The 124,958-nt window shown below is 45.1% G+C and overlaps 3 protein-coding genes across 6 annotated transcripts in view; all 3 read right to left on the bottom strand.

Annotated features, from left to right (window-relative positions):
- Positions 1-3,552: 3,552 nt before the first annotated feature.
- SLC6A4 (solute carrier family 6 member 4) lies at positions 3,553-46,113 on the bottom strand. 2 transcript variants are annotated; one of them, XM_059669255.1, is made up of 14 exons: positions 45,938-46,113; positions 25,181-25,636; positions 22,931-23,065; positions 22,270-22,489; positions 20,968-20,998; positions 20,297-20,431; positions 19,834-19,937; positions 18,096-18,223; positions 17,723-17,835; positions 16,915-17,046; positions 15,391-15,490; positions 12,963-13,063; positions 8,595-8,762; positions 3,553-4,174 (listed from the first exon to the last, which is right to left on the bottom strand). In XM_059669255.1, exons 2-14 carry the CDS (start codon positions 25,524-25,526, stop codon positions 4,100-4,102), a joined length of 1,788 nt encoding a protein of 595 aa, XP_059525238.1. In that variant the 5' UTR covers positions 25,527-25,636; positions 45,938-46,113; the 3' UTR covers positions 3,553-4,099. The 2 variants fall into 2 exon arrangements, with proteins under 2 accessions (XP_059525238.1, XP_059525237.1); XM_059669254.1 differs by having other exon boundaries at positions 20,968-21,106; positions 45,938-46,106.
- A 10,926-nt stretch (positions 46,114-57,039) lies between these two features.
- On the bottom strand, positions 57,040-98,350 carry BLMH (bleomycin hydrolase). 3 transcript variants are annotated; one of them, XM_059669251.1, is made up of 12 exons: positions 98,039-98,347; positions 97,658-97,855; positions 95,670-95,779; positions 94,716-94,857; positions 93,624-93,712; positions 92,132-92,224; positions 79,021-79,176; positions 77,989-78,147; positions 77,807-77,874; positions 77,090-77,207; positions 73,286-73,355; positions 57,040-57,997 (listed from the first exon to the last, which is right to left on the bottom strand). In XM_059669251.1, the coding sequence occupies exons 1-12, from the start codon at positions 98,049-98,051 to the stop codon at positions 57,846-57,848; spliced, it is 1,368 nt and encodes a 455-aa protein (XP_059525234.1). In that variant the 5' UTR covers positions 98,052-98,347; the 3' UTR covers positions 57,040-57,845. The 3 variants fall into 3 exon arrangements, with proteins under 3 accessions (XP_059525234.1, XP_059525235.1, XP_059525236.1); XM_059669252.1 differs by lacking the exon at positions 73,286-73,355 and having other exon boundaries at positions 57,845-57,997; positions 98,039-98,350; XM_059669253.1 differs by lacking the exons at positions 57,040-57,997; positions 73,286-73,355 and adding an exon at positions 76,617-76,712 and having other exon boundaries at positions 98,039-98,350.
- A 17,796-nt stretch (positions 98,351-116,146) lies between these two features.
- TMIGD1 (transmembrane and immunoglobulin domain containing 1) overlaps positions 116,147-124,958 on the bottom strand; it is a 12,480-nt gene continuing 3,668 nt past the window's right edge. Inside the window, exons 3-7 of the mRNA XM_059669250.1 lie at positions 124,605-124,883; positions 120,275-120,553; positions 118,170-118,273; positions 116,796-116,836; positions 116,147-116,263 (exon numbers count right to left, since the gene is read on the bottom strand). Coding sequence (XP_059525233.1) covers positions 116,260-116,263; positions 116,796-116,836; positions 118,170-118,273; positions 120,275-120,553; positions 124,605-124,883 — 707 coding nt within the window. The 3' untranslated portion in view covers positions 116,147-116,259. The remainder of the gene's footprint in view (positions 116,264-116,795; positions 116,837-118,169; positions 118,274-120,274; positions 120,554-124,604; positions 124,884-124,958) is intronic.

Here is a 124,958-nt window from a genome sequence, read left to right as displayed (position 1 = left end):
TGCACCCTTTAGCAGTCCGGGAGACCTGGGAGGATGTCCGACTGATGGCTTAGGCCTATGGGGAGTGGGCCTAAGTTGCAGTTGGACATCCTTAGTGCTTCCATGGAGGCAGGAGAGGCTCCCGCCACCGCCGCTGTGCTCACCAGCCCTCAGAGCGGTGCTCCCCTTGTGGGAGTGCACTGACCACCAGGAGGCAGCTCCTGCATTGAGTGTCTGCCCACTGGTGGTCAGTGTGCATTATAGCGACCGGTTGTTCTGCCATTCAGTCGATTTGCATATTACCCTTGCAATATATAGGATTACGTAGGAGAATGCATGCCCTTGTCTGCTGAGAACATATCCCTCATGATTATCTCTTTTGAGTTTAGTATCTGTGTGTTTAAGCTTTTATAGATGATGATTTTAAAGATAGACCTGCAAATAATCTTTGGCCAGCAATCAGAAAATCTAGGCATAAGACCTGTTCTAGAGTTTGCCAGCTGTGTGAATTTGGCCAAATCACCCCCTCTGATATATCTTACTCCAGAAGGGAAGGAAGTTAATCCTTTGAGCCTCAGGCTCCTCGTCTGCAAAGTTGGGGGAATAACATTTGTCACCCAGAGCTCTGATAATCAAATGAGATATGTGAAAGCACACTCAAGTTAAAGCTCTGCATAAATTGCAAAGACTTAAAATTATTTAGCTTTTGCTGAAATTTAATGTCTCTAATTCTAGGTAGTTTTGATGCTAAATATTTGCAAATGGCATGCAGTGATATTTTGGGGGATATGTAAATGTTTTGACAATATACAGTTAAGATTTCTATTTTAAACTTAAGAGTTTGGAAGGTTTTTTTTAATGAGACGGAACAAATCTATCATGACATTAATAGTTATTGCAGTAACAGTCCACAACTTAAAGCATTTTGTGTATCTTAAAGAGGGGACTCTACTTTCATACAAATAAAACTCATCTTTCATTCTGCTAAAGTTTAAAAATAAAATGTTTCATGTAAAAAATAACATTGGTTATTTTGTGGTAACAAATTACCACTATTTTTGTTGTTGTTGTTGTTAATCCTCACCAAGGATATTTTTCCATTGATTTTTAGAGAGAGTGGAAGGGAGGGAGGGGGGAGAGAAAGAGAGAGAAACATTGATGTGAGAGAGACACATGGATGGTTGCCTCCCTCATGCGCTCTGACCGGCCATGGATTGAGCCTGAAACCCAGGTACATGCCCCCAACCGGGAATGGAATGCCATGAACCTTCAGTCCTCAGGCAACGCTCTATCCAGAGCCAAACAGGCTGGAACCATTTTACCACTTTTGACAGAGGTGAAGAGTGGAAGAGATTTACTTACTCTTATTTGTAAGTATTGTGGAAGAAGAAGGTAAAAATGAAGGGAAAGAAACGCCATTTATATAATTCAATTAACCATAATCTAGAATTTGAAGACCTCATTGGTACACCCAACACAAAGTATCCTGAAAAATTGTTTGTAAATCAAATCATATTAAATGCCATTGGAAAAATAACTGCAAATTCTTTAAAGTCCCTAATTTTATCTTTTAAAATATACATTTTTCATATATCAAGTTTTCTTAAGGTACACCTTTAATAATAGAGTTTGAATAAGAATAATCTTTCAAAATACCTTTTTTCTTTTAAATTAGCAAATGCTCTATGGAAATTTAGGTGTTTTAGCATAAAGATGTGATACCTCCTCCTCCTCAAATATTTGTTGTTTGGACTGTGTTTAAAAATTGCTAGAGGCCGGAACCGGTTTGGCTCAGTGGATGGAGCGTCGGCCTGCGGACTGAGAGGTCCCGAGTTCAATTCCGGTCAAGGGCATGTGCCTGGGTTGCGGGCATATCCCCAGTGGGGGATGTGCAGGAGGCAGCTGGTCGATGTTTCTCTCTCATCGATGTTTCTGACTCTCTATCTCTCTCCCTTCCTCTCTGTAAAAAATCAATAAAATATATTAAAAAAAAAAAAAATTGCTAGAGCCCTAACCGGTTTGGCTCAGTGGATAGAGCATCAGCCTGTGGACTGAAAGGTCCTGGGTTCGATTCCAGTCAAGGGCATGTACCTTAGTTGTGGGCACATTCCCAGTGGGAGGTGTGCAGGAGGCAGCTGATCGATGTTTCTGACTATCTAGCCCTCTCCCTTCCTCTCTGTAAAAAAATCAATAAAATATATTTTTAAAAATTGCTAGAAATAAGCTACTATATTTGGAATCTTCAATTATAGAATTGAAGGACTGATATCTTTTCTCTTCCCTAAATGAGAAGGTGGTTCTTCAGCAGACATTTTTTCTGATGAAGTGCTCCACCAATACAGTTTCCAAATTAGCTGGCCAGTGAAAATCTATTTTGGTAACTTAAGAAACAGACAAAAACATGCATTTGTGGTACAGCAAGTTTTACATGGGTTTTGTGATGTGTTGATAAGAGGAATACCACCTAAAATTCAAGTGGAAATATGTTGTGTCATTTTCTGAAAAAGACTTCTCTTGAAAAGGTTAATTGTTTGAAACACCTAATGTAGAAACAATGCTGACTAGATTGCAACTATATGAAACAAAAGGACAGACATATTTAATATCCATCCTAAAATATTTATTTTTTTTATTGTGGGAAATGCCTATTAAACCAATTGAGAGGGGTGTTATTTTATTTTAATAGAGGAAATAAAACAAGTTCACGTTTTGTTTTTTTTTTTTAAGAAAATTTCAGGTGCTAAGAAAAACAAAGAAATTAGCTTTGTCACCAGGTTTGTTTCTGCCTCTAATGTAGTTATCTGAACTTTCAAGTATTGTTCTCTCATTAAAATTTAGAGGCAGTTAAGTAATGAGGAAAAAGAGCAATACTACAGAAAGTAAGAAAAAAGTTTAGGACTTTGAAATAGTCCTCCCATGGAACTAAATTCAACAGATTTTAATAAAAAATCAATGACTTAACTCTGATATTGAAGAAAAAATTCAGGCTGTTTCAAGTAGACCAGAAAAGCTTTCTACAGTATAGGGATATTCCTGGTTTCAACATTTCCTTTTTCGTATTTGGAGTTATAAATTTCATTCTCTAACATGCTTCTCAAGCAAGTACTATCTAGGGCTCACCTTCCTAATTTAGTCTTTTTTTGTGACTCTCCCTGCATTTGAAATAATGTATGACTTCCAAGGTGACTTTAAAGTATATAACTTCTCACTTAGCATATGGCTGTTTTGCTTTTATTATGTTACTTGTGGGATGACAGGTGGGAGCATAGTCTTTGCTGACAAAATGTTTAGCAGAGAGAGACAGGACTATGACAAAGTTCAGCAAATGCTAAAGGTTGGCCCATAAAGAAAGGTTTATGGGCGCACGTAGTGTCCCTGGAAAGGGAAAAGATGGCAGACCATGCCGTAGTAATTATATGTTTCAAATAATAACATTCATACACATTTGAGTAGGTAGAATTGGTTGATGTAAGAAAAATTAGTGGAAATGCAAATCATTCGGAATGGGCCCAAAGTATTGGACTAAAGATAAGGATACGCTGAAACAACAGTACACAGACACACGCACTCACATTATTTTTCAGTTTAGTTTCTTATATTTTCCTCTCCTGACTCCACAGCAGCACATGGGTTACAGGGGTCTAGTAGATCCAGCTATGAAGTCTATGCTACTCAGAAAAAAAAATGGCTAGCAATAAATGGCTTATGCATCCATGAACAATGAGGGCTTTAGAAGCAAACATATGTCAGACACCAAGGATCATAACAAGAAATGATACAGTAGACGTTCACAGACTTGATTCTAAACCTAGTCCTAACTGATTACAGGGTGGTTTTCATCACCTCCATACACACCCTCAGGCATCCAAAATCGTCCAGCTCGGCTGCATCACCGAGTCTAACATGGTAACATGTCCAGGAGATGGCACAGGAAGAAGTGAATGGAGGCCATGAGAGTCTGGGCACCATAGTCTTTGGAGACTGTGTCTCTCTGAAGAAGGCCCTTCCATTGTCAGGCTGAGCTGGAAACTCATTCATTTGTGGGAGAAGACGGTGCGACTTGTCAGAGCTGGAGGAAGAGGTGGTGGGGAAGCCACTCCCCTCCTCTCGTTGAAGCGTTTTAAACGGCATTCAGGCGGATGTCCCCACAGGGAATTTCTGTTGGTGTTTCTGGAGTGATACTTTTAATAATACGCTGCGGGGAAGAAAATAGGTTGTTATAAACATTCTTGTGATTTAACAGTACTGAAAAGATAGTCCAACATTAATATTACAACAAAGTTTAAATAGCATTTTAATGGCATTTAATAGTATGTTGGAATCGTCTCAAAAGAATTCCTAATTTATTCATTCCCAGGGGTGAATGGAAGTGGAATATTTGGGAGTTACAGGCCTCTGTAAACTAATCGTGAAAGTCATATCACTCAAGGGAGAAAATGGGCCTTCAATAGAACTCTGCTGGCCTATAGCATGCTTTTGAAGACCTAGGAAAACGCATCTTTTTCTCTGGAAGGAGGAGGTTTCATGTGGCCACAGGGTCGGGGAGCAGAGTGAGTGCTGGGTCCTGGCGACCCTCCTGCCCTCAGCCCTGCATACACACTCCAGGCAGAGCCATCAGCCATGTCACAGCCAGGATGTTACTGATTTAATAAATCCACCTGTAAAGGCATACTGGTCAGTTCAGACCAGGGTGCAACTCATCACATAATTTACATTTTAAAAGATGTGACCATTGAAATCACCCCTAAAGTCATCTCATTCTGACATACTCCTCATCACGGGGGGAAAGCTGAGAACTTTTGCATTAGAAACAGCTGAGGTACACAGAAGCTTTGAGACAGATCTGAAATATGCTTGGGCTTGTGTAGACAGCTTGCAGTAGACAGCTCGCCTGTAAAAGCATCAGGGTGACATGAAGCAGCTCAGGGAGGCGGCGGAGGAAAAACAGCAGCGCTACAGAGGCTTAGAAAAATCTCTGTGAAGTTGCTTCGTAAAATCTTTGATGGCAAAGTCTGACCACCGTAAGCAGGCAAAATTGGATCCAAACACCTTTTTTGATTGACTGATTTTAGGAGAAGTTCTACTAGTTAGTTGTCCTTTGTATTTTGGATTAAAAAGAACATAGTCCATGGCCCTGGCCTGGCAGCTCAGTTGGTTAGAGGGTCATCCTGATACACCAAGGTTGGAGGTTCGATTCCTGGTCAGGGCACATACAAGAAACAACCAATGAGTGCATAAATAAGTGGAACAACAAATCGATATTCCTCTCTCTCTCTCTCTCTCATCAATAAATACTTTTTTTAAAAAAAAAAGTACATAGTTCCCCTCAATCTTTTTTATTTCCTGGTTCTAGAAGTTCTTTGATGAGCAGGGCCTATGGAATTCAAAAAGTGCCATTCTCATAGTTAATGAAATTCACAAAATTGTACATGTTGTGTTCCTAATGATCTTAATATTCAAATACTGAAACCTCACCCAGGAAACCCATTTAAAAAGGAATTCCTGAAGTGTCTATCAGCTGCTTTGAAATGTGAAGTTATAGAAAGCGACATTTCTCAAACCATCCTTCCCCGCAGATGAACATGTAACCCGATTACACAGAAGTATGTAAGCCAACTAAATGGAATATGTAACCTGATTACACAGAATTATGTCTTGCTAATTGGGAACTGGGCACCGATCACTCTAGTCTTAAGTGTTGCACAGAAAGAGAAGAAAGCACTGAGGTGTACGGCGAACCACATTGCACCCTGGCCCCCACGGACCTATTCAGCTGCCCCTCTGGCTGCTGATTCCCCCAGTCTACCAGGCCCACCCTTGTTTTCATATTTTGGTAGCAGTTCAGTGGCCAGACTATGACTCAAAATTTGCCAGCCCTGGCTTTCTGTAAGGTGCTCATCTAAGAAATGGATCATTGTTGGATGCTTACTCATCAGGGACCAGTATCTTGTGCAGAGTACCAGGGGCTTCTGTGAATGACCTAATCGAGTTGATGACGCCAACCTTGAGTCTTCCACCTACAGGGGAATGTGATATCCTCCAAATTACAGGTGGGCAAGTGGTGGCTCCACAAACTCCAACCTGGTGTATGGCCAGGGCCCACAAGAGTTAAGAAACTTACCTTTCTCTTAGTCTTTATGTTGTTGTTTTTTTTACCATATTAACATTTCATATGCAGCCTCCCTCCCTCATAGAAAGAATGTTATAGACCAGTGATGGCGAACCTATGACGCACGTGTCAGAGGTGACACGCGAACTCATTTTTTTGGTTGATTTTTCTTTGTTAAATGGCATTTAAATATATAAAATAAATATCAAAAATATAAGTCTTTGTTTTACTATGGTTGCAAATATCAAAACATTTCTCTATGTGACACGGCACCAGAGTTAAGTTAGGGTTTTTCAAAATGCTGACACGCCGAGCTCAAAAGGTTCGCCATCACTGTTATAGACCATCAAGTATGGTATTCACAAATAATTACCGTCCCTTGGTGTTCTTGGCAAAAAAAAAACCAGGACATGGTTTATTGCTCTCAGAGACTAAGATGCTCGTGGGCATGTTAAAGCTTTTGGGAAGTCCTGCAGTAAAGAAACCTATTCAACTTGCCTTGACCCAGCATTCTCCAAAACTTTTTGACTACATAAAAAATTTCCCCCCTGAAGCAATGCCTATTGACAAGCCAGGAAACGATTGATCCTTACAATATATTAACATTTGGGCCTCGCTGGCGTGGCTCAGTGATTGAGCGTCGACCTATGAACCAGGAGGTCACAGTTCGATTCCCAGTCAGGGCACATATTTGGGTTGTGGGCTCCATCCCCAGTGTGGGATGTAGAGGAGACAGACGATCAATGATTTTTTCTCATCATTGATGTTTCTATCTCTCTATCCCTCTCTGAAATCAATAAAAATATATTTTCAAAAAATATTAACATTTGGAAAATGTTAATCCAGTCCGACGAGCACATTTTAAGGCCATGAGAAGGTGAATAACTTGACCTAGCTGAGCAGGTCTTCTCCCTCCCGGTCCTCCTTGACTGGTAACTCACTGTTCCCTCTCTGGTGGCCTCTGGCAAAGGTGGCCCTACGACCAGCCTTACCTCTACCACTGATGGATCTGAGCTCTGTTAAGTATACACCTTTGGGTGGCATATCCTTGTGGCTAATGGGGAATTTGCAAGAAAGATGACCAAGATTTGAGTCTGTGCCCAAAGAATACTGACATTTATTAAACTGAGTTCCCACCCCTGACCTTGGCCTCTGGGTTTGAGTCAACAGAGCCAGGGGCCCCTCACAGCTGCCATAAAGGACAACCTGAAGAAACAAATTCAATGACTAGGTCTGAGCATGTGTTTCAAGCAGCACCAGAGTTCAAGGCCCTTGGGAGGAATGAGATGTGACAGGACAGGGTTGGGTGTAGGAGATTAGTAACTCCTTACAGAGTTCTGTTCACCTAGAGTTCAGTTTTCCTACTTGGACGAAGCAATGAACTCAGTTCTCAGGAAGGGCTGATGCTTAATTGCCTCATGTTTCTTAGAAGGCGTTTTAGGGAGATGAGTGCATGGGTCTCATGTTTGGGTTTTGCTTCTTAGGGCCCAGAGACCAGCCCATCTGTTTTCAGCTCATTATGGAGTACCATCTCTTCTAGCTTTCCCCAAATACCACTCTTCCCCTTTAAGCTTATCCCCTACAAAAGCACCCACCTACGGACTTGGAAGCAACCTGAACTACTAATTCTACAACATAGGATAAAAAAAAGTGGCAACTCACCTCTCCCTAACCTCTAGCTCCAATTTCTACATCAGCAAACTATGAGAGGGCAAAGTGAAGACAAAAGAGAAGCTGCAACTAAAGGGAGAGCATGGGACCAAGAATCAGGAGCCTTCCCTGACTGGTTTGGCTCAGTGGATAGAGCGTCGGCCTGCGGACTGAAGGGTCCTAAGTTCGATTCCGGTCAAGGGCATGTACCTTGGTTGCGGGCACATCCCCAGTAGGGAGTGTGCAGGAGGCAGCTGATTGATGTTTCTCTCTCATCGATGTTTCTAACTCTCTATCCCTCTCCCTTCCTCTCTGTAAAAAAATCAATAAAATATATATTAAAGAAAAAGTTTTGTATATTGCCCCAGGCACCACTGATTTGATGCCAATGGCAAGCAGGAGGCAAAGGAGTTATCTGGTAGTTTAGGATACTGCATACACCCCACACTGTACACCATGCTGCTCCCAAATGACCAGCTCCTTCCTTCACTGTTGATTTGAGGGTTATGCGAAATGCCTTAAGAGGACAGTGGCAGCCGTGCAAGGTCTACACAGTGTAAGTTATCTATAATAATAAAAGGGTAATATACTAATTAGACTGGATGTCCTTCCAGACGTCATTCCAGATGAAGCTGGGGCTGGAGGGAAGCTGGTACCAGCAGCCAGAGGAAGGAAGGCCTACTCTTGCACGGATTTTCGTGCATTGGGCCTCTAGCATAAATATATAAGGTGAATTTCATGTGGTGGACTTATCTCCTTTGAATAGATCATAATAAGAGAATCCTTTTCTCCCCAAACAATTACCAGTCTGCACACACTCACACACACACACGCACACACACTAGCGAGCACACACCTCCTTCAGTGTCCCTGGAGTGATGATCAGCCGGTAGGTGATGTACGTGGGGATGCAGATGAAAGACGAGGTTCCGATGCAGTAGCCCAGGACGATGCTCCAGCGAGGGTAAGTATACTGGAAAAGTCGCAGCTGTGGCGGGTTCATCAAAAAGCTGCAAATGATGAACTAAAACAGAAATCCCAAGAAACATTAAAAATCTTAACGATATCTGTGCAACCAGACCCAGTTCTGATACCACGAACACCAAATGTAAAGCTAAGATACTTTCAGGAAGTTCCCAAACTGTGTGCAGTATCTTAGCTTGAACTCTGACACACTAAATGCACCGATTCCTGTGCCTAATTTACTGCAAAATAAAACAGCCAGGTGCTTATCTTGACTTTCCTCCCAACCTCCCCCGCCCCCCCCCCACCTCAACCTCTACACTGAGAGTCTACGGTGATGATTTGAGGTTTATGGGATGGGAGTCTGGGTGTCAAGGCCTCAGAATGTTATTTAAGGGAGTTACAGCACCCCTTCAGGGCAAAGGGGAAGAGATCAGCCTACACCAGAAGTGGTTTGGGCTCCTCTTATCAGACGGGGGAGGAATATGGGGGAGGAATAAGTGGTGTGACCCCTCCACGGCCCCTGCCAGCCCTGCTCCTGGCAGCCCGGGGGCCTCCTGTTCCCCTCTGCTTTGCTCCCATGTCCTCCTGCCTTCCTTGGCTGCGGTGGTTTTGGTTGGATAGAAGGGACCTATGTCCAGGAGAGAGAATGAGGTTCCTGGGTCTGTGCTCCTTCTCTCCCCTGCCCCAGGGCTCTCTGCTTCCTGCATTAAGCGCCTTAGCTGGGGCCGCTACAAGGCTGGCTGTGCCCCCGTACATCCCAACAACGAATGCCTGCCTGCCACAGGCCCCCGTAATGAAAGGGATAATGGAAGGGAAAAGCAGCCTAATCTACTTTCTCCTTGAAAATTCAGTGAAGAATTTGAGCAAGAAAAACTCCACGGTGTGCTCCCAACACTCGGGTTATGCGTTTCCTTATTTCAGTTTGGTTTCCAGAGAGAGTGTAAGTATCGGTTTTTGCCTAGTAACCACTGTGGCCAAATACTTATTGCTCTTGATTTAATTTTATTTTATTTCATAGTCATAAAGAAGACAGTAATGTAAATTATTTGTGTGGTTAAACATCTATTTATATCTTTTTTTTCTTTGTCTGCAGGTAATAAAATGGGAAATTGTTAAACACACATCCATCTTCTGAGCAGTGTTATCCTAAGCCCAGGAGGAAGCTTTCAAAACAGGAGCCCCGCCAACCGCAAACCTTTCTCTGGACTTACTCTCCTCACTCCAGACGTGGCTACTAAGGAGGGTAGTTTGGGAACAGGGAAGGGAGCCGGGGGGGGGGGCGCGGGTTGGGGGTGGTGGTGGTGGTGTCTGGTTAGGAACCACTCCTGCTGTGACTCCTCTCATCTTGACGTCATGTGTGAAGTCCAGTGCAGCTCAGGGAGGCCTCACGCCTTTGTTGTGGCCAGGAGGCGTTGTTTCAGACACCCCTTTGCACGTCCCAGCCTCGCCCCTTTGCACGTCCCAGGCTCTCCTTGCTCAAAGACAATATTTTCTTGTTTTGTAACTTGGCTTCAGTGACAAAGATTATTTTTAGTAAGCTACTCATTGTTTACCTAAAGCAGCCTTGTAAAGCCCAGAGCAGGGGATCTGTTTAAGTAAACCCAGAAGTGGAAGACAGGTGTGCCTCCTCTTCATCGTGCCCCGGAGCACTTGCCTCTACAGGACACGAGGAAAGCAAGCATCACAGGAATTGTGAGTAATGTGTCTGAAGCCAGATCTGCACGTAGGTTTTGCTGGACAGCAAAACACACAGGAGTTCGCCCGGTCCGCCAGACACCCAGCAGTTCACAGAAATGAAAACAATAAAAGCCTGGGGCCAGGGTCAGTTTGAGGTGCGAGGCACTCACTTCAGGCACAACACTTCAGGGGGCCAAAATTTCAGGAGTCAAGATAAGTAATATCTGAGCAATATGTTACAAAGACAGGATCTGACACGGCCGGCTTAGGGTGAGAGAGTGAGCTAAGTCATCCCAATGCAGGGTTGGATCCTGCCTCTATTTTAAATGTTGATATTTTGTTCATCAGGGATTGTTTTGGGCATTAACTTCAGATTTTTAAAAAAATATTGCATTCAAATAGCATTTACCGCCGTGGCCGGTGAGGCTCAGGGGTTGGAGCATAGGCCCGTGCACCAAAGGGTCTCAGGTTCCATTCCCAGTCAAGGGCATGGGCCTGGGTTGCAGGTTCAATTCCTGGCCCCAGTTGGAGCATGAGTGGAAGGCAACCAATTGATGTGTCTCTCTCACATTGATGTTTCTCTCTTTCTCCCTCCCTCCCTCTTTCCCTTCCACTCTCTTTAAAAAAACCAATGGAAAAAATATCCTCAGGTGAGGATTAACAAAGAAAAAATAGCATTTATTTTTATTGCTGAGATTTTGGGTGCCCCCTTAAATTTTATGTCCGTGTTGAGTGCCTCGGTTGCCTCTCCCAAAGGTCAGCCCTGGACATCATTTCCTGCCTGTGCGGGGACTGCTGAAGCAAACAAACAAACACGACTTCTTCCCTCAAGAAACGAATCCAGTGTCTCCTTCCTTTGAAAAACAAATGAAAGGATTTAAGTAGATTACGGAGAAGCACTGGTCATAACGTAAATGAATAACCCATTTATGTCAGGACTTCGGCTTCTAGTAATGTCAGGCAGGTGATTCAGACCAACCCTCTCGCTGGCAACAACTACCGTTTCTGGGTTCTAACATGGATATGTTTCTAACGTATCGAAAAGCGACAAGGAGTTGGTAAGGCAACAAGGAGCGACCGGGCCAGGGTCTAGGGGACCCTGGAGCCCAGAGCCCACACCAGAGCCGCTGGGCGTTCCTGCTGCTCGGCCGGCTCAGGTGTTGGCAACCTCGAGGAGGAATTCTGGGGAGAGGCACGGGCAGCGTTGAGAAGGCCATGTGAGCATGCCGCTCGTCTCACAGACTAATGTGTTGTACAAAAAGTACAGAGAATAAAGGGCTTCCCTGAGAAAGTCGAAACAGATCGCAAAAGGCTGTTTTCAAGGAGGAGGAAGGCACAGCCGTGTGCCGAAGGCAGAGACGTCCTAAGGACAATGGATGGCCCAGACGCTGCTAATAAGCTGGAGCTTATTAGGTAGGAAGTCTACCGTAATAACGTTTCCGGCGCTAAACGGTAGACAAGCTCCCCCTCCCCAAATAACCTACAGGTACACGAAAGACCAGGACAGCAGTCCCTGCCGATGTGCACGGCGTGGCTTCCCCCCAGGCCACCTCCGAGTGCACGAGGGGTGCTAGCAGGTGCTTTCCATCGCTGGGCAGACATCTCCTCGGACACCAGGGAAGCGCAGGGCACCTGCAGCAAAGATGCTGTGGCCACCGAACACGTCCTGGCAAATGGGCAACGGCTGATCCCAAATGTTCTCATCCAGCTCCTTCGGCAATAAGTAGATTCTACTATGGACTCGGGTCATACTGGAGGACCTGTGTGGGGGCGTCTTTAAGAAAATGGACACAAGCCTGGCCAGCGCAGCTCAGTGGCTGAGCATCAACCTATGAACCAGGCGGTCACTGTTCAATTCCTTGTCAGGGCACATGCTCAGGTTGTGGGCTCGATCCCCAGTGTGGGGCGTGCAGGAGGCAGCCAATCAGTGACTCTCTCTCATCATTGAAGTTTCTATCTTCACACCCTCTCCCTTCCTCTCTGAGATCAATAAAAACATATTTTTTTAAAAAGAAAAGAAAATGGACATAAAACCACTTGGACCCTGCCCAGGGCCTTGTAAGCAGCCCAGTAAAGCCTTCCACAGCCTTGAACAGTTCTTAATTGTCATGTGACCTCAAACCCTTTACTTAACATCTCTAAGCCTCAATTTTCTTTAAATGTAAATTGGGGTATTAGAGCTATACTACCTCACAGAATTGCAGTGATGATTAAAAGTAATATCATGTCTGGCCTGGTGCTTACTGTTCAGTAAAGTTTCTTTATCATGATCCCTGAGCAGGGGAAGGAAGCAATAAGGTGACCGAGGCCTGGATGCCGCTATGGTGTTGGAAGTCAGAAGAGTGGTTAGCCAAGCTGGGCACAGTGACTGGGAGGGGACACAGGGGGCTTCAGCTCATTGTTTTTCTTCTTGGTATGATTTTGGCTACAAAAATGTGCTCCCTCTAAACACTGTATGGCATGTACACTTACAATTTGGACCCTTTTCTGTGTATGTTTCACTTCGATACGATTTATTTCCTGTAAGTGTTTGAGTGGGTCTTTCTCCAGGGCAGGAAGGAGAAGGGAAATCACAACTCACCAGGAGAAACAGAGGGCTGATGGCCACCCAGCAGATCCTCCAAAACCATCCGGGGCTGAAGCCCAGCATCTCCTTCACGTCGCTGCAGAACTGGGTGATGCCTGCAACCAGCCAGGGGGAGAGAGAGAGAGACTCATCACTGCGAGAGGACACGGGCTGTCCGGTCCCTCAGAGAGAGGAGCTGCCATGAAATGTCCCGTGAGGGGCTCAGGGCACCCATCTGGGCTGAAAGTGGGACAGAGGGACTTGTCCCAGAATTGCATTTCAGAGCAAGCAACGTTCTTTCTACATGGAGTAGGCTGGGTAGGGGGACCGCTGGGGAGAGGCCTAAAGCCCCCCTCCTGGTGCCCACACTGCCTTCTTTTTTTCGTCTTTATTGTGGTGTTTTTTTTTGCTTAAAGTATTACAAAGGGTATTACATATGTGTCCTTTTTTTCCCCCCGCCCTTGACAATCCCCTGGCCTCCCCTACCCCCCAGTGTCTTATGTCCATTGGTTATGCTTATATGCATGCATACAAGTCCTTCGGTTGATCACACGGCCTTTCTAAGATCTCAGCATACATTTATTGTATTGGTACTATGGAAAAGGAAGTTACGTTTTAGTTTGGAATGACGAACCCGCTCAACAGAGACTGACTTGGACCTTATGACCATGTATGGGAAACTTCCATTTTAACCACAGCACGGCCCAGCCCCCTGTCAGAGCACCATCAAGGTTCTTCTGTCAAAGTAACTGGCATGGAAGTGAGAAGTGAGACCCCGGCTGGTGAGAAATCGAAAAGGGGCAGGAAGGGTGCCCTGTGCTGGCTTCCCTGAGAGAGCCTGGCAGTACCTCGGGCAGGTCTAGAGTGGTGCTCACACTTGAGCTTTGTCGTCTGAATTGCCGAGGAGGTGGGGAGGACTTCTTTTTAAAAAACTGGACTCATGTGCAACACAAAACATGCCCCCCCTTCATATCTATATATATAAAACCCTAAGCAACTGGTCAACCATTTGACCAGTCGCTATGACCACCAGGGGGCAGACGCTCAAGGCAGAAGCTGCCCCCTGGTGGTTAGTGTACTCTGACAGGGGGAGCACCGCTCAGCAAGCTTACTGAGTGGCAGTGGGGCAGGATGAGCGGGAGTGGTGCGGTGCCAGGCCCAGGCTCAGGCTCCTCCACGGCCACCTGGCGCTTCGCACACTACATCCCTTGGGGGATGTCGAACTGCCGGTTTCGGCCCGACCCCTGGCCAGCCTGTGAGGATCGGGCCGAAACTGGCAGTCTGACATCCCCCGAGGGGTCCCGGATTGTGAGAGGGCGCAGGCCAGGCTGAGGGACCCCACCAGTGCACGAATCTGTGCACCGGGCCTCTAGTTACACATAATGACAAACACACTAAAGCTGTTTTATTATCATAGGAACTAGGAAAATAAACACATTTTCAGAATGAATTCGTCTCTTCTGGATTTTAAAGATAAAGAGAGGCATCCCTGGACCTGGCTGTCTTCACTCCGATTGCCTGTGCCCTCCCCTGCCCCACGCAGGGGCTCCTGGGACTCCTGCCGGGGGACCCAGGTGAGCTCACTGGGTGTGCTCCTTCCCGGTGGTTTCATCCTTATCAGATTCCATCCCAGGACCTGAGGCGGTTTCTCCAGGGCGGATCATCCAAACAGGAACATTCTTGCCTCCTCCCTAGAAGATAAACTCCTAACCCCTGCCTCCGGACTCTGCGGGGAGCTCTTGCTTGCGCAATGTAAGCTGAGGGCCACTCTCTGTGACAGTGAAATATGGTCCCTGCAAATGCCTTCACCGGGCCCTGGGTCTCTGTGTTCCGCCCAGTTCTCACCGCCAGTCAGGATGGTAAGCATCCACTGTGGGTGAGCTGCAGGGACCGCTTCAGCCTGTCTCCACCGGGTAAACATTTCAACTCAGAGGGAAGCCCTAGCCGGTTTGGCTCAGTGGATAGAGCGTCGGCCTGTGGACCAAAGGGTCCCCGGTTCACTTCCAGTCAAGGGCACGTACCTCGGTTGCAGGCTCCTCTCCAGCCCTGCTCAGGGCTTATGTAAGAGGCAACCAATCGATGTGTTTCTCTCACAACGATATTTCTCTCTGTCTTTCCCTCTCTGTAAAAATCAATGCAAAAATATCCTTGGGTGAGGAAGTAAGTAAGTAAATAAATAAATAAAAACTCAGAGGGAAAAAACATCCTCCCCAGGTAAATGCGACCTGCTGTGCGAGGGGCGAGGGTGGCGGAGAGGAGGGCCTGTTTCTGAGGAAGGCACTCACCTGAGCTTATCTCACAGACCCACCAGGAGGTGACATCTCACACACCCCCACCACCACCCCACCCCCCCTCCGCCCTTTGGTGAAATCAGCCCTTCCCCAGTCTGGTGGCTGCGGGCTGACGGAGACAGGACTGTGGCTGGTGGAAGGAAGCATCTTACCGTAGAACCAGAACACAGCCATCGCTTCTATCAGGGCCACGGTGAGCACGGCGGGCCCCGTGGCGTACTCCTCCAGCAGCTTCACCACGTAGGCCCCGCCCTGCAAAGGCGAGCAGGCCCTGGTCAGGGGTCGCCCGAGGCATCGCCTCCTCTTTGCCAGAGGGGCCTCAACGAAGGATCATTCTGGGGAGTCCCACCGTGGACCTAATATAAGGGCCTCAGGGTGGACCAGATTCCACCCCTCGAGGCCTCTCCCCTCCCAGTGGAGTGCCCCCTTCGTGTTTCCTCTCGCACTAAGTTTTAAGAGACAAACTCAAAAGGGCCTTGATCTATTTTCAACTTTCTTCAATTTACCGAGCACCTGCTGTGTATACTCTACCTTAGAGAATCCTGGTCCCTAAAGAGAATCTGGGCCCTGCCGGTGTGGCTCAGTGGTTGAGCATCGACCTAGGAACCAGAAGGTCACGGTTCGATTCCCGGTCAGGGCACATGCCCGGGTTGTGGGCTTGATCCCCAGTGAGGGGCGTGCAGGGGGCAGCCCAGCGATGATTCTCTCTCATTATTGATGTGTCTATCTCTCCTTCTCCCTTCCTCTCTGAATCTGGGAGATTCCACAATGCCAGACCCACCGAGTACATGGGTCACACCTTCCGCCCTACCTCATACGTCCCTCGGGTCCTGCTCAGGCTCCCAGAACCCTATCGAAGCTCCACAGACACTGGGTCGTGGCTTGAAGATTCATATCAGCAAAATCTGCCTTGAGACAGGACACAAGCTTAGGAAATCTGTGGGTACTTATCTGATGTCCGTTTTTACAGTATTTGCTTCAGCTACAAAAAAAAAAAAAAATCACTGGAGGGGATCTGACATCTTCATCATTGCAAGTTCTCTGGAGGAGACCAGGTGACATTGCAAACCTGAGACGCCAGCCTCCAGATGCTCTGCACATCCGGGCATCAGGGCAATATTGCCACGAAAGCAGCCCAAAGGGCTGGGGATACACTGGAAAAGCAAATCTTCGTTTTTCTCCAGATGTGCTGCCACGCCTGAAATCTAGTTGGAGCGACTGGAACATGCCAAGAGTCTCCAGATTCTATGGACAGAAGCCACTAGAAACAACTTTTCTTTTTATCTTTGATGACAAGCTTTTTTAAAAATATATATATTTTTTTGATTTTTTACAGAGAGGAAGGGAGAGGGATAGAGAGCCAGAAACATCGATGAGAGAGAAACATCGACCAGCTGCCTCCTGCACACCCCCTACTGGGGACGTGCCCGCGACCAAAGGTACATGCCCTTGACTGGAATCGAACCCGGGACCCTTGAGTCCGCAGGCCGACGCTCCATCCGCTGAGCCAAACCGGTCAGGGTAGATGACAGGCTTTTTATAAGCCTCCCCCTGTCCCCCGCCTTGGCCCCAAAGCCAGGGCACCATGTGGGATGGAAGGAAAGGAATGGCTTCTTGGAGTGTTCGTCCTCCCGCCCTCGGGGAGCTGACTCAAAGCCGAGGGGTGGGATACTCACAAACGTCAGGGTGAACAGGGACCCGAAGAAGCAGGTCACGACCACACCGAGCACCAACAACTCCCGGCGCTTGGACCAGATGTGCGGAAATTCATCCAGCAGCGCCGTGATCACCCCCTCCAAGCCTGCAAACTGAGGGGGACGCACATGGTCACAGGGACGGCTTGGGCACAAAGCTGTCACCCCCAGGACGGTGAACGGGAGGGGCGGGGTGAAGACCGGCGAGCGACCCCAAGCTGCTCATGATCAGCAGCCCTCACTGCAGCTACCTTTTCCTGTTTACGGTCCTTCAGAGCCCATCCCGGAGGACATGAAGGAAGGAAAACACAGCACGTGGAGAGGACTTTTTAGGGGAGGTCTCTTGGGGAGCCTTTGGCTGCACCAGAAACGCCAACTCAAAGCCCAGACTCAGTCCACGCTAAGTGCAAGGCCCGGAGCCGGATGTGGGCGGCAGGGCACTGAGACGCAGGCGACCTTGCCCTGGCCTTTTGCCGCTGCCATGGGGTCATGGGACCGTGCACAGTGATAGCAGCTCACATAGGCGGAGCCCCTGGCCCATGGATATACACCCAGTCACCCCATCCATGACTCTCTGAGGTACTAGAGGGCGGTAAGCACAGTCAGTGCGGAGTGAATTAGGGGCTGGGGGGGGGGGGGCACCAGGAGGGGGCAGCCAACACCACCTGGCGGGGGGTGGAGGGGTGGGGGCAAGATGGGAGGGAACGGGTACAACTTCCTCTTCCCACTCCCCTTCCTCCACCTCCTCCTTTCCCCCCTCCTCTCCGTCCTTCCCTCCCCATCCACTCACCGTGCTATCCAAGCCCAGTGTGATCAACATCAAGAAGAAGATGATGGCAAAGAAGGTGGACGCAGGCATGTTGGCGATGGCTTCTGCGTACGTGATGAAGAGGAGGCTGGGGCCTGAGACAGAGGGGGAGGGGGAGCCCATAGTGTTTTCAAGGCCCCGGTCCGGGGTGTCCAGGGATCTGCCCCACACCCACCATGGCCTGAACACCGGGAAAGGGTTGAGATCTCCAAGGCATTACATTTCTTTAAGATCTTTGACAAATTAAACAAAATAAAACATTTAGAAATCATTCAAATGTTAGATATTGGAAAGCTCCAAAGAGCAGCGAAGCAATTCCATGGGAACAAGGGACCGGAACAGAACGAGGCCCCACCTGCGTCTTTGGCCACCTCGGACACATCCTCCTTCCGCATCTCAGCCATGTAGCCAAGCACCGTGAAAATGACAAATCCAGAGACGAAGCTGGTCATGCAGTTCACCAGGCTGGTCACCAGGGCGTCCCTGGAGCAGAAAACCCAAGGGGGCTGAGACGTGTCCAGGTCATCTGTCTCCGGGTGCGGCAAGGGCGAGCGGGCTGAGCTCACGGGGCCGTCGAGCCCGACCTGGTGTCCCGTCCCCCTCCCAGCGCCCGGCCTCTCAGCCTGGTGGACCAGCCGTGAAGCACAAGCTGCCCTTATCATCACACGTGGCAGGGAGGACAGCTGGCCAGGGTGGTTTCAAAATACCGCCCTGATGTGAACCAGCACAGCACAGACCTCGGTTTCAAACAAGGTTTGCTCTGAAGCAGGGCCTGGGTTAGGTGGGGGCCGAAGGACACCTTGGCCTCCCATTTTTTTAAAAAAAATATATATTTTATTACAGAGAGGGATAGAGAATTAGAAACATCGATGAGAGAGAAACACCGATCAGCTGCCTCCTACACACTCCCTACTGGGGATGTGCCCGCAACCAAGGTACATGCCCTTGACCGGAATCAAACCTGGGACCCTTCAGTCCGTAGGCCGATGCTCTATCCACTGAGCCAAACCAGTCAGGGCTTGGCCTCCCATTTGTGAAGCGCTCAGATTTAGACTTTTGCATCATGTGCCACTGAGGTGACAAGACGGCCACAGTGGCACCCTGACACTTGTAATAGAAGACCTCGTCGTAAGACTTCCGGCCGGTGTCCCAACGCAAGGCCACATTGCTCGGGCGTGTGTGAATTCCTTTTTATTTTTTTAATTAATTCTGTAATTATGAGTAGCATAATTTGATTGCTGCACCTTGCCATCTGTGATAGAACATTAAAACAAAGTCAACTCTAAAAATGGTGAGTGATATTTAAATCATAATTGGTGCAATACTTTCTTTTATCAACATTTCTGAAATAAGATTTTACCATAAAAATGATGTTGTTTCGTGTTGGTCAAAATAGTTCAATCAGCCCTGCCTGGTGTGTCTCAGGGATTAGAGCATCGGCCTGCGCACCGAAAGGTTAAAGGGTTCAATTCCCGGTCAAGGGCATGTGTCTGGGTTGCAGGTTTGATCCAGGTCCCTGGTTGGGGCGAGTGTGGGAGGCAACAAATCGATTTCTCTCTCTCTCTCCCTCTCCTTCTCTCTCTCTCTCTCTCCACCCCACTCCCTTCCACTCTAAAAAAAAAAAAAAAAAAAAAAAATCAATGGAAAAAATATCCTTGGGTGAGGAGTAACAAAACAAAAAACAAAAAAGGAAAAAATATTGCTCAGTCATTATACTTTTTGTGTCTATATACATAAACAAATGATCACATTATAATTGTGTTGTTAAATACAATAAGTCAAATATAAACATTTAGTGCCTGTTGCAATTTTTTGTAAACCTGCTTTAGAATTTCTTAATTAATTTTTTTAAATATACAGAGACTCACAGAATGGAAGTGGCCTGGGGCCTCTCTCAGCCCCTGAGTGGCCCGAGTGAGGCTCTGGCTAAGGGCGAGTTGATCAGGGACCTATGGCACCCCTGAGGGTCAGAGTGTCAACATGGCCTGAGCCCAGCCAGGTTTGAGGCCATTGGTTCGATCACCTTCCTCCGGATCGGCTGACTTACACCCACCCCACTTTTAAGCTTTGCTTGGGGGGCCCCCGATACTCACTGGTAGCAGTTGTTGTTGAATTTGTTGTAGCTAGCAAAAGCCAGTAAGACCCCAAAGCCAGGACCGAGAGAAAAGAAGATCTGAGCGGCAGCATCCACCCACACCTGGAACACAGCAGAGGAAGGGTGAGGGCTGGGCCCTGGGCCGAGGCGGGGTGCCGGCGGGGCCAGCGCCTCGCGCCCCCACGTGGCTGTGCGCAGACACCGATTAGCAGCTCTCCAGGCTTGTTCCAGGGATGGCCACACAGCCAGCGCCAACAGATGCGGCTTCTCCTCTGCCATGTGGGCACAGACCAAGCCAGTGACCTCAACTGTACTTTTCCTGCGTGTACTCCTGATGGAAAGCATCACTGCAGACTTGCCACCGAACCCACATTTGCATTGTTGCTACTGTCCTATTGGGAGGGTTAGTTTCACTTAGTAAAATGACAGAGAGGTGCACACCGTTTTCCTCATTGTCTTACCCCTGTCTCCAGGAGTTTCTGCCAGTTGGGTTTCAAGTAGAAGAGAACACCCCTCCAGGCTCCGGGGAGGGTGGCCCCCCTCACCAGCAGGACCAAAAGGATGATGTAAGGGAAGGTGGCTGTCACCCACACCACCTGTGAGGATGGGAAGACAGGTTATCACCACGTGGATGTTGGTGTCTTTTATTCTTGAAAACCTTCAAGAAAGGAGATCTACCCCTTTCCTTTTCTCTGTGATTCTAGGAGGCAGGGTGCTGGGGCAGGCTGGTCACAGCCTTCAGAATCAGACAGGGACCTGACCCACCACTGGGTGTTGCTAACTACCTCCAAACCCACTCCCCACCTGTAAGTGGGCAAGAATCTAGCAGGAAACAGTCAAGTAGCCACTGAGCAAGGTCCACCAGGGCTTTCAATAAATTTTTGCCACTATTATCAATTGTGACGCTACCAGGGGGTTAAAGAAAAAATTTTTAAAGCATGTAATGGTTCTTGGAAGTGGCCCATTTCTAGAACCTTCTAACATTTGGTGAAGAGAGACTGAGCATCACGGGATGTGTCTGGTGTAGAAGGAGACAATGCCCTCCTGTCTGTGGCTGTCTGGCCCCCCGAGTTCTGAGTTGGAGATCCCCTGGGGCCCCCTGGCAGGCCTGGAGCAGCGGAGTCCTCCTTACCTTTCCAGATGTTTTGACGCCTTTCCAGATGCTAAAGTAGATAATAGTGAAGATGAGCATGATGCAGAGGGCAAGCTGCCAGCTGACGCCCCCCAGGTCCTGCAGCCCCTTGGACCGGTGGATCTGCAGGACATGGCGCCTGGAGTGAAAGAGGAAGAAAGGCCTGCGAGATGGTCCGAACATTGGCCTGAGCACAGCGTCGTGATACCTGGAGGAGGGGCCAGGACGACACGGGCCTGGCCAGTGTGGCTCAGTGGTTGGGCATCGGCCATGCACCAAGAGGTTGCCGGTTTGATTCCTGCTTAGGGCACATCCCCAGCAGAGGGCATTCAGGAGGCAGCTGATGGATGTTGATATTTCTCTTTCATCAATATTTCTATCCCTCCCTCTCCTTTCTTCTCTTTCTAAAAATCTAAAAAATCAATTAAAAAATATATTTTTAAGCTAAAAGGTCTCACAAAAAGAGAGAGAAAGAGAGAGAGACGACATGGACACTGCATTGCAAGCATCAAGTGGTCACTAAGCCTCAGCAAGAGCTGGGATTGGCCCTGGCCAGTGTTCCCAGTGGTTAGAGCGTTGGCCCACACACCGAAGGGTTTCCCAGTCAAGGGCACGCACCTGGGTTGCAGGTTTGATTCTCAGCCCCCGTTAGGGCGCATGCAGGAGGCAACTAACCCATGTGTCTCTCTCACATCGATATTTCTCTCTCCCCTCTCCCTTCCATTCTCTTAAAAAAATCAATGGGAAAAATATCCTGGGGCAAGGATTAAAAAAAAAAAAAAAAAAAAGCTGGGATTGGCTCTGCCCAACAGGAAGGAGGGACCAGCACATTCTTCAGGCAACCAACCCTGAGAGACGCGCTCAGCCCAAAGGCAGCCTCCCAAGCCATCGCCCGGAACCCCAGCCTTACAGAATACTCCCTACTCCAGGCATCTTCCTCCAGGGGGTAGGTCCCCCTTACACAGTGAACACATGAGACCAGGAACCCTGTGAATAGTTTCAAAGTGTCAGAGGCTGGGCTCCCCTGACGCCGGCTGAGAGGAGGGCCCAGGAAGAAGGGCGGTTTTGAAGCGGGGAGTCGTTTTGGAACATGAAGGTGGGGACCGTCCTGGGCACGTTGGAGCCACCTGGCACGGCACATCGGAAAAGGCCAGATGGCACAGCGGGCCAGGTTATGGAGTTGGGGGACTCCAGCTCTGGACTGAGGGAGGCCACCCCTGCCCGGGCCTCCCTTCACAGAAGCCAGGCGCCAGGGCTGTGACCCGCCCTCCACAGGCAGCGCCCTCACGTGCAGGCACTCACGTGTAGAATTCCTCCGCGGGGGACGTGGAGTGGAGTGTCCAGGTGATGTTGTCCTCCGAGAAGTAGTTGGTGCAGTTGCCGGTGTTCCAGGAGTTCTTGCAGCTGGTCCAGGGCAGCTGGTCGGTGAAGGAGGAGATGAGGTAGTAGAGCGCCCAGGCCATGATGGTGTTGTAGTAGGAGGCGATGTAAAAGGCAATGATGCAGATGGCGTAACCGATCCCTGGGACAGAGCAGGAGGGAGGCCAGTGAAGAGGCAGCCCCACCGTGAAAGGCTGAAACAGGGCATCGAGGGCACTGCAGGGGGGGGGGGGGGGCTGGGGGGAGGGGGCTGCCACTCATCTCATTCCCCAAAGACTCAGGAGGTGGTGGGAGTGGCACTGGGGTAAAGGACGTATATACGTATGTGCAAGGTTACATGTCTCAGAAAATGTGTGTGTGTGGTGAAAGCTTTAGCATGTTTTCTATGTCGTGTACATTGTCATTTATTCTGTTTCCCTTTAACCATCTCATACCACCCGAGCAGTCAAAAGCTTAGCTACTCTACTCCAGTTTCCTGCCAGGGTGACCGAAGGCTTCACTGCTTCCAGAGGCCCCCCGCTGCCCCCCAATGACGGAGGACACCACTTCCTGGGAACACCCGCCCCCTCAGCCTCTCCGTTACCTTTGAAAATCGGGCAGATTTTCCTCCATATTGAAATGCATCCGTTTCGGTGGTACTGGCCCAGCGCGAGCTCCATGTAGAAGAGTGGGATCCCCCCAAAAATGGCCATGATGGTGTAAGGGAGGAGGAATGCTCCTGAGGCAGATGAAAGAGTATTTTACACTCTGCCCAGCTCGGTGCCAGGATGGCGCCACTGACCTGGACACCAGGGGCCACGCCCAGAATTGCAGAGCCAGCGGGTGCTCCAGCGTCACGAAGCCACCTTACGCTGAGCGACCTCACACGGCTCACTCTCTGAGTATTTCCTCCCCTAGGAAGCCACAGGGCTGAGAGCCACCCATCAGAATCACTTAAAAACACCCACCCACCCAGAATTCCTGAAGCAGAAGCTCCAGGTATGGGTGTAACAACAACAAAAACTTGTCAGCTCCACAGGTGATTCTGATGTAACCAGTACAGGAAGCAGCGTCTGAGACCTGGGGACAGACCTCCTGGGACAGCCTGTGGAAGAGCTGAGATGATCTGTGAGTCACCGAATTCGTTTCTTTGTTCATCCTGACTCCAGACTCTTGATTATTGACATTTAGCTATTTTCCATCATTCCATTGAGTTTTGGGCCGGAATGCTCCCTCCTGAGCCACTTTGGCAAGGGGGCCCGAGAAGGGCAGTTGGTCATGGACTGAGAGGGTGGGGCTGCTGCACTTCTGGCTCGCGTGGCTGAGGCAGAGTGTGGAAATGCCAGGTGAAGGATGGCTCACCTGCAGCCCCAGGATCGGTCGGCTTGGTTTTCCCAGAAAACTTTCCCTCGCATAACGTGCTCTGAACCTAGAAACCTGAAGTTTCCACCTAACTTACAGTCACTCTGCGGAAATCTGCATTGAAAATAAGAACCACATGGTGTTGTCATGGTAGCATCTGTCCATAGGGTTTGCCTATCTGGTTTCACCGTAAGGAATGAGTGTAGGAGAAACGACACTCATGGCCCAGTCCCTTAAGTAATGCTCAGGCTAAAGGTGAGTCCTCCCAAGCTAGAGGTAAGGGATTCCAACCTCTGCTCTTCCCAGGCAGCGAGTGCTGGCCTCCCCGCTCCCCGCTCCCTGCCCCCCACCCCCCCTTCCCATTCCCCCCACCCCCAACAGGAACTACCTCTACAGCTGCATGGACCATGGCCCTTAAAGCACCAAAGACAGGCAGCTCTGCGTCAGGCCATGGACACAAATGCGTTACCTCCCAAACCTCATTTTAGCTGCCCTCCCAAATCTGTTGCCAGAGCTCCTGTCAAAATAAACACGGGCTGCTATGACTCTCATCTTTCCTTCCTTTCCTATTCTGAGAGCAAGTCCAGTGTGTCAGCATGGAGGCACCATACCTACCCACTCCTCTCTCTGGGGCCCCATATCCATGCCCACAGTCAGTTATTACTATTTTTTTCATAATCTATAAGTTAACTGCTCTGAGGGCACTGGGAGTAGGAGGAGGAACAAGAACTAGTCTCTGGCCTCAAAAATCTTGTCAGAATACAAGGCACATCCATGAATGGTTGGGGGTTGGCATTAATGTCATGAGTGGCTGGGTCCAGCTCTGGATCATGCCCAGACTGTAACTTAAGACTCTCGACCCGAGCTGACCCCTTTCTCTGATCTCACACAGGTCCAAAGGCCCAGGAGGGTCTGGACCCTGGAGCTGCCTCCCAATTTTTCCTTCCACAGATCTCCCCTCTCTGGACTCCTCTGAGGAGGAGCGAAGGGGCTCAGCACAGGGCTGCTGGCCTCCCTCATATCTCGCTGGGTGGAGAGTGGAGCTTGGATACGCAGGGATGAGAAAGGGCTCTTCAACGCACGGAGCACTAATGGCCCTGGCTGGTTTGGCTCAGTGGATAGAGTGTCGGCCTGCGGACTGAAGGGTCCCGGGTTCGAATCTGGTCAAGGGCACATGCCCGGGTTGCGGTTTCGATCCCCAGAGGTTGGAATCCCCCAGGGTGCGCAGGAGGCAGCCGATCAATGATCTCTCTCATCCCTGATGTTTCTATCTCTCTCTACCTCTCCGAAATCAATAAAAATATATTTTTAAAAAACAAAACAGATGGAGCACCAGTGATGTTGAAATCTGCTGAGGTCAGGCTAGGGAGGTTTAGTCTAATTTCATAACCCGAGAGACTCACACGCTTATCTTTTAGATAAGCTTCTAGGTCTAAGCAGTCAGATCAGTTAAACAAGATGGAAAAGATTGCTCATGGCCCATGATACTGACCCCCTCCATTCTGGTAACAGATGTAGGGAAAGCGCCAGACGTTGCCCAGGTCCACAGCATAGCCAATGACGGACAGGAGGAAATCCATCTTCTTGCCCCAGGTCTCCCGCTCCCCCGAGTGAGCCTCAGCCACTAGGGCGGTGGTGGCAGCCGGGATGGCGGCGTGCGGAGTGTCATCTCCTGCACCGGGGCTCGGAACTGTTGAGTACCCGTTGGAGATCTGGCCGGACTCGGCCTTATCCCCGGAGGCGGGAACACCCTTCCGTAGAAGCCCGTTTTCCTGACAGTCTTCCCCGTCCTTACACACTGACAGCTCCTTCTGGGAATTTAAGGGCGTGGTCTCCATTCTGCTGTCTAGTAGACGGTGCTGACGCCCATCCGCGAGGACCGGAACGGAATTCTTGGTGCGCGATCTGTGGGGGCCCTCAGAGCTTTATGTCAGTGGGACTGAGAGCTCTGTTGGAGAGGCACACAGAGAAAGAATAGAATTAGGCATTTTTACTTGGCGCTGGTATTAACTCATCATTTTTTTTGTGTGTGTGTGTGCTTGCTTAATCCCTTCACCTTTTCACCTAGCCCTCAAGCCCCCACCCCTCTAACAACTGTCAGTCTATTCTCTGTGTCTATGAGTCTGTTTCTATTTTGTTTGTTCGTTTATTTTGTTCGTTAGAGTCCGTATAATAGTATAAGTGAAACCATATGGTATTTGTCTTTCTCTGACTGGCTTATTTCACTTAGCACAATACTCTCTGGGTCCTATTGCAAAAGGTAAGATTTCTTTATTTCTTTATGGCTGAGTGGTGTTCCATTGTGTAAACGTATCACGGCTTTTTTTTAACCACTGGTACTGATGGGCACTTGGGCTGTTTCCAGGTCTCGGCTATTGTAATAATGCTGCAATGGACATAGCGGTGCATGCATTCTTTCAAATCCGTGTCTTCGGTTTCTCCTAATGTATTCCAGAAGTGAAACAGCTGGGCCATAAGGCAGTTCCATTTTTTAATTTTTGAGGTAACTTCATATAGTTTTCCACAATGGGGGTACCAGTCTTCGTTCTCACCAACAGTGCACAAGGGTTTCCCTTTCTCCACATCCTCACCAACACGTGTTATTTGTTGATTTGTTGGTGATAGTCATTCTGATAGGTGTGATGAGATGTCATTGTTTTAATTTGCATCTCTCTGATGACTAGTGACATGAAGCATCTTTTCATGTCTACTGGCCATCTGTGTGTCCTCTTCGGAGAAGTGTCTATTCAGGACCTTTGCCCATTTCTTAATTTGGTTGTTTGTGTTTTTTGGTGTTGAGTTTTATAAGTTCTTTATAAATTTTGGATACTAACCTCTTATCAGATGTATCATGGTGAATATGTTCTTCCATTCAGTGGGTATCTTTTCATTCTGTTTATGGTGTCTTTTGCTGTGCAAAAATTTTTCAGTGTGATATAGTCCTATTTATTTATTTTTCCTTTTGTTTCCCTTGCCCGAGGAGATATATCAGAAAAATATTGCTATGAGAAATGTCTGAGATTTTACTGCCTATGTTTTTTTTTCTAGGATTTTTATGGTTTCAAGTCTAACTTTTAAGTATTTAATTCATTTTAAAATTTATTCTTTTATATGCTGTAAGAAGGTGGTCTAGTTTCATTTTTTTTGCATGTATCTGTCCAATTTTCCCAACACCATTTATTGAATAGACTATCTTTACCCCATTGTATGTTTTTGCCTCATTTGTCAAATATTAATTGACCATAAAGGCATGGATTTATTTCTGGGCTTTGTATTCTATTCCATTGATCTGTATATCTATTTTTATTAACATAGCCCTGTAGTATAGTTTGATATACAGCTTTGTTCTCCTTTCTCAAGATTGCTGAGGCCATTTGGGGTCTTTCGTGGTTCTATATACATTTTTGGAATACTTGTTCTACTTCTGTAAGATATGCCATGGGTGTTTTGTTAAGAATTGCATTGAGCCGAAACCGGTTTGGCTCAGTGGATAGAGCGTCGGCCTGCGGACTGAGGGGTCCCGGGTTCGATTCGGTCAAGGGCATGTACCTGGATTGCGGGCACTTCCCCAGTGGGGGATGTGCAGGAGGCAGCTGATCGATGTTTTTCTCTCATCGATGTTTCTAACTCTCTATCTCTCTCCCTTCCTCTCTGTAAAAAATCAATAAAATATATTTAAAAAAAAAAAAAAAGAATTGCATTGAATCTACATTTTGGACATTCTAATGATTTTAATTCTCCCTATCCATGAACACAGTATATGCTTCCACTTATTTGTAGCTTCTTCAATTTCTTTTTTCAGTGTCTTAGAATTTTCTGAGTGCAAGTCTTTTGCATCCTTGGTTAAATTTATTCCTAGGTATTTTTTTCAATGTGATTATAGATGGGATTGTTTTCTTAATTTTCCTTTCTGATAATTATCTACACTAATAAAAGAGAAAAATGGTAATTGGCGTACGACACTACCCTTTTCATTGGCTAATCAGGGCTATATGCAAATTAACTGCCAACAAGATGGTGGTTAATTTGCATATGTAGGCACAATGCAGGGAGGTGAAAGGGAAAGCAGGAAGAAGCCCCCTGCCACTGACAGTGATTGGAAACCCAGGGGGGAGCTAAGAGCTGGGGGGCAGGGCAAAGGCAGCCCTGGGGCCAGCTTTGCCCTGCCCCCCAGCCATGATCGGAGAATCAGGTGCCTTTTCTGCCCTGGCCAGTGATAGCAGGAAGTAGGGGTGGAGCCAGCGATGGGAGCTGGGCACAGTCGAAGCTGGCAGTTCCGGGAGCTAGGGGTCCCTTGCCTGGGCCTAAAGCGAAGCCCACGATCGTGGGGCTGCTGCAGCTGTGGGTCCCCGCTGCCCGGGCCAGACGCCTCAGCCAGAGGCATCCTGCAGGGGCAGGGGCGGAGCCCGCGCAATCGCGGCGCCCCCCACTGCCACTGCAGATCCCTGTTGCCCGGGCGGGACGCCTAGGCCAGAGGCATTAGGCCTGGGCAGGGGCGGAGCCTGCAACCGCGGGGAGCTGGGGGTCCCCTGCCCAGGCCTGACACCTCTGCCGGAGGCCTCAGGCCAGGCAAGGGGCCGATACGGTGATTGGTGATCAGAGGGTGATGAGGGTCAACTCCTCTGGCCGAGGCATCAGGCCTGGGCGGGGGGCAGAGCCGGGGATTGGGGGGATATGATGATCCCCTTGCCCAGGCCTGAAGCCTGGGTCAGAGGCGTCAGGCTTGGGCGGGGGGTGGAGCAAGCGATCAGAGGGAGATGGGGGTCCCCTGCCCAGGCATGATTCCTGGGCCAGAGGCCTCACGCCTGGGCGGGGGCCAGAGCCAGTGATCGGGGGGAGATGGGGGTCCCCTGTCCAAGCCTGACACCTCTGGCGGAGGCGTCAGGCCTGGGCAAGGGGCCGATCAGGCGATTGGAGGGTGATGGGTGTCTACGCCTCTGGCCGAGGCATCAGGCCTGGGCAAGGGGCAGAGCCAGCAATCGGAGGGGTCTGGGGGTCCCCTGCCCAGGCCTAATGCCTGGGCCAGAGGCATCAGGCCTGGGCTGGGGGCAGAACCAGTGATGGGGGGAAATGAGGGTCCCCTGCCCAGGCCTGACACCTCTGTCAGAGGCGTCAGGCCTGGGCAAGGGGCCGATCCTGCGATTGGAGGGTGATGGGGGTCAACGCCTGAGGGCTCCCAGTATGTGAGAGGGGGCAGGCTGGGCTGAGGGACACTCCCCCCCCCCACCCAGTGCACGAATTTCGTGCACTGGGCCCCTAGTTGGTATATATAAATGCAACATATTTCTAGATATTTATTTTGTATCCTGATACTTTACTGAATTTATTTATCAGCTTGAATAGTATTTGTGTGTGTGTGTGTGTGCATGGGATCTTTAGGGTTCTCTATATACAGTATCATGTCATCTGCAAATAATGACAGTTTTACTTCTTCCTTCCCAATTTGGATGCTTTTTAGTTCTTCTTCTTGTCTGATTGCTGTGGCTAGGATTTCCAGTACTATGTTGAGGAAGAGTGGTGACAGTGGACATCCCTGTCATGTTCCTAATCTTAAGGGAAACACTTTTAGCTTTTGCCTCTTGAGTATGATGTTGGCTGGGGGTTTGTTATATATGGCCTTTACTACATTAGGTATGTTTCCTCTATTCCCACTTTGCTGAGAGTTTTTTTTTTTTATCATAAATGGGTGCTGCATTTTATCAAATGTTTCTTCTGCATCGATTAATATGATCATGTGACTTTTATCCTTCATTTTGTTTATGTGGTGTATCACATTTATTGATTTGAAGATATTGTACCAACCTTGCATTCCTGGACTAAATCCCACTTGGGCATGGTGTATGATCTTTTTAATGTATTGCTGAATCCAATTTGCTAATATTTTGTTGAAGATTTTAGCATCTGTATTTATCAGGGATATTAGCCTATAATTTTCTTTCTTCGTAGCATTATATCTGGTTTTGGAATTAAGATAATGCCTGCCTCGTAAAATGAGCTTGGGAGTCTTCCCTCCTCTTCAATTTTTTTGATGGTCTGAGAAGGATAGGTGTTAGTTCTTTGAATGTTTGGTAAAATTCACCGGTGAAGCCATCTGATACAGGACTATTGTTTGATGGGAGGTATTTTGGTGTTTTTTTTTAATTACTGCTTTAATTTCACTAGTTGTAATCTGCTTATTCAGATTCACAGTTTATGGCTGTCTCTACTGGGATTGGGTGTATGCAGGAAGAACCAATCTGTGCACTAAGCCTGGCTTTTACCAGCATTGGGCCCAGGGGCAGGTCAGCAAAAGTCCCCAAGGCACTCTGAGATCCGCCTGCCAGCTGCCTGTTAGGCTCAGTCACTGAAAGAGCCTCTGGCAGTACTCGAGTACATGAGATAGGTTCTCAGTGAGTCACCAGGTAGGGGCCAGTGGTGTTCACCAGATTGATACAGGTTCAAACTTGGTGCCAGTGTTGAGTCTGAGGTCACTCAAGTCTAGCTGCCACCCGCTGAGATCTTTGTTGTGGGGCAGGATCTTAGGGTGTCATCAAGGAGAGGCCACCAGAGTTTATTGGGCCCCAAAAGACCAAGATGTGGCCGTGTGAAGGAAGGGCACTGCACCACTTGGGCATGCGGGTAAAAATGACCCACATCCTAGAGCAGGGGTGGACAACCTTTTTGTGAGTGCGTGCCAAAACCAGCAAAATCTCTGACTCAAAATTCTTCTGCGTGACAACCCTAATTTTTGGAGAACATGTTGTACCTACTTGATATCTCTTAAGGTGTACGTATGTGAAGAACCTTGAAGAAATAGTAAAATTTATTCGAGCGACAAAAACACAGTATATGATGATGAAAAATACATTTATTTTTTAATGTATACATGTACACTGATAGTCCAACAGAAAACTGTATGACTCCCTTTGATATTATCAGTGGGACTTTTTTTTTTATTTTTTTTTTTATTGCTTAAAGTATTACAAAGGGTATTACATATGTATCCATTTTATCCCCCCGCCCTAGACAGTCCCCTAGCCTCCCCTATCCCCCAGTGTCTTATGTCCATTGGTTATGCTTATATGCATGCATACAAGTCCTTTAGTTGATCTCTTACCCCCCTACCTCCTGCCCCCCAACCCTCCCCAGCCTTCCCGCTGCAGTTTGACAGTCTGTTTGAGGCAGCTCTGCCTCTGTATCTATTATTGTTCAAAAGTTTATAATGGTCTCTATTGTCCATGAATGAGTGAGATCATGTGGTATTTTTCCTTTATTGACTGGCTTATTTCACTTAGCATAATGCTCTCCAGTTCCATCCATGCCGTTGCAAATGGTAAGAGTTCCTTCCTTTTTACAGCAGCATAGTATTCCATCGTGTAGATGTACCACAGTTTTCTAATCCATTCATCTTATCAGTGGGACTTTTGCTGCTGCATCACTGATGACAGAGATTTTACATCAGGTTTATATTTCGTGACCTTCAGAGATATGCACGAGCTACTACTTTCATCCATCAGGATACTCCTATTACGAGACTTAACAAAATTCATCACTGAGAACAAAGATTCACAAGTGTATGTGGATGAAAACATGGAGAGTAACGCTGTTGCAAAGTTTTTTAAACAGAAAAAATTTTCTGGAATGGCATTCCGAGTCCTCAATAGTTCGTTTTTGACACTTCTCTCTGGTGCTCCTGTCTCTAATCGCTTTTTTTTCAATGTTTTCCAAGTCAACTCTAAGGTCAATAAATTTATGCTTCCAAATTGAGCTACTCTGAAATTCAATCAACTGCATTTCAAAGTCAGCCATGTCTATCCATGAAAACATTTGTAAGTTTAGTTCCTCCAGTTTCATGCTGTCTGGAAACCTCATGAATTTTGCTGTCTCTTCCAGTTCTCTGAATTTCACAAATCTTGAGAAGAACTGCTCAATAGTTGACTCAATAATGTTTAGAAACAGCTTTTGAAGGCTTTGACAGTCTGTTCTGTCATCTTTTGGGAGGTCTTTGATGTGCCTCTTGAGGTTTGGGAAATATCTAAATCTCTCACCATCCACATCCCTCTTAAAGACTTCCAGTTTCTTTTCAAAAGCCTTTATGTAACCAAACATAACATCAAGTGTCTTGCCAGTTCCTTGTAATTTAGCATTTAAGTCATTCAAATGTTCACAAAAATCTGCAAAGAACATCAGTTTAGAAACCCACGTGGTGTCCGACAATTCTTGGTAAGAAACATGTTGGTTATTCAAGAAGAGCGTTATCTCGTTTAAGCATTCAATGAATCGTTTCAGAACCAAATCTCGGCTAAGCCATCGAACATTGTTGTACATTTTCAGCCCTTTATACACAGATTCTACCTCATTCAGTAAAACTTGAAATTGTTTTTTATTTAAAGCCCAAGCAGAAATGTAATTAACAACTTTGGTAACTGTTTGTATCACTTCCTGCAGTTCCTTCAGGCCAGCTTTGCACATAAAGCCTCATGTATGATGCAATGAAAACCTATCAGCGTATGACCAACTTCTTTCGCAAACAGATTTACAAAACCTGCTTTCTCACCAGTCATGCAAGGAGCACCATGAGAGGTGACGGACACCACTTTTGAAATGTCAATTTGTCGAGAAGAGAATTTGTTCATAACTGCTTTACATAATTCAGCCCCGGTAGTACACTCAGGTAGAGTTAGAAGGGCAACCATCTCTTCAAATATTTCATCACCTTTACAAAGTCGAGAAAAAATGGCCAGCCTAGATGACGATGTAATGTCTTTCATCAATACAAATAGAAAAAAATTGACATGAAGACAAATCTTTTGTTAATTGTTCAGCAGTATTACTCACCAACTTAAGTATCCTATCCTTAAGTGTTCTCCTGCTCACAGACAAATGTGCTGAATAATCTTTTCTTTTTCTGAGAGAGTTTCGCGTGCCAGCAAAAGTTACTGGCGTGCCATGTTTGGCACGTGTGCCAGGGGTTGCCCACCCCTGTCCTAGAGCCATACAACTTAGTCTGATTCAGACTCTTCCAAGAGCCAGATCTCAGCAGGGTAGAACTACTGGGGGTCAACAGGATAGGGCTAGTGTATCTCCCATAGGGGGATGTACCAGTCAGGCTTGGGAGAAGGTGGAAAGTGGGGGGACTGGCTTCTGCCCCAGAACCATACAACTGAATTTGTCCTGGATTCTTCCCAGAGCTCCTAAGGAGCTTGAGTTTGGCAGGGTGGGGCCACCAGGAATCAGGGAGGGTGGGGCTGGGGAGCCTGGAGAGTGGGCCTACTTGATCTCCTGTGAGGGGGAGGCACCAATCAGTTTCATGAGAAAGTGGGGGGAATGGCTTCTACCCAAAGCCATACAACTCAGTCACTGACAGCCCCTGAGTCTGCCTAGACCTCTACACCCTGCCCCAGGTAGCTGACTCCTCAGGAGGGTGCAAGATCTGCAGTGTGGGGCTACAGGAAGTCCATAGGGTGAGGATATTGCACTCCCCCAAGCTGATGCCAGATGGAGAGGAGTGCTCTACCCAAGAAAAATGGTGTCTGTGGTGTGGGAGGGGACTCAGGACAGGGATCCTGGCAGTTGCCCCTTTAGCTCTCTCCCCAGAGCCACAAGCCCCAGTTGCTTCTCACATGACTATAGTCTGCTCCACCCTCCCTCCGCTAGAGCTCAGGGTGAGTGGCTGTGAATGATATTTTATGTGTTGACCCTTTAAGAGGGCACCTGTATCTCTGGCAGATTACCATCATTCCTGGCAGTTCATCTCCTCCCCATATGTCCTTGGATCCCCCCAAGCCACTGTCCCAGTGCTGGAACTCAGAGGAAGCAGGACCATGTAAGTTCGTGAGCTGGCCCTTTAAGAGAAACTGCCTGGGACTCCAGCAGCCTCCGTATCACTCAGCCACAATCCCTGCTGGTTTTTATAGCCCAAAGTTATAGGGGTTCTTCCCCGCTCCCCGGAAGTTCACACATTGCCCCCCGAAAGTTCACCAACACTGGAACCCAGCTCTGGAAACCTGGGCTGGGGGGGCTGGTGTGGGGCTGGGACCCCTCACTCCACATGCGGTGCCTCCGTGGCCTACTCCACTGCTATCTTGGACCCACTCATCATGCATCTTAAACGACACTAGTTAGTGGGAGGCAGAGAGTACTGCATTCACCTACGCTGCCATCTTGGCTCTCTGACCTCCTTAAATTCATTTTTTCAGAGGGCGATGATATGTCAATTTATTTATTTTATTTTTTTAAATATAGAGCTAAATTCAACCTGAACTTGGCAGTCCCTGGCTGTGTTGTTTGAAGAAGGCCTGGGCACTCCTCTTTGGCCTACATCAACAACGCTCTTTCCACATTAAACACTGAAGACCTGGAAGAACAGATGGCAGAGATAAAGAGCTTACGAAGTGCCACCAGATGGCACTCAGGGACAGAGCTGCCCCTGGCGAAGGCCACCCCCTTGCCTGATCTTTCTTTCTCTACCTTCATAATTTTACTCAAAATTTTCTTCTTCCTATCGTTACACCACAGCTTTCCTATCATTTAAATTGAAGCTCAAAAAGCAAAGCTTCACCCAACCTGTCTCCGGCATGTCCACCAGGGTCAACGGAAGGGGAACGTCATCCATCTCTGAGGATACGGGACAGGGGAGTAGTACAGCCATACTAGCAACTCGTCGCCTTCCTGCCACAGGCCTCAAGTGATTTGTTCTAGATTCCATGGACTTTCCCCCTCAGGGCACTCTGCAGGGAAGTTGGAAAATGTGTGTGTTGGTGAACTTTTTGGGGGGCAATGTGTGTTCATTGGGTCCTCAGGGGCTCAGCCCTCAAGGCATCTGATCTTGATTTCTTGGCAACTGTCATGAGCAGCTCCTACAAGAAGAGACACTATTTTCTATTTTTGGCCTGAGCATTACAACAGTCTTATTTCCTGAAATATCCCCAGCACTTAAAAAAAATTATCAGCAGGTTGAAATGACCCAAGTTGTAAGGGGACATAGTAAGAGCCTCCCCCAGCCGACTCATGGCCTCAGGTTGTCTCTCCCCCGAGGTTGGCCTCTGTCCACCCAGCTCTGCTTTCTGGGGCTCTCCTCTTGTGCTCCCACCCCTGGTCACAGAATCTGCGGCGTAAACACATACGTTACAGCCACTTGAAACCACCAAACTGGTAGAGGTACACATGTCTTCTCCAGATCACTGCTAGGCCTCTCCCAGTGAGAAGGAATCCCCTCCCCATTAATCATCAGGTCGGCCAGGAGTAGATGGCCCGGCCTGCGCCCCCTTCTTCTGCAGGATGCTGCATCCCGACTCCTTCCCCACGTGCCTGGTTCTGCAGAGCCCCGACCACCTTTTTCTACAGCTTTTTCTACGGAGATCAGCCGATAAGAAGGATTGAGAGCAAGCTGGCTGGCCCAGGAATATAGAAGTAAGAATGCTTAAGGTTGGCTTCCAAGAATGCTCTCTTGAAAGCTTTCTTTTTTAAAAAGATATTTTTATCCTGCTAGGTAGAGAGATTGCAAAGGAGGTCAATATTACAGCCGTGACCTCCTCCAGACAAGCTTTGAGTTTCTCCACGGCCACAAAAAGCACCAGGAGCCTTCCTTTGCACCTCGAATGTATGCATTGTCCCTGGCTGAGCAGGGACAGACCACGGGTGGTGTCACGGAACTCAGCTTCCTGGTGGGATGACAGCTTGATCTGCAGGAGCTTCGTCCCCTACGTCTCCACACACGCGGGGCAGTGCTGTGGTGCAGCTGAGGTGCTGGCAGTTGACTTCCTGTTCACACGCCTTCCTCTCAAGTCCAGGGGGTGGGCTAAGTCACCCTACCGCTTCCCTAGTAAGAAGGATTGTTTCTATTTAAACTTGTGATCAAATCTCCATTCTTCTTTCCACAAACCCTGTACCCGTAGCCAGGGGAACCAGTATCTGAACAAGCGTGTAGTTACACTCATGGTGATTAGTCATGGAACCTCCTGGCTCTTTGGAAATGCCTGTCCCCTGTTCCTACATGTCTGTTGGACACACATCAGAACATTCTAAGCAGAAACACTACAGAAATGTTGGACTCTGACTTCACGTGTCGAGGTCAAAGTGAGTTCATTTCTCAGGACGCTCAGTTTCCATTTCAAAAACAAAATAAAACCACCATGAATTATGGGTGTACCATGGACATCGGTTAAGTACAGGTCATATACCAGCCAAGTGGCAATTTGCATTCTCTATTCAGAGGGAGTCTAAAGGTCCTAAGACACCTACCAAGGTTGATAGGAATTACGGAGCTCAGGCACCAACGAACATGGTAAACACCAAGCCTGGCCCTCTACCACAGATCAACCCTAATTCGTCAGTGATGCGCGATGTGCCTGCTCTGTGCTGGGATCTTGGAGATGAGGCAGGCACAGTCCTGCCTTCATGGTGCTCACAGTAAAAGCCAAAATCTGACGGGTGGGAAAAAGAACAGGATGAGGAGGGAGAGGCTGGTGCTGCTTTCAGCGCTAATGGACCTCCCACTGTAGACCTGATGCGGCACGTTCAAATACCTCACATTTCTGGCTTCCAACTGCCCTCAGATTTTACAAGTCTTCCTTTTGTTGCTATTGAACAGCTTTTGTCACAGGGCTCTAAATTTTTTTTAATCCTCATTCAAGGATATGTTTACTGATTTTAGATAAAGAAGAGGGGAGAGAGAGAGAGAGACCGAGAGAGAGAGAGAGAGAGAGAGAGAGAGACTTCAATCAGTTGCCTCCTGTACGTGCACCGACCAGGGATCGAACCCAAAACCTGGGTATGTGCCCTAACCAGGAACCGAACCCATGACCCTTCAGTGCACTGGCCGAGGCTCCAACCAACTGAGCAAGCCACCCGGCCAGGACAGGACCCTGAATTTAAGTTGATTCTGGCTCACAAGCTTCACAGTGTAAGAAGGGGGGTAGTATTTGTTGAAGGGACGTTTTTCTTTTTTGATTGATATCTGCTGCTTTATTTAACTTTTCACTGTAAAGACAAGACCAAAATCAAAACCTCTGAACTTAAACTTTTCAACCTGAAAGAATCCAATAATAGCTATAATTCTACAGTAGCTTCAATAAAGCAAATGCTATTCTTATGAGTACTGATGGATTATGCTGAAACAAAATAAAATGTGAATATCTGATCCTGATCTGAGTTCTTTGAGGTGTGAGCCACAGGGACGCCTGGCTTGCCTTTCCAAACATAAATGAAGAGATTTCTTGATATGTGTGGAGAGAGGAGAGAAGATCTGCTTGTTATTTGGGTGTAAGAGGTAGAAATGAATTCCACAGTCATAGCCATCTCCTTATCCAAATAATTCCTTGAGATTCGATAGTTTAAACTTTTGGAGAGGAATTAAAATCCCCGGGGCCATCTGGGCCAGTTACCACGAGAAAGGAGAAGGGTCTCGGTCCAGAACTTTCTCTGCCTGGAAGAAGAGAGCTTGGAGCTCCTCTCCTCACAGAGTGTAAAATCTAGAGGATTACATTGGCGGTGGGGTTGTGACCACTCCAGGGGCCAAAAGTACAATGGATCGTTCATTTCGTCTTTGATGAAAAGAAGTGGATTTGGCTTAGATAGGCATGCACGGCCCTCCTCCAGTGAACACGAACAGACTAACCCAGACTAACCGGTTCCTGTGTCCACCACCACAGCTCTCCTGTCTCACACATCCGCACTGGCTATGTGACTTTGGCAAGGTCGCTTACCCTCTCTGAGCTTCCATTGCCTCATTCTAAAACAGGCCTCATGGATGGGAACAGATCGGTTGTGGGAATTAAATAAAGGTAAGACAAATTCTTAACTCATATGGATGATCACTATGCCACCACCCATATGAAACCCATTCTGCTTTTCTACTTCACACCCCAGCCAGAGAAACTGAGGCCCGTAGGGTTAACCGATTCATAGTCCAGAGCAGCCGTCGCCAACAGGTGGTCCGCGGACCACTGGTGGTCCGTGAGGTCCGAAAGGTTGGCGACCGCTGGTCCAGAGCACAACCAGTGGGCGGCGTGAGTCAGAAGCTGGGCTTCCATCCCCTTCCATGGGCCCTCACTGGCTCCCGCCTGCTCCTCTCAATCACTGGCTGGAGTCACCGGGAAACTTGTAAACAGCAGATTTCTGGGCCACTCTCCTGGAGATTTTAATTCAAGACATCTGTGTGGGTGCTGAATCTTAAGCACTCCGGGGTATCAGGGCCAGGTGGGCCCCAGGCATGCCCAGGGCATCTCACCCCACACCTTGGCTCCCTCTGATTACCCAGCATCCTCCAAGGCCTGGCTTAAGTTCCTATCCACCCGCTCCGTGAAGCTTCCTCTCACCACCCTGCCCAAGATAATCTCTCTCTGCTCCATCATTCATTGTTGATTATCATGTCTCATTAGTTTTTTGTTTTGTTTAATATATATTGGCCTTGCAGTCCCCCGGAAGCAGGGGCCGTGGCTTATAGACCTCTGTGCTGGATACTTGCTAACCTGTGTGTGCACTGCACAGCTCCGAGCGTCTATTTTGGATTTTCTGGGCACAGGGCCCTGGGAACCACAGCTGCCATGCCAGCAGCTTGGAGCCTCAGTGAGACACTTCTCTTCCTTCCCCAGGGTCTCTTTCTCAGGGTCCTGCCCCTCCTGTTCTCACCATCGGAGGGTCTGTCGTGTATCTTGAGGGCAGAGGGAAGACTGTCACCAAAACAAAACATTTAACGGACTGCTCTGGCCAGTGTTGCTAAATGTTTAGAGTGTTGGCCCAAGCACTAAAGGGTCAGGGGTTGGATTCCCAGTCAAGGGCACGTACCTGGGTTGCAAGTTCAATCCCCCTGTCCTGATTGGGGTGCGTGCAGCAGGCAACCAATTTATGTGTGTGTGTGTGTGTGTGTGTGTGTGTGTGTCTCCCCTTCCTCCTCCTCCCACTTACTCTAAAAATCTATGGAAAAATATCCTCATGCCCAACCAGTGTGGTGCAGTGGTTGACTTATGAGCCAGGAGATTACGGTTTGATTCCTGGTCAGGGCACATGCCCAGGTTGCGGGCTCAATCCCCAGTGGGGGGTGTGCAGGAGGCAGCCTATCAGTGATTCTCTCTCATCATTGATGTTTCTTTCTCTCCCTCTCTGAAATCATTCATATTTATATATATATATATATATATATATATATATATATATATATATATATCCTCAGATGAGGATTAACAAAAAAATAAAATAAAATAACTCCTAACTGGTTTCATTGTCACCACTATCCCTTTTGTAGTAGTTGACAATGCTGTGTTCTATATGTGCATTTTAGATGTCTTCGTATTTTTATGGTTAAACTAGGTGGCAAACCTATGACACGCATGTCAGAGGTGACACGCGAACTCATTTTTTTGGTTGATTTTTCTTTGTTAAATGGCATTTAAATATATAAAATAAATATAAAAAATATAAGTCTTTGTGTTACTATGGTTGCAAATATAAAAAAATTTCTATATGTGACACGGCACCAGAGTTAAGTTAGGGTTTTTCAAAATGCTGACACGCCGAGCTCAAAAGGTTCGCCGTCACTGAACTAGGACTTTGTAAACTAGCTAGGAGGCTAGCCACCATTGACAACATTTATGTCTGTGGGTTAAAAATATATTCCAAGTTCTCAATAAGCAACTCACGAATAAACATTTGGAACACAGACTGTTGATGGGTGTGCCCACGGGTACTTATTTCAAAGTCCACAAGGCACAACCTGTGCTCTCTTTTAATCCAGAACATGTCAGACTTTTCCAGTCCATAGTCCATTAAAATGTTTTTTCGTTAATCCTCACCCGAGGATATTTTTCTCCATTGATGTTTTAGAGGGAGTGGAAGGGAGGGAAGAAGGGAGAGGGGGGAGAGAGAGGGAGAAACATCAATGTGAGGGAGACACATCAATTGGTTGCCTCCCACATGCACCCCGACTAGGGCCAGGGATGGAACCAGCAACCCAAGTGCATGCTCTTGACCAGGAACCCTTACGCTGTAACCCAGGGGCGGGCAAACTTTTTGACTCAAGGGCCACAATGGGTCTTAAACTGGACCGGAGGGCCGGAACAAAAGCATGGATGGAGTGTTTGTGTGAACTAATATAAATTCAAAGTAAACATCATTACATAAAAGGGTACGGTCTTTTTTTTTTTTTTTTAGTTTTATTCATTTCAAAGGGGCCGGATCCGGCCCGCGGGCCGTAGCTTGCCCACGGCTGCACCCCTCAGCTACCGGCAAGGGCAGGAGTTATTTATTTTAATGTTTTCTGGTTCTTGAGGGAAACTTAATCGAAGGACAGAAAGACAAGGAAGTAGATAAACTCTGGTATGGACTCCGTGGACATGTCTTTTCGGCACCTTTAAAGAGCTGTAGAAGCTGAGGACTGGAGTCCCTTATACCCTTAACTTCACAACTGTGTGCAGAAAACAAAGCTGCTTGCACTCCGTCACTGTCATATGCCTCAGCGTGGACTAGCCAGGAAAGGGACTTGGGGAAACTCAAGCAGGTGATGTGTTAGATTAAGCAGGATTAGGAGTGTCACTTACACTTTATAAACACTCCTTTATTGTTGTTATAATGCAATTTATGCAATAAATAGCCATTGAGATGAAAAAAAGTAGGAGCGTTTTCAAACACAGATTTTCTTGTCCTTAATATAGGTGTATTACTAAGAGGACTCTTGTGTGAGACAAACAGGAGTAGCCCCACAGAGGGAGCCAAGAAGGGGAGAGGAGGGAGGAGAGAGAAGAAAACCAGCCCCAGGGAAAGTGTGTTGTGAAATGAGGGTGGAGTTTCTTGTGACAGCTGGGCCAGGCGGGAGAGAGCAGGGGAGCAGAAAGGGCTCTGAGGTGAAATTAAATAAAATGAGAGTGGGAAGAGGAGCGGGGAGGGGGACCTGGGCCCACTTCTCCGGGTGGAAGAGCAAAGCTGGGGAAGAGATGGGGTCGGGCAGCAGAGTGAAGAGGGGGGATGGAGGCCACGTGCGGACACCTCTTCAGCCACCAGCGGTTTGTGATTTGGGTGTTGTTGCTTGAGTTGAAAGTGCCTGTCTTCTTGGGGCAAGAGGTCCTAGAACGTGCTTTACAAGGAAGGAGTCGCACACACAGTTTGGAGACATTCGTGAAAAGTCGGTTCACGATGACCCAGTACTGATCTAGTTCTCAGATGCACTGGGAATAGGTGAAGTATGGTAGCAACCATCTCCGGTAGAAACTGTAGTTTAACTCTAACCCTGCTGTTTGGCTTAACAATAGAAAAGTTATTTTGATTTTCTGAATTGTATACATCATCCCATTCGATGGAATGACTATCCCATTGATTGTTATCTTACTGGTTTTAGAAAGCACATTCTTCTGGACCTGGGAAACAGGACAGCACAATTATCCTAAATTGTTTTAGTGGCCACAGGTAATGCGTTCCAGTTGACTCAGTGGTCCCAAGACCAGGACAGCACAATTACTCTAAATTGCCTCGATGGCTCTAGATAATGAATTCCTGACAACTCAGTGGTCTCGAGACCTGAGGGCTCTAGATAATGTGTTCCTGTCAACCCAGCAGTCCCAGATAATGTGTTTCTATCAACTTGGAGACCCAAAACTGTAGCTAACATGCTAAATTCTGCTTCTGTAAACTGCTTTTTTGCGAACCAGGTTCCTCATTCCAAACCCTGGGATGTAATCAATACCTTTGTGATTTTTGCCTATATAAACCTGGTTTTTCGACCATCTTGTTACTATGAGATTTGGGGAATGGCCCCTCATAGTTCCAGATTGCATTAAATGTGACTCTTTAATTAGACTTCTTGAGGCATCCTTCTGTGATTCGCGGAGTACATTACAACAAGGGTTCCCAGTCTCTCGGAGATTCCAGCCTCAAAAAGTCACCCTCAAAGCTAAAAAGGACCTCATTGAAAGAGTGTGTGTGTGTGGGGGGGGGGGGGGGCTTGAATATGGGCTGTATATTTGATAGTGATATTTTATCAACGTTAAGTTTCCCAAATGTGATAACAATGGGGCTGTGATGTAGGAGAATGCCCTTGTTCTTAGGAAACATGGGCTGACGTATTCAGCGGCCAGTATTTAGATGTATGCAAATTCTCAAAAGTTCAATGCAAAAATTATAGACATATGTAAATTGTATAATTATTATATTGTGTCTTATACTCTATGCAACGTATCCACATCTCTATACATTACATATGCAAGAGTTGGCTACATGTGTAAAATTACAGTACACACACAAGTGTGACTAAATGCGAACAACTCGTGAGTCTGGGTTCATCGGACCATTTTTCTGCCTTTTCAGTTGCAATTTTTCAAAATTAAAAATTCGGGGGAGAAAACTAATTCTAGTCCTCAGAGGAGCTGGAAACCTCCCTGCTGCCCCTGGTGCACCCAGAATAGCCTGTCTCCTCTCTCCCCGGCCCCTTCCCTCCGCCTCCCTCCCCTCCGGCTCCTTTCCTCGGAGACCAGGGAAAGAGCCAGCTGACAAGATTAGCATTTAAAAACAACACACCCAGGGAGAGAAAAGAGCCGAGTGCAGGAGCCTCGGGTTCCAGGCCTGGCGGTGCCTTCAAGCTGGCCGAGCTTGAGCAGACCCCCTCCCAGGCCCTGCCAGCTCTGCCCCTCCCTAACTCAAGGAAGCCTCTCAGAGCCGAAGATCCCGTGTATTCTATTTTCATTCAGCAGCTCAGTATCAAAGGAAGCAGACCGGTCTTTTTTTTCTCGACTACCCAGAAAGGCCACACAAAAAAACAAGAGAGCAAAGGCCACCGCTTTGCTCCCTCCCACCGAGCCCACAACCAGCACCCCTCCCCCAACTACCCCCCCCACCCGACCCCCCTCCGCCCTGGATCCTTCCAGAGTAGCAATTGGCTCTCTGGGATTTGCCACTTGGTCCTGTCCCAACCCCGTTCTCACCTCTTCCCTCCCTACCTCACATGATGACATGAAGAACTGGGCCTCAAGAGACCTTCCCCATGCCATCTGCCACCTGTCAGTGCCTGGGGACCCTGGTCACTGAGCTGGCCCTGGGATGGCACCTCCATGTCTCCAGTGACTGGGTTCATCTCTTGCTCTGCAGTCCAGAGGTTTCTGGGGTTCATGGGGGGAGGGGGATAACTGGTTGTGGCTTTTTAAAAGCACATGGTTTAAATACCCACTAACAAGTCTCCTTGGTCCAGGGTTGGGGGAGCAGCGAGAGGGCTGTTGCCAGGTTCCAGGGGAGCCAAAGGAAAGAAGAAAATAAGGCAGTCAGACCTGCTTTATCTCTACTCGTTTTGTCACCACAACAGACCCAGGGCTGGGAAAACACTTGGTTTAAAAGCATGTTGTTGACCTTCAGTAAGTGAGCATTCATCTTCCCGGTCAGTGGGAGCTGACAAAGGGCAGGCTGGAGGGACGCCCCTTCCCAGGAACGTGACTCAGAGGTCATTTCTGAATGTGGACTCAGGTCAGAAGGATGAGCTCTGCCTAGAAATCAGGGGTCTGTGTCCGCCGATCCTGGGTCTTGGGCCCGCCTAGAACAGCAGCTCACCCCTCCGCCCAGGGAAAATCATTCCTTTTAAGGGTTAGTCCCATCTGCTTCCACCTGAACAGATGACGACTTGCTTTCCTTACGGTGCTATTTTGTCCAGTTAATCCCAGAAACTGGCAAGTACCCTTGTCCAGGCTCGGGCTGGCAGCACCCGGACCCACAGGAGCAGATCAGTCAGCATCCGTTGCCCCAGGGATGAAGAAACGGGGCATTTCTCACTCCACACCCCAGCCTGTTCTGTGCACAAACCTCAGTGACTGGGAAGAAGACCACTCAGCCCAAACCAGCTTTGCCCGGAGGCTGTTTCTACTACACCACACCCTGGGCCTCTTGCACGGGGGAGTCAGGAAGTCAGGGAGCTCGGGCCTGCTGATCGGACATGTTTGAGGTGCAGAACCTGACCTGTGTGTGTAAGAGTGTGCAAAGCCTCCGTCTCAGAGTGAAAGCCAGGAGGCCCCCAGAGGACCCTGATTTGATGGTGACATCTGGGCAGAGTCCTGCCCTCAGGCATTTTGCTGCATCATTTCAACTTGTGTCTGCTTAAAGCAGAAAGGCCAGGGTCTCAGCCACAGCATGAGTCGAAGAGACTTAGCCATCATGTTATGCAGGACCCTCTCCTGCCCTCACTTAGCGCTAAGGCCTGTGAGACCCAGAGGGGCTGATCTCTGGCCCGGAATAACAACGGTTCAAGGTACTTTCTGAAAGTGACAGACAAATGACTGCATTTTCCCTTTGGCCATCCAGGCATCTTGGTTAAAAAGAAAGTCAAGTCATGACTATATCTTGTTGATTCATGAAGCGTAAACTTAATAAACTGTTGATGCATTAAAATTACGCTTCTTCAGGCAGCCCTGCCTTTGTTCTCTCAAGTCATGCCATTCAATGAGTATAAAGAAGGAACTGCCACTTCCTGGCTTAATTTCTGGGATTACCCGTGTTTCTCTTTGGAGCAGTGGTTCTCAACCTTCTGGCCCTTTAAATACAATTCCTCATGTTGTGACCCAACCATAAAATTATTTTTGTTGCTACTTCATAACTGTCATGTTGCTACTGTTATGAATCGTAACGTAAATATCTGATATGCAGGATGGTTTTCGGTGACCCCTGTGAAAGGGTCGTTCGACCGCCAAAGGGGTCGCGACCCACAGGTTGAGAACCGCTGCTTTGGAGGGTCATCCATGGTGTTTTGCAAGCCTGCTGTAAGAAACACCCCCCCCACACACACACACACAAGCACCCCATTGCACTGTCATCTCGCCCATCGGTGAAACTCTTTGACATGCCTCTCCGACTTCTATCAAAATGCTGCGGCAGCTCGACATCCCCCAAAGAGGAATTTCTGAGGCTTTTGTTTATTTCATTAAAACTTCAAAAGATTCCATCCCCACTCCCACCCCACCACTCATCCCTTGGACATGTATTTCTGAAGCAAGGAGACTGAGAGAGACGGGTTTGAGTATCTGTGCGGGCATCACATCTCTGAAATGTCCTCCATGGATCCTCAAAGTGTCGAGGGGGCTTTTGATTCATTGTGAAACAGTCTCAATCTGCTCTTATTCGGGTTCAGTAAAAACAACAGAAAAACCCATGCCCTAAAAGGCTTCTTTAATTTGCACAAGCCCTCTAAGAGCCTGCCTCTCACCCATGCTGAAAGCAGACACCCCCCCACCCCCACACTCCCACACCCCTACACCCCCACACCCCTACCTTGAACCTTTGGGCATCAGTGGCACACACAAAAGCAGTGGGTGAAAGAGTCAAAGCTGAGTGTTTCCCTTTACTCCCGGAAACCCAAGTACGAATACCGCCCACAGTGACCCTCTGTGGGATAAAACTCACATCCCAATGTTGCTTTCTTAGACATTTTCCTAGGTAACTAAAAACAAAACCCATTAAATATTTGATCTCGTCTTACTATGGTGAGAGCTAGCAGGCTCATAAATAATCCAATGACCTGGTTCATTTTTTTTTTCTGGGCAAAATTGGTCATGAAAATACATACACACAAGCCTTTGTTATGTCTGACTCAGAAATTCTACCCTTCTCAAATTCTGTAGAACCCCCACTGAAAAAGGAATTCATTAGGCGAAACACCCCGTGCAAAAGGAAATGTGCTCTTTAGCTCCCAAGGGATTTTTCAAAACCAAATCTGAACGTATGCATTGCTCAAGCTCCTGATGGTCTCGCACTTGCGCGGGCGAAAGAGCTGGCTGGGGTTTGCATTTCACATAAATTCTGAATGGCCTGTGAGATGTCTGAGCGCGCAGCAGCTCTGCCAGTGAAAACAACCCAAGCGCACGGAGACTCGTCCCCCTTAAGTGTCATTCAGAGATTTCTCTAGGTAGTTAGGCATTTGTGTCAACCAGCTCTCTCCCCGCAGAAACGCCTCCGCACGCAGCGCCCTGCACGGGAGGGCAGTAAGTCAAGATCAGACATGAGCTATGGGGGGGAAACTACGGCAACTTTTCCCTGAGCGCAGGATGGCACTGTGCTTAAAACCATCTGTAAAGGGTCTTGCACTGGAACTCGGGACACCACGAAGCACACGGGTGCAGACAAAGGAGCCCTCCGGAGTCCTCTCGCCCACGCCACGGTCCCCTCTCCCTGCTGCCGGACTCCTGCCCCGCGCCGCCAGGAGCCCACCGCCCAGGCGCACGCACGCCCTCGCCAGGTGCCTGGCGCGCCGGAGACGCATGAAGTTCTGGAAAGAAGTGTGGGTTAGAAGCAAGAAGGAAAGCGGACCCACCTGCCGGCAGTCCGCGGGGAGGCTGGTCCCAGGGCTCGCCGATGCGGGGGACCCTCGCGCCCTCGAGGCACCCGGCGTGGCCGCTGCCTGTGCCGGCGCTGCGCCCGAGCCGCCGTATTTGTACTCCCGGCCCCTCACATGGTCTGATCTCTAGATAGCCGCCGCCAAAGAGCTCTTCAAGAATTTTTGCGTCATGTTGAGCCGCACAAACTTCACGTTTCCTCGGCGGCTGCGGCTCGGCGTTCCTCTTGGGGTGGGGGTGGGGGGCCCTCCTGGGCGCGCTCACCGGGGAGGAGGATGCAGGGGGAGGTAAGTGGGAAGGGGAGGCGGGGGGCCGCGCGCGCGCGCGCGCGCGGACACACACACACACACACACACACACACACACACACACACACACTCCCTGGGAGGGACGGTGCTCTAGGAAGAGAGAGCGCGAGTCTGGGGCGGTAGGACGCGGAGCGCCAAGAATCCCAACTTTTCCTGCTCATTAACCTTGAGGGGGAGGGAGGCTGCCCCGCTGCCGACAGGTATCGGTCCCCCCCTACCGGCTCATCCCAACATTTTATTTAGGTTTCTGCTGCTCCACGTCCCTTCCTCAGAGCCATCTGTCTGCACCACGGACCCCTCCCCATGACCCCATCCCGAAACCTGCCCCATTCTTCCTCCTCGGGCGCAGCAGCACCTGGCCGCCCGGCGCGCCTGGGCTCCGCCGCGGGGCGCGCGCTCCGCAGAGAACCGCGTCCAATTCCCCGCCATCCAGTGCCGCCCTCAGGGCTCGCGGCGAAGGCCGCAGAATGAACGCCCACCGGAAGCCTTCAGTGCAAAGCAGCCACCGAACAGATGTCCAGGGCGGGGCAACGTGGGTTTAGAGCTGCCCGTATGGAAAAGGCTACGCTAATTAATAAATAATACGAGAATAAAGTCTGTCGTGTGCTTACAACTGTACACCTACTTTTGTCCCACCCTGTCCATGGGTGATGGGCTGCAAAAAGATACCTGACTGTGGTGTAGGGAGGGAGGAAAGATGAGCTCTTACCGTATTTCAAATATCCAAGGAGGTTTACAGGCGCCTATTGTGTTGAACCACGTGAAAAAATGACTTGGATACTTTTTTTAAAAAAAAAAAACAAGTTGAAAAGGGAATTTAATGTCTAAGTATCTTTACAGTAATTTTCTTTTCTTTCTGTCTTTTTTACATTTGAAAAGAACACGTTGCAGTACTTGCTTTGGGATGTCCCTGACGCTGAGATGAGAGAGCGAGGGCTGTCCCCACTACCTGTCCCCAGGGGACCGAGCAAAGCAGAAGGCAGACAGGAAACGGCCATGACCCGTCTGCAGCCCCTTGTACTTGCAGGGTCAGGACCCAGAAAGCTGAGCTCGCATCCCGCTGGGCTGAGCGGACCAGGCTTTTGGAGGACGCGGTAGGAACAGCTCTCTCCCGGGGTGTGGGCTGTGGGCCGTGCCCGACCTGGGAGGAATGAGCGTGAGGTTTTGGTGCCACCTAGACCTCAAGGTGGCGATTGCAAGGAGCGTGGGGCGCGCTTCAGAGAGCACCCAGGCTGCTCGGTGAGCTGGCTCCCTGGCGTTCAGAGTGGAAGCAAAGCCTGGCGGGTGGTCCCCGGGCTCGGGGATGTCTTCTGGCTGAATCCTGGGTGGCAGGGCCCACATGGGGAGGCGCCTCCTGCCAGATGAGCACAGTCTGCCGCATCCCGGGTTCCAGGCTCTGCACAAAGTAAGGGTGTTTCCGAGGAGGGATCAGGGCAGACCGACCAGAGGGAGAAGGGCACTGGGACGGGGGCCAAAGGCTGCTGGAGGCAATGGGGTGACTTCAGTCCCTGGCTGAGGCTTGTGTCTCCACCCAGTCTGTTCTCCGTGCTGGCTCAACGGGGCTGTTTAACACCATTCCAGTCGCACGAACTGTTGACCCCCCGCCCCCGCCCAACCCCCGATTCCTAGTCTTCTTTTTATTATTTTTAAAAAAATATTTTTATTGATTTCAGAGAGGAAGGGAGAGGGAGAGAGTGATAGAAACATCAATGATGAGAAAACCACTGATCAGCTGCCTCTTGCGCACCCCGACGCCCTCCCTGGCGAAGATCCGCAGTCCTGGCACCCTGTTCTCATTGCCTGTCCAGCTCCATTTGACCGCCCGTCCTCACCATCAAATCAGGGTGAGCGGACAGATGTCACCTAGGCCCCCAAAGGGCAGCCCTCCCCAGCTGTCCACCTCCACCGTAGCCCCTTCGTGGCCTGAGCACCTACCCCACAGTGAGGAGGGCACAGCCTCTGTCTGCTCTTGGGAGGGGGCTGGGCTGAACAGGGAAGGCAGTGGGAGCCCCAGGGGCAGAGCCTGAGGAAGGAAGTGCTGCGGGGAAGGGTCCAGCGGCTTCGCCCACTTGGACTAGAGGTACTGGGGGGACGGGTGTTGGCTGGAGGCAGGAGGGGGCCTTAGACGTGAGGAGCTGTGAGGCTGTAGCACCAGTACAGACAGGGAGGAGGTGGAAGTCAGGAGCCCGAAGAGAACCCCGAAGCTCTCTGACTGGCTGGCGTGGGGGAGCGATGGAGCCAGCTGTCCAAGAGGCATGGCCCCGGGTGGCTGGGCCAAGACGCGCCAGGAGACCATGGTTCAGCCATTATGTTTCTTTGTTCACCTGCTTTTGCCCAGAAATACTAGTAGCGGGGTCTTGGCTTGCTATGAGGCTGCATAGGAAGCACAGTCTTTCGCTTGGAGAGGAAAAGAGCCCATTTAGATGGTTCTGTCACCTCCCCACGCGCCCCCCTCCCCACACACAGACACCGCCACCAGCAGACCCACTGCCTGGGTGTCTCCAGGCCCCACAGCTGTTCCCCTGTGGAGCCAGGCCTGACAAACAGGACAAACTGTGAAAGTCCCAGTCTCTCTCCGGAAGCCCTGGGACCCTCTGCCTGTCCTGCCTCGGCTCTGTCTACACGACAGTGAAGAGGAGGCCCACCCTTTCCTGTGGGCTTTGCCCAGCATGCCCCGTCCTCAGCGTGTCTTCCTGCTCTAGTCCTCCCAGGCACTCCCCGCCGTGTTTTCCTGCAAGGTGGCGCAGTGTTGGTGACTTCATCCATGTTCACCCACGTGTGGGGTATGGCATCTTCTGGGCAAGATTTGCTGCCACTGTGGGCCCCGGGCTTGTCCCCACAGAGGTCTACCTGGGAGCCTCCCTGTGGCGGGCCCTCCCTGATCCAGAAGACACCACCGGAAGGGAATGGGCGGGAAAGCCTTTAGGAATGCCAGGAGGGTGACATGCTGGGGCAGAGAGAGGAAGGGGAGGTCGGGTCAGGCTCTGCCCTGAGGGAGGCAGAACACATTTGGAAGTAGATGAGTTGTGTCTTTGGCCACCTTGCACTGGCCCCTTCCTCTCCATTCCTGATGATCCTCCTGCCTTTGCTAAATACGCGCCCCCCCACCACCAATTTTATAGGTATTGTGAGTCCCCCGGGCTCTATCTGTAATATCTTTGAGGCGGGGAGTTGTTGTTTTTTTACTTCCTTCCTATAGGATTCTTTCCCCGACTGTACACACCCTCAGCTAGCATCATGTTCTGGATGGCAGCTGCTTGTACTTTCCACCTTGGCAGAGAAGTTGAAGGTAGGAGAAGCACAGAGTGCCAGGAAGGGCCCCCACAGCCCTGTGAGCTCACAGAGCTGGCCTCGCCCTTTGGTGCCCCCTAAATGCCTCCTCCACTGGGCTCCGAGTTCCCAAGGGATGGGCTGTGCCCCTCTCCACGTCCCCACACCTGTCCCTGTGTCTGCACACAGCAGGCCCCATAAACATAGGGGGCAGGAAATGACAAAGGAAATGCCTTTGACTCTTAACAGACTTCGTACCATGAAAGCCAGGGCCCTAAGGACTGGTAAGCAAACCATGGCACATCCAACCATGGAGCACTAACCACACAGCTGTGAAAAGGGAAGCAGAGTGAGGCTGATTTGGGGAGGTTCACAAAACTTAATTGTTAATTGAGAAAAAAAGAAAAACACAGAACAGGGGTTACGCCAATTTAGCAAGAGAACGAGCGTGAGAGAAAGGCTGATGTGTGCATTGACGCCTCTCTAAGTGTATATATAAGAAACGGGGAATAGAAGTGCCTTGGAGAGAAAGGACAGGAATGGTGGGAGGGAACCCTGCCTTTTCGTGGTATATCCTTCTCGAGGACGTAAATATTTGCATGCGTAGGTAATAATTTTATAAAGCTTTTTCAGAAAAGCAGCATTTTTTAAAGTTATAAAAGCAAAAATAAATAAGTAAGTAAGCGAGGGGACAGGAAGAACACAGGAAGACACCCCAGGGGCCCCAGGCTTATCACAGAGAGGGCGGAACCCTGGGGCACCGCCGGGCACAGCCCACTGAGGCAGCACAGGGACCAGATTACTCAGCACTATTGTAAAAAACGTCTTACCCTTAAGAAGGAGGCGAATATCTTCTCTCAGTTACTAGGAAGGGTGCTGTGAACCAAGAGGTGAAGGGCTTCCCTCGGGATCTGATCAAGAGAGACCATTATTTTTGGAATCAAGTCCTCTGCGTCCGGTCCCTGAAGTCATTCCTCCCTCCTGCAGCCCTACTTCCAGCTCTGCTTGGCCTGCTCAAGGTTACGAAACACTCACACTCCCTCTCTCCTCTCCCCGTCCAGTAACTTCGAGATAACTCGGGCCTCTGCAGATAGCGAGGTTTTCTCTTAGTCTCTCCGTGTTAGGATTAGGGTTAAGGTCAGGATCGCCCTCGTCTTTGATGTTTGTGTTCACTGAGGTTAGAAGTTAGTTTAAAACCCGTCAGCACTTCTTGTCCTCCTCCAACGTCAAGCCCTTCTTAACTTATTATGGCACTTACTCGAAGACCTCACTCATATGAAGTCACCGTTTTTAAAAAATTGATTTTAGAGAGAGAGGAAAGTAGAGGGAGAAACACTGATGAGAGAGAACCATCAATTGACTGCCTCCTGGGGATCGAGCCTGCAACCCAGGCATGTGCCCTGAACAGGAATTGAACTGGCGACCACTTGGGACACAGGATGACGCTCAACCAACTAAACCACACTGGCCAGGCCAGGTCACCTTCCTTTACAACTGGCTCGTGTACCAGTATATACAGCTTATTTCCCCAACTAAATGGTGAGCTTCCAGGGAGCAGGGAACTATTTTAACTCTCAGAGGACTTGGCACAGCACGGGACATGTTGGAGAAGCTCTGTAAGAACTGGTTATGAATAAAATCATCTACCATTTATTGAGCATCTACCAGGAACGTTACAGCATTCTCTCTTGTTCTTTTTCTACCTGTATGGGTGACACGCAGTATAAATCCTTTGGCTCTATTTTGCTTTAAGTGCTTTAAAAATAAATGATAGATTTCCTCTTTTTTCAAACTGTGAGTTTTCCTACTTAATTCATTTAAATATAATTTTTCCTTAAAAGTGGCCTGGAGACTGAGCTCAGAGAAGTCAGTAACTAGTCCCTGTTCACTCAGGCTCCCAGCGGCACAGCAGGCCTAACTGCGTCCAAAGGCCCTGAGCGCCCCAGGGTGCTGGGCGGATTTGGAACAAGAAAGGTACCTGCCGTGGTAAAAGGGACAAGCCGCTGTGGTTTCCCCTCCCTTGTCGGCTCCCGTGGTGCCAGTCACCTCCCCGAAATCTAGGCCTTTCTGCTAAGCATTGAAGTAAGGTCACAGGGCCTTTGTTCTGGTTCTGCTCATCCCTGTCGAGCAAGTTACAGGGAAGCCGGCTTCGGATCTATGTATAAACTTTTAATTGAGAATAGATGTCAGAATATAGGGCATTTTCACTCGCTCAGCCAACCATACTTACCATTGACTTGTGAATAAAAGGGTGAGCCAGACAAAACCCCTGCCAGGGAGTTGCTGACAGGGAGCATCGTCTTTGGGGAAAATACACATAAACATACAAATAAAGAAGATAGTTTCAGCCTGGCCGGCCGGCGTGGCTCAGTAGTTGAGCATCAACCTATGAATCAGGAGGTCACGGTTGGATTCCAGGTCAGGGCACATGCCAGGGGTTGCGGGCTTGGTCCCCCATAGCGGGTGTGTGGGAGGCAGCCAATCAATGATTTTCTCTCATCATTGATGTGTCTCTCTCTCTCTCCCTCTCCTTTCCACTCTGAAATCAATGAAAATATATTTAAACAAAACCAAAAAAACGACAGAGGCTATTTGAGGCCTAGGAGAATTTGTGTGTGTGTTTTTTTAAAAAAAGAGGAAGATAATTTCAGAAAGTGATAACACTGTGAAGAAAATAGACCCCAAGCCCAATATAAAGAGTGACAGGTGTGAACGTGGTGGAGGCAGCAGGAAGGGAACTCTGGGTACTTAGATAAGGTGTCCGGATGGCCTTGACAGTCCAGCCATGACCCATGTCATGAGAAGCCAGCCATGCACAGACCTGATGGGAGAGCTGTAGGAAGGGGGAGCAGCAAGGAGGCGGGAGTAAGCTTGGTGTGTCTGAGGGGCAAAGTGGGTTGGCTGGAGCAGAGTGAACAAGAAGGTCAGTGAGGAAGTTGAGTGCCAGGGCCATAGGGAGGAGGCTGTGTGTTTCTGTCACTGAACGTGCCCATGTAGAACTTAAGGACTCCTTGTCTGTTCTGGAGAAGTGTGGGTGAGGGAACCTGTGAGGCCCCTGCCATGTGAGATGCAGGGAGGCTAAGATGGTAAGTCAAGCACACGCTGGGACTTCCACCCTATTCCCACCCTGCCTCTGTACAGCAGCTGATTTTAAAAATAAAATAAAAGCGAAGTTATGAAGGAGCCTGGGAGATGATTCCAGAGCCCACTCCATCCACTTCAAGAGGCACGGCCGAGCCCTAGCCGATTTGGCTCAGCGGAGAGAGCATCGGCCCGAGGACTGAAGGGTCCCAGGTTCGATCCTTGGTCAAGGGCACGAACCTTGGTTGCAGGCTCAATCCTTGGTCCTGGTCAAGGTGTGTGCAGGAGGCAACCAATCAATATGTCTTTCTCACATTGATGTTTCTCTCTCTCTCTTCTGTCTCTCCCCCTCCCTTCCACTCTCTAAAAATCAATAGAAAAACATTCTCAGGTGAGGATCAACAACAACAACAACAACAACAAAAAGAAGAGCTACCGAACTAGAGTTTTTCTAGAGAAGAGAGAGCAATTTGTATCCAAATTGTACCAAGGAAGAGGAGTGCAGGAGGGCTTCCCTCTTCATGCAACCCTGCTCCCAAAGAAAGGCACATTCCCTCCCGCCCTGGCTCCCTTCCCCTTTGTGGGACTGTGGGAAGGTCTTGGAGTTTGAAAGGGGAAACAAAACAACTGTGACCAGTTTATTCCTAGTTTCCAATCGATTGTATCATAGACCCCTCGGAGGAACAAGCAGCTTCATGGCTCTAAACAAGTTGTCCTCAATATGAGAATGCTCATCTGGAGTTACTTAAAAGAAAAAAACCAACTTAACCAACGACTGGCGTAGTCAGCAACAACGTGCACGCCCACCACACGCCTGGAGCAATGCGAGTTCCCTGCAAGCGCCCAGGCCCTGCCAACAGCAAATTGGAATCAAGCTGTCCTTTAAGGACAAGCCAGAGCAACCACATCCTGAAGGCAGGGTCATTATCAGGGCCTGGCTTCTTGGAGCATGACTCTCCCTGTCTCAAGAGGAGTCCTGGGGCTGACGAGGACTTTCCAAAGGTCAGAGTATCACCAAAGGGTGATAGGAGAAGACATTTAACATCTTCCCATTTCCCTTTCTCTTCAGCAGAGAAGACACGCCAACATCCTTTGTTTCTCCCCACTGGATCCTATATTTTTTTTAAAAAAAATATTTTTATTGATTTCAAAGAGGAAGGGAGAGGGAGCGAGAGATAGAAATGGCAATGATGATAGGGAATCATTGATCGGTTGCCTCCTGCATGCCCCCCACTAGGGATTGAGCCCGCAACCTGGGTATGTGCCCTGACTGGGAATCAAACCATGAGCTCCTGGTTCATAGATCAACGCTCAACCACTGAGCCACGCTGGCCAGGCTGGATCCTAATTTTATTTGAGAAACAGCTTTTATTAAGTATTTGGTTAGGAAGATTATCTTTATATATAGTGTAGGGTTTGGTTTATCATATTATTTGGTTTAGGACTTTTGCATCTATGTTTAGGGGTGAGATTTGCATATTGTTGTTTGTTTGTTTGCTATTGTTGTCAGGGTTATTTATACCAGCCTTATAAAATAATTCTTGATGCCATAAAATAGTTCTTTATGAATTTCCTCTTGGGCTCATTGGGATTTCCAGAGAAGACTTTCAGTCTTCTGGGCACTAGGAATCCAATATGACTGAGAACATTGAGAATGCAATACTCACTTAATCCCAATGGTCTTTTACTCTCAGCTCTTTCCAACCTCTAGGCCATAAGCTTTTTCCCTCTGGAATGTAAATCCAGTTGGCTGCTGAGCAGGGAGGGACAGTTACCTAGCTGCACAAAGTAGGGAGGGGATCTAACAGACTCTCAACCCTTCATAACCCTCCCAATTCCAAGAGGAAGTACCTGTGCTTTTGGGGATTATGCAACGTAAATTGGCTTGTCCCTGGCTGTCTCCACCACTGGCTCAGGATTCAACTTTCTCAGCTCTGCTGTCTGCCAACACCTCTAGCTGCTCTCCTGCTCATTGTTTCTTTGCTCCTGTCCTTGCCCAGCTGCGGATTTCTCTTCCAAATAAATCCTTTTATTGTCACTTTTGACCAAGTTGAGTATCTCCTATTTTTCAAATATCTGCATCTATAATTATATCCTTTTAAATTTTTGTGGGTTTTGTTTTTGAAGTTTTGCCAAAGATGTTAATTTGTTTGGTTTTGTTTTAAAGACCCAACTTATGGCTTTGTTGATCCTGTTTTAATTACTGCACATCTTTCTTATTACATATGGAACTGTGACCTCCTAGTTCATAGGTCCATGCTCAACCTCCGAGCTACCGCAGCCAGGCACTGGTTATTAGTTATAGCAGATTTAATTTGATGTTTGCCTGTTATCTTTCTTATCCTTTGTTAGGTCCTAAATTGTCTCTTGTCAGTTTATTGCTGAATTTCTTTTAAAAATCCAGTTTGACAATTTGTCTTTTTTTCTGGAACATATAACCCATTTATGTATATTGTACTTATTGACACATTTAAATTATTTCTGCTCTTATTTTAGACATTTTGCATTTTTCTTTCTCTCCCTATCCTGTCTTTTTAAGGATTGATTATAGTCTTGCTTGGGAACCGTTTATTTTTTAGTAGTTAATCTAGAAATTTTTTAGCACATATAATGAACATACCAAAGGCTAAAGTTAATATACTTATTTTTGAATGACAAGGACTTTATAATGTTTATTCTAATCACTTCCCTCCCTAATCACCTATTTTCATTTTATCTTATTTTGAACTCTATGTTCACCTATAGTCACTTTGTTTAGATCAAGCATGTCAAACTTACGACTCTCGGGCCACATGTGGCCCAGAATGAGTATTTTTGCGGCCCAGCCACTATAATGGTATGTATGAAACGTTTTAATAAAAATTTCATAACTTAATTTTTACAATATCCTGTTATACATAATTAATAACGAACTACAGCGTTCGCTAATGACTGATTACTGTAATCGTATTGCATTCATTTCCCTTACGCGCCTTACATGCAGGCGCTCCATATCTCTCCACTAATACTAGCAGCTAAAGTTTTAGCAGCCGATTGACATGTCATTAGTCTTATACTGACTTGTTTGGTGTGCGCAACAGGAAATATTTCGCTTTTGGAGAACAAGAAAAATAGGTTTATTTGCGTTACGCTTATTAATTTGTGCAGTTATTCAGTGTCTGGTAAGTTAATGTTCAAGAAAAAAATATTAATTTTTATTAAAATGTTCTATTATTTTATGTTAGCGATTACTCATTTATTTCAGCCCTTGTATTCAGCATGTCTCTATCGAAATAAAGCTATGTTTCTATGAAAATTGAGGCTTTTTTTTGCGGCCCACATAAAATTAAACCTTGTTTATTTGGCCCATGTTAGAGTTTGACATGCTTGGTTTAGATAATACATGTATTTATCATTTTCTTTGATTTACAACTTTTGCTGCATTTCAGATTGTCCATATGGGATCATTTCCTTTCTATTGGGGCAACAGTTCTTAAATTAAAATGTTTTTCATTTCACCCTTGTTTTTTTTTTAAAAAACTATTTTTATTTATTTCAGAGAGGAAGAGGAGAGATAGAAACATCAATGATGATAGAGAATCATTGATCGGTGGCCTCCTACACACCCCACACTAGGGATTGAGCCCACACCCTGGGCATGTGCCCTGACGGGGCAATCCAACTGTGACCTTGTGGTTCATGGGTCGATGCTCAACCACTGAGCACACCAGCCAGGCTCACCCTTGTTCTTGTTGGTTTTAATACAGAGTTCTAGGTTCACAGTTAACTTTTCATAGTATTTGAAGGTATATTTCACTGTCTTCTGGCTTATATAGTTGGTGAGAAGTCAGCTGTCAATCTAACTTTTTCTTCCTGGATGCTTCTAAGACCTGTTCTAAGGTTTCGCCATGATGTGTCTAGGAATTGACCTATTTATCCTGCTTGGGACAGGATTACTAGACAGTAAGCACTGTGATTAAAGCTTGAGCCTTTACCTAATGTTATCTTGGAAAGCGCTGTGTGAGACAACGTGCCCTACTGGACTGGGAAGATTCTCCGACGGCCCGAAAGGTAGGGGCGCAGGCACTGATGGAAATATTGATTAGGGGGCTACACTTATTTGCTCTCAGTGAAAGGAAGGCTCAGTCTCAGTAAAATACATCATCTCCAGCACATTCTCAGGTGGAGCTATGCAGATCCTCACGTTCCACCCTCGCAGGGCTCTGGATCTGGGTGCGAGAATGTTTAAACATGGTGCTGGGAAGCCCTTCCCAGAACCATTGGGGATCACACAGGCCGGAAGGACCAGTACCCGAGACAAGTTGAAGCAGGAAAGCTGACCCATCTTGCCCCTTTTTCACTTTGTAGAACATCAGTCACCGGGTTGCTTTCCTCTGTAGCTAAATAAAGAAACACTTCTGAGACCAAAGAAGCCGACTTACTCTGTTTAACAAAGTATTTTATTCAAAAGCTTCTCAGCACCATCTAGTTGTCAGAAAGCTTGGGTTTCACCTTCCCCTGCCCACCCAGCTCCCAAGTCCAGAGGCAGAAGTTAAACCGTTCGGCTAGAGCACCTCCTAATCGCTGTAATTCAGACCATGATAAGGTTTGGGTTGTTCTCTCAGCTTTCTCTAAGCCTCTACTTAACTCCGACTCAAGTAGAGCTGTGCCCCCCACAGTTCAGAACAATAGGAAGGAATCATGTTGGACTTGATCAACCTCCCACCCTGGGCTATTAGAGACATAAAATTCCCTCGAGAAAACTGAATTCGGTGACTGCCATCTGGGAGGGACGGTGATACAGTCAGGCAGCATGCAGTTCTGAGAGCTCAAATCATAGGGTAACCCTCCCCCAACTCTACTCTAGGAACGAGGAGAAATAGGTCTGTTTCTCTCCGTGCTCCTCAATTGCTCATCCTCTCCTGTGCTACTGAAGCAGACCCAGAACCAAACCTTCCTGACAGAGTTAAGACACACAATTACATCGGATTAAAATGCAAGAGATCCTGAGCTGTTGGAGGTGAGGAGAACAGATAGTGCGACCCGATCTTTCCCTTTATTTTCTTTAAGAATATTTGTTTCAACAGAAAGCACACTTCCCCGCGAGGTTCCTGGAGGAGAAATCCAAGGGTCTGACTGTGTCCCGTGGGAGCGCACAGTCACCTGTGTAACTTTGGCTTCAGTTCCCGGATCTGTCCTTGGCCGCCACTCCAGGTCCCGGGGGAGGAGGAGAGAGCTGGAGGCAGTATCACTTGGCCAAAGCCCCCATGGGGTCCCAGGCGGGCAGGACCTCAGGCTCCTGCTCCAGCACAGCTAGCACCTCTTCAGGGACATGCTTCCGGTCCACCACCACTTCGTAGACATATTCGGAGAACCACTCGTCAGTCATGCACAGGTAACCTGGAGGAAGAGGAGCCTCGTGAGCCCAGAGGGCAAGGGTCAAGCAGCGGACACCGTGTGGGCACCATAGAGGAGCCTTTTCACAAACGCTGTCTGTACCTGTGTTTTGCTTTCCCAGCCATAATCTCACCGAATCTAAGCCGTATTAGCGACTCTGTGAAGCAGGCAGGACAGGCGTGGCTCTATTTTTACCAATTAGAAATCTGGGGCTCAGAGTCACACAGCTGAGGTTCAGAGCTGGGCTGGGACCTAAGGCTGCTACCAGGCTCTGTGCTGTTGCACCGTCCAGGCTGCCTCCCTGAAGGTGAATGGATGCCCACAGAGGGCAGCTGCTTCTTGTTCATACAGCCACACCGAGGGGCTCATATGATCTCTAGGGTCACCAGTGCCATGCCTGCCCTACCCTCCTTCTCAGCATCACAGGCTGTTCTCCTTCCTTCCTCTCTGTCCCGCCACAGCCATGAAGGGGTCATTCCCAAGTAGCCACTCATTTGCAGATGATACTATAGGAATCAAGTAATAGCACAGTCCCCACTTTCCTGGAGGAAACCTGTGTTTGACAAGGAGCAGGCAGAACTGGAAGACTGAGACCGCTGCTCACCCTCTCTTCCCCAGTTTACGGATCCCTCTGTGGGCAGGACTCCAGAGACACAGCTGAACTAACCTCCCTGCTGAGAGCTGGGCTGAAAGAAAGAGTGGTCTCCATCCTGGAGACCTCCTGTTCCTCAGGAAGATTAACCTGTATCTCAGGACATCACAGATTCCCCTTCAGGAACATACTTCCAACAAAGTTAAACGGGGGGAATGCTTCACCCAAGCGGTTGTAAGCATAAAGAGGAAAATTAAAGCGAAAGACCCAGGGCCCTGCAGGAGCCTCCACACCCAAGGACTCAGGGACTAGCGGTCACCGCCGTCATCGTCATCTGACCCTGGCTGGCCTCTACTCCAGACACGAGCCAATTTTCTCTGAAAGCGTTTGAGCAGATCTAGGTCTGTGCTGTCTCAGTTCTCACTACGCAGGACGAAGAGAAAGGGAGAAGATGCAGGTATTTCTCCTAAGGTGTCCTCCAGTGCAGCAGGTCTCAAAGGTCTTGTGCCCAGGACCAAGACTGCACATTGAGAACCCAAAACGTTGTGTATGTGGGTTACAACTACTACGATTTGCCATAATAGAAATTAAACAGAAAGCTTAAAATATTAATGCATATAAAAATAAGAATTTAAGAACTATAAATACAAATAACACATTTTTAGGAAAAAATTATTATATTCACCAAAGTAAAATAAACTTTAGCTAGAAGAGTGGTATTGTTTTATAATTTAACGCCTGGCTTCACAGCAGACAGCTGGACTCCTGTATCTGCCTTCTGTCTTCAGTCTGCTGTTCCGGTTGAAGCTGATGGAGAAGATCTGACCTCACACAGAGGAGAGGGAAGACCTTGCAGACCCCTGAAAGGGTCCTCAGATCGTACCCTGAGAACTGCTGCTCTAAAAGCAAGGCTGTTTTAAATCATTAAAAGCGACATGATGGCAAGTCTAATGTCGTAAGCTAAATGGTGTGCCCGAGGACATTACTTAATGGAAGACACAGCTGCTTTGTGAGGTCATCTGTACCCAGCTCTGCCCTTGGTCTCTGACAGAAGTCAAGGCCAGCTCATCCTGATGTGGCCCCGCATGGCCACCCTCAGCAGATCCCTGGAAGGAGCTCCCGGGCCCAGGCCCAGGCGGTTAAGGGCACACGCCCTGCTCCCTGGGGCCAGCCTCCGGACCCAGGGCTCCTTCCCCCAGCAGGAGGCAGGGAAGGGGCACAGACAAACCCCGGAGCCTGTGCCGCTTCTGGTTTCTGTCTTTGTTCTATATCCCAGAGTCCCTGGCTTTGCTTGTGTCAGGCAGTCAGGACCTGGCCCCTACCATCACCTAAGCTACTGCCACGGAGCTCTAGCAACCAAAGCTAGAAGGGCCAGCCTGCACCGTTTCTTACTGCATCTTAAGTAACGGCCGAGGAACTCGGTATCTGCCTTCCCAACGAGGAGCTTCCAGTGGGCAGGAGACCAGATTACTAAGCACGGCACCACTTGAGACATGGGTCGTCCTCCCCTTACCACAGTGCAGGCTGAATAAATCCTCAGAGTAGCCCTGGGCAGTGAGGCAGGTGAAGGGCAGGGGCAGAGCCATGTAATAAAGTTCTGTGCCCTTATGACAATACTATCACCGCACCATCAAATGAGTCTTCAGAGACTACACAGAGAAAATGGACAGTAAGTACATCTACACATCTTGTTCCAAAAGCCGATCAGATTAAGTCCTCAAAATTAAAACTCCTATCAATCGCAACCCTCCCTTCCAGTGTCCCTGCGGGAGGGCCTGCCGTGATTAGTCTCTCTCTGCAGGATATGAGTTCTTTGGGGCCCACAAAAACCTCATAGTCTAGGGGGCTGCCAAGTAATTGCGGTCCGAGCAGATAACGAACTTGTGGCTGCTGTAGCTGTCGATGCTGCATGTCTTGGGGTTGGACGGAGAAGATTAGGATCAGTATGTCTGCAAGCCAAGTGAGTGCTGTGTGAGGCAGCTTTTCAGTGGCCATTTTACCCAAGGAAAGTTGCGGCTTCTAACCTGGAAGCCCCCTGGCCATCGGAAAAAGATGTTCCCCGAGGAAAAAGGACAAGGCACGTCTGCTGCAGGGACGCCAAGGTTACATGTAGGGAAACCAAAAGATGAGCGGGTAAAGGAAGTCAGCTTCAGGAACTACGGAGAAATTAAATTCTGTTTGAACTTTAATGCCTTGTTTACACACACTGAGAAGTCAAATGAGTAAACAGCCCCACAAAGAAGCCGGCAACGGTTCTGTGTTTGTAAGAGACAGGGCAGCATCTTCTGTAAAGGGAGAAACAGCGTCTGCGAACCAGGCTCTAGAACGGTCAGGCCAAGTTCAAGCAGACACAGAATGTTCCAAATGCGTTAGTTTCAGAGGAAGTTTAACCTGGGGGTACCCTGCACCAGATTTCTCTTTTCTTTCCCTTTTTCCTTGGGGAAGGACGTTTTCTAGTGGCCAGAGAGAGGGCTTACAGGCTGGACGCAGCCGTGGGCAAACTACAGCCCGCGGGCCGAATCCGGCCGTTTGAAATGAATAAAACTAAAAAAAAAAGAGACCGTACCCTTTTATGTAATGATGTTTACTTTGAATTTATATTAGTTCACACAAACACTCCATCCATGCTTTTGTTCCGGCCCTCCGGTCCAGTTTAAGAACCCACTGTGGCCCTCCAGTCAAAAAGTTTGCCCACCCCTGGGCTAGAGGCTGCAACTTGCCTCCAATCAAAGTGGCCACGTTAGCTCAGAAAAGTTTTCTGAAATCCTACCAGAGATCTAAGACGAGATTAAGGTGACGAATATATTATCAGTTATAAATTAGATATATTTTACATATTTCCTGGCTTTGTTCTATGCAGTATTTCACCCCGCTAACAAACTATGTGTGGGTGATTTTGGTTGTTGCTGCTGTTTTGCAAAAGGGGTGTGAGGAAATCGAGGCCTCTGGGCTGCTCTGATGGATCTGCCTGGCAGCGTGGACTTAAGGAAGCCGGACTCCTGGGCCTCATTAAGTCACACCTGCCCGTGAGGACTCCAGTCTGAAGAAAGGTTTCCGGGGAGAAGGCAAAATCCCCACTGACACTTATGTCACAATTAAACTTCCTAAAAGACAGTGAGAAGCCACTCAACAGGACATTCGTCATTTAACACGACATTGTGGAGACTGTGGAGTAACATGGGAAAACGTTTAAAAGTGACAAAAGTAAAGAACATAAAAATAGCATATCTTCTTTTATTACAACTATGTTACAAATTGAGATATATGGGGGGGCATAAAAAATAAAATTACAATTTTATACAGGAGGGTGGGTGATTTCCCTCCTCTAAGTGTCTGGAATGTTTTATTGCTTTTTTAGCCTTTAAAGATTACCCAAATAATTCATGCTCATTATAAATAATTTTGGAAACATGGGAGAAGGAGAAAGAGGAGAAGGAAGAAGAGGAGCAGGAGAAAGAGGTGGATGAGAAAGAGGACAAATGTAAATTTTAAAACTGCCTACAATCCCTCCATCTTGGAATAAGCCCTCTTCCACTTTTACACAGATCTTGGATAGTTTCTGCATGTAGCCTCTATACATTTAATAAAAACGAGATATACGCACTCCTTTATTACAAAGTATCACACGTGCTGTTTTCCAATATTGTTCTTTTCATGTTGATAAAAAAAAGTTACTAGTATATCTATTTACATCATAATGTCTAGGTGCTGAATTTATATGGATAATCGGAAATGTACATCAATCCTCCGCTGCTGGAACCTAGATTGCCTTTTCATGCTTAAGAACAACGCTGCTATAAACATTTTTGTAACTAAATCTTTGTTACATCCTTCATTATAATAATGGTTGCAAACATTTTTCCAGTTATGTCATTTGCCTTCTAATTTAGCTTTTCATATCTTCGAATCTACTAAACCTTTTTATTTTTATGAAGTCAAACTTATCAATACTTTCCTTTATGGTTTCCAAATTTGGTATTATATAAACATTTTTCTGCTATGATAATAAAAAAATAAGAGAAAAAAGTAGGCTGAGTGGTAAGAAAACATTAGAAACATAGTCTCAATGAAAAACTCATCATTCACTAAGGCCTGGACACAGTCTAGCCCCCAATTATGAACATACACAATTTTAACAGATAACTAAGTAGTGACAATTTATCAACCACTTGTTAGGTACCCGCTGCATAAATCATGCCCTAATACCTTACATTTATAGAGAGCAGCGATTTTCAACCGATGTGCCACAAGAATTTTTAGAACATGAAATATCTGGCAACTACTGAACAGTCAACCAGTGTACCGCAGCACACGTATGTTTTAAAAGTTCTTGTGGTATATATACACCAGTTGAACATCGCTGACGAAGTATGTTGTAAATGTGTAAAATGACACGATCCCTATGAATGGCATTTTGTAATACCGAGAAAAATTTCAAATGCATCTATTTACCCTTTACAGTAAGTAATGCCATTTCTGGGACTTTATCCTACAGACGCCCAGTACTTGCATGCACACAGTATAAAACATGCATTCTGTATCTACTTACCCACAATGACAATACTTGTTTAGCTTTTACTATGTGTCAGGCACTATTCTCAGCATTGTATATAAACATAAATTCACTGCAAGACTGTTTGTATCAGCAAAAGTCTGGAAACACCCAAGTTCTGTTAGTGCAGGAACCGGTTAAATAAACTATGGTACATCAGACAATGGCAGGCGATGAGGCTGCAGGGGCGTGGAAACGTACTGATAAGGAAACTCCAAGACATGCCGGGTAAGTGACGTGGAAGCAAGATGCAAAGCAGGGCATGAGGAATGCTGCCTTTGGCGCACTAACACGCTGGAAAATGTAAGAGAAGCGAACAGAAATGGTAGCCAGAGAGAAGAGAAGGAAACAAGACTCCTCCTTACATATGTTTTTGTACTCTGATTTTGGAATTTTATTAAATGTAAATATTAATTGTACTATTTACTAAATATATTTTATTATTTATTAAATGTATTACACTTTAGAAAGCAAAACACACACACACACACACACACGCACACACACACACATGTCTGTAGGGACCTGACACTTCACAATACAATTTCATATCCACTATCCTTGTTTTGATTTTAATCCTCACAACATAATAAGGCAGGCAGAGCTGTGTAAAGTCACGCAGTCAGTAAGTAAAGCCCACACTCAAATCCAGGTCTTAACTCAAATTCAGTCTTTTTCATGGGGCTCGGCTTCCTCCAACAGAACACTCAACAGCAAAGAGGCAGACAGCTATGGCTCTGGCAACAGATAACAGCGTGTAATCAGCTTAGGCACCTAGCTGTTCGGAACCAGTTTCATCTGCTCACACCCCCCCCCCCCCCCCCATATCAATGGCCATGTGCCTAGTTTTCATAGGGTCTGTTTAAGAGGTCTTTTGTCTCTTTAAATCAGATGCCAAGTGTATGTATTCAGAAGAATGGAGAAAGCACGGGCTGGATGCTAACTCCACCCCCCCCGCCCCACCCCCCTGCAAAAAACAAACAAACCCACAACCAGAGGAAGGGAACCAAAATCACCACTTCTGAGACAGACATTTGGACAGTGATCTGAGAAGGGGGCCTTTTTCCTCCAGAGTAAACACAAAAGTACGCGGTGAGGACACAACTCCTGCTCCTGCACCTTTTGCTGACAGCATCCTTAGAGCTGGATATGAACTGTGGCTTCTTTCAGAAATAAGTTACAGAAGACACTGTCTCCCTGGTAAGTCTACTAGGAGACAGGCAGGGTGGAAAGTGTGGTAGGGAAAGAGAGATGCTTTGATTTGCGGGTTGTGTTTCTTTAAACCATCAAACCACAACGAAGTTCAGCAGGAGAAGTTGCACTTCCTGCTGCGAGTCCAGAAGCCTGTCCCCTTGGCTCAGGGGGGAGGCGACACCCCAGTCTGAATTCCCCTCCCTGGGCAGTCTGAGCACAGGAATCTGCCAGGATCTTGCTGCGGGACAGGAGAGGGAAATTCAGGTGTCATCCAAGGTTCTGTTTTCCCGCAGAAACTCAATGACTTCTCTCTGACCCCAACCATCACTCCTCCTATCCGTTTCATTCTGATCACTCCTCCAGAGCCCCACGGAGGGGGTGGCAGGCCGCGTTGTTTCTTGGCCTGACGCCTCAGACCTGCCCAAAGATGCTGCACGTGCCTGGAGCTGCCCTTCCCGGCTACCGTTTTACTTCCTTTCCAAAAAAGCCACAACCCTAACCTCTCTCCTAAAACTCCGCTCACCCCTGAAGAATTGCCCAGGAGCCTCACATTTCTCAGCGCCATCTCCCATGCAGTTTATCCGCTATAATATTTTATGCTTATTCTTGTGTTTATGGTTTACACATTTGTTCTTATAATACATTACTAACACCTTATGCAGCCAGATTTACAGCCACAACCGTCCCAGTTTCAATCCCCCCCACCTCTCACCCCCCAGCATTCGAAGGGATTGAGGACTGAAGAGGCATCATAGGACCGCGGGCTACCACCATCCTCCACCCTCCGAACGTCTCCAAAAACTCTTAAAACCCAACCCCAAAGCCTTTTCCTTGACTCATTCTCAGACTGCTCTGCTGTAGTGCTATTTACCACCAAGTTCTCCCTGACGTCATCTAGTCCCCTGGCTTCTCTGACTCCTCCCGTTCCAATAACCGCAGCTTTCATGTCTGCCTCCTGTCTCCCCGCCCGGGGAGCCCTCCCTGGTTCCTCTTCCTGTCATGTGCCTTCTTGGAGAAATCGCCTCTTCTTCTGCTTTTCTCAGGCTACTTGTCCTGTATCTCACAGCCTGAGGAGCACACCAGGAGTGTCCCTGTGCGCTTCCCAGGCCCCTCACGTTCTCCTCCTGTGTCCAGGTGACATAGCTCCTCTGAGGGTCAGAGACACTCACCTCGCCACGGCCTGTGCACGGTTCCCCGCATCCCGCAACAAATGGGAGGCGACGCTATTGCTAGTGGTTTCCCCTCAGCACTGGGCGCACGCACCTCCTCTGCTTCTCACACGAAACGAAGCCCCCATGACGCGTCATCCACCAGTAAACTGTGCTGTAGCGTAACGGCTGCACCAGGTCCTGCCTTCTTGGAGCTAAAGCTAGAACCAGGGTAGGTCAGCCCTCCTCTCGAAGGGAAAGGTTAGGGAGCCTTATGGTCTCGCTCTCCTGCCCTCGTTTGTCTACAGACAACATTAACAACAGTCACAATGAGAGCTAATTTGTGAGCACTTCGCATCTGCCTGGCACAGTTCTCACAATGGAGATGTACGATTATCATCCCCATTTATAAAAATTTTATTTTTGTTAATCCTCACCTGAGGATATTTTTCCATTGATTTTTTTAGAGAGTGGAAGGGAGGGGAGGAGAGAGAAAGAGAGAAACATCAATGTGAGAGAGACACATGGATTGATTGCCTCTCACACACCCCCTGAGCAGGGCCAGGGATCAAGCCCGTAACCAAGGTACGTGCCCTTGACCGGAATCAGTCCGAGGACTGATGCTCTGTTCACTGAGCCAAACCGGCACGGGCTCTTACCCCCGTTTATAGCCAAGGAAACTAAGGCTTAGTCAGGTTCAAGGCCATGACCAAGGCTATACGGACAAAAGGTAGAATTGCCAGGACGCGTATCAATGTAGTCGGCTCCAGGTTCTACGCTTTAAAGTCCCCATCCTTCTCAAACGAATGCAAACACAATCTGGTGAAAATAATAGATCCTCTCTACACGAAAGAGCAACACACGCATACAACTCTATGTGAAGTGGGAGGGGATTTCTCCCTGAGACTGCCGCCTGGTCTCAGGTCTCTTCCCACAGTTGCCTCCTCTCCTAGTCAGTAGCCCCCTCCTCGTCACGCAGTTTGATAAGAAGGCAGGAGCCAATCTGAGAGCACATGCTTCCTGTTCCACGCAAATGCACTATCCTTAGCCCAGCCATGCAGGCTCCTCCGTGAATAAAAACGGAGGATGAGCAGTCCCTCTGCAGGAGCTCAGATACCCACACAGGATGGCAGCAGCACGTGTCCCAGGCCTGGAGACAGGAAAACCCTGAGGTGACACAACAAATTTGTGTCCTGCCCTTTTCCAGGAAACCAGAAGCCTCTGCTTTTAGCTCATGTAATTTTTTCGTTTCAGCAAATTCAGCTCAATATTGTCTGTAAGTTACTATATTTGTGCTAGAAATCCAAAACTGAACCTCAAACAGATCTGCAAATAATCAGTTATCTCTTACAGGCAATGGACATTTTTAGGGAACCTGCTGTGTGAAATTAAGAAATCCGAATCCCAATTCTCTGACACTGTGCAACTGAGTAAGTCGAAACTTCTCTGTAAGTTTCCAGATTTTTCCCCCATATAAAACACGGGTATAAACACTCTTGTATGTGGGGCGCGGCTACAGTGTTTTGGCCAGGTTCAAGCCTCGGACTAATGAAAGGACAGGGTCCTCTCATGGCCACGTGCAAGTCCGAGCTGGAGGGCAGGGCCCTCCCAGCACAATTATAGCCAACGGCTGTGGTTGTAAGCTTGAATCTATGGTCTGAACACGTGGCCCCACGTGCCTTGTGATAGAGTTCAGGTGCATGTAGTTGAGTGGGGTTGGAACTCACGAGAATGCTGTAAACAACTTGATCACGCCCCTACTTTGCCTCGTGGCATCTGCTATAAAACAAAGACACGGCTTGTGGGCGTTGGTGCTGTCTCCTCATCAGGGAGCAGCGTCCCACCGAGACCCAGCTTTCATTCTCTTGTCTGTCTTTTCTCAATCCTTTCACCCCCCACTCAGGATCACCTTTGGCCGTAACACTTGTACATATCCCAAGTTACTCTACGTTGAAGTGATGAGGAAAAATAAACACAAATACTTGAGCAAACTTTGAATTCTTATCAAGCAAGATGCTATGAACTACATGTCCTGAGGATCTCTGACAGAAATATGGAATATTCATCAAACTCTTTAGAGTTGTATAACAGCGTACAGTTTGAAAACTGCTTTCCCACATCATTTCGTTTGATGGATATAGACAAGCTGTAGGACTTCAAAAGGAAGCAGTAAGTATACATGTTACTGATAGAGAATGTGAAATATAAGGAGTTAAATTACTGTGGAGCATTTACAACCCAGACAGTGGTAACTGTCTCCTGGTTCCACAGTGTAATGTTACATGAAGCCTATGGTGAGTTTTGTACCTCGCGGTGGCCATATCTCCAAAATCACCTGGGTAACTTGGCTGGCGAGGCAATTAAAGGCCATACTACTGGTTTTCAGGAAGCAGAAGTCTAGATATAACCTGAATCACATATACACACTTCTTTCCAGATTAGCCTCTAATATGCCAAAGTCTCTGTAGCTGAAATCGTCCTGAGACTCCCCTGTAGGAGGAAGTCTGGAAATTTTACTAAAATGAAATCAGAAACAGAGAGGCTTATTTATAAGGAAATATGAAGAATGCAGGTTAAAATCAATATCAGATATTCATGTATCTGAAAGGCACAAAAACAATTTGAAAAATGAAACATCAACCTTGGTTCAAAATTAAAACCAGGAGAGACAGACTTTTAAAAAATATAAAGATTTCTTACAGTGACCATTGAAGAAATAGAAAATAACGCTCGCCTGACCCTCACTTAAAAATTGTTATTTAGCCCAGCCGGGGGGTGGGCTCAGTGGTTGAGCATCGACCATGAAGAGGAGATCACGATTTGATTCCCAGTCAGGGAACACAGGGTGGCAGGCTTGTTCCTTGGTAGGGGGCGTGCAGGAGGCAGTCGATCAGTGCTTCTCTCTCATCACTGATGTTTCTATCTCTCTCTCCCTCTCTGAAATCGATACGAACACATTTTAAAAAGAAAGTTATTTAGCATATTAAGAAACTAGGCTAAACAAGCATTAAGAACTGTGCTGTAATTCCACACTCAGAGCTCTGCTGTTCCAGACTTCAGGGCTGGCACGCCATCGCATAGCTATGTAAACCAATCATAAAGAAATTCCATCTAAGACTGGCTCATTAGGGAAACCATCTAGGAATTTATTAACTACCAAAAACACTGTTATAATCATGGTAGAAGGTTGATAACTACTGAAACTGGGTGACGGGCCCATGGGTGGGAGGTGTTCTTAATACTATTTTGTTTACTTTATATATGCTTGAAATTGCTCAAGATAAAAAATTTAGAAAAAAATATTATAAAGCAGCATTTGCAAAATAATTCTGGGGAATTTAGGGTGATTATATATAGTTCCTTACTTGCCCAACTCACAATGTACTAACTTTAGACATAAACGCTCAGGAATCCCCGGCCCTCCCTCATATTTGCAGCCAAAACGGTGCTTTAAGAGCCCTTTCTCCTGACATCAGACATTTACACGATGTCTTCAGATCCTTTATACAGTTTTATGTCCCCTCAGTCACTAGTTTCTGGTAAAAAAAAAAGATCATGACGTTACCTGTTATTCCCATGAGTGCACTAGATGCTACACTAGAACCGAGAAGCTGAGCGGAAGCACAGAGTGGTTAAGAAAATGGGCTCTAGTATCGGAGCAGGGTGGCCTCGGCTTGAAGAGTATGAAAGTTACTCTAACAAGTCTGTACATTTTTCAAAATGAAAGACAACGTAACATTCCAAGGTCTGTTCCTTCATCCAATTTGAAATCAGTTTCTGACATAATCCATAAACAAGTTACAAAATGCAGAGTCAAGTATTTCAAGAAGCAGGGGAGGAAAGAAAGCCATGTTGGTTGTTCAATATGTTAGACATGCATCCAATTTTCAGTCCCAAGGAATTAGCCTTCACCAACATGAAGTAATCCAAAGGGCCCAGTAAGACAAGAATTAATTTCTCCTTTAATATCTCTCATGGTAAGAATGATTTCCTTAGTGGACTCTGGACAGGAAGGACCATGAACATGACCAAGGGGGAAAGACTAAAGCCAAGACTGGGGAGAGGGCAAGGCTGCCCAGGTATCTCTCTTCTCTTTATCTCTAGCTTGTATTGTTAACACTGCTTTTTTAGAAACCATCAATCTTTTTTTTTTTTTTAAGTTTTTACTGATTTCAGAGAGGAAGGGAGAGGGAGAGGGAGAGAAATATCAATGATAAGAGAGAATCAATGGATTGGCTTTCTCTTGCACGCCCCCTACTGGGGACCGAGCCTGAAACCCTGGCCGGTTCATGGGTGGATGCTCAACCACTGAACCACACCAGCCATGCAGAAACCATCTATCTTAGCCGGCAGGAATCCCAAAGAGAATGGGAACAAACTATTAACAATGTTATCTATAAAAGCAAAATGCCAGCAATGCTGTTTAAGGCTGTCAGGTCTCCCTAGAGAACACAAACAGAGGCTCTGCCTCAGGCGTGCTCACCAATACCAACCGGGATGACGGACAGGAAGGCCCAGCTGGGACAAACACACATCACCAGTGTAACAACAGGCTGCTCACGCTCCGAAGGTCAGGCCAAGTGTGCCAACTAAATTAGATCATGTTTTCTTTCCTTCCTTCCTGTTAAGCCTTCATTACCAAGATCTATATGGGAATAATTTATGTTGGCTTTGAACGAACTATTCCCTACCCCCACTCAGTTCAATTTCTTATCTCTTGGCTCTCTACTGAAATGCTTTGCTCTGTATAATCTCAGGCATTTCGGTTATTCGAAAAACAAAAAAAGTTACTTTAATCTTAACTGGACAGCTGCAGATTTCACCAGGAAGGATTACAGGCAGATCATCGAGATCAAGACCTCAGCTCTTTCAGCATACGGCCTTCTGTGTCCACCAGTTCTGCTCCCATGGACTCAACCAACCGCAGATGGAAAATATTTTGGGGGGAAAAGTTACATTGTCGCTGATATAGTTGGGCAAACAATGGTTGTGTCTGTACGAAACATAGACTTTCTTTTCTTGTCATTATTCCCTAAAGGTTACAGTATAACAGATATTTACAAAGCATTTACACTGTGTTATGTATTAGTATATACTCTCTAGAGATGATTTAAAGTATACAGGAGGGTGTGTGTAGGTTTTATGCAAATACACCATTTTATATAAGGGACTTGCACACAGGTGGATTTTGGTATCTGAGGGGGTGCTGGAACCAATCCCCTGTGGACACAGAGGGACAACTGTAATAACAGAAAGAATTAGTCAGCAAAAGCAAAAGTTGTGCTGAGTTGGAGTCGAGAAGTACAGCTGAATGGAAAAGAAAATTAGCAAAGTGGCCAGAATCCTCTTTAAGAGTAGGTATTTAGGTTCAAAGTAATGAAAACAATAACTCACACTGTCCAAAACACCAAGTATTTGCCTGGCTTTACAAGTGTTTATCCTCTCTTAAATGGACCTCAATGCCATCTACAAACTCAGTGACTATTAAAGATAGAAATATGTCACAGAAGCAATCCAACTGATCCAGGCTCATCTAAACAAACCATAACTTAAGTCCTTTTCCTAGACACTAACTTCTATAACAAACCCAAGTACAGGGACCAAATCAGACCAAAATGAAACGAGCTATGAGGTTCATCTGAAGCAATATCTTATGTTTTGAAATGTTATAAATAGCAAATCCTTTCCATTCAAGATAAGCTATTCCCTTGCATTCCTTTCTTAACTAGCTTCAATTTACAGATAGAACTAAATTGTAAATGGTTTATTTTTAAACATTCTGCTAGCTTTAAGATTTATACCCCTCTCCACATGATCCCAATGTGTATTTGCCTTAGAATGAAATTAATCTTATAAGAAATCACCAATTAAAAAATACGTTGCAGCCCAGGCAGGTGGCTCAGTCAGCTGGAGCGTCTTCCTGAGAACCAAAAAGGTTTCGGTTCAATCCCCAGCCAGGGTGTGTGCAGGAGGCCACTGATGGATGTGATGTTTCTCTCACACATTCATGTTTTTTTTATCTCTCTCTCTCTCTCAAATGAATAACTATATCCTCAGGTGAGGATTAAAACAGTTTTTTTCTAAGCAAAAAGTATATGCTGCACTCTAATAGGCAACCGTCATTTAACAAGCTCCACGGCATCACAGAATCACAGAAATCACAGAAGGGGGTCGTGCAACTATCTTGATGAACAGAAATGCTCTAATAACGCTTGTGCTTATTTACATATAAGCACTGAGCTGCTGAGCGTCACAGCAGATCTAGGGACAGTCAGCCAAGCCCACCAACGACCATTTCATGGGGAGAGGAGGACTTGGGACGACAGAGGGCCTTCAGGCTTTGGCCATTCTATATAGGCCTGTGCTGCCCAATCGCAGAAGACGGTCAAGTTCAAACTCAAGTTAACGGGCTCTGCTCAGACAGACGTCTTCCCATTTAAACACTGACGCTCCACCTGGTCACTTCTAGGCCTCCCCACTCCGCCTCCCCCTCCACCCTTCACCTTGGGAAAGCCTCACGCTCTGAGGAACGTAGTGGAAAAAGCACTGTTCTAAATACAGAGGGGGGCAACGGGCCAAGATTTGCTGCGATCTCTATTTTCTTTTTTTTAAAGAAAATTTCCAAGTGTCTGGGAATCTTGCTAGCTTCCCTATCACATCCTCCCAGTCTTCTATCTAGTCCAGTAAGCTGTGATTAATGTGCTTTTCCTAGCCTGAATCCACTGGCTGAAAGTCAGGAATATGAAATCTGAAAAAGAGCGGCTACAAAATAACACTAGCACCTAGCACACGTGCAAACACATGCACACATGCATAATACTCTACAGCAGTCACCACTTTTGGTGTGAAACCGTAAAAATTAAAGCATAAAAGCTCCTTAAAAGGCTTTTATTTATTATGAAAAACAGTCTTTAAAAACATGGTCTCAAAAATTTGCAAGAAAAACATACCCTAAACCAGCGGTTCTCAACCTGTGGGTCATGACCATCGGAAAACACATATAGCATATCAGATATTTACATTACGATTCATAACAGTAGCAAAATTACAGTTATAAAATAGCAACGAAAATAATTTTATGGTTGGGGGGTCACCACAACATGGGGAACTGTATTAAAGGGTTGCGGCATTAGGAAGGTTGAGAACCACTGCCGGGCCTAAACTGTTAATGGTGATCTGTGGGTGGTAATATTAGAGATTTTTATATTTTTCTTTTTATTTATCTATATTTTTTTATTTTTCTACAACTCATATATTACATGTGGGGTGTTTTTTAAGTCTAATTATTATCATTTACTTATGACTTCTGCCTGGGTTTTGTCAGAATAAAATAGTTCTAAACAGTAACCAAAACATTCTTTTCCTCTAGAAAAGAGGAAAAGACTCCTAGAGTCTCCAATAAACGCCTAAAGTTTCCTGACAATCCCGCTCTCCCACTCGGAGGCTGACTTCTAGAGAGTTAGGGCAACAGATGAAAATGCACCCAGTGCTATATAGCAAGCGTCCTGGCCAAGGGCACTCAACTTCTCACTGGCCAAGGCGATCTGGTACAAAGAGGTCTGGTAGGGTTTGGAATGAATGCCAGCACATTCTGGTCTGTGTCAACCTGGGGGATTCGGGCATGCTATTTTGCTCAAGAGGATACTGGGGGCAAACTGGTTCCTCAGATTTTCCCGAGAAGAGTCTATCCAATGGGACCCGAGACTGAAAATCCTCCTCCCTGGGGCTGCTTTCTACCCGTATCTCCTGACAGACAGCAGAGCAGACTCCAGGCGCCCTGCGTTGGCGTTACCAGCTAAGCTCACCTTTGTGGCCATGGTCTTCACCCCATGAGTTCTCCACTCTCCATTTCGTGAATACGCCATCCTCATTATCCTGCAAAAGAGTGGACAGTGTGAAACCGGATCTCCCCTGCTGACGTGTCATGCTCATTTTAGCTTTTCCTCAGCCCCTCAGAAGAAACAGCCTCCTCTAGACAGCCATGATACACATGCATGACAGGGCCATGTCTTTCCTACTGTAACTAAAGGGATATTCCAATAGAAGTGTTTGAAGCACTTGGGATAAAAATGCAATGAACCTAACAAAGCAATCATATTATTTTCTCCTTTACACTGTATTCTATACAGAAAACAAGCATATTAAAATGCTAGCTGGCTAAGAAATACGAAATATGAAATTACTAAAAGCAGTGAACACCATCTGAGGCCAGGACTCTTGCTTTTAATTGATTAGCGTTCTTTGCAAAGGCATTCCAATGTATTTATTTTAGAAATTATTCTAAGATCCGGTCAGTTTAAGAAAGAAACAAACACATTCTCATCATTGCCTAATTTCCTATTTAAGGGAACCAAGTACTGACACTCTCCAAATGTGTGCTTTTACTGATTCAGTTACACTAATATTACATTTAATACAATAGAGATTGAATGGCTAAGCAAAAGTAGAAAGACTGTTTTCATAAAACAAAACCCAGGCAGTATACTGTTCTCCCTCTTCTATCTTCGTTAATAAAATAAGGTCAATTTTCATCTTCTTAAAGGGACACTGATACACATCATAAAAAGCTTCACTTAAAGTCTTTACTATCCTTACAGAGAGGGACAAGAGGTTCCATTTGGGAAAAGACTTTTCTCCGTCATGCTTAGCCAGGGCATTCACTTATGTCAAAACAACTTAAATCTTTGTAGCATGAGAAGAGAGCTGGCTCCGAATTATCTCCTAATGATTTCATCTGTCAACTCACACTTGCACACAACTACATGAGTCTCATCTACATGGGATTTGACTCTATTCTTGGCAGGTTTTTTGGATCTCTGAAATTTTCAGTCTCAGAAATAGCCAACAACCAAACCCACAAGTTCAAACATCCATATCTGTACTACCCCTGAATTTTAGCCCCAGGTACCTTTAAAACTGCATCACTAAACTATACATTCTAAGACTAACCTATTAAATGTCTGTTTTGGTTTTCTGTTCCCCCCATTTTAGTCCATCTTTACTTTACTTTTAAATACCATGGTCAGAATCTATATTACCTAAGGTTACTTATTATAATAAGTCTGAAAATGCTCCCTCTTCTTTCCTTTGCCGATGAATTCCTGCATGACCTAGATCAAGATGTTCTCTGTCATCTACCAATATAGAATAATACCTGGACTTTCCTCACAGGGATTCTAAGAAATCAGCACTAAGAAAGAATATCCCAAAATACAGCAACCAGCATTTATCTTTGCATTACCATTCAAATGCAGCGCAAGCTGGTTTTAGTGGTCAAAAACTCAAACTGGAGCCCTGGCCGGGTGGCTCGGTTGAAGCGCTGTCCCATACACCAAAAGTTTGGAGGTTTGATTTACTGGTCAGGGCACATACCTAGGTTATGGGTTGATCTCTAGTCAGGACCCGCACGGGAGGCAACTGATCGACATTTCTCTCTCACACTGATGTTCCTCTCTCTCTCTCTCTCTCTCAAAATCAAGAAAAGCATATCCTCATGTGAGGGTTAAAAAAAACAAACAAAAAGAAACCTCAAACTGGAGGGAAGAGAACAATCTCATTATAAAATTCCAGATGAGATAATATAAGTTCTGCTTTACACTATTAGCATTAGCATATAAAGTAGCTCCATTTCCCTGAGGAAAAAACAGCAGGTTAATAAACCATGCCAATAAAAGAGTGAAAATTCCAGAGAAAATGATATGGTATGTATATTTCTATTTCTAGGTAAGTATATATGATTATTAATTCTGAAAAATATGAATATTCTATAACAGATGGAAAATAAAAAGCCAAACCTCTCCTGGAAATGACAAGGTCTTTGGTTTATTTTTTATTTTTTTTTAAATATATTTTATTGATTTTTTTACAGAGAGGAAGGGAGAGAGATAGAGAGTTAGAAACATCGATGAGAGAGAAACATCGATCAGCTGCCTCCTGCACACCCCCCACTGGGGATGTGCCTGCAACCCAGGTACATGCCCTTGACCAGAATCGAACCCGGGACCTTTCAGTCCGCAGGCCGACGCTCTATCCACTGAGCCAAACCGGTCTCGGCTTTTGGTTTATTTTTTAACAGTTTTCTAAATAAATTAGAAGTTTCACCTTAATTGAAGGAACTTTAGTTATAAAACTGAACTTAGTAGGTCCAAACATAAATATGAACAACTTAGTATCTTAGTAGTATTTTATTTACTTTAGTATTTTATTATTTACTAGGGGCCCGGTGCACGAAATTCGTGCACTGGGTGTGTGTGTGGGGGGGAGTGTCCCTCAGCCCAGCCTGCCCCCTCTCACATACTGGGAGCCCTCAGGCGTTGAGCCCCATCACCCTCCAATCGCAGGATCAGCCCCTTGCCCAGGCCTGACACCTCTGGCCGAGGCGTCCGGCCCGGGCAGCGGGGACCCGCAGCTGCAGCAGCCCCATGATCGTGGGCTTCGCTTTAGGCCCAGGCAAGGGACCCCTAGCTCCTGGGACTGCCAGCTTCGACCGTGCCCAGCTCCCATCGCTGGATCCACCCCTACTTCCTGCTATCACTGGCCAGGGTGGAAAAGGCACCTGATTCTCCGATCATGGCTGGGGGGCAGGGCAGAGGCGGCCCTAGGGCCGCCTCTGCCCTGCCCCCCAGCTCTTAGCTCCCCCCTGGGTTTCCAATCACTGTCAGTGGCAGGGGGCTTCTTCCTGCTTTCCCTTTCACCTCCCTGCATTGTGCCTACATATGCAAATTAACTGACATCTTGTTGGCAGTTAACTGCCAATCTTAGTTGGCAGTTAATTTGCATATAGCCCTGATAAGCCAATGAAAAGGGTAGCTCGTACACCAATTACCATTTTTCTCTTTTATTAGTGTTGATGGTATTTTATGAAAAGTTCCTTCTGATGTCGTTATTTTGTGACTTTCTTTCCAGGAATTAGACAGGTTGGAAAAAGAACACTTTTGCTTGTGGTAGTAAAGAATTTAAGTAGTTTGAAGTCTTTCTTCCGTATGACCCCTGAGCACAGGTGTCAAAGAGCCTTTCGACAGCCCAGAAATGGGGAGGCTTCTTTGTGAAAAATAAAGTCTCAGCTGCAGTTTCCAACAGTGTGTCCTAGAAATAGTGATGTTACTATTCAGAGTATTTCATAGGAAATTCAAAATACTTTACATCCAATTTCCCGAAGCTCTGCATAAATCCAGTAACGGATGGGCATGGAGTCCACAAATTACTGTTACTGACATTTTACTGCAGAAGAATCTGAATGACAAATGAAAGGAAGGTAAGTCTGAACACACGTTATCAAGATATGAACACTTTCAGGGCACATTTCAATTCCTCATTCAATAGAAGTTATCTTCTCCCAGGTTCCCTTCACACCAAGAACTTTCAAAGTTATAGAAAAGCAGTTACTTCCTTACTCCCTGCTGACCCAAATTCTGCTCCCCATGGAAAGTTCCTATTTTCACTACCTCTGAGTTGCAGCCAAACCTCAAGTGACGGAGGTACAATGTCTTGCTTGGAAGCTAACTTTTCACAAAGAACACCTACACTATGAAGCTCTGATGGATAAATAGTCTGCAGGAGAATGCAGGTCCACCTGTGTAAACACTGTGGTAGGAGGCTGAGCGTCATACCTTCTCTGAGACCGCAGTGAAGATCATGGCGTGAGTCATAAGTGACTCACCGAAAGTCAACCTCTCAGCTTTATTCATGTTCTTCAGGGAGACACCAAACACTAACTCATGGTCATAGCTGGAAAAAAAAAAAAAAGACAGTACAGAATAAAGAGAGTATCATCAAGGGGATAAGAGAGCTTCTGGTTGTAGAAGAAACAGAAAGGGTCCAACAGCTCCATGTAAATATGGGCTGTAGCTCTTCAGAGAACTGAGTACATGCAGAATTCAGTCTTTCAATGGCGCTCCATTCTCTAGTGTCACAAGAGTACTCCAGAAAACACAAACTTCCCATCTCAAAAGTTGGTAAGATGAGCTTGGATTGTTATTTTGGCAATTAAACTTAAAAAAAAAGCTTTTGAAGTAATTTATTTCAATAATTTACACAGTAATCAATTATTTTTTTTTAAGTGCCTTTCTCATATGGAATGGCTTTTTACGAATATCCAACAATTTCAATGCAGACACGAAGTATGATCTTGACTTCCCAAGTCAGAGCATAGAAATATGTGGAGTTTTGTTAAGTGTCTTCAAGCTCTACAAGATGGGAAGAAAGAGACCCGCTCTCAGGCCAGCCCTACTCTTTGGGTGAACCTCAGCCGAGTCATTTCGTACCAAGAGTGCACTCCAAAAGCAACAACCCACAAATGGCTTTCTATTTTAAATTCTTGCACTCACACATTCATGTCACTGAGGCCCAGCTTGCCATTGAAGTGTTTTCCAACATCACAGCCAAACCACACAGCCTAGAAATAGAGGAAAGAAGAAGAAAGTCAACATAAATCCTATCTTCCTACTACACCAAAGATGTGGAGGACGAGGTTTTAACCCCAAAGCAGAAGACACAGAACAATACCAACCTCTCCATCTTTGATGGAGGCAGCAACCATCTTTTTCAATAAGTCAATGGGCTGGTTGTTATATAGAGTTTTTCTCCCTCCAACCATATTGCTTAGGTAGTCAACCGTGTAAAGTTTGTTGTACTTGTGCTGGGGCCGAGGGTCATTCACTAAACAAATCTATTGAGATCAAGAACATGTTGATGAGAACCTGAAACCAAGAATGTCAAGCAAGACACATACGTCTCCTCCAAGTTCATATGTCTGCATCAAAGCTCATCACCTCTGCCTACAAGAATAAGCATTACAAATATATTGCTAAATAACAGAGAAACGAAAGGTGGCAAGGTCACTGAAAGAGTTCATTGCATATTCTAATTATCCCAAGGGACACATTTGGGACCGGCATCTTTCCTACTGGCAAGAATTACCCCAAAAGTAATTCTGAAGAACTGCATGCAGTACGGCCAGATGGAGATCCCATCACTATAAGATCCCTGCTTTCAAGTGACAAGACGGGCTTAACACCTAGCAATACCTCAACGGAGTTGGGATTCCAATAATAAAACATTTACTTATGAGAGGGTCAGGAGGACAATAAAGGAAGGGCGTCTCTGGTCATCTTGCTAGGCAGTGGAGGAGACCTGAATGAGGGCAGGAGAAACTAGGATGGGACATTGCTCCCTTCCATGAGAGTCCCCAGAGTGGGGCGTGGGGAGGGTGCGTTCCAGAGGTACTCTGAAACCAAACTAAGAAACATTTTTATTGTCTTTGCACCTGGGAATGATTCTGGGCCCCAAACCAGGGAAGATGTGGGAATTAAACTGACTGCTAGCCTACAGTTAGAAAAGTCTCTGAAGAGAGGCAATGGGAATCCTGATATGATCAACTTTATTAAGTCCATCAAATACCTCAGAGGAAGCAGGGAAAAAACGTTTGTTTAGTTTCTAGTTTGATGATCATGCATGCTAACCCCGGAATCTTACAACCTTCCTGGTAGTCAACAGGCATTTGAAAGTAAACAGCCAGTGGCTGCCAGTGCCAGTCTCCAACCTTATCTTCCATATTGAAGAGTGGCTTGACATGTTCCCTGTAAAACTCCAAGGGTGTTATGGGGCCAATCTTCTGATAGTTTTTATCTTTGTCTCGATACTCCCAGGTGAATGTCTCTGGTGGATTACCCAAACAGATGCACACCACTCGGAATACCTGCAAGAAAGGAGGAGTACAGATGAGTGATGGCTAGCAGAAAGCGTTATTTACCTCTTCATTTTCCTCAAACTTAGGAAATGTAAGAAATCAGTGGCTAAATTCAAGCCAGAAATTTCACAGGAAATCTAATATTGTTCCAAAATTTGGAAGGTTAATGTTCAGGATTTGATATCAGTCAACTTCTGAATTCTTAAATAAACACTCTGAACAATACAATTCTGAAATATTAATATTTAGTGCTTAGTATTTGCCCTGCAAATTAAACTTCCTTAGCCAAGAAGCTGCGTACCACTGATACATAAGACCTGGGTTGCTGCTCTGCTGATTACATTTCAAGTGACAAATAATGACATATATTTTATAAATGGGTTTCCTTCCCTTCATTCTTCTAGGTTTTGCTTTGATTGTGACAGGGGTCTCCACTCAGAGAAAAGTCATTAACTTTTCAGTTGAATGACAATGTCTGATAAAAGTATTATTAGAAAAAGAATAACTTTTAGTAAGTAGTAAGGTACCACTTTTTGGGTTGTGAGACCATACATATTTCCTAATGATGTCACAACACCTTTAAGAAAGCATCATAACAATCAACCTTTATATTATTTTCATTGGAGTATAGAAAGTACTTCTTCTCTTTTTAAAAAAGTATTTTTATTGATTTCAAAGAAGGGAGAGGGAGAGAGAGACAGAAACATCAACGATGAGAAGAGAATCGTTGACTGGCTGCCTCCTGCACACCCCACACTGGGGATTGAACCCACAACCTCATATGTGCCCTGACTGGGAATCGAATCATGACATCCTGGTTCAAAGGTTGACACTCAACCACTGGGCCATGCCAGCCTGGCAGTACTTCCTCTTCTCTATCAAATGTGCTATATCTTTAAAAAACAACAACACTATAATCTGCCCCTTCTTTCTCCACCCCAGTCACCACTGTGATCCAGTTTCATCACTGACTATCTGCATTATTTGAACCATACATTTGTATACTCCATTACCTTCAAGAGCAAAGAAACTTATATTTAAGTGTGCCTATTTTGTGCTAGATACTAAATATCTGTTAAGTTTACGTGATTCTCATAACACTCTCTTAAAGTATAATTTTCCCTCCTTCTATCTTTTTTTCAAAAGAGATCAAGGTTCAAATTAAGTAACCTATTTAAGGTCACATAGCCAGTAAACAGCAGAGCCAGGCTATGAACAGAGGTCACACACAGTAAAAAAAACACGTGCTTCTTGGGTACAGGGTTTAAAGGGGAACATTTACTGAACATCTACTATGCCGTACTACAATCTCTGAATACTACATCTCTTATTCCTCTAAGTGATAGATGTGGTTCCCATTTTTTTTTTTTTTTTTTTACAGATAAGGAAACCAAAATTCAGGGAAATAAATTGCTTGACTGATGTTACAAAGCCAATAAATGGCAGAGTTAGGATTTGAATTCTGAATTCACTTTAGTGCTCTTTCTATAACACCACGAATTAAGCATTTAACATTTACTATCACTTTCTAGGTTTCTCCAAAAGATGATAATAAACTTCTTATGGGTAAGGACCAGGTCATGGATACTTTGTGTCTCCTATAGCACCTAGCACTATATCTGACCTAGAAATAATAGCTGATCTGAACGTTGTTCCGTTCTCCACATCACTACAGGATGAATAATTTTAGAAGCACCACTTTCTTCAAGTCACTTTCCTGTTCAACAGTCAGGAATGCTTCCTGAGAACCTCCTACAACAAATCTAAACTCCATGACCTGATTTATTTTTTTACCTTTTCTAAAACTTTTTTACATAGGCATAACTTACATTCAGTAAATAGCGAAGTACACTAACCTTAAGTACACAGATCAATTCAGTTTTTTACATATACAGACACCCATGTAACCACCATGAAGATCAATCTGTAGAACAGCTGCCAGAGGTTCTCTGGCCCCTTTGCAGTCAGTAACCCAAACCTCCCTCAATGTAAAAGCCCATTCTGACTCACATACCCATTCATTAGTATTGCCTGTTCTTTAACTGTATGTAAATGGAATCATACAGCATACTCTCCTTTGTATCGGGCCTCCTTTGTTGATGGAATGCTATGAGATTCACTTATGATGCGGTGAGTATCAGTAATTTGTTCTTTATTGCTGTGTACTATTCCATTGTGTAAACATGTTACAATTTCTCTTCTCTCCTAGTGATGGACAGGTGAATTGTTTTCAGTTTGGAGTTATTATAAATAATGCTGCTTACAACATTTTTAACTAAACAGCTTTTAAAGGGGTTAAAGGAATTTACATGCTCACCAGCAAAGTAAGAGAGTTCCAGTTGTTCTGCATTCTTGCCAATACATGGCATTATAACTTTACTTTTTTGGTGGGTATGTAATGTGGTTTTAATTTGCATTTCCCTGACAAGCATGGTAGGATTTTAAAGGCTCTTACAGCTTCACCCATCCTATTTCCCATCCTGGACTCTGAACTGCTGCCAGGCTTATCTGTGTCTATCTTTACTGCCTGCTCAAGGCACTCAGCTCACTGTCACCTTCGTAACTTTGTCTCCTGTGTTCCTCAGACCCCAATCCTAGTCCCATGCTTTAAAGCTCAATGCAAGATGCCCTCCTCCAGAAAGTTTCCACCAGTTATTCCAGGTCACATTAACAGCCCCCTTTGCTAAATACTTCTGGCATAAAAATGTAACATTCCACAGTGCCATTTACGTTTCTCTAATGTCTCCCTCATTGGCCTTAATCTACTAGCGACAGGATCTGGGTCTTAGAATATCCCACCGAATCCTAGAAGAACCACATTGAAAACACTTTTCTTAAATCCAAAGTTCTTCTCCAGTGGCTGGTGTGAAATTTGAATGTAGGAATCCAAACTGCGCTTCTGCTCTCTTTAAAAACACTCTGATGACGAGGCCTTACTCACATGTATAGGCAATGCTTCCCTAGACTCCAACATCCAGCACTAGGTCATACATGCCAGCTCCAGTCCACTTCTGACTGACAGACCACGGATTCACACCCGCCACAAGCTGATTACAGTAGATGATCACCTATCAATTCCATTTGTAATTAAGGACACATCCTTCTTTTTCCTCTAGTTAAAGGAAGAACAATGGCTCCCAAAATATTGTTATTTTCTCATCTCATAGATTAGAATCTTATACATTGGCAAATTCTGTACTGGATGGAGTGATTGCCTAACTAGTTTTTTTAAACTTCAGAATGAGGTGTGCCAAGTACAGGTAAGATTAGGGCGGCCAATCCTACGCATGGTGTAGTCATTCTTGGAGCGGTGGAGCTACTTTCCCTTTTAAATAATGTCCTCCTAATTCTATGGGCTATTTCTATCCCTCTGATCTCAACCAGGGCAAGAGGATCACAGAGGATCACCTGAGCCAAATCATAAAGGCACTCTAAAAGCAGGCAAAGGGAAGGCTGAGAGAGCAAAACAGAGCGATAGCCTATAAGAAACACACCTCTCCTTGGACCTCCGCTCTGGAGAACGCTCTTCCCTCACTTTCCTCTCCCTTCAGAGATGTCCGCTCCCACCTCTGTTCTAAAGAGAATCATCTATGCCTGCCTGCTTTCTTAACCCCCACTCTCAGCACACCATTTAAGGAACTTAGTTTTTGGTGCTCCTTAGCCATTCTTGAGGAGTTGGACAGTCAGGACTTCTCCAGATTGACTTCCAGGGAAATTCATTAGATACCCAGTCCCTACCTGGCTTCCTTACCCATCAGGGAATGTACACCCAAGATCCCCCAATTCTTAGTCTGCATCCACATGTCATCATCAACCGCTGAAACTGCAGTGTAGCTATTTCTCTTCATCATCCCCAGAGCATGCTAGGCCTCAAAAACCCTTGGGACACATTGGAAACTGATACCACGGTTCAAATTTATTCTCCGAACCAAAGCTAGAGAACAAGGGCTAAGTCTGCCAATGACATTAGACCTATAATTAAGGATAAAGAGACTCTTAATCCATGTGTTATTATGGAAGACCGAACCTGCTTCTACTGTCTTTTAACAGAGACAGATTAAGCTACAGAAGAAGTTATGCTTGCCTTTCATTTGTTATGCTCTGTTTTCCAAGACAGCAACTTCCTTTGCTAGGATTTACTGTGTGGTTTATGAGCCTGAACCACCTGAGAGCATCTCCCTTTTAATGTTGTATCATTCTCAGGTTGGTTGCCACCACAAAAAAGCAGCAGCAGGGCATCACATTAGCAACTGCAATCGAGCTACTCTAGCCATGGATTAATGAGTGCTGGGATTCACATGGACCAGAGAGTCATTTTGTATTTGCACAGCATCAAGGCCAATGATGCTTTATGGCAAATGGCAACTTTATCCTGAGGACATTGCCACTGGTAACTATGGTCAAGACAATGACAATGAGATGAGGAAAGTTTTACAGACTTAAATGATATGTATTTTCAACTAGTAATTGTTGTCACATGTGTACGAACATCTGTGGGATTGTGATCAATTCTTTTTCCAGGTCAGTCCGGCCCAATGAAGATTAAGACAACAGCTCTAACTGGTTTGGCTCAGTAAATGGAGGGTTGGCCTGCAGACTCAGGGGTCCCGGGTTCAATTCCGGTCAGGGGCGTGTGCCTTGGTTGCGGGCACATATCCATGGGGAGTGTGCAGAAGGCAGCTGATCAATGTTTCTAACTCTCTATCCCTCTCTCTTCCTCTCTGTGGAAAATCAATAAAATATATTTAAAAAAAAGACTAAGACAACAAAGTGAATTTCTGTGTACTCTGAAATACATCCTAAATATAAATATGAATGTTTTACACTCTAATTTACATAGTACCTTATTGTGCACTTGATTCCCTATCTAAAGTAAAAAGTGTTCAATCATTTCCTCCTTCTCCCCCAAAATACAGTAGAATTCTATATTGAATCCTTTTGCAGGATAAATTCTTATACCTTATTGCATATGTTTTATAAATGTGAACTTTTATCAAAGGTCCAAATAAGGAATGAATGAGAATAAGGATGGCATCCCTTTCTCCTGGATTTTAGTAAAACTGTGATTTTAGACATGCTGCATTGTTTTATATCTAGAGCCATTCCCATTCAAGTCAGTTCGTAACACGCTGGAAGGAATATCTGGCTCCAAGCCAATTAACAAGAGTTAATTAAACAAGCTCTAATTTTAAATAATCTCCAGGGTCCCTGATACTGTATTTTCTTGATAAGAGACTCTGCGGTTCTGAAATAACATTCCCTGTTCCCAAAGGCACCAAACCGGCAGTGAGCTCTGCATATCCAAGTGTGCTCTCTGGTGGGCAACTCGGGAGTGTCACCTGCTTCTCATAAAGATGACCTTGGCATTCAGGACAAAAAAGACACCGGACACTGAACACAAGTCATTACACAGAACTGAAGACTGTGAATAACAGAAGCAGGATGGGAAACAGGAAAAAGGAAAAGGACACAGAAAGCATGAGACATGACACACAGGGAAAAAATTGTGGCTCCCAGTTTAAAGACAAATGACGTGGGATTGAGTTAATTTCCATCCCCATGGTAACTAGCAGACAGACATTGAGTGAGAGGAGGAAGGCAGGATAGAACAGTTGACAACCAGTCATAAATACGTAGGAGGGCGAGAGTTTAAAGCCAGCTAGCAGTGGCTCTCAACCTTCCTAATGCCATGGCCCTTTAATACAGTTCCTCATGTTGTGGTGACCCCCAACCATAAAATTATTTTCATTGCTACTTCATAACTGTAATTTTGTTACTGTTATGAATCATAATGTAAATATCTGATATGCAGGATGTATTGTCAGGGGTCGCGACCCACAGGTTGAGAACTGCTGATACAGGCAGACACAATATTGAATTACAATAAGATCTAAAGCACTGGAGAAGCATTAGCTACGCCTACTGGAAATATGCATAGTTACACTGTCCTTAGTAAGTTATTAAGGACTCTAACTTTTTAGTTTCATTGATGGACAAACTAGGCTCAAAGGTAAAATGACCTATTGATCCGAGTAGAATGGCCACAAGTACATATAAGTGGTTACAGAAAATAGCTGAACTTTGAAGAAAGTTCAGTGCTGCTGGTAAATGAGCTAGTTCTAAGAGGGAAGGACTAGGGACCTTGGTGACCACAGAGAAAGAGGAAAGAAGGGAAGATAGTTCTCTACCGCTTTCTGGTGGGGATCTGTTTTTAAAATAAATAAAAACCCACACAGCCTGGCCTGCAAAAGCAGGCAGGGAGATACTTTCTGGAGGCATTATATATATTTTCAGGCCAAGAAAACACATAAAAAGGTACATTTAAAAAGTATGTAATGTTAAAGGAAATGAGCGCATGTGGGGAGCTCCACATAGATTATAATAGTCGAATGATGATCTTGAAACCACTTCTAGAGTGTTTTTTGTTTTTTTGTTGAGTGGTTTTTGAATCAAAGAAATCGAAATTTGGTGTCTAGACCTACTGAATCTGCATTTTAACAAGCTCTCCGGGGTATTCATACACACATTACAGTTTGAGAGCACTAGTTTAGACCACATCTATTCTTTCCTCCCGCCAAGGCCTTGCTTCAATTAGCTCTCATTTACATATCCCTTTCCACACACTGGTTCCCTCACAGCCCCAACCGCCCAAGGCCTTCTCTCCTAGCTGCAAGCCCCCTACTTCAAGATACCATAATATCACCAGTTCTTTCCTTTCCCTTGTCCCTACATCAACCTGGTCCAAACCACTATAATCTCTCATGTACACAACCGTAAGAGCCTCCTAACTGGCCTCCCCACTTCCGCTCCTCTTGTTTTACAATCCATTCTCAAAGCACCAAAGGGAATTTTTTAAAAACAAAAATTAAGCCACAACACTCCCCAATGTGTTGACCCACTCCCCAATGGTTACCCCAACTCCTTATCATGGCCTATACGCCCATATCGATTCTTACTTCCTCTAACAGAGGTCCTCAAACTTTTTAAACAGGGGGCCAGTTCACTGTCCCTCAGACATGGCACACAGGCGCACTGCGGGCCCGGGACGAGTCGGCTGCTAAGCAGGACAAGCAGCAGCGGCAAAAACACCCGGCGGGCCGGATAAATGTTTTCCGCGGGCCGCATGTGGCCCGCGGGCCGCAGTTTGAGGACGCCTGCTACAAGATCTGTTTCAGCCACTAGCACATTCTTTCCAGGTTCGAGTCCCAGTGCCTCCTTTCCGTTGCTCAGAAAGACCAAGCTTTCTCCCAGTATCGGCTTTTGCACTTACTCTCCGCTCTGTCTGGTACCCTGCGTCTGATCTTTGGTAGCTGAATTCTTCTCATTACTTATGTATCAGCTTAGATTTATCCTCAGAAAGGCCTTTTAACATCCCTCTTTATTCTCCTAACCACTTCCCCAAACTTTATTATACTTCTCTACAAATAAGTTTCTTGTTTTGCCCTTTAATTTTTTTATTGTGACTTGGCTGTATCCATTGCTCATTTGTTTTGCTTTATATTCAAATTTATTTAAACTAAAAAAAACCACACAAACAAAAACCACCAAAATAATTCACCCATTTCTCCCACCCACCAAACCCACACCTCTAGCAACCTGTTCTCTGTATCTATGAGCTTGAGTTTTAAAAATATATACAGATTCCACATATAAGAGAGATCATTTTGGTATTTCTCTTTCTCTGTCTTATTTCATTTAGCATAATGCCTTCAAGATGCACCCATGTTGTCACAAATGGCAAGACTTCTTTCTTTTCTTGTGGCCAAATAATATTCCACCAAGAGTATACATATACACACATATACAGTATAATACACACATCTTCATCCATTCATCCATTGATGGACAGGTAGGTTGTTTCCATATCTTGGCTATTGTAAACGCATGCTGCAATGAACATGGGAATGTAGCTATCTTTTTGAAGTATGTTTGTTTTCTTTAGGCAAATACCCAGAAGTGGAACTGCTGGATCATATAGTAGTTCTATTTTTAAAATCTGCGGACCCTCCAGTATCCTCCATCATGGCTGTATCCATTTACACTCCCACCAACAGTGCATTAGGGCTCCTGTTTCTCCACTTCCTTGTCAACACTTGTTACCAGTATTTCTAGTCTTTCTGGCTATTATAACAGGTGTGAAGTGATACCTCACTGTGGTTTTGATTTGTATTTCCGATGATTAATGATATTGAACATCTTTTCGTGTACCTGTTGGCCCTATGTATGTCTTCTTTGGAAAAATGTTTATTCAGATCTTCAGCCCATTTTTAAATCAGATTGGTTTTATTTTTGTTTTGCTATTAAATTGTATGAGTTCTTTACATATTTTGGATATTAGGCCCTTATTGAATATATGATTTGCAAATATTTTCTCCCATTCAGTAAGCTAGCTTTTCAGTCTGTTGATGGTTTCCTTTGCTGTGCAGAGCTTTTTAGTTGTATGTAGTTCCACTATATTCTGCTTTTGCTTTTGGTGTCAGATTAAAAATTGATCACCAAGGCCTATCTCAAGGAGCTTAATGCCTATGTTTTCTTCTAGGAGTTTTATGGTTTCAGGCCTTAGTTTCTAGCTTTAATCCATTTTGAGTTAATTTTTGTATAGGGTATGAAATAGTTACATTCTTTTGCATGTGGCTGGCAACTCAACACTATTTATGAAACACTGCCCTTTCCCCATTGTATATTCTTGGTTCCTTTGTTGTAAATTAACCGTACATATGTAGATTTATTTCTGGGCTCTCTATTCTATTTTATTGATTTATGTGTCCGCTTTTATGCCAAACCACCTTATTTTAATTACCACAGTTTTGCAATACAATTTGAAATCAGGGAGGGTAATGCCTCCAGCTTTCTTCTTTTTCAGGCTATTTAGGGTCTTTTATGGTTCCATATAAATTTTAGAAGTTTGTTCTGTTACTGTGAAAAATGCAATTGGAATTTTTATAGGAATTTCATTGAATATGCATATTATTTTGGGCAATATAGACATTTAAACATTAATAATTCTTCCAATCCATGAGCATGAAGTATCTTTCCATTTATTTGTGTCTTCTTCAATATCTTTCATTAACATCTTTTAGTTTTCAATAAACAGGTCTTTCATTTCCTTGGTTAAATTTATTCCTAGGTATTTTATTCTTTTTGATACAATTGTAAATGGTATTGTTTACTTAATTTCTCTTTCTGATAGTTTATTAATGGTGTATAGAAATGCAACAGATTTTTGTACATGGATTTTGTATCCTGCAACTTTACTGAATTCATTTATTAGTTTTCAGTTTTTCAATTGAGTTGCTAGGGCTTTCTATATTATATACAACAGGTCATCTGCAAATAATAACATGCTTAACACTTAGTAGGTTCTCAATAAACACTTGTGAAATTAATCAGTATCAATTTTTTCCTTCTCTCCACTGTCAACCGTCTCAAAACTATCTTCCGTTTCTTGACATGACGCCCTCCTCTCCATCTAACTCCTACCCTTCTCCATTCCACTGACACTATTCTACAAACAGCCTATTCAGGAAACCCAGCAGCCTTTTTCAGTCTTCAGACCTATGGGCCTGTCTGCAGCACCTGACACTGTACCAGAACAGAGTTCTGGCACTTGGCTTTTATAGGAAGAGATGTTTTATGAAAATACGTATTTTTCAGAATTCTTTGTTCAGGTTTGTTCTATCCTTCTATTCTTCCTCAGGGGATTCAACCACTCCTGAGGCTTCAGCTATCTGCACTGTCATCACTATGACGTTGCTAGTTCATTCTTTTTCCTGAGCTCAAGGACTGTCCCTATGCTTGAAACCCAGTTCCAACTGGACTGGGCCTTGGGATCAGGCACTTTAAAGGCAATGCTCCTCCTCTTCATGGTAACCTTTGAAGAGACCGTCTCTGGAAGGATAAATAACTGCTAACACAATTACAAACCAACATAACTGATTTGGGGGGTGGATGGAGAACAGTGTGGGAAACGGACTTTTCACCTGAGGATATTTTTCCACTGATTTTTTAGAGTGGAATAGAGAGGGAAAGACAAAGAGAAACATTGATGTGAAAGAAACACATCGATTAGTTGCGTCCTGCAGGAGCCTTGACCCCAACCAGGGCCTGGGCCCAGGAGGAGCGTGCAATGGAGGTACATGCCCTTGACCGGAATCGAACCTGGGACCCTTTGGTCTGCAGGCCGACACTCTATCCCAGGGGTCCTCAAACTACAGCCCGCGGGCCACATGCAAATACAAATATTGTATTTGTTCCCGTTTTGTTTTTTTTACTTCAAAATAAGATATGTGCAGTGTGCATAGGAATTTGTTCATAGTTTCTTTTTAAACTATAGTCCGGCCCTCCAACGGCCTGAGGGACAGTGAACTGGCCCCCTGTTTAAAAAGTTTGAGGACCCCTGCTCTATTCACTGAGCCAAATCGGCTAGGGCTACTTGCCTTTTTATATTAAAAAAAAATTTCAATCAGAGACATCTTTAAAATAAAAAATAAAAATATAGATAACTAGGATTTTCTCAGGAAAATAAATTTTGTAGGTCTAGAGCAAGTCTAGGACTATATAATGTTAAGAGCTGAGAGCCACTGCTATGGAATCTCCTAAGCAAATAATAATGGCTTCTTGTCTCTTTTCATGGCACTGACAAATATTCTTTCTAGTCTTTGTTTTATGTTTTGTTTTTAACAGAGTTTTTGTAGAGAATACATTAATAATCCGAAGGGGATCTGGAGGCTAAGAAAGAGTAGATGCACTGAGAAAACACTGCAATAGAGGTGACAACATGTTTCTAAAACAGATCTGACTTGTCTGTCACCTCACCAAGCAACCTATACTTGTCTTCCCTCAGAAAGAATGCCTTAAGCATAAACCCCTTTCATTCAAAGCTGTCCGGGCTTCATGACTGTTAATCATCATTTTGATACGCCTACAAGGCTAGGCGTATCATAGGTACTAATCAGTGGCTTTAAAAGCATAGCTACACCCCTCATTACCGAAGAGTCAAGTTCAATAAAAAGGAGTCATTTGAAGATTGTAAAATCTAAAAATCTACCCTACAGAATTCTGTAGTCAACAGTTTAGGCAGAATCATTAAGTAAATAATCCTAAAAGCATCTATACATCGGGATTTGGTATGATAAGGTCTTACTATTTTTCCAAGGTAAGAGTAGAGGAAGAAAGCTATGTGAAACGTATCTGCCCTAATTCTTATTAGCCAATCTCATGGTCAGGAGTGGACCTTAGATATATTCTTTAAAAGATCATTAAAGCAAACATCAAAAGCCAACAGGATGTTTATGATCTGCAACAAGTATTGTCTGGGTCCTTTTCTATAACTGTTTATAGAAACGTCATCCTTACCATACCCCACCATCTTACTATAATCATTAATGAAAGCAAGTTATGCAGAGATATGGCTTCAAAAAGGGAAATCAATCCAAGCAAGAAGGACAGAGAACTGACATTTATTGAACAACTGCTATGTGCCAGGCATTATGCTTGCATTCTTACACATAATTTCTTTTTGATTCCCACAAAAATTCAATGAAGAATACATTTTAAGTCCCAAACTGAATCTTAGACAGATTAAGTAATTTACCCAAGATCACAGAGCTATTAAGTGATAGAGCCAGAACTGAAACTCATGTCCATCCAATTATTTTTTTCTACTACACCCAGATGCCTCTCTTAAATAAGAACATTTAAGAAGTAAAGAAAGAGTTAAGTATGAGATAATTTAAATGTACTTGGCAAAATGAAATCTCTGCATTCATTCATTCAACAAATACGTAAGAAACAGTTAAGGATAGGCTATACATTTGAATAAACTTGAGATTTGGGAGCTTAAGGAGCCTGACCCAGGTTACAAGGCTGTTAAGTAATGAGAAGATCAGAACTCAGACGTCTGACTCCAGACCATGTTTCCAAATACACTACACTTCCTCTCTAAAATTCAAAGGAAAACATCAGTGTTGTCCATTGCAGTAAAAGAAAATTGTTAGCTGAGTGATTCCTAGTAATGGGTCCACGAGATGGAAAATGGAAATGATGTTTTTCTTAAAGCAATCTCAGAGGTTTATGCATATTCATCTGGATTATGGGTGGTATTAAGTAATATTCTCCTTTTTTTTTAATCCTCACCCAAGGATATGCTTATTGATTTGTTAGAGAGAGAAGAAGGGGGAGAGAGAGAGAGAGAAACATTGATGTTCATCCAATGGTTACCTACCATTTGCCCCAGACCAGGGAGCACACCTGCAACCTTTCGGTACACAGGACATATAATCAACTGAGCCACGCTGGCCAGGGCTTAAGTAATATTCGTAACTGCCTTGATGACCACCTTATATTTGTTTAATGCTTTTTAGGTTTTCCAAATGTTTTCTGATATAACCATCAATATATTATTATGCATATATTATTCTCATCTTTATTCCTATAGAATAAAGTCAAAAGTCTTGGTACTCCTAAGATTCCCTCACAGCTCTGCCTTTCTAGCTTAATTTGCTACCAATCACACTCACAAAATTTATGTTTCAGCTACACTATTCTCTGAGAATTCCACCTTTGTTCATGATATTCCTTCTGTCTAGAATGGTCTCTAGCGTAAGATTTATAATGATCCATGTGTTTCTTTTTCTCAAGAGATTGAGCTCCTTGAGAGTAGAGATTGTATTTCTCATCTTTGTATTCCCTGTGTCAAACTCAGAGAAGGTATTCATTATTTAGTAAGTGAATAAAAGAATGAATTATATAGACTACTAAACTGGTAATTAGAAGATGGAAGTACGTGTAAGTCCCATACTAAAATGCAAAGTCTTTACCTCAGTTTTTCTAGCTGTAAAATAAGTAAATTTCAATTCAATTCAACATTTATTGCAATGACTATACTTCCTAATCAGTTTAATAGATGGGAATATTCTGAGTGTTCCTTAGAAGGGTCACAAAAAATCCAAATAATGGTTATTACCTCCTCCATCATGGCATCCTGTGTGGCTGAGATTTCTCCTTTGGTTGCTCCACTGTGTACGAGGTTCCGTAGTCGTATACAGAATTCTCTCATCTATGACAGAAGGTTACTCAGCACCACAATATTTACCAAATTCAACTGTAAATGAACCTAACAGACCAATGCTAGTTCTATTTTGAAGAATATCTCAGCCAAGACCTAGGGCAAAGTTCATAAAAGCAAATGTGAGTTCCCCCAACCAGTCTACTTTCCTTAGAGAAAGCAGGAGACTTAATGATTATGCCATTAAATCACTCTCACAGATTTTTATTTAGAACTTTACTGGTTGTCTACTTCTCTGCCAAATCATTATGACCATGGCTATGCCAACCCCCACTATAGTTTTCATTTTTGTTGTTTTCAATGTTTAGAGATGCCAAAGTTAAAGTAAGTCTGAAACCTAACCACGATGCTAAAGTGGATTTTGCTGTTATCTGAAGTGGAACCCAATGCTATACTATTAATGATCTTTTAGCCTGTGGATTAAGAATCCCCAGCGTTTCCTGGGTGGAAAATAATCTGCTTCTAATATTGGGGAAACACATCTACAGTTTATTTTAAAAGGTAAGCTTTCTCCCAGGGATGACAAATCCAATTTAGCCTCATAGATCAGGACAGCAGATTCTGGCAACTCCCGGTTCTCAAAAAAGATGTCTGACTGGCATCCCTGTAGGATTTAGAATCCTCCCTGGGAAATGGGTTATGTGGAGAAGACATAATGACTTATCAAGATAAATGAAGCAATAAAAAGCAGTTCAGCCGTAACCGGTTTGGCTCTGTGAATAGAGCGTTGGCCTGCGGACTAAAGGGTCCCAGGTTCGATTCCAGCCAAGGGCATCTGCCTTGGTTGCGGGCACATCCCCGGTGGGGGTTGTGCAGGAGGCAGCTGATCGATGTTTCTCTCTCTCATCAATGTTTCTAACTCTCTATCCCTCTCCCTTCCTCTCTGTAAAAAAATCAATAAAATATATTAAAAAAAAAAAAGCAGTTCAGTGACTACATCAGATAGTTAGTGTATGAATAAACACGCTGATATGGCTTGGGGAACCCTGTGAACTCAGCTTATTCTTTAAGGAAGTGTCACAAACAGTTCTTTATTGCTTTACGGGTACAAAAAGCTGTCCAGCCCACCTCCACTGGAGCCAAGTGAGAGGCACAGCACCCAGTGTGCTTCTGGCCCATATTAACGAAACACGGGACGTTCTTTCCTAAGTACCCAGATGGAAATATTAGGATCAACAGAAATAAAAGTGGAAGATTCTTAAAAAGAAAAAAACACACACCCTAATTTCAATTATTTTTAAAGTTAATATGCGCCTACATTGCTTTTGAAAGATACTGGTTAGACAACTTGTATATCAACTGTACACCGAAACGGCCAGAGATCCCCTTGGAAAATCAGTTGGAAGCGTAAGGTAAGTAACCCAACCCCACCCTGCTCTATACGTTGTACCTTGTGGTTCAGAATATCATTCATCCTTCTGGTTGCCTCTGTTGTATGAGATTCAGGGAAGCACTTCTTAGGAACTACACCATATTTTTCTAAAAAAAAAAAAAAAATTTAGTGTTCAATAAGGTAAACGTATACTCTAGCACTCCAACATTAGAGAGCCTGGCAAAAAATAGCCATTGCTTCAAAAATTAGGCCATATTTTGTTGGTCTAATTCAGAAAACTTAATAATCATATGCTTCATAAAATTAAATAGGTTATTTAAAATCCATATGTATCCATCTATCTTAGAATTAATTCTATTCTTCTTACCTATTGTACTTTGTAAAGTGCTCAGCATGATGAGGTTTTCTCAAGACAACCTTTTTTAGAATAAGGACATTTTCAAACAGCTGCAGTTTCATTGTGTTTCTTGACTACACCAATGGACAAGAGATAAGCTTTTTCACAGAAAGTGCTGGTTAATACAACTTTTTCTTCTCCAACCCATTCTTCACAGTACCTATCTCCTTACCACCCCTGGCCAGGTGGTTCAGTTGGTTGGAGCATCATCTCATACACCAAAAGGTTGCAGGTTCAATTCCCGGTCAGGGCACATACCCAGGTTTGTGGTTCGATCCCTGGTTAGTTGAGGTGAGTATGAGAGGCAACCAATCGAGGTTTCTCTCACTCTCCCTTTCTCTCTAAAAATCAATAGAAACATACCCTTGGGTGAGGATTTAAAAAAAGCTATTTTATAGGTGAGCACGTGAGATAAAAGCTCTCAGAGCTAACTATATACCCTTCGGGGAAACCAATTCTATTCTGTACATAACCACCAAAGAAACGGCCCGTGCCTAACTGCAGAACCTTGCTTAATCACGCTGTGTGTCACTTCCATCGCTGTGGTTCTCAACCTTCCTAATGCGCGGCCCTTTAATACAGTTCCTCATGTTGTGGTGACCCCCAACCATAAAATTATTTTCGTTGCTACTTCATAACTGTAACTTTGCCACTGTTATGAATCGTCATGTAAATATCTGATATGCTGTATGTGTTTTCCGATGGTCGCGACCCACAGGTTGAGAACCGCTGCATGAGAGAAAGGCTCTTACCAACAATATTGACAAGCATATCCCATTGTCCACCATCATTGGCAGGATTCGAAAGCAAATACTGCACCAGCCTGCCATCCTCAGGTTCATCCTTCTGGGCTGTGTCCACAAACGAATTTAAGAAGAAGTAACAGCGTTCAACCTAGAGTGGAGAAATTAAATAAAATTAAAGGAAAAGATAGCTAATACTTTTATTTGCATTGTCAACAGAATAAGAGTCTTAGAACTACTGTAGACCAAACACAGTAGATTTTAATGGAGTACCGGGGTTGGCAAAAGTAGGTCTACAGTTGTCCGTATGGAAAAAGACATGCAGGTTATAATTATTACCGTAGTTTATTAACTGTGTTTCATGTACTCACAAGATCAGTACTATAAACCTATTCTTGCCCACTCCGGAATAACTGACATTCGTTTCAGGTGGGTTTTTGTGTGTGTTTTTTTATTTTTTATTGAAGCATAATTGATATAACCTTGTATTAGTTTCAGGTGTACACAGTAGGTATTTTTAAACCAAAGTAGGTAACTAAATATCAGTATCTGGGCTCACAAAAATATTTAAAGTTTCTTCTTATATTTGAGTGTACACATTCTAGGCAAAACAAGGCATTACTTTATTTTTAAATAAAATCTGATATTTAGAGCCTTCAATCATTAAACATCTATTGGACACTTACATAATATACATTTTAAAGATTTAAAACACTGAATAAAATTACTTACTGTTTTCAGTCAAGTACCACCCAGAGAAGGAATGCAAAACGTAGCCACCTACCAACCAAAAGTAGTTCTGCCTTTGAAAAAGTCAACTTCGAATACTTTGGAAATCAGAATAAATGGTGTCCCGACTATAAATGGAAGTGGGACTACACCTTGAAAAGCAGGAAATGAAGAGACAGTCTCTACTAAGGTTGAGAGTAAAACAAAAAGAATCTTTCAAGATCAGTTCTATACCTTGTCCCAGAAAAAGAGGTAAGCTTGACTAAACTCAAATTCTTCAATATTTAATTTCTTCATGAGTGGAATTCTCATAACGTTCAGACAAGAAAAGATCCAGCATCGCCCTGAAACAAGAAAGCAAACCAAGAAATGATGATGAGTGTTCACATAGGTTACATTGTATTTCCCAACAATGAACTCATGAAAAGATCTTGAACAATTTAAGACTAAATCAGGAAGAGTAGAAATATTCAAACAAAACAAGAAAAATAATAATTACTATTTGCATTATATATATGCAAAGGCATAATAATCTTAACATGTAAAAAAATCTCTTTACATATCACATAAAGAATTCATAACCAACCACTTAAGAAAATCACATTAGAAATACTGATTTTTTTTTAAAATATATTTTTATTGATTTTTTACAGAGAGGAAGGGAGAGGAATAGAGAGTTAGAAACATCGATGAGAGAGAAAGATCGATCAGCTGCCTCCTGCACCCACCCTGGATGTGCCTGCAACCAAGGTACATGCCCTTGACCGGAATCGAACCCGGGACCCTTCAGTCCGCAGGCCGACACTCCATCCACTGAGCCAAACCGGTCAGGGCAGAAATACTGATTTCTAATACTGATTTCCAATGAGAAACATGATAGAGATCATAGGTAATTTAATGTCCAAAAAGACACAAGTGGTGACAAAAAATCTTTTAAGTTCATTATCAAACACCTAATAAGTGGGGAAACATTATTTTTTAATTTATAATGCCCAGTATTGGCAAGGATTTGGGGAAATAGCATTATGATACACTCTGGATAGCAATCTAAACAGATACTAAATATCTGAAGGAAATTTGGCCATACATGGGAAAAGCTTTAAAAAGACCCGACCCTTTAATCTGGAATATACAGTATATGCTTTAATATAAGGTAACGCTAACATAAATCAATTCCCCTTCTCCCATGGAGAATTAAAATATTCTCCACATGCATCTTAGCATCAGAGCCTTTGCCACGACTAGATCCACTCCTTCGATCAGAACACATCATTTTTCTAACATCCAGTATGTCTGGATCACAGCAATGTTTTGAATCCATTCATGATGCTGGCCCTGCACACTTCATGCCATGCCTCAACTACACAATCACATTTGTCATTCGCCCTGTAAGTGGATAGTCACAAACTCTACAATGTTGCCACTTCCTGTACTGACTTAAGCGATCTTTACTTTAGAAGGCGTATTTACAATATCCAGGAATAGACTGTGTTCAAATTTTTTGCCTTTTAAAAATGTGATTCAATCCATATATCTCTGGAAGCATCCAAAACTAGCACAAATCGAGGTCACTGCAGAGTAATGTCCTTTGAGTACCATTCTGCTGCGAGAATGTCCTCCTCATTTAGATTCCTTTCGCTGTAGCTGTTCTCCGGACAGTAGTGCCAGACAGTTGGTAGGAAAACAAGAAGTCCTGATCAGTAAGACACGAGAACTGGGTAGTTCTCTGTATTACAAACTGCTCTATTGATCTTATCTGAGCCAACATTTGCTCAAGTTGTGACCACGAAGCACATTTAAAACTAACATTCGATGACATGTGGATGCGACCAACATTGTGCCTTTTCCATTTTATACACAATTGCCTTCAAGGCAATTTGGGGGTGTCCCCTAGGAAATGAACATTCTTGCATGGTCTGTTTGGTACCAAGAGCATAACCTCCAGGACATGGGTATGCAAGCATTTACCTTCACAGAGCATCATGAATTACATGCACACGGATGACCATGGACTTACCATGTCGGTGCTCAAATAAAATAGACTAACAAGCCACGAGCACCAAAACAAGCCCCCAAGTCCTGTACCTGAACCCGCCTTCCCCTGCACCTGTTCTCCAAGAGCTTCCTACCAGTTCTTTCAACGCGAACCTCTGCTCCCCTACGGCTTTTCCTCCAACGGGAGGGACCCTGTCTGGAAGGTCAGGGCCGCTTTCGGAGCCCACCTGAGGCCTTCTGGTTGGTGACCGGCTTGCCCTCCTGGGCCACGGCGTGCTGGAACACGTGCTGCGCGGCCTGGACCGTGGCCCTCTTCAGGCAGATGTCCAGCAGGTCGTGGGTGGTCCCCACATTCTGGGCCAGGACGAACTGCGGGTCGGAGTTCAGCTTCTGGATCAGAGCGGCCACTTTCTCCGAGTTCAGTCCTGCGGGGAGACCAATGGGATTATCACCCCAAACTGGGGCGGAAGGGGGCTGATCGGGGACTCCCGCACCCTGGCTCCTCCGACCCCAGCCCCAGCCCTGCCCGCCGCCCGGCCCCTGGGACGCGGCGGAGCAGCGGGGCGGGACCCCGGCCGGCTGGGCGCGGAGGGGGGCGGGGGGCTCACCCGCGCTGCTCATGGCGCCCGCGCTGCCCGGTAGGGAACCGTAGATCGGGGGGTCCTCAGGCGAGCGCCCGGGCTGCACGGCGATCGCGGCCTCGGAGTCCCCACCTGCCCTCGCACCCCGAGCGCCGGAAAGAGGAAATGGGCTCGGCGGCGGCGGAGGGCTGGGGCCCGGGAGAAACGGGGTCCGCGGAGGGACAAACCTCCCTCCCTCGCGTTGCTGAGTCAGCGGGAGGCTGGCGGCTCCGGGGAGGGCTGCGGGGGCGGCGGCTGACGCGCTCGGGGCGGCCGTGTCCCCGCCCGGCGGCTCCCGAGGCCCGCCCCTCCCCAGCCGCCCTCCGCTGCCCACGGTCCCCGGGCGGCGCCCGCATCCTCGGCCGCTGCGATCCCGCTTCCCGGCCCCCGGGGCGCCCCGTGGGAACCGGCCGCTCCCAGCGGAGTCCCTGGCTGGCCCGCAGCCCGAACGCTCTGGCGCTGGGGGAGGGACTCCGTGCAGCCTTTGCAGCGCCCGGAGGGGCGGAGGGCGGCGCGGGGGCCGCACATTAAGCACAATGTATCCAAAGGCTCTTTTAAACAGAGTATTTTTTATTGATTGATTGATTTTAGAGAGAGAAACATAGACTTGTCCCACTTAGTTGTGCATTCATTGGACGCTTCTTGTCTGGGCCCCCGACCCAAATCCAATGCAAGGGAACCGCAACCTTGGCCTGTGGAGGATGCTCCGCGACCCGGCCAGGGCCCAAGGCTCTTCCTGTGCAGAGAGCGTCCTCGGCTGACCCGTCACTGCGTTTTCAATGGCAACGTGTTGCTTGCATTCTAGTCAGAACCCAGTGCTTGTATTGAGGAGAAGTTGCGCGTTCCCACCCTCGCAGAAGCTGCTAGCACCGTTCTGCAAAGATGCACCTGCTCGTTTTAAAACAACTGTTCATTCTGGCTCCATGGAGTTGGTGTCTGCTACCGAGACCAGCGTGTACTGTGGGGTTTAAGTAAAGGGAATAACGGAGGTCAGTCTTAAGCATCTAGGCCGTTTTGCCAGATGCTCTACAAAACCTGCAAACGAGCCCCCGCCCAGCCCCACCCCCACCCCCGCCCCCAAAGAGCGCAGCTGTTTTCCCAGGTTTTGAGACTGTGAAGTCCTTTGGTGTTGTTCTTGTGCTCTGAAATCTCAACCCTTAGCCAGATGATGGGAGGGGACCCACAGGTGATAAAGCAAATACATCTTCCTTATCATTGAAAACCCCGTCTCTTCTTCTCAGAACAGGGAGAGTCTTCTGTGGAACCTAGAATCTCTAGATCCTACTTTGAAAATCATCACCGGTTCTAAGGAACTTTAATATATGGAAAAATCCACACTCAGACACCAACCAGTCATTTGAGAAATCACAGTCTCCATATCCCTAGGGAGACCTGGCTAACGTTTGGGGATATGCCGTAGCAAATACCTCCAACAGGGCCAATTGTCTGTCTTATTCTGAGATGCTTCCCATGTCTGAAGAAAAGGAACAGGCTGAAAATTATGCTGAAAGAAATCATCAGTCGTTTCACAAAATGATGTTCAAGCATTTTGCCCAATTCAGTTCATAACATTTTATTCAACATCTGCGATATACCAGACACTGGGCAAGCTGCGGATGAAACGGAGAACTCACAAAGCTTAATCTTGCCTTTAAGAAACTCACAATGTAATGAGAAAGATGCAGAGTAACTTTAGACAACCAGTACTAGCATGCCAGTAGTGCTGTAGATACAGAGAGCTCTTAATTAGGATCAGAGGTGCCTTTAAAAAAAAATGACAAGTAAGCATAATCTTAAAAGAGTGGATGGGCTTTTACAAGGCAAGCAACAGAAGAGAGGTGTGCAAGGGACCAGCAAAGGCACAGAGGAATTAAAGCACATGGCGAAATCACGCTCAAGAAACTGAATCATAGTTTGATGTGGTTAAGAGCAAGGAAGGTGTGGAGAGCAGGGGTAAGGTGTAGGACTAGAAAGCTAGGTTTGGGTCAGGATAGGAAGGGTTTTATATGCTATGCCTGAGCACCTGGACTTTAGTCTGTGGTTAATTAGAAGCCAAACTAAGTTTTTAAACAAAGGAGACTATGCTTAGTTCTATGAAAGAAATCTAATGGCAGTGGGAGGCTGGTTTGGAGGGGAGAGATTCTGGAGATAGGGAAACGGGGTAGAAGGCTATTCTAGTAGCCCCTTTGGGAGATGACAAAAGCCTTAAACTGGGGAAAGGGAAGAGGCACCGATAATCTGGAAGTTTTCAGTTGAATATAAGGATCGATGGTGATATCATCCACCAAGAGAGGGAGTACAGAAAAATAGACGTTAGCGAGTATGTGAATGAGCAGAAATGAATTCAGTTTGGGCCTTAGCAAGCTTGGAGTTCTCACAGGACACCCAGGAAGAGAAGTCCAGAAGGCCAATTTAAAGACGTCTAGAGCCCTGGCCAGCGTTGCTCAGTGGTTAGAGCATCGGCCCACAGACCCAAACAGTTGTGGGTCCTATTCCCAGTCAAGGACACATACCTGGATTGCAGGTTTGGTCCCTGACCCTGGTCAGGGCATGTGGAGGAGGCAACCAATCGATGTGTCTCTCTTACACCTATGTTTCTCTCTCTCTTGCTCTCTCCTCTCTCTCTCTCCACATCCCTCCATCCTTCCACTCTCTCTGAAAACCAATGGGAAAAATATCCTCGTGTGAGGATTAACAACAAAACAGAAGAAGAAAAAAGATGTCTAGAGATTAAGTGGGACACAAAGGTCTTGGAATAATGAAAGCAACAAATTTTCAGAGGGAAAGAGAGTAAAGCAAAACAGAGATGAGGACCAAGAATAGCACCCTGGGTGGCAGCATGCAGCTGTATGGGGTGTTCATGGCACAAGGCTGTCAGGCTGAGTTGGGTGAATGGGGCCTGAAGTCCAGTTCAAGCTCTTCCTGCCAAGCTATGGCCCCTGGCCCCGGATACGGTGTGCCTTTTACTACTTCTTACAAACATTCCATCTGGGAGTAGTAACATTCGTTCTGGAAACAGCAGCATTTTTTAAAATGTTTTTATTGATTTCAGGGAGAGGGAGATAGAAACATCCTCCTGCATGCCCCCCATTGGGTGTCGAGACAGCAACCTGGGCATGTGCCCTGACTGGAAAGCCAACCGGTGACCTCCTGGTGTATGGGATGATGTTCAACCACTGAGCAACACTGGCCAGACTGGAAACAGTAACGTTTAAAGACTGGGCCCAGCTGGTGAGGAGAATTGTGTCCTGGAATCTCAGGAAGGCAAGGAGGGGAAGGTGAACGGGACTGAAAAGTAAGACTGAGGTTGGCAAACTGGGTGAGCGGTGACTGTAGAGGGAGTAGCTTCAGTGGAAGGGCAGGGTGGGCAGAAGTCACACCACAGTAAGTTGAGAGGGAAGGAATGTCAGGAAAAATCTCTGGGGAGAAGAGGAAAACTTGTGTCTACCTAGAGCAGTGGTCGGCAAACTGCGGCTCGCGAGCCACCTGCGGCTCTTTGGCCCCTTGAGTGTGGCCACGAAGTTTCAATCGCACTGTACGTGCACGCCCGCACGTGGTCTTTTGTGGGAGAGCCACACTCAAGGGGCCGCAGTTTGCCGACCACTGACCTAGAGGATGAAAAGCAGAAACCAGGACAGGTGAGAGGGATGGGATCTCTGGGGAAGGTGGAGGAGACCAGTTTTACAGCTACTGCTGCCCTTTGCATGACAATGATTCCATTTCCTCACCCCATTACCAGAGATGCCTATCATCATCACCTTGCCAGTTCTCCTGCTCTGCTCTCATTGTGAGGGTGGTACCCTTCCTACCAGCTTTCCACCCAGCAACTCACACCCATGCGCTCAACCCCAGGTCTGCACAGAGAAGAGGTGGAGAAAAAAAAAAACCCAAACTGGTTTCCTGGTAGATCCACCCCAAATGACCCACCCAGAAAGACATTTTTCCAAAAATAGAATTCTTAGGATCTATCCCTCTAGCTCAGGGATTTTCAACCCGTGTGCCGCAAGACTTTTAAAGCATGCAATACCTGACTATTTAGTCAGGGGCACTGACCTCTTTTCCCTTCCATTGTCAAACTAAAAAATGACAGCAGCCAATACAATAGTCATTTGGTGTGAATGAATCAAAATTATATGTATTTTTGGTCAGATTGGCAAAAATATATATATATTGGTGTGCTGAAGACTTTTAGTAATTCGTTTATGTGTGCAATGAAGTGAAAAGGTTGAAAATTGTTGCTCCAGCTCCATTCAGGAAAGATATTGTTGGGCCCCATGACACCTCATGGAACAAAGCTACCGGAAACAGAATTCTAGTATGAAATCCACAATAATAAAAAAATAAGATCTTGGCCCTGGCCAGGTAGCTCAGTTGGTTAGAGCAGTGGTCGGCAAACTGCGGCTCGCGAGCCACATGCGGCTCTTTGGCCCCGTGAGTGTGGCTCTTCCACAAAATACAGACTTCTGCGCATGGGCCACGAAGTTTCAATCGCACTGTACATGCGCGCCCGCACGAGGTATTTTGTGGAAAAGCCACACTCAAAGGGCCAAAGAGCCACATGTGGCTCGCGAGCCGCAGTTTGCGGGCCACTGGAGAGCATCATCCTGATATGCCAAGGTTGTGGCTTTGATCCTGGGTCGGAGCACATACAAGAAGCAACCAATGAATGCATAAGTAAGTGGAACAACAAATCAATATTTGGTTTTGTTTTCTCTCTCTCCCTTCCTCTCTTTCTCTCTAAAATCAACAAATAAAAAAAATTTGAAAGGGAAAAAAAAGGGAAAGGAAATATTCATAAATCCTATGAAGTGGCATCACCTGCGGTTTCAGATGTGCCCTCTGCCTACTGCTTCCACGGGGCTGCCTCCCGTCAAAGCAAACAGGGCCGGTCTCAAGGCAAATTCTTCATCCTGTGACCTCCCTCCTTCGCTCTCCGCCAATCTTTGACGTGTGTTGGCCAACTGCTTCCACTTTAATGGAAAAGACCAGATTTTTCTGTTGGGTGGAAGTCTGGACTAGACTCTAACACATATATTCTGTAATTCTATAAAACTTATTCATATTTAAGTGTTGCCCCAATCAACTCTGAGATTTGCTTTGGTCAGAAAGCCTCCTGATATTTCACCAGACCTGACAGTACATTTCAGGTCACATGCTGGTGTCCTGCTGAGCCAAATTCAGCACCTAAATGTATTATTTGGCCTGCGAGGTGTTTTAAAATTTTTGAGCCAATATTTAGAATTAGGAAGTTTTGTATAGCAATCTGGGTTGCTGACTTCTCTCGAAAATATTTTTGTTTCTTCATGATAGTCATTTCTCCATCAAAAGTGAAAAAAAAACTAACAACATAACACAGGTTAGGATCCCCTCAGAATATCAGGTTGGCCTCAGCGTGGCCACTCATTCCTTGAGGGGCCACAACAGGCCCTGGGGTTTTGGAAAAAAACAGGTCAACAGGGCCCACGTCATTGTCTTTATATCTGGCTTGCTAAACTCGTTTACATTTATTGTCTGTGGTTACTTGACTTTCTCTGAACCCTGATATAGGGAGACTTAGGTGGAGTTTGGGAGGACTACTTCTCTGCTTTCACTCCCACTCCTACGCTTAACCCTGTCATTCCTGTCTCCCTGGATGAGCAAAGCCAGCAGGGGCTGACTCAGCTCATGCTTTCAGAGACTGAATCCTGGCACTTGCTGGGCCCAAAGAAGCTTATATCCCTTCACTATAATTTTCCTCTAGAATGAGGCACACAGCCACCTGAGCACTGGTAACTGGCAGCTTCAGGACTTCTACCTTCCCTGCCGTTCCTACAATCCATGTGGGTTTAACCCAGTCCTTGTCTCCCTCCGCTCCCAGAACTTCAGATCTAGATTGTAAGAGTGTCAACGTATTTGACATTCATTGTCAATTGTGTCTGGGTCTTAAAAATATTTTTCTCAACTGCAGCGGGAAGGCCGGGGAGGGTTGGGGGGCAGGAGGTAGGGGGGTAAGAGATCAACTAAAGGACTTGTATGCATGCATATAAGCATAACCAATGGACATAAGACACTGGGGGATAGGGGAGGCTAGGGGACTGTCTAGGGCGAGGGGGAAAAATGGACACATATGTAATACCCTTTGTAATTCTTTAAGCAATAAAAAAAAAATATTTTTCTCAATGTTCTAGAATGACATCGTTACACCAGCAATGATTATTCCTATCTTGAGATATGACATTAAAAGCCTCCTGATATTTCACCATTCACTGTTGCCACTCACTATTCTAGGTGCTAGCAATTCACAGAGCATGCCAGACAGAGGAAACGGGACATACAGTCAAAGAGGCATGAATGGGCTTGCGTATGACTCAGGAACAATGAGAAAGTCTAGTCAAGTTTTGGAGTATTTATTTGAATTATGCAAATTTGAAATCATTATAAACTATTAATAACACCTTACCATAGGCATAAAATTGGAAGCAGTAAGAATCCAAGTCTTCACAGTGTTTAGCATTTGCAGGAACTGCATACTTTCAAAGCTGCTGGTAGCTCAGTGAATTAGAAACTATTTATGCTGTTGCCACATGGCGGAGCCATTTTAGCTGGTAAAATAATATCTTCCCTTCAATAAATTTACATTTATCACTAAGTATTCTTTCTAAATACTTTGGCTAAGTTGTCTTGAATTATGGATGTTTTTAATTTTGTGTGAAGGTTTCAGGAATGTATACCTTGCATAAAATTAAACTGCACTAGAATTTGGTGTGGTGCTATAGCTGGTTTGGCTCAGTGGATAGAGCGTTGGCCTGTGGACTGAAGGGTCCCAGGTTTGATTCCAGTCAAGGGCACATGCCTGGGTTGCAGGCTCAATTCCCAGTAGGGAGCATGCAGGAGGCAGCCAATCAATGATTCTTTCTCATCATCCATGTTTCTGTCTCTCTCTCCCTCTCCCTTCCTCTCTGAAATCAATAAAAATATATTTTTTAAAAAAGAATTTGGTATGGCAAGAGTGTAGAGTAAATGGTAGGGAGAAGAGAACATATAGGAAGTGAGAAACCAGTTTGAAAAGGTTTATAGGCAGATTATGAAGCTCTTTGAAGGGTATGCATTCTTGATTCATGAGGATATTACTATACCCACAAAATCCTACCATAGGCAGTGAGAAGAATGGGAGAGAATCTTCTTCAGGTGATGTTGCTCATAAAGGCAATAGGTTGGCACTATAATTTTCCCCCAAATATTTTATTTATCTTTTGCTCTCTCATTCATTTATTCAACTGCTTATTGAACATCTACTATTTGGCAGCAACTATACTAGGCATTCGAAATACAAAAATGAATAACACATTGGTCCCTAACCTTAAAAAAATAAAATTAGCCCGGCCGGCATGGCTCAGTGGTTGAGTGTCAACCTATGAACCAGGAGGTCACTGTTGGATTCCTGGTCTGGGCACATGCTGGGGTTGCAGGCTTAATCCCCAGTCGGGGGCATGAAAGATGCAGCCGATCAATGGTTCTCTCTCATCATTGATGTTTCTATCTCTCTCTTCCTCTCTGAAGTCAATAAAAATATATTTTAAAAATAAATAAATGAACAAATAAATAAATAAAATTAATTAATCACCATTTTTGATTAGTGCAATAAGTATTCAGTAAGCACTTATTATGTGCGAGGTACTGTATTAGCTATAGAAATACACGGGAAAGCCAGGCAAGGTTCCTGCCCTCCTGGTGCTTACATGCTAGTGCGGACAGATCACAAACCAATAAGTGCAAATAAATTGAATAGTGGTATAAAGAAAGTAAAACAGCATAATGTATTAGTGACTGGCCAGGGGTAGTGGTGGTATGAAAAGCTCCTCTGAGGAAGTGACCTTTCGGGCTGAGCCTGAATGGTCGTAAAGAGCAGGCCTTGTGAGGATCTGTAGGATAAAGTTGCAAGAGGAGAGGAAAGCAAGTACAAGGGCCTCAGGATGGGAGCAAGCCCTGCCCTAGAGCAACTTTTGTAGACGTGCAGTCGGAGTCGTAGTCAAGACTGTTTACTTTAGCATTGTTGGTGATTGCACACAACCTTGAAAAAGATCCAATAGTTTATCAATGAGAATTTGCATGAATTGTGACATATTCACATAATGGAATCGTACACAGAAGTGGAAATCAACATGGATGAAACTCAGAAACATAATGTTGAGAGCAAAAAGCAAATGGCATGCAGTCATTTTTTTCAAAGTTCGAAAACAAGGAAAATTAAATAATGTATATATGTGTATATATATATTTGGCGAAAGAAATTTAAGAAAATAAGCATATTAAACATCATAGTCAAGATAGTGCTTGTCTTTGGGGAAGAGACACAGTCAGCTGCTAAGATATTGGCAATATTCTATTTCTTAAGCAATGATGGTTATATGGGCATTTATTTTATTCGTTATACCTAATTTATACATTATCTATTTTTTAATACATGAAATACTTTTTCTTAAATAGATCACTCTGGCTGCAGTGCAAATGATGAACTGAAGAGAGACAAGAATATAAACAAGAGACGTGCTAGGAGACTATAATTTATCCAGGCAAAAGGCGATTGTGATCTGGATCAAGAAGGCAGAAGTGGAGTTGAAAAGAAGTGGATGAATATGGCATCTATTTTGGAGGTGAATCACCCTAACCCTAACCATATGCTCTGGTAGAGGTTTGCATGGTGTGCGGTGGAGCATGGAAGAGGAATAGCTGAGTCAGACTGGGAGCTTTAGGGAAAGCTTCTTGGAAGAGATGACAGATCATCTGAGTTTGGGACAACTGGGACTTTGTTAGGTGATAGTAACTGAGGAAAGGTAGTCTAGTTGGAGGTACTGGCTTATGCAAAGATCCTAAAGCAGCAAGTCTCTATTTGGGAACTAAAGAGTGCAAGTGAGGGCAGGGGCCAAACATCGAAAGCTAGCTGTGCCCACTGAGGGGTTCAGATCTTATTCTGAAACATGCAAGGAAACTGCCTCCATTTTTCTTTCCAGGAAGAAAGGAAGGTCCCTGTGAACAACAAAATAAGGCCCGGGTAGAATGCTGTGAGAATCTAGCCACTAGGAGGTCCTGGTTGGCCTACTCTGAAATGCTGCTCTTTGCACCTATCATCACCAAAACCTAAATTTTGTAGAATTAGGGATATATTGAAATAAAGATAAAAGGAAAAGAAGGCCAAATGGAAGAGAAAATGATAGAGATGAAAAGGAGGAATTTGACCTTTGAGAAAATAATAATTAAATACCACTGGAGACCATTAGCCCTGGTTTCCTTTTAGGGATGCTTACACTGGCTTTGCTTAAAGCTGCAAAGAACAAACCCCTAGCTTTTTAAAATGCTTTGTGTTTAAAAATGAACTATGATCTTTAGTATCTGAGGCAAATATTTAAATATAATAATTACTAGAGGCCCGGTGCATGGATTCATGCACCGGTAGGATCCCTCCGCCTGGCCTGTGCCCTCTCACAATCCAGGACCTCTCAGGGGATATTGGAGAGCTGGTTTTGGTCCGCTCTCCGCAGGCCAGGCCAAGGGACCCCACTGGTGCACGAATCCGTGCACTAGGCCTCTAGTATGTATATAAGCTCTTTGGTTAATCTCTTCTTGCCCTCCCCCTCCTCTCTTCCCTCTGAGGTTCATCAGTCTGTTCCATGTTTCAATGCCTGTTCATTGAGCATCTGCCCCCTGGTGGAAAGTGCATGTCATAGCTACCGGTCGAACAGTCAGACAGTCGGAGGGTCACTTAGGCATATATATATATATATATATATATATATATATATATATATATATGGCATTCTTGTCCTCTTTTCAGATACTTTTCTTGAGAAGTATAAAAATCTCAGAAATAAAGTTAACATGCAGGAGTTGGTGACTCAAATCCACCTTTTCCAATGTATACCCTTTGTTATATTTTCTTATCAGATTTCCAGTTTTGCTTTCAACTTTTTTCCCCTTGTTTTTCTTCCTTGTTCTGAGAAGAATGATTCATCAAATAGAAGTGAAACCAAACCCATTTTCCTTGGCCGGTGTGGCTCAGTTGGTTGGAGCATTGTCCCTTACATGGAAGGGTCGTGGGTTCAATTCCTGGTCAGGGCACATACCTAGGTTGCAGATTCCATCCCTGGTTGGGGCACATATGGGAGAAAGGCTCTCATATTGATGTGGGGTTTTTTTTCTCTCTCTCTTTAAAAAAATCAATAAGCATATCCTTAGGTGAAGATTAAAAACAAAAACAATAAACATATTCACAGAGTAAATGAAAAAAAAAAAGATAGCATGAAAATAGATGAAAACAATGGTCTCTCTTTTAAGGACTTGGGAGGAAGGGGAGCAGATTTTGTTCCTTAAAAGCCTCCAACTAGAAAACCTGATTTCTTATATTAAATAAGAAAGGCAGCATGCAATTAAGAAAAGAGGCCAAGGTTTGAAGGCCATTAGACCTGGTTTTAAGTCTAACTTAATTTAATACCTAATTTACACATTATCTATATTTTTATAGGCATAGACAGACATTTAATCTGAGTCTTAATTTCTTCTTCTGAAAAGCGGGATTCTAGTTATAATAGCTAAAATTTATTGAGTGTTTACTATACCACACGTCTTACAATGTACAAATTTTAACTCATTTATTCTTCACAATAACCATAAATCAGAAGGTGGATTCTATTACTATCCCCATCTTACAGATGAGGAAATGCAGAAACAGAGATTAGGAAACTTGCACATCATCACACAGCTAGAAAAGTGGTAGAGTTAGGATATATACCCAGGTACCTGATTCCAAAGACTAAGAATCTGAGTTCTCTAAGTCTAAGGATCAAAAGATATAAGTTTAAGCATTTGGAAACTTAAATACTTTAGGCATGCCAGTCTAAAAGGTAAACCAGCAGATTTATAAATTGCTAAGTGTGGTTGTATTTTATTTTTCAACTTACAACAAAGCAAACATTTGTAGATTTTCCACTGGATGGTTTAGGCTTACGGATGCTTTTACTGTGGGCTTTGACAAATGGAACATAATCAGGAAGCTTTTCTTAGGCACACGCATACACAGCTGTCAAGTTTTCACATTGGCCCGTTTTAATTGTCTGACAGGTAGAAAATCATGATGACCACTCAATGTGACAAATAGGGTTCAATAACAGAAGTCTTAATCAGATGATGAATAGCATTTTGGAATCATAAAATGCATTGAGCCTATATTTAGAACGATCAAAAGAGTCTGTGTAGAAATCTTTAGCAGAATCTTGTTAATAACACATGAAATAGTTTCTTAAAAACAAATCTAATCCACACCTCAAATTGGAGCAAAGTCCTTCCGACTGGTCATTTCCAAATGAGCCAAGTTTGTTATTAAACACTTTTATGAGCACTATAACTATAAAATTCAGGAATCCAAGGCTATGATTCTTCCTTGATAATAAAGTTTATATCCTTTTTGGTGGAATGTTTTAAATGATGCCCTTGAGCTGCTTTATAAAACCTACAAATGACAACTGAAGTGAACACGTGACCTGTTTGGGGCGAGAATCTGTTGCAGAAGGAACATACAGTTTGCAAAATGACACACAGGGAGGGAGGGAGGCCTCCTGAGAGTTGTCTCATTGTCGTTAAAGTTATTTCAATAGCAATCACATAATATGAGGGCTCAGGGGACCTTAGAGATTATCTTCTGGACTAGTGCCTCAGGTTGGAGTCTCTGAAAGATCGTGTGATATCCTTGTGGTGAGCAGCTTGTTAGTGGCCAAGCCAGAGTGTGAGGCCCATTTTTCATAACCAACTGTTCGTGCATCCGGTAGCTTCATGTACACCTGCCTGGTAGCTAACCTCTTTTTCATGAGCAGTGTTGACTATACACAGCAGAGTTGCGTTACAAACTACAACTCCAGCTACTCCCTTCAGCGCTGATCACGTTCAATGATATAAGTGGATTGTGGCCTACTCAAGGATTAGGTTCCAAAGTCAGGCAAAATTTTGTACTTTTTAATCCCTTAACTTTTTTCACCCAGCCCACCAGAATCCCTTCCCTCTGACAACTGTCAGTCTGTTCTGTTTCTATGAGTCTGTTTCTCATTTGTTTGTTTATTGTGTTCTTTAGATTCCACATATGAATGAAATTATATACAAAAAATGAAACTAGATCACCTTCTTACACCATAAGAATAAACCCAAAATAGACTAAAGACTTAAATGTAAGACTCGAAACCATAAAAATGCTAGAAGAAAACATAGGCAGTAAAATGTCGGACATTTCTCTTAGAAATATTTTTTCTGATGTAACTCCTCAGGTAAAGGAAACAAAAGAAAAATAAACAAATGGGACTACATCAAACTAAAAAGTTTTTGTGCAGCAAAGGAAACCATCAACAAAATGAAAAGACAACCTACTGAATGGGAGAAGGTATTTGCCAATGATACATTTGATAAGGGGCTATTATCCAAAATTTATAAAGAGCTCAGATAACACCAGAAAAACAACCCAATTAAAAAGTGGGCAGTATACCTAAATAGACACTTGTCAAAATAAGACATACAGATGGCCAATAGATGTGTAAAAATTTGCTCAACATCACTAATCCGCAGGCACTTCTAAGTTGTTCTCTCTCTCTCTCTCTCTCTCTCTCTCTCTCTCTCTCTCTCTCTCTCCTCCCTCCCTCCCTCCCTCCCTCCCCCTCATCCCTTTTTAACCCATTCTCCCTCTCCTCCCTATCTTTCTGTATCTACTTTCCATTTGAATTCAAATGTTAAATATATCACTGATTAAGTGAGTCTATATGTTTGTTCCTGTCATATGGGATGTATTATATAAGTTAGTTATTAATGTAAGGGGCAATTTGCCTAGAGGTCAAGGACCCAGGAGCCATACTGCCTTGGTCTAAATCCTGGTTCAGCCACTAACGAGCTGTGTGACTCAGGATTCAAATCTCTGTGCTTCAGTTTTCTTCTCCGATAAAATGGATGTAAGAAAAATGAACCCTTGTTTTGTGATTGTTATGAGGATTGAGTTATAATATATTTCAAGTGTTTAGGACAGTGCAATGTAAGTGCTTATAGGAGCATAACTATTGTTATGTGATGTCACTATACTTCAGGTAACTCGGAGAACTTCATTTTGGCAATTCCTAACAGTTGTGTGTGCTTAGTTTAATTTATCATCTTTGGTCTCCATTCTTTCTGGCATATACTGATCACCCATAAGGAAAAAGTGCTGAATGACTGTCTTGCACAAAACCGAGAGCAGTTGTAGTACTTACTTAGAGCCAAAAGGCAGGGTGATGAGAGGAGTGACTCATCTTATTAGCTGTGTGATCTTGAACTTTAGTATCTCCAGTTGCAAATCCTAAATGACAGCACTACGTATCTCACAAAATGTCTGTGAAGATCAAACACGATATGTGTAAAATGTTTCATAAACTCTAAGGTAACATCAGAATGTATGAGATTGTTGTTAATAACTATTTAAATAGAAGCTGACACTATTGTTGCTATAAGAGCCTTCACAGAAATAAAGACAAATAATTCATTAGTTTCTGCAGCCACATCTCGCTGTAGGAATCTACTGGGAGGAACACCAGGTCTCCAATTATTTTCTTAATATCTACACAATTCTCTGAAAACCCGGGTTTTGGGGAATTCTCAGTAGTATCTTTCAGATTTTCCAGTACTAGGTAAATGGAAACTACCCATGATGTAAGTTGTTTGTTATATAACAACTTTGATATTTCAGAGATAGGCTCTTGAGAAGAGATTACATGAGTGTTAAGGAATTTGCGATTAATATATCGATTTTTTTTCTATAGTCACTGGCATGAGATTAAGTATAATTTAAATTTTTTTTTTATTGATTTTAGAGAAGAAGGGAGAGGGAGAGATAGAAACATCAATGATGAGAGAGAATCATTGATCAGCTGCCTCTGGGGATCAAGCCCTCAATCTGGGCATGTGTGCTGACCAGGAATCGAACCATGACCTCCTGGTTTATAGTTCGGTGTTCAACCACTGAGCCACACCACCCAGGCAAATGAAGTATAATTTTTTAATAAAATGAGACAAATTAATTTTTCTGGCTTGCACTACTAGGCCCTACTTTTAAAAGATATGTTATCAATAGATATGTGTATCCAAAGGGGAAAACATAATTTTATTACAGGTTATTCAGCATTTTATATGACTCAGGGTTCCTGAGGTTATTATAAACTTGCCCCTGAAATTAAGCATTCTTTCATGAAACTAGATGAAATTTTCCCCTGAATTTTTATTATAATGAAAATACATCCATTAGTCAGGATAGGCTAACTTATGTTGCAGTAGCAGGTTAACCCTAAAATCTAGTGGCTTATACAAGGGACTATTTCTCACTTTCATGTGAGCAGGTAGCTCTGTTCTGCTCCAGTATCTCTCCATTGTTGCCCTGTCAGGGGAAGAAAACACCTAAAGAACATGCACCCATTTTGCTTTGCTCTGCCCAGAGTGACGCCATTAGTTCTGTCCATAGCCCCTTGACCAGAACTAGTCACATGGACTGTAGGAGACGGGAAGCGTGAAGAGCACAAGGATACTCAGTGAATGATAAACATCTCTGCCACAGCCCGCAAACCTCTAACGCAGTAAGACGCTCTCAATCACATTCCAGTACTTTTATCCCCATCCCCTCGCCCCAGGACAGTGCGGTAAAGGAAGGAGCATAGACTATAGGGTAAGGCTACTCTGGGTTTGAATCCCAGTTGCCCCTCATAGTAGTTGTGTGAGTTTGAGCAAGTTCTTTTGTTTCTCTGCTCCTCAATTTCATCATCTATGAAATGGGGTTCCGGTTCCAACACCTACCTTGTAAGGTTGTTGCAACAAGAAGAAATTATCTACGCAATCCCTTTGTTGATTATCATCAGCAGAAGGACAAGGAAATATTTAGGGCAGTAATTCTCAGCTCTTAATTCTTCCACACTTCAGATATTTCAAATTAGCTCAAGGAGTGTTGTAACATTTCAAAAACACTCTTCAACTAGGATTATGTAAAATTCCTCTTTACTTACTAAAACAAATCTCTGCAGGTCACTAGAAATAGGATTAGTGCTGATATCACTCTGGGCAAATTATGAGAGAGGGGAAACTTGTCTTTATTATTCAACTTTTGCCCCTTCTGTGATACCTTCTCACCTACTCCAGCCCCCAGGCTTTGGATTAACCTGGTGTGAATCCCAGTTTAGTCACTCTCCATAAATTAATTAAGCATTCTGAGACCAAATATTCTCTTCGCCAAAGTTGGGACAGTCATGAGTACCTCATAGGGTTGTTTACAAGATCAAGTTGCAGTTAAAGTCCTCAGCACAGAATAACTGGCTGTCTTCTGACTTCATTCCTTGTGATCATGCCTGAGTCTTGGGGGAGAGGAGACTATAAGTGAAAACTACCAGAGCTGTGTCACAAAAATATCCAAGAGACGATAAAAGACCGAATCAACACCAGGTTGACCCCTGGCCAATAGGTTCAGGAAAGTAATCATGATGATGGTGATGACAAAGGTAAAGTTGGTGAGGAAAGAAGTCTGTAAGCTGTTTTCAATGATTCAAAAAGCCCAATGTCAACGATTATATTATTAACCACTAAAAGCCTGCACAGGTTAACTAAGGTAGCAGATTTCTTTGCTTTTAGGTGGATTTACATCACCTGGGTAATGGTGATGTCATGGAAGAAATTCAGAGAGGCAAGTAGATATCATTGATAAATATTTTACTGGTAAAAATTGGGAAAACAAGATCTGGTCAGTTTTTCTCAGTGGTTAGACTCTAACCGTTAGAGTGTCAGACTGTGGATCAGGGTTTCAGGTTTGATTCCCAATCATGGACATGTGACTCGGTTGCAGGTTTGATCCCTGGCCTGATCAGACTGTGTGTAGGAGGCAACCAGTCAATGTTTCTTTCTCTCTCTCTCTCTCTCTCTCTCTCTCTCTCTCTCTCTCCCCTTCCTCCCTCTCTTCCATTCTCTCTCTCTCTCTCTGAAGATCAATGGAAAAAATATCCTTGGGTGAGGATTAAAAAAAAAAAAAGAAAACAGATTACTATTATTTAGTAAATAAAGTTTGCTTGATAGACCAGTTCTTTCAAAAAATGGGGCCCAGGAGGAGAAAAATAGTATGAAATGTGTTCTCATTGATAGAAAGGTTGGGAAGGGAGCAACTGGCTTTGTCTGTTCCTTCTCCACTGATATTTATAAGCCTAAGGGTCAAAACCAGAAGAATGAATGTTAGAATTTCAGGTACCTCATGGTAGATAGAGAAGACATTTGGTGACAGATTATGGCAGCTTCTTTTGAATTTCATGTCCAAGTCAGGCTCTATTCTAACTTCTAATTGTAAATAGTAGATATCATTTTTAATACAGGCTTCGTTTTTTCAAAACTGTCAGGCAAAATGAGATGCAATGACCATTTATGATATTGTTGTGCTCTGTTAAAGCTAGTTAATATTCCTTTCTGTGCAAATGTACAAGGTCACTGTGCTTTATAAGGGTGGGGAATCTTTTTACTGATGACCTGTAATTCTCCAGGATGGTTACATGTCCCAGGACAAAGCTGATTCATAATCTACTAGGTGGGGCAAAGGTATTATGTCTTCAGCATTTCTTGCCAACTCCTTTCAGCATTTAACTAAACGATGTGGAAATCTTTTGAGAATTTTCAAGATAAGATGAAAATTAATCCTAATCCTCCTTCTAATCCAATCTTTTCCTTTTCCAAAGGGCCAAGAAAGGACAAAGGACATGCTCCATGTAACACAGTTAAGATAGAATTCAGGTCTCCTGATTCCAAGTCCAATTAGATGCATAAGTGTTCTGTTTCCTCTTCCACTTTAAACGATCCCAACCCACCATTGCCTGAATCTGTTTTTTTCTTTATCGTCTCTAGCCTTCTACTTAATTATCTACACATTCAGATTTTCACAATCCCCCTACCTTGTCCTTACAGCATTTTAACGGGGCTTTCCAAGTTCCAGTTTGAGAAATCCTGAATGAGAGGCAGGGTCTGAAGGCTTCCCCACTCTCCATTCCACGCTGAAGTTTCAAAGGACGCAAAGAGAAGCTTACCAGGAGGATATATGTCTGTTCCTCTTAGAAACAAGTCCGCTGAGGTTCCATCTATTCTGCTCATTTCTTCTTTTTGCTTCTACATCAACAGGGGCTTTGAACATCTGTCAGAGAGCAGCTTTTCACCCCCACCCCCTCCTCTCTCTCTGACACGTTTAGCTACTGCAATATTAGACAAATAATGTTTTTTTCTACGATACGGGGTGGAGGATGGGGATCAAAGCAGAGACATCCAAGGTGGTTCTGGCCAGGGCTGCCTCTCCCCCTAACCCACCCCAGTTGTGTGGCAAAGCGAAAGCAGAGACTCTTATGGGGGGAAAATGAAGACAGGATGGAAGCAGAGAAAGCGATAACTTGCAAAAGAGCTACAATTTAAAACTGAGGTATATGAGAAGAGCACAGGCTGACTCATAGATGATATAGCTAGAACTATGCAGATGATGTTGCAGAAAGAAGCAAACGGTACTTGTAAACAAACATGCTGGCCAGCCCCCATCCCCTACTGTTCTCATCGCCATCACTATATATAGTTCAAAAGGTTTGGGACTGTGTCAATCATGAAGAGAGAGAAAAATGTGCTGAGTTTTTCATAATTTCTTCCATTTAAAAGAGTATTTTATATTCTGATATTATATCCTTCCCTTTTCAGTCCCAAACATTTCTTTTATATAACGACAGTGAAAGCAGATGATAATTGGTATTTTTTACAGGCTTCCTTGGCAACTTAACACAACAGATCACTCTACGTTGCCCCACAAATATTTTGGGTGGTGGTGTACTGATTTGTAAAACCCAAACAGCTGCTAAGCTCCTCTCTAGGCAAATATACTCTAAATGGTTCATAGTTACCTTCCTTTTCAGAACAACTTTCAATGAACACGCCCTTCAAGGAGAAGACTGAACAAAAATCTTACTTTTCCTTCTGAACAGCTTTCTTCATAAAAATGTCCCGCCAGTAGATCAAATTAGTCATAAAAACAACTGTTAAGTGCTTAATGAAACACGTCTTCATAACCTCTGACAATTTGACAGGAGTGAATTTAATAATAGCAATAAATACAGATGGGGCTACATAAGTCAAGGCGATCCAGATGCACAATTCTTGCTGTATGAGATGACATCTCAGCTTTCTCATCTGAAATGAGCCAAGAAATTAATTTTAATGATGACCATAACAATAAAAAAATCAATATTAAATTCATACTCTTGGAAAGAATGCCTTTGTTCTTTTTGCCCACCGCCCACTTTACGTATCTGGAACCAACAGATCAAAGGAAGTTCCAAAGAGAAGGCAGGATTTAGGATGAGGAATGTGGCTCCTGACTTTGCTGTGAGGAGAACACAGCGGTGGCTGCCCCTAGGGTAGGCCCTCTCACTCATTTACATCGCAGGGCAATAAAAATGCAGTTGCACAAGCATTAGCGCAAAGTTGTTTCAAGAGAGAGTAGGCTTAAGACCAAAGATTCTCTCAGTTCCAGGCAACCTCCCAAACAGCCCCACCCGTCTTCCTCTAAAGAGGAGGCAGATACTCCTCCACCCTCTGTTCTCCTCTGAACCCCTTCACCTTCCAGCACCTCCCATCTCAGGAGGAGTTTGCCCGGGATGGGCTTTGCGATGCACACCACTGCTCCCCGCCGCTTACGGCAGATCCAGCCCACAGTACTTACAGAGCTGTTTCTCTTTGAGGATCTTCACCCTTTATGCAGCACTAAAGGCAAACACAACAGGGGCAATGAGTTTTCCGGCTTTTTAAAGGCCCATTAATCAATATTTTGAATGCATCAAGGTGGCCCAAGGGACAGGAAACCCTAATGTGTCTGATAATCTCCTACCTAAAAAATACACACCAATACAGACATGCCTAGCATGCACAGCCACCCCTGCACTGGTCCCAGGTCTTATTTCTCTGGCTACATTGATTACTTTTATTACGTCTAGAGAAGATGCCATTCTTAATTCAAAATGTTTCCAGGATTTGTACGTAATTGAGTATTTTTTGTAGGAAAAATTTGCTCTGGATTGGGGAGCAGGGGTTCAGTGAATTTCTTCTTGGGAGACATTGTTGCCCCGAATAAAAGCCAGTTACCATATGTTTCAAGAAGAATGGCTTTTGCTGGATAATGAACTCGGCCTAGGCCACACTCACCTTTCTTCAGAGGCTTTCGGCCATATTTGCCTCCCTTTGGCACTGGGTTAACTGGTGGAGTCAAATGCCTGGCACTCACCCATGCACCCACATACTCTGCATCATGCTAGCCAACAAGGTTAACCATTCAACAATTCAAACTCCAGCCCACCACAGCTGGGGCACGTGGCCCAACTCAAAAGGTGAGCAGCAAGTGTCACCCTTCTCATGTAGATTCCTGACTCTTGAGCAGATGCTCCTCTCTACATTGATTTATTGTACCAGAGGTGCCATCGCCACAATAAAAGGAAATTTAAAAGGTAGAAAAATCAGCCCTAATTCCTCTACCCTGAACACCCTACCAGAGGCCCTCAAACTTTTTAAACAGGGGCCAGTTCACTGTCCCTCAGACGTTCCACACATGCGCACTGCGGGCCCGGGACGCGTCGGCTGCTAAGCAGGACAGGCAGCGGCGGCAAAAACACCCGGCGGCCGGATAAATGTTTTCGGCGGGCCGCATGTGGCCCGCGGGCCGTAGTTTGAGGACGCCTGCTAGCCATTTTCATTCAGGTCTTGTCCATAGGCACTTCTATACCTTGTAAATCTGTACTCATCTATATTATAAAAAGCCAGCGATCGTAACGCCGTAATGCCGTAACGACCAAACGACCGGCCACCAGGAGGTGCATTGATGGGTCTTGTGGCGGGGCGGGTCTGGGTCTCACGCGATTTCGCGCGCTGGGCCTCTAGTAGTTTGTGAAAGATGTTTATTCCCTTAAGCAACTTCCATTTTAGGTTATATGGTGGAGAGACCAGATTGTCCAAGTATGGTTCCTAACTCCAGTCACTTATACCGCTGGTCCTTGGCTGTTATTTAGATGACGTTTTACCTAAATAGCCTAGAATACTTAGATACCTTCATGATCCTTTGTCTTCTAGCAATCAGTCCGAAGCACAGCGTCAGAAAGACCACAACCGCTGCAGCAATAATGGGTTCTATTGGCACACTTGAACCTCTGTCTGTTGGAAATGCAAACACAGAGAACGAGAACTAAGATTTACATGCTTCTAACTTATGTACTTCTAATATGTGCCAGCCATGACGCCTTGCCCTTTAGCGAATACCATCCTCTTACTTAAATCCTCCCACCAATCCCCCAAAGTAGGTATTCTGTCCCCATGTTACAGGCAAGGAACCGGGGGCTTCGAGAGGTTAGTTTACATGTCCCAAATCACAGATGTAGTACTGGCATTTCCCTCCCATGTTCACAGGGTAAAACAATCCCAACACCTGGGCTAACACCCTGTGCTCAAGAAAAAAGATCCGTGATGTCATTTGCAGCTTTGCATGGCCTCATTGAAACTACCCAACTGAGCCCTGCAGCTGAGAGGCTCATGGCAAACTTGGCGTTTAGCCTGACCACCGGCAGCACAGGGCTTACGCTGCCAAGGCAGCCAACAGGGAAGTCGTAAAGCAGGAAGAAATAAGAAAAACAAGTTGGTTTGGAAGAGCTCCACCCCAAACAAGATCCTGCCCACCTGAAAGCCAGGTTGTCAAACTGGCATCCTGCTTGTCACACAAGTTGTATATCTTTTATGTGACATGGAACAATTATGATTCCTTCCTAACCGAGAGGGACGATATAACCCCCCCAGTGTCTGCCTGTGGGCCTTACAGCCAGTCGGAATGGTATGGCCTGAGGCTCCCACCAACCATTCTTTTGTGTGTGTGTGGGGGGGGGGGGGGCAGGGCAGTGAATAGCCACAGACTTCAATCTGGTGCCCCTTCCACTGATTCTTAGCTTCTTTGTGGGGTTGGTTTTTAAAGCAAGTAGCCCCTGGGCTTACTGTCACTGTTCTGCCTGACAAATGACTGAACAGGCCAGCAACCACAGTGACTGGCCGCAGCAGCTCTTCCTCCCCACCAGCCATTCCGTTGGTGCCTTAGACCCCTGGCGGGGAGGAAATAAGAAGCCCTATGCTCCCATCAGTCCTACACTCCTGGCCGGGGTTCAGTTGGCTTCCTGGGAACTGGCAAGGAAGGCAATGAGTGGGCGAATGGCAAAGTGAATAAATAATGTCCTAACAAGATATACGAGCCTCAGCTTGTTTGGCTGCTTCTAGCTTCCTGGCCCCAGACCAGGAAATGTGCGCATGAGCATTTTCAGCATCTGCTACACTAGGATCTCGCTTTTCTCTTTTTGTATGAACAAGAAATATGAGGAGGGTAAATTAGTTGGAGCTTCATTTATCCCTATATTGCAGAGGTGATAAACCTGGGTAAATGAAGCAGGAAACCAAGAAGGAACTCACCCCCACCCCTAGGGTCCCCTACTCCCTCTTCGGATTAGCCTACATGTTACATTTTCAGAGTTAGGAGTGGTTTTAGAGATCCGTTTTCTTATCGAGTCAGCATCTTTCTTCACTATGTGTTTCTGACTTCTGTTCGTCACTAGGCTGTGAACTCAAAAGTCCAGATTTTACAAACCTTGTTGCCCAGGAGAGTTCATGGAAATACTCCCCCCTAAAAGCCTACCAGAATCATCTTCCCCCAGATAGTTCTAGAAAAGGATCTTTGCTCACAAGGCAGTGTCCTTTAAGGAATGGGCATCATTTCCCTAAAAGGAAGGATGAGAGTTCTTCGTGGGAAACTCCTTGAATGGGATAATTCACCAAAGAAAATCCTAGCTGCTAATCCTAATTGTCATCATCATTTGTTGTCATGAAAAATACATTTTAAAACATATTTTTATTGATTTCAGAGAGGAAGAGAGAAGGAAAGAGAGATAGAAACATCAATGATGAGAGCGAATCATTGATCGGCTGCCTCTTGTATGCCCCACACTGGGGATTGAGCCTGCAACCTGGGCTTGTGCCCTTGACCAGGAGTCCAACTGTGACCTCCTGGTTCATAGGTTGACGCTCAACCACTGAGCCACGCCGGCTGGGCATGAAAAATATTTACTGAGCATCTATTCCAAGTTTTGCACTGTGCTGTATATTACTTAAAAAGAGAGTTACCTTTGACGACGAGGTGGAAGTCCTTTGTCTTTGTTTCCAGAGGTGAATATGCAAAACAGCTGTAGGTTCCATTGTCAGATTTCTTGACTTTGGTGATTGACAACTGAAGAGACTCACTTGTCTGTTGGACTTGGTGATGGTTTTTCTCTAAGGTCAGGATGCTGCTATTTCTGTACCACATCATTTGAGCCTGGGGGTTGGATCTCACATTGCAAACCAGCTTCACGGCGCTGCCTTCTTCCACTGTCTGGTAGTCGTCTCCACTTAGGAGCGGAGGAACTGCAAGACACAAGCATTGAGGTTTAATTAGCAGATACGCCGTAGTCTACTGTCAGTGTTCAAGATCTTCAGTCTGTCTCGTCTAGCCATTCATTCATTTGACAAAAATTTACTGAGTGACTGCCATATGCCAAGCACTGGGCTAGGAACCACGGGTACAATGGTAAATAACATGCATCCATTTCCAAACTTAATAGAACTTTCAATGTGGTGGACAAACCAGGAAGCAAATAGCCTATCAAATCAAAGGCTAATATGCAAACTGTACCCTCAACCCGGGAGTTCCACCGGGAATTCTGTCAGGGGGCAGGGCTGGCTGGCCAGACCCCACCCATGCACGAATTCATGCACTGGGCCTCGCGTATATAATAATGAACCTGTACCAATTTGTAACACTAACCAATCTGTGCTAGTGGTGGATAAAACAGTATAACGTTAAGAAAGCAGGCATTGCAGTTCACTCTCATTCCAACTACATCACTTACTGTGACCTTGGGAAAGTTACTTAACTGCTAAGTAACTGCTCAGTTTCCTTATCTAAAAAGTGGGATCGTAGCTACCGTATGCATTGCTGTGGAAGATTACGTGAGATAATGCCTGTAAAGAATTTCTCACCGTGCTGGTTAGCACTATCATTACTGGATGGTGGTTTTGAGCACTCCTCACAACCTCCACTTTCACATCTGCTCTAACCACACATTTACCAATGCGTATTTGCATTTCCTCAACAGTCCTCTGGAAGTGATGTCCTCCTCCCAGAGGTGTTCCAGTCGTGGCAACTCCGGCGTCTATGGAAGATGAGCGTGGTTTTCTGACTCCCTTTCATTCCTCCGTGCGAGCAACGCCTTACTTCCTCCATGGTGATGGCAGTTACAGACCCATCCGTAGTCGGACACATTTGTCGTCACCAAGTAATCCTCCCCTCCTCCCCACCAGGCCTTTCCAACTTTTGGGAGGAGAAATGGCTGAGCTGACTCTCCCCTCTTCACGCCCTTTGCAGTTTCTGGCCAGGGTGCAAAAGAGTAATAAAATGCTTGAGAAGTGGGCTGTGGGAAAGACGTCAAGGCGGAGAAGGAGGGAGGAAGGAGCTTGTATAATCTGCACACTGAATAATTAGACCCTGAGAAGGCTGTGCTATTAATAACTCTCAGAAGAATGACATTTTGTTGCTCTTTGGAATGAGCTTGAAGTCTGTATCCATATCCAGCAAGGATGTTCGATGGCATTCAGATATGTAGGGAGCTGCTTGAATACAGAACATAGTGCCAAACATAACCAGTTCCACCAGTTCCCCAGGTCCTATCAGTTGTTGCTTTTTATTTAGCTATTTAAAATTAACATAAGCTCATCAGCTATACATATTTCTTTTTTTAAAAAAAAAAAAATTAATACATGTCAGGCTCTGACGATGTAGCTCAGTTGGTTAGAGTGTTGTCCTGATATGCCAAAGTTGCAGGTTCGATCTCCCCAGTCAGGCACATATAAGAACCAGCAAATGAATGCATAAATAGGTGGAACAACAAACAAATAGATCTCTCTCTCTCTTTCTCATCCTTTCTCTTTCTCTCTCAAATCAGTACATTAAAAAAAATACATTTTATGCCTGGTCAGTGTGGCTCAGTTGGTTGAGCATCATCCCAAGCACCAGGAGGTCACCGGTTCAATTCCCAGTCAGGGCACATGCCCGGGTTGTGGGCTCGATCCTTAGTGAGGTGCGTACAGGAGGCAGCTGTTCAATGTTTCTCTCTCTCCCTTCCTCTCTCTAAAAGTCAATAAAACATATTTAAAGTAATAATAATAATAATACATTTCAGATAAAGTTCCGGGCCTCCTTGACTCTATTCTCATAATTTCCTGACTTCTTAGAGATACCCACAATTATAGATTTGATATAAATCCTTGCATCTTTTTTTTAAAAGTAGGGTATTTTTTGTTTTACATATAAGGTACCCATAGGAAATATATTGTATTGTTTTAGGAGGGTGAGAAGGGTTTACATGAAAGATTGAATTCTTTCAATAACTTGAATGTTTTTGAGATATATCCACATTGAACCACAGAGATCTAGCTCATTGCTTTTATTTTTATTTATTATTATTTTTTAATCCTCACCCAAGGATATTTTTTTCATTGATTCTTAGAGAGAGAGTAGAAGGGAGAGGGAAAGACAGAGAGAAATATCGATGTGAGAAAAACAAACGCTTGGTTGCCTCCTGCATGAGCCCTGATCAGGGCCCGGGCCAGGGAGGAGCCTACAACCGAGGTATGAATCCTTAACTAGAATCGAACTCAGGACCCTTTGGTCCATAGGCCAATGCTCTATCCACTGAGCCAAACAGACTGGAGCCAGCTCATTGCTTTTAGAGACCTATAGTGAAATATATGACTCTAACCATGTTATTTTGATGGGAATTCGGTTTTATTCGTTTTTAAAATGTTAAACAGAGCTTCAATAAGTATGCTTGTATATGTCTCTACGCACATGTGCGTGTGTTTCTCCAAGGTTAACGTCTAGAAATAGAGATGCTGGGTCTCATAGGGTAAGCACAGTTGAAATTTTGAAAGATATTGCAAAAGAGGTGGTCTCAGTTTATACCTTCAGCAACAGTGTATGAAAGAACCCATTTCTGCACACACTCCCCCAAATAGTGTATTTTCAACTGCTATTTATAATAATAATACTTTCTCAGGACTTTACATGCTATTCTTGTCATAATTTATGACCTCATTTTGACTTATTGATTAATGAGTATCAGTTTGTCTCTATGAACCACTGACCAACTGGCGACAACAGTATTTCAGAGGTTGTTATACAGATGATTTCGGATTCAGTTTGGAAACAAAAATCTTTTTTTTAAAGCCACCAAATGATGGCATTTCTGCCGTGCCTCCCTTAAGAAGGTACACTGGGAAGAACACTAGATTAAGAGCCTGGGGGTTGTGTTCTGTTCCCAGCTCCCACTGTGATAATTCTGGCCTCAGTCTGAGCCTCAGTTTCCTCATCTGTCACGTCATAGGCATTACAAGACCCCCCAAGGGCCCCTGATAGTTTTGGGTTCTATCAAAGTATGCAAAGGGAAGCTTGCTAAAAAATCACATTTCATTCATTCATAGCAAATAAAAAACAAAACTCCTTTTCCCAGGAACAAGCAAATGATTCACTCTGGAAACTCAAGCTGCAGGTCGCCAGTATTTTCCAGAGCTGGATTCTTTGGCATTTTCTCCACCCTTTTATCTCAGGAGCAGTGGCATCAACTTTTCACAGAAAAGCCTGCTGAACTTGAGTCCAGAGCTCTTTCTACCAAATCCCTACCACAGCATCACCCTAACCCACATCACCCCTCACCCCACCATCCACACCACCCTCATGTAGAACCAGCTTTCCAACCAAACCATGTTCATCTGCGTAGAATCATTTAAAGGACCCCTAACGCCATATAGTTCCACCAATGGGTGACCAATTCCTGCAACCCAGCCATCAAAGAGCTTCATCTTTTGAAGTTTTAAACATGAACAACCAATATATTCATGAAAAGGTAAACACCCTCATTCTTTTTTTTTTAATCCTCACCTGAGGATATTTTTCCATTGATTTTTAGGAGGAGTGGAAAAAAGAGGGAAAGACAGAGAGAAATATTGATATGAGAGAAACACATCGATTGGTTGCCTCCTGCACACACCCTGACCAAGGCCCGGGCCAGGGAGGAGCCTACAACCGAAGTATGTGCCCTTGACCAGAATCGAACCTGGGACCCTTCAGTCCGCAGGCCAACGCTCCATCCAATGAGCCAAACCAGTTAGGGCCACCTTCATTCTTAATTTTTGAAATTCAAATAAAATTTTATATCAAGCTGGCAAATGTCACACTCAGTGTTCATGAGGTGTGGGGAAATAGGCACCTTTGTGCTTTGCTGCGGGAGCGTAAGTAGGACAATTTGGCAATACCAAGCAAATGTTAAAATGCACATACTCTTTAGACCCAGATTTCAGCTACCCCTGAGTGCAGTGCAGACCAGGCCGACTGGCTAGCAGTGTCTTTCCTTTTACTCACAAGGGACGTTCAGCACCACGGAGATGGACACGGATTGGTCCCTCTGCAGCTTGCAGGTAAAGGTGACTCCATTGTCATCCTCACTGATGGAAGTCACACAGACGGCGCTGGAATTGATTTTGTTTTCGGACTTCAAATCCACTGTCCCCCCTTCTCGGAACCAGAGAAGTCCTTCATCCCCAGTGTGGTTCTGAACAGCACACTTCAGAGATTCTTCGGAGCCCAGCTGAGTGTTGAGAATGTGGCTCTCGGTTTTCCCATTCACAGTTAAAACAGAGCCTGGGAGTGCAGGAAGAAACTATTAGGACAGAGTGAACAACCTAGACGACCATACACGTTATATCAGAACAATGA

The sequence above is a fragment of the Myotis daubentonii genome, chromosome 16, assembly GCF_963259705.1.
Source record: "Myotis daubentonii chromosome 16, mMyoDau2.1, whole genome shotgun sequence".
Taxonomy (NCBI): Eukaryota; Metazoa; Chordata; class Mammalia; order Chiroptera; family Vespertilionidae; genus Myotis; species Myotis daubentonii.
This window is presented reverse-complemented; position numbering and strand designations above follow the sequence as displayed.

Coding starts and splice junctions, on each gene's coding strand:
- SLC6A4 (XM_059669254.1), bottom strand. CDS start 25,526: ATGGAGACCACGCCCTTAAATTCCCAGAAGGAGCTGTCAGTGTGTAAG. Junction 20,432..20,967: donor GCGTCAAAACATCTGGAAAG/GTAAGGAGGACT, acceptor CCATCCTCACAG/GTGGTGTGGGTGACAGCCAC. Junction 17,047..17,722: donor CACTGGGCTTGGATAGCACG/GTGAGTGGATGG, acceptor CGTCCCCCTCAG/TTTGCAGGCTTGGAGGGGGT.
- BLMH (XM_059669251.1), bottom strand. Junction 92,225..93,623: donor ATGATATTCTGAACCACAAG/GTACAACGTATA, acceptor CTTCTGTCATAG/ATGAGAGAATTCTGTATACG. Junction 73,356..77,089: donor TCACTGCGGTCTCAGAGAAG/GTATGACGCTCA, acceptor ACTCTTTTGCAG/GATAATGAGGATGGCGTATT.